Source organism: Monodelphis domestica, chromosome X (genome assembly GCF_027887165.1).
Source record: "Monodelphis domestica isolate mMonDom1 chromosome X, mMonDom1.pri, whole genome shotgun sequence".
Classification (NCBI taxonomy): domain Eukaryota; kingdom Metazoa; phylum Chordata; class Mammalia; order Didelphimorphia; family Didelphidae; genus Monodelphis; species Monodelphis domestica.
In genome coordinates, this window is record NC_077235.1 from 53,494,430 (window position 1) to 53,633,391 (window position 138,962).

General features: G+C 49.0%; 3 protein-coding genes, 1 long non-coding RNA gene and 1 other non-coding gene across 8 annotated transcripts in view; 1 reads left to right on the top strand and 4 right to left on the bottom strand.

Annotated features, from left to right (window-relative positions):
* Positions 1-2,693: 2,693 nt before the first annotated feature.
* SASH3 (SAM and SH3 domain containing 3) lies at positions 2,694-20,065 on the bottom strand. The gene is made up of 8 exons (XM_001373714.3): positions 19,872-20,065; positions 9,449-9,544; positions 7,108-7,254; positions 6,146-6,287; positions 5,571-5,737; positions 4,957-5,169; positions 4,228-4,378; positions 2,694-3,993 (listed from the first exon to the last, which is right to left on the bottom strand). Exons 1-8 carry the CDS (start codon positions 19,926-19,928, stop codon positions 3,794-3,796), a joined length of 1,173 nt encoding a protein of 390 aa, XP_001373751.1. The 5' UTR covers positions 19,929-20,065; the 3' UTR covers positions 2,694-3,793.
* An 11,712-nt stretch (positions 20,066-31,777) lies between these two features.
* XPNPEP2 (X-prolyl aminopeptidase 2) lies at positions 31,778-79,813 on the bottom strand. The gene is made up of 21 exons (XM_001373697.5): positions 79,499-79,813; positions 77,166-77,239; positions 75,228-75,338; positions 72,134-72,197; positions 70,706-70,810; positions 70,170-70,256; positions 67,984-68,130; positions 61,139-61,240; positions 59,011-59,092; positions 57,725-57,920; positions 56,909-56,998; positions 56,141-56,250; positions 54,034-54,111; positions 51,308-51,379; positions 43,961-44,021; positions 36,145-36,214; positions 35,212-35,316; positions 34,506-34,565; positions 33,820-33,896; positions 33,200-33,289; positions 31,778-32,266 (listed from the first exon to the last, which is right to left on the bottom strand). Exons 1-21 carry the CDS (start codon positions 79,536-79,538, stop codon positions 32,072-32,074), a joined length of 2,016 nt encoding a protein of 671 aa, XP_001373734.3. The 5' UTR covers positions 79,539-79,813; the 3' UTR covers positions 31,778-32,071.
* An 11,349-nt stretch (positions 79,814-91,162) lies between these two features.
* LOC103106661 (uncharacterized) lies at positions 91,163-117,783 on the bottom strand. Of its 4 annotated transcripts, none has more exons than XR_008914737.1 (7): positions 117,628-117,783; positions 103,859-103,992; positions 100,336-100,418; positions 99,972-100,078; positions 99,246-99,406; positions 98,637-98,694; positions 91,163-95,557 (listed from the first exon to the last, which is right to left on the bottom strand). It is a non-coding gene; the product is annotated as an uncharacterized LOC103106661 (long non-coding RNA). The 4 variants fall into 4 exon arrangements; XR_008914739.1 differs by lacking the exon at positions 103,859-103,992 and having other exon boundaries at positions 91,163-91,746; positions 94,309-95,557; positions 117,628-117,776; XR_008914736.1 differs by lacking the exon at positions 103,859-103,992 and having other exon boundaries at positions 117,628-117,777.
* Positions 98,422-98,483, bottom strand: MIR7384 (microRNA mir-7384). The gene has a single exon (NR_127660.1). It is a non-coding gene; the product is annotated as a microRNA mir-7384 (primary transcript).
* A 7,686-nt stretch (positions 117,784-125,469) lies between the features above and the next one.
* APLN (apelin) overlaps positions 125,470-138,962 on the top strand; it is a 17,111-nt gene continuing 3,618 nt past the window's right edge. Inside the window, exons 1-2 of the mRNA XM_056809725.1 lie at positions 125,470-126,196; positions 137,856-138,024. Of these exons, the coding sequence (XP_056665703.1) occupies positions 126,130-126,196; positions 137,856-138,019 (231 nt within the window). The 5' untranslated portion in view covers positions 125,470-126,129 and the 3' untranslated portion in view covers positions 138,020-138,024. The remainder of the gene's footprint in view (positions 126,197-137,855; positions 138,025-138,962) is intronic.

Genomic DNA, 138,962 nt, shown 5'->3' on the forward strand with positions numbered 1-138,962 from the left:
GCTCTCCTTTCTGGACAAGGGCCATCTATATAGCTTTCCTAGAGGATTAAGTTAAAGGCCCACATTAGCGCATATGAAGGGTAAAATTAACCTGTTAATTTTTAATGCCTTTTGTTTTGTATGTCATTTATTTCTCAACATACGTTTGTTTTCCCTACTCCCAGGGCTCTCCCTTGTTATAGCTAAGCAGCACTGACCGGTCGTCCATGTAACAGCCTAGGCAGCATTCTGCACTTGTAGTCCTCCTACCTCTTCACCACGAGAAGTGAACATGCTTTCTTTTCTCATCATGCCTTCTCTGTTCCACATTTTTGTATGGAGCTTGTTGGTTTCTGCGTCTGCTCTTGTTCTTCAAACCTGTCTCATACTGTATAAAGTTCTTCTTTTCATTCAAGTTCACTACCTTTCTCATTAGTTCATTCTTTTTTATTTTATTTAATTTTCTTAAACCCTTATCTTCCATCTTGGAATCACTACTGTGTATTGGTTCCAAGGCAGAAGAGCAGTAAGGGTTAGGCAATGGGGGTGAAGTGACTTGCCCAGGGTCACACAGCTGGGAAGAATCTGAGGTTAGATTTGAACCCAGGACTTCCTGTGTCTATATCTGGCTCTTAATCTACCGAGCCACCCAGCTGCCCCCACCAGTAGTTCATTCTTTTTTTTTTAGATCTTTATATTTTTATTTTTTGACATTTTTCCCTTTTTAAATTTAGAATATTTTTTTCATGATTATATGCTTCATGCTCTTTCTTCCCCCCTCCTGGAGTTGACAAGCAGTTCCACTGGGTTATCAAACATATTTCCATGTTATTCATATCTGCAGTAGAGTGAACCTTTAACATCAGAACCCCAACCACATCCCTATTGCACTATGTGTTCAATCACATATTTTTCTTCCGTGTTTCTGGTCCCACAGTTCTTTCTCATAAGTCCCTCAGAATTGCCCTGGATCATTCCATTTGATTGTGCCACCGTGTATCATTCTCTGTGGACAGTGTTCTCCTGGTTCTGCTCCTGTCACTGTGCATCAGCCACCCACCATTAGTTCATTCTTGAGCCATCTTGCCTCCCTAGTAGAAGTAGTAGCTCACTATTCACCTTTTTCATGGCCCTTTGCCTGGGCCATTTCCTTGTGCTTAGCCCACTCTTCTGTCATAATGTTGTGTGTCCATGTCTTCAGTTACTGTTGCATTATAAGCTTATTGGGTGCATCCCCGCACTGAGTACAAGGCAGATCTCACATCTCCTAGGTACTTAGATGTTGAAGGAAACTGGCCCAGACCAAGGGGGCGGGCTTAGGAAATAGGGTCATGAAGCGAGGACTCCCAGTTTGCCTTTCCTTGGAACCTTTGAGGGACTAGCTCTGGTTTTCCTCCCTTTCCTGGCTGATAATTAGGAAGGGTGGGGAACTCTCACCAGCTGCTGGACCAGTGGGAGCCACTGACAGGGTAGGAGATAGTGTCTGTAAGGAGAGAGAAGCTGCAAGCTAATGACTCAACCTGAGCCTCGCTGGGGTTAGACCAGAGATCAGAGTGTGAAATTGTGAGATACAAGAGGAGGAGGGATCTCTTTTCTCTTTGGTGTGAGGTGGAGAGCTGTGATGTAAAGAAAGTTTGTGCATCATGGAATTCTGTAAATACACGTGAACATTTTTACCATATGGCCAGGGCTCTAGAGCTGGTCCCCTGGGAAGACAACAAATGCCATCTGCTGGAGGATGTAGAGAATGGCATAACTTTGGAGGGCATTGAGGAAGGTCAGAAAAACAGGGTTCACCTGCTGGGGGAAGAGAAGGACTTTAGCAAGAATGACTCGCGAAAGCAAGGCTTTGGAAGACCAAGTATTTCAATGGAAAGGGTACTGTCTCTCTAGTCAGAGGACACGAGTTCAAATCCCACCTCTGACAATTATTGTTTGTGCAACCTTAGGCAAATCATGGCAAGTCACTTCCCCTCCCAGGGTCTCAATTTCCTTTATAAATTGATGGGGTTGGACTAAATGGCCTCTGAGGTCCCTCCCAGCTCTAGGGCAATGAATCTATTAGAAGGGACAGCAGTGAAGTGATCACTACCTTTGGGAACTGGGGAAGGATTGATTCAGAAATTGCTGTAGTGGACAATGGAAAGTGGCAACTTGTGATATCTACCTCCTGAGAGGGGTAGTAGTTGAATAGCCATCTCTGTTTCCATGAACTCAAGAGTAAAGCTAAAGGACCATAGATTTAGAGCCCTACAGGATTTTAGAATCCACCCAGTACAACCCTCTCTACCTTGTTTTGCAGATGCAGATACTGAGGCAGACACAGGAGGGTCACAGTAAGTGTCTAAGGTCTTCCTGACCCCAGGCCTAGCATTCTCTTTGCTACCTGCCTCCTGTTGTGAGGTTTTTAACTTCTGTGCTTATAAGGGGAGCTGGTGGCAGCCACATGATGGAGAAAGTGTCCCTGGACATTTGGAATGAGACAGAAACTCAGGGGTTTCTGGAGGTCCCTTCTTGTCAGTATGCTTCAGTACCATTTTGGTGAGTAGCCAAGGAGGCACTGGAAATCTCAAGGTGAGAATGTAGGAGGGGGAAGCGAAGAAATCTCCCAGAGACCAACATTGCACACTTTGCAGTTATGCTGGCGTTATTGCGGCAGCCTGTGTGAACAGTGCTTAGCCACAAATCCAAGAGAACAGGCACTGGAAACGGAATAGTTTCTATCCACGTGCTTTATTGAAACCTAAACCTTCCTGCCATGCCCCCCTCCCCTCTCCAAGCCAGCTTTCATTAAAATCTCCAGGATTAGGTTGTGGGACAGGGTCTGACAAGCCCAAATTCATTGTGGCAGCCCAGGCAGTCTGGTGCTGGGGAAGGGCTGCCCTGAAGGCTTCTCTTTGCCCCATGTGAAGTGGTGGTGCTCTGGGGGCTTCCTTGATCCATGCTCCTTCTGGAATCTTCAAATCTGAATCAGGACGGGCCCCTTCTCTCCCTACAGCATGGAGTTCAATGCCCCATTTCCTTGGAGTGTCCCATGTGGGTCCCAGAATTCTTCACCTCTAGGTCTGCCTCTGGTTAATGAGCTGCCAGAGGCAGGTCGACATCTCTCTCCCCTTAACTCCCAGGCTAGGGAGAAGGGGGCTGCCTGAAGACTTCATCCAATTATAGGGCAAAAAATGAAGGGAAAGCAAATTCCTAAACCGGGCACATGGGGAGGTTAAAGCGGCCTCCCCTGGAAGGGAAAAAAGAAAAACGAGCAGAGGGCCCTTGGCTGTTTGCTCCCTCCAGCTCGGGGTGGCCAGGAGAGTGGGAGCAGGAGTGGGAGTGGGCCTCTTCAGCCATGCGCAAGCACAAATGAGGATGGGCTTTGGGGAGATGTCCCAGGGTCCAAGCCAGTCCAGGCCCTTCATTGGACGGAGAAGTGGAGGGTTAGGAGACTGAACAGGAACCATCTGCCCTAGGGGCACACAGCAGGGCTAGGATTGGAATGGAGGCCCGATTCCAAACCCCAGGCCCTACTGCACCTCGCTGCCCCCCAAGGCCCGCACCAGGCCGGCTCCTGGGGACCAAGCCTGCTGGGGAACCAGTCTGCCACCGCGGAGGCCAGGACGGGGTCGGGTGGGGAAGGGTCAGGGAGGGCAGCTCCCCATGGAGCGGGCCCCCGCTGTCAGCCGCCGGCCTGCCCGGGGGCCTTTGGGAGCCGAGAGGCAGCGTTAGTCTTCTCCATCCTTCCAAGGGGCCACTACAGGACCGAGTCCCGGGGCTACGCAGGCGCAGAGGGAGCCCGAGTGGCCCGGCCGGCGTGGGCGGGGCCTCAGGGCGCCGGCCCCACCCCTGCCTCCAGAGATAGGGCGCGCAGCTGCTCCTCAGCGGCTGGCACCTCGCCTTCGTCCCTCCCGCTTTCGGAGCCCTCGAAGCAGCCCGAGTCCCGGGGAATATCGGCCTTGGAGTCCAACGTGTGCTCCGGAGCCGGGTCCAGGCTCGTCTGGGGCCCTTCTTCCGCCTCGCTGCCAGCTGCGAAGGGGGCGAGGAGGGGTCATCTGTGAGGCCCAGGGCCCCCCTTGTCCCCGTCCCCTCCCGTGCTCCGCAGTCACCCATCCCGGGGCCCAGGACCCAGATCTCTCAGAACGCGGAATAGAAAGCGTTCGAGCTTCGCGGGAACAGAGAATATCCGAGCTGGAAGGGAGCTTAGAACCTAGAGAAGGAAGGAGCCCCAGATCCTTGGTCGGGGAGCTAGCCCCGACTTACTGTCGTAATCTAAGAGCAGCTCTGCGGCTGTGAGCAGCTTGGCCCGATGCTGGGGATCCACGATATTTAGCTCATTGAGGTGTGTCTCCCGAAGCTCCTTAAAGTCTTCCAGCGTCTGGTAGCCATTGAGTAACAAGGTAGAAGTGTGTTCCTAGCAGGGAGAAATAGCAGGGCGGATTTCAGCTTTGCTCCAGCTGTGTGGCCTTGGACAAGTCATTTCCCCTTCTCAACCTAGGACCCTCCCCGACCCCACTGGCACTTTTCCCTTCTGAGCCTTGGTCACCTAACCCTCAGTATTCTCCCCTCCACATAGTCTGTGTGTGTGTGTGCCACATCATCTGAAGGGGCCTTAATTGACCCATTTAGGAGTGGCCCAGGCTGGGGAGAGGCCTGGAGCTGGGATCATGGGGTGAATCAGATGAAGGAACCTGCAGGGGAGAAAACTCAGGGACTAGCCTGAGAGCTTTCTCCAGGGGTTTAGGGCAGGGCCCTGGTAATGGGCAGAAATGGATAGACTTGAATTCTGAAGGGATGGATAGAAGGAAAAAGTGGCCAACTCCGAGAGCTGCCCAAATAGCCAGGGCTGCCCTGGGCAGGAGAGAATGGGGAGATACTCAAGCAAAGACTTGCTATTTTTGGTCCTTGAGGTCCCTTTCAGTTCTCGGGTCTTTGGGGAGCGGAACAAGCCTATTCCCAGCACCCTTCTTCCCCCGATCTTCAATCACTGACCTCCAGGCCAATGCGCTCCAGCAGCTCATGCAGGGTCTTGGGTTTGGGCCTCTTGCCTTTGCTTGGACGTTGGCGGCCTCTCCGGGCAGGCCCCATGGCCTCCTCAGGCAGTACATCCACATAGATGAACTTGAAGGAACCCAGTTTGCCATTAAGCAGCCCAAGCCATGTGCCCACCGGTGGTTTCTCCACAATCTGGATCACATCTCCCTTCTGGGAGGGGAGGGGAAGGGTGTGTGTATGTGGAAAGACATCTGAGCTTGGAGGTCCAGAGGGGGGCGGGGATAGAGCTCACCACCCAGGCCCCTCGGAGCTGCAGTTCAGAAGGTGAAGGACATTGCCAATTTGGGTTCCCCTTCACAGGCCTGTCCTGTCCCTTGTTGGCCTTAGGAGTCATGAGTTCTGGGTTTTAGTCCTGATTCTACTACATATTAACTATGACTTTGGACACGCCCCTTCCCCTTTCTGTGCCTCAGCTGCAAAATGAACATGTACAGTCCTGCCCTATCTATCTAGGACTACTGTTGTTCCTTCTGCCCTCCTCCCCCACCCAGACCTCTTTCCCAAGGTCCTTCTCTTCTCCTCCCCAGGAGGGTCCATGGGGGTACCCTCACCTGGAGTTTCAGCGAGTCCCTGTCGTAGGGGCTGGGAGTGAAGTCAGTGTGGACCCGAGCTCTGCCACAGAAGGGGCCTGTGTACATCGGGGCCATCAGCTCCTCCACCCTCAGGCTGGTCTGCCCGCAGCCCACAGTGCCAGGGCCTGGGCTGCCCAGCTCGCTGCCTGTGGGGGGATGGACAGTGGGTGAGGGGGAGGGGTCTTTACCTTTGTCCCTGGCTCAGGCTGGCTCCTAGCACAGACTTTTATTGGGGCTCAGGGGGAAAGGGGCCCTGGGGCGGTTGAATAGAGAACCTCTGTTTAGGGGGAGGCAGGCCCCACTCTAAAAGGGGAGGTTCCCACTCATCAAATGCCTCCTTTCTGACTGAGGGGCACTGTAGGGAATCTCCTCTTTCCTGGATAAAGGGAGTGACCCACATCTCTTTGCAAAGCCACCTCCCCTTGTGGCAGCCACTGGCCTACTCCTCCTCCCACTCCAGGAGAGAAGAGCCATGTAATTCCCAAGAATCCTCACCCTCTCCAGCTTTTCTTCAGACTCTACCCCCATCCACTCCCCCGGATGATGTTACTCACTTGTGGATGTTTGGCGGCTCAGGGCTAGGTGGCCGCCATCTTCCTGTTCAGTAAAGGCCAAGGGCATCACCTCTGAAGCCAAGCCCTCCAGGGGGCAGTCTGGTGAGGTTGGGGAGGCTGAACCTTCTTCCAGGGGATCACCCTGAGGGTCAATAAGGAAAGGCCCCTCCGTTTTAGAATGGGGAGACCACTAGCTGGGGAGATGGGGCTAGGAACTGTGTGACACTGGACAGAACACCTCTCTTCTCTGGGGAGATTGAGCAGAGGCTGGCCATTAAGGGTGGGCATTGCTGGCCTGTCTCTTCAAGACCATGAGGGTGGCTGGCCCATGTGGCAGCCTCATTCCAAACAGCCTTTTCATGGTGAGAAGATGTTGGGATATTTCCAAGCTCATGATGGAACCATGCCGCCTGCCCCTCAACACTTTGCGGGGAATGAAACTTCCCTTGTTTGCCACAGGAAGTGCAGAGGTGCCCATTCCCATTTCAGAGAGGAAAAAGGGACAGGCTGAAACAGATTGCCCGACTGGTGAGGGTCTGGAGTCTTTTGGAGCTCTAACTTTTGAGGAGTCTTTATTAGAGAAGAGATGATCACAGAATCTCGAGTGATCGCCCTAGTTCCCCAGCCCTTACTCCCTGGATGCCCTCCCCCCCAGGGCAGCACTAGCTCCAGAAGGAACTTTACCATCCTCAGGCCCACACCTCACCTTCCCTAAGATCTTAGTGGCAGAGCATTCAGAGCTGGAAGGAAGCTTAGGGCCTGCCTTGTCCAAGCCTATCATTTTACCAGGGAAGAATCTCAGGCCTAGAGAAGAGAAATGACTTGTCCAGGGTCACATGCATTGTAAAAGGCTGAGCTGGATGTGGCATCCAGTGCTCTTTTCTCCAAATGTCTTTGGGCAGGATGGCCTTTCTTGTGCCTTTGGTATAGGCACTGGCCTATTTCTTCTGCCTATGTCTCACCATTCCCTCTGACAGGGCCTTCACCATTGTCTTGCCCATCTTCCGGTTCATGGTGCGGGAAATCACTGCCCTCCACTTCTTGCCCAGCTTCTTTGCACTCTTCCCAGCATCTTCTGTGATGGGGCCTCCGGTGTCATCCTCTGGGATCTAGGAGGAGAGATGGTAGAGCTTTGAGGCCCAAACCCTGTCTTCCATTACCACCACTGGGGCCCAAATGTGCCCTTGGCTTCATCCCATCTGTGCCAGGTGATGTTGTATTCCTCCAAGGCTGAGCTCAGCATGCTGGGAGTGAGAGACAGACAGAGACAAAAACGGAGACTGCGTGTGTGTGTGTGTGTGTGTGTGTGTGTGTGTGAACACTACAGTCATTCTCTGCCCCTCTAAATGGGTTCCTATAGAAGTAATGCCACTTACCATGTCTCTCATATTCTCCACATTGGGGTTGTCTCTGACCTCCCCTCTCTTGTGATTTCCCATCAACCCCACGTTGCTGTCTGTTCCACCTGTTCAGTCTCTCTCCAGTCTGTCCCGTCTTGACTATTTCCCAGGCCACCTCCCTCACCCAGGCTCACTGACCAACAGGCCTTCCCACCCTTGCTCTCAGATCAGTCCTTCAGAGACAGAGTCACGTCAGTCCCCTGTTCAGAAATCTTCAGCGGCTCTCATGAGCCACTAAATTCAAGGCCTTCCCCAACCTGACCCAGCCCTGCTTTTCCAGGTTTTTAACATTATGCCCTTCTTTGCTCTCTACTCTCTGGCCAAACTAGATGCCTCTCTCCCCCACCCTCACACCCAGACTCCATCATCCCAAGCTCTTAGACTGGCTCCCTTTGACTCAGTTGTTCTAGAATGTCCCTCCTTTCCCTTTCTTCTGGTTAATTCTAAATCAGCCTTGGAAGCCCAGTTTCAATGTTACTTTCTCCAGGAAGCCCTCCCAGATGCCTTGTCAGTGACAACCGCCCCAGTGCCACTTGGGGCAGTGTTTAGTTTGATCCCCTTGAAGTGGTGGGCATCACAGCAAGCGGTGTTGCAGTGTTGCCCCCTATTGGACTGGGGGTTCCATGAAAGCAGGAACCCTGTCCTATGTAAGTTTTGTGTCTCCCCAAGTACCTGGTGCTGTGAGGCCCTGCAGATATGAGGTGCTCGGGAAATGGGTGCTGAAACATTCCCAAGTGTGGCCAGGATGGAGGGAGGGAGGAGGGGAGCTGATGGGAAGGCCTTGGAGAAATAGCAACAAGAGTCAAAGGGAGCAAGGTTGGTAAGAAGGAGGGTGGATGTAGGGTTTCATGGGATGTCAGGGGCCATCGAGCTATGGGCACCATGTCCTCTTGTCTGTGGAAGGCATCTGGTTGATTTTATGAATAAAAAAGCAGAAGGTAGCTTCCAGAATTGCTAGTTTAGGAGTAGTGTGAGGGGCACAGCAGAAGATATTTTTAAGCCCTCACTTTCCATCTTAGAATTAGTACTGTGTATTGGCTCCAAGGAAGAAGAGCAGTAAGAACTGGACAATGGGGGTCAAGTGACTTGCCCAGGGTCACACAGCTGGGAAGTGTCTGAGGCCAGATTTGAACCCAGGACCTCCTGTCCCTAGGCCTGGCTCTCAATGCACTGAGCCACCTGGCTGCCCCCAGCAAAGGTATTAAAAAAAGAATAGAATGTAAGGCTCTCAAGGGCAGGGACTGTTTCATTTTTGTCTTTGTATTTTGGTGACTGGCTTATAAGGTAGGGATTGACCTTGTAGTATTACTGATATAGAGAACTTCTATATGACAAAATTCCCTCTACCAGTGTAGGGGAGCACCTTCTCTGTAATTTATAATCTTCAACAAATGCATAAAACAGAGGGTCAGCTGGGTTTCTCAGTGGATTGAGAGCCAGGCCTAGAGACTGGAGGTCCTGGGTTCAAATCTGACCTCAGACACTTCCCAGCTGTGTGACCCTGGGCAAGTCACTTGACCCCCATTGCCTAGCCCTTACCACTCTTCTGCCTTGGAACTAATACATGGTATCGATTCTAAGATGGAAGGTAAGTGTTTTATTAAAAAAAAAGAAATGCATAAGATTGGGAAGGTAAGTGACTTGATCAGAGACATCTGGTCAAGGAGGTGTCTGAGGCAGAATGTGAACCTAGGTTTTCTTGGCTCTTGGGCCAGCTCTCTTATCTCGTTTGTTATACTGCCTCTTCTAGACATAGAGCACAGGATTAACTCGTTGATCGGTTATTTGTGCCCGAAAAGCGTTAATAGACGTCACCTTGCACAGAGTCGAGGTAGAGAGCAAACCTGGGGTCCCACTCCCCACAACCCCCTCCCTGGGCTAGCCTGCTCAGCTCCATACTCACATTGTCCTCGAGATTAAATTCCTTCTCACTCACTACTGGAGAACTGGGCTTCGACTTGGCAAAGTCCTTGAAGCTGCTGGATCGTTGTAGGGAAAGCTGGATGAAAGCAAGAGAGTCAAGGTCACCATGGAAGCTTCTCTGGGGTGCTACGAAACTTGGTGGGCCAACTTTGTAGCCAGCTCAAATCTGGAGAGCTGAGCCCAGATGATGCCAGGAGCCTGATTCCCCTGCAGGCCCGAGGCCATCTTTGTGCTCCTCAGCCTCAGACCCAGGCCTGGATTGAGCACTGCCCTGGCCACAGACTAAGCTCGAAACTTGGCTGACCTCAAAGTCTGGGAAGCCATGATCCGTGACCGGCTTCAAGGTTTGCAAAACGTTTTATATGGACTATCTCATTTGATTCTCTTAACATCCCTTGGAGATGGGGACTGTTTTTACCCCCCATTTTAAAGATGAGAAAACTGAGGCTGACAAAGGGTTTAATCTAAAATGATTTGTACAGAATTACATGGAGCACAAGTGTTTGAAACAGGATTTGAACTCTGTTCTTCCTGACTCCAAGTATAGCCCTCTTTCAACTATGATGCCAACAAATAACGTCAAGTGTGGGTCGTGCTGGCAGTGAGCCAGGGGCCTCACCAACCAAACTAAAAACAAGCCAGCTCTTTCTACTTCCCCTTTCAGACAGCCAAGGAGAGGGACACACACACACACACACACACACACACACACACACACACAGAAGAGAGAGAGGGAAGGAGGGAGGGAGGGAGGGAGAGATAGAGACAGAGACAGAGAAGACTCACTGGCCTAGAAAACAGACTCTCAGGGCCTAGTCTCCCACCCCCCATTAGAATGTAAGCTCCATGAAGGCAAGGATCATTTTTGCTTTTTCTTTGTATTCCTGACTCAGTATGGTACCTGTCACAGAGTAAGTAAGCATTTGGTGAAGGCTCATCCATTCATTACTAGGAGCGTACACATATAGATTACTTAGTGGTAGTTGTTCTGTCCTGTCCAAATCTATGTGATCCCATGGACTTCTCATGGAATTTTCTTGGCAAAGATACTGGAGTGATTTGCCATTTCCTTCTCTAGTGTGTCCCCATTTTACAGATGAGGAACTGAGGCAAATGGGGGGTTAAGTGACTTGACAGAATCATAGCACTAGGATGTGTCTGAGGCAGGATTTGAACTCAGGTCTTCCTGATACCAAGTGTGCTACTCTGTCCACTGCAGCACTACCTACCGGCCCCTATTCAATGATAGGCAAAACAAATTGCCCTTGGGGAGCTAGAGAGGGTTCAAGACAAGGCACATTAGGGATAGACACAACACAAAGAGGGCCTCTTACCACAGTGGGAGTTCTCATTTCTTTGGCAATTTGGGGTTTCCAAAGCCCTTCCTACCCAACAACCATGGGACAGCATTATTGCTTCCATCTGACAGAGAGGGAAACTGGGGTGCCAATCTGAAGTCAGATTAGGATTCATCTCAAGTCACAAGCTGATTAAATGTCAGACCCAGATTTAGCTCTCTTTTCACTCCACTGGGTGGCATGTTTCTCATAACCAGTTAAGATGGGAAACCAGGATCCTGGGATCAGAGAGGGAGAGATTTGAGACCCCAGAGTGAGACAGTGAAGGCCTGAGACCCCCACCCCTAGCCTGGGTAGGAAGCTGGGGAGGCAGGGTAAGGCAGAAGATGTAGAAGTTTACTCATCCTGACATGGTGGGGCCTGCCATCAGGGTTATTGTCACTTGTGACTGAGCATCCCACGAAGAAAGCCTGGTGGTCAGTCAGGAAGTGAGGGGTCTTCTAATTGTACTAGAGGTCAAGATCCAAAGCTTGGCCAAGTTGTATCAGACCCAGGGTGCCACTGCCAAGGAAACTCTAAAGCTACATGCCTGGCAGTGGACTCTGGGGGGCACGCTGCAAACCTGGCAGTGTTCTGGAAATGGCAGCTATTATCATGAACAATACTACTGGAAATGAGCCCACTCATGGCTCCTTTTCTTCCTCCATCTCTTCTCTGCTATTTTCATGTCCTCCTCTCAAATTATTAGGATGTGGCTGCCTTGATGGCTTCATCATGCTGTAGAGTCCCAGAATCCCAGAATCATAATCTAGTCCAATTCCCTCATTTTGGAGAAGAGGAAACTGAGACCCAAAGCAGAGGAAGGGACTTGTTTAAGGTCACATAGCTAGTAAGTCACAATGCTAGAAATGGAAGCCATCTATCTTCTCTATTCAATTCAATCAACGAGCATTTATTAAACACTTCTGGGTAACTTAGGTCTGGATCGACCACTGGGTCCAGACTTAGGAAGATCTGAGTTCAAATCCAGCCTCAGACATTCACTAGCAGTGTGTCCCTGAACAAGTCACTTCAATTCTATTTGCCTTAATCCACTGAAGAAGGAAATGGCAGACCACTCCACTATCTTTGCCAAGAAAACCCCGTGAGCAATGAGGTCATTAAGAGCATGTCGACATGTGGAGAGGGGGATGACGGTGTAATTGACCTGCTAAGGTAGGTTGGAGCCAGCTTGAGAAAGGCTTTCAATGCCAAGAGGAGGAGCTTGTCTTCTCTTCTCTCCTAGAGGCCAAAGGAAGCCATTGAAGCTTCTTCATTGGGGTTGGGGAGTAGGGAATCCACCATTCTCTACTCTCCACCCTACCTGGAGCTTCTGTCTCAAAACATCATGCAATGCTCCCCTTCTCTCCGAGACACTATGGTAGAGCAGAGGATATACTGGTCTTGGTGGCAAGAACCCTCACTGAAAGTTTTGATTCTACTGCTGGGTTTGTACCCCAAAGAGATAATAAGGGAAAAGACTTGTACAAGAATATTCATAGCTGCACTCTTTGTGGTGCCAAAAATTGAGAAAATGACGGGATTCCCTTCAATTGGGGAATGGCTGAACAAATTGTGGTATATGTTGGTGATGGAACACTATTGTGCTCAAAGGAATAATGAACTGGAGGGATTCCATGGAGACTGGAACAACCTCCAGGAAGTGATGCAGAGCGAGAGGAGCAGAAACAGGAGAACATTGTACACAGAGACTAATAACACTGTGGTATAATCAAATGTAATGGACTTCTCTACTAGAGCAATGCAATGACCCAGGACAATTCAGAGGGACTTATGAGAAAGAGGCTATCCACATCCAGAGGAAGAACTGTGGGAGCAGAAGCACAGAAGAAAAACAACTGCTTGATCACATGGGTCGAGGGGGATATGATTAGGGTTCTGATGTTAAAGGACCACTCTGCTGCAAATATGAATAACATGGAAATAGGTTTTGAACAATGATACAGGTAGAACCCAGTGGAACTGCTTGTCAGCTCTGGGAGGGAGGAGGGAAGAGTGGGGGCAGGGGAATCATGTAACCATGGAAAAATATTCTAAATTTAAAAAATTAATTGAAAAAAAGAACAATGTGTTATGTTTTGGACATATTGAGTGTGAGATGCTCAGTGGGAAAGTGGATAGTGTGTTGGGTCTGAACTAAGGAAGACCAGAGTTCAAATCCAGCCTTGGACACTTCCTAGTTGTGTGACCCTGGACAAGTCACTTAACCAGCCTAAGTTTTCTTAATTAAAATGTGCACAGTAATAGTCCCTACCTCTCAGAGTTATTGAGATTATATTTGTAAAGCACTCAGCATGGTACCTGGTACCTAGTAGGTGCTATATAAAAGCATGTTCCCTTCCCTTTCCCCAAGGGACATTCAGATGAAGACGTCTAACAGGCAATTGGAAATACAAGACTGAAATTGAGAAGAGAGGTCAGGGCTTGACATTTCAATCCAAGAATCTTCCACATTAAAAACCTGTATTAGACACATGGGAGCTAATGAGATCACTAAGGGAGGAGAGTGGAGCCTTTGAGGACACCTGAACATAGAGGCCTGATGTGGACGGAGAGGCAGCCAAGGGGAGAGAGAGGGAGGGAAACCAGGAGAGGCCATTGCCCTGAGTATCCAGAAAAGAGAGAATATTCAGTAGGAAAGGGTGGCCAAGAGCACCAAAGGCTGGGGAGAGGTCAAGAAGGAGGACGCCTGAGAACAGGGTCGGGAGAAGAGGGGAAGCGGGGGTCCGGATGGCCAGAGTCCCTGAGGGGGGCCTGAGCTGACTGAATGGAAGAGTTGCTATTTATAGGTAGATGGGGCCTATTGTGGTCTCACCAGCCTCCCGCTGCCCTCTGGGAGCCCTGTCCAGCAGTGCTGAGAACCTGCCGAGTGGTCTAGAGAGATGGCAGGGAGCCAGCATTGGCCTTTGTTGGGTGACTGGTAACCTCACCTCCCAGCTTAGGCCTCTAATGGCTTCCCTTTCCCTCCACCTCTTCCTGTCATTAATCTACTGTCTCCTGGGGCTTTGGGGAGGGGGTTCATGGCAGGGTTCAGGGGAGGGGGACAGGGACAGCCTGGTTCCCAGACGGAGGTACCCATGACCAGGACCAGGGCAGGAGATGGGCCCCCCACCCTCTGTCCATGGAAGGTGGGGCTTTGGAAGCTTCCTCCCCCCTCTCGAGTTCCAAGATTGGGCCGTCTTTGGAGCTCCTCTTTCCAAGTCAAAGGGACAAAGATGCCAGCATGGTCTTGGCACCGTGGTCTCTCTGATCCAGGGCTCCAGCCCAGCCAGTCTGGAGGAGGCCAAGGAGGTCCTCTGTGAGGTTAACTTCTTTCTCTAGCATTTTAAGGCTTGTAAAGTACTTTAAAACTATGGTCTCTGTTCAGGCCTAGAGACAGGAGGTCCTGGGTTCCCATCTGGCCCCAGACACTTCCTAGCCGGGTGACCCTGGGCAAGTCACTTAACCCCCATTGCCTAGCCCTTATCACTCTTCTGCCTTGGAACCAACACATAGTATTGATTGCAAGACAGAAGGTGAGGGTTTAAAAAACAGAACAAAACTATGGTCTCCTTTAGCCTTGCAATATCTCTGAGAGGTGGGGGCTCTGGTTATTTCCATTTTGCAGATAGAGGTTAAGTGACTTGACACAGCTAGTATCTGTGGCAGGATTTGAACTCAGTTCTTCCTAACTCCAAGAGGAGAGAAAAGGTCATCAGAGCTAGCTATTAATGAGCCATTGTTGATAATAGAATCAGTTGAGTGGTGAGGTAGGAATGGAGAGTCTAGGAGAATTGCTTGTGGACTAAGCTTGTCAGCCAGCCTCCTCCTCCTCCTCCATGTCCCCCATGCCCACCACCACCATCATTTATGAAGTCCTCCTGAATGCTCTCTCCATCATTCTGTCTCCGTCCTCCTCCCTATCACCCCAAAGCACCCAGTGCTTCCCTCTTTGTGCTCAGCACCTTCTGGATCTTGGTCACTTTCAGAGTTCAATTCCTCTCAGCTACTGAAGAGAAGTGACTTGGCCAAGGTCACACCATTAGTAAGTGGCGGCAGAGCTGGGCTAGCCATCCAGGAGTTCTTGGTCCCTCACTTGGTCCCAACTCTGGAGCCCCAGTCCCCCTGGCTCCTCTCTGCCAACCCATGTCCTATTTCTTTAAGTGGTCTAAAATCATCGTCGGGAAGCCTCATCTGGGCATATGCCTGTGTCTCTCTTTGGACCATCCTCACTGCTGCCTTGGAAACCTTCCTGACTCTCATGGGGTCAAAGGAGCAATCATTTGATCACTGAGCATCCATTAAATATTCCCTATGTGGCGCCAGCTTTGAGAAGCTCTGGGGATGTGAAGGAAGGGGGAGGAGACAACGTAGAGATAGACATCTCTATGCATCTAGACACACGTATACATTCACACGGAGAAACATGCATGTGTGGGCATGGATATATATATATATCTGTACAAAACTGGGTACACATAAGATATAGCCAGAGTAGATGGAAGGGAACTTTAAAGGGGGAAGCTGAAGGGACCAGAATAGACCTTTGGAAGAAGGTAGTCTTTGAGGGACGGCTAGGTAGCATGGTAGTTAGAGAGCCAGGCCTAGAGACAGAAGGTCCTGGGTTGAACTCTGGCGTCAGACACTTCCTAGCCGCGTCACCCTGGGCAAGTCACTTAACACGGTTTGCCTAGCCCTTGCCTCTCTCTCTTGGAGGTGTTACTAAGGCAGAAAGTAAGGGTTTAAAAAAAGATAAGGTAGTCTTTGAGATAAGTCTTGAAGGAAGCCAGGGATTCTAAGAGATGGAAGTGAGAAAAGAAAGCATTTCTGGTATGAGTGATGGCCAGTTCCACCATGGGAGAAGGGCAAGTAGGCTAAAATGTCTGGACAGTAAAGTGTGGAGCAGAGTAAAATAAGAAGATTGGAAAGGAAGGAGATGAATTGTAAAGAGCTTTAAATAATAACAGAAGAGTTAATATTTGATCCTAGTGGTAATAGGGAGCCATTGATTATTGAGTAGGGAGGTGACATGGTCAGATCAGTGCTTTATGAAAATCCCCCTAGCAGCTGTGCAGAGGATGCATTGGAGCTGGGGAGTCTTGAAGCAGAGACTGTTGTAATAATCTAGGTGAGAGGAGATGGGGGCCCGAGCTAGGGAGGCAGCTGTGGGGATGGAAAGAAGGAGACACTGTGGACACAGAAATGATAGGATTTGGCACCTGGTTGGTTATGGGGAGTGAGGGGAGGGACACCCAGCCACTCTGAGCAATGGTCCCATCTGGCCTCTGATTCCCCAGGATGCAGCCCTTGCAGTCCCCTTTTTTGCTGTCCTGAACGTTACCAGCCAGCCTTGGGTGATTCTGACTTTCAGGCCTCTGGATGCCAACTTAGGGGACTGTGCCATGTCCTTGTCCAGCCTCTGCTACTTGCCCTTGACTGCCTCTTCTCCAGCTACTCTTTAAAAGTCCAGATTGGTTGCCGAGTTCCCTCTGCATACACACATCCCTTCAGCTACTTGTTTGACTTCATGCCATGTGGGTAGCGGCTGGCCTGGGGGTTGGGAAGAGCTGTGCCATGTACTAGGTGTGCCACTCTGGCCAGCTGCCTTATCTCCTGCCATGCCGGCCTACCTTCTGGCTTACTAAGTTGAAGAGGAGCTGTTGCTGGGCCTGGGAGGAGGCAGTTTCCCCACAGGGAATTCCCCACAATGAGAGATCACCAGCCAGGACCCCAAACAACAAGAACAGAACTTTCCAGAGCAGCCCAGGCTCGTCCTCCCGAGTGAACCCCATCCTTCCATCCTCCTTGACGGAAAGATGGTAGAAGGATGGATCTGGTGCTCGGCCGATGCCAGCTCTGAGGGGCCTAGGGTCCAAGAGGTCTAGGGTGGGGTGGGCTTGCAAAGGGCACCAGGAATGCCCAAGCTTCTGCCACCTACAGGGTTCCACACTAGCATGCGTTTGGAGAAGCACATGTCCGTCCATCATTCTTCACTCTACCTTTGTCCTCAGAAGGGAACTGAGGCCCAGAAAAAGGAAGTGACTCACCTAAAGTCACAGAGCAAGCCAGGGCAAAAGTGGGCCTGGAAAGGCAGGCCTCTGGCCTCCTGAGCCCATTGTGGCCTTTCTTTCTTGGGAGAGTTGTCTGGGTAGGAGTGGAGGAACGAGGAGGGATGGTGGAAGCAAAGAGGCCCCAGCAGCGATGGCCCAGGTTGGAGGTGGGCTCTGATTGGCCAGTTGATGTGGGGCCAGAGCCCTGGAGGCTAAGATAGGGAGCCAGGAATCCTCTGAGCACAGAGACTTCATGGACTGGTCATGCGCTACGATGGAGAGAGCTCAGGTCTCGGCATCAGAGGGCCTAGGTTCCAGTTCCAGCTCTGCTACTTCCTGGCTGTGGCACCATGACCATGTCACTTCCTTTCCCTTGTCTCTTTTTCCCCCATCTCAAAAATGAGAGTTGTACCAGATGATCTCTAAGGCCCCCGTACAGATGTCATTCTAAGGACTCAGACATTCTGTTTCTACGATTTTTCTCCTTTCTATGATCCCTCCACCTCTCTGAGCCTTAGTTTTTGTCATCTTTAGAACAGGGCTACAGCACCCTACCTTCCCCGCCTGACTGCCTGACTCCAGGGCTGGAGTGAGGGCTCAAAGCAATTAATTTGTGTAAAGCAAGCAATGGGAGTTGCCATGCAAGTGGTGGGGGAAACCTTGATTGCCCCCAGTTAGCGCCTTTTCCCAGCCTTTGTCCTCGTGGTTGGGGGCCAGGCCCAGGTGTGACTGGGGCGGTCTTAGCTTCTCCTTACCCCAGGGGAGTGATCTAGGGGAAGTGGTGGCTTCAGAGGGAGAGCCGGCCAATGGCAGCTCTTCTGGGTCTAGCACCTGGGAGAGCTTGGATGGAATATGAAGTCCCCCTCACCCCCCTTGCCATCCGGTGTGGTAGAACCTCAGAGAAAGAAAGAAATACTGTTCAATGACAAGTGTACAGGCCGGAAAACGGTAGCTAACCCTGTCTCATTGACCTGAGGACCACTACCTTCCCTAACATACATACATACACACATACCCCAAGCAGTATTCACACCCCAGTGACCAGCAGCAGGTGGCCCCAGCCACCATCATAGCCTCTCTGTTGCCTTATGATCTTAACCAGCTCTCAATGAGGACTCCAGTTCTCTCTTAGAATTGGATTGGCCTGAGAATCAAGCTGTGGAAGATTCCAGAACTGGCCAAAAATGTGGGCAGGGAAACCTAGAATTCTAGGTTAAGATCAAAGAATATGATCAGGAACTCCAAGATTATTTATAACAAAACCTGAGATGCTAGAGTCCAGTGATCTCAGATCAGACCTTTCCCTCTCTGGGTCTCAGTTTTCTACTCTATAAAATGGGAGAATTGGACTGGCTGGATTCTAAAGACCCCTTCTAATGATGTTCTATGAAGTTCCTTTCCCTCTCTAGGTCTCAGTTTCTTTTTTTTTTAAACCCTTACTTTCTAGCTTAGTAACAACTCTAAGACAGAAGGGTAAGGGCTACGTAAATGGGGTTAAGTGACTTGCCTAGGGTCACACAGCTAGGAAGTTTCTGGATCAGTTTTGAACCCAAGCTTGACACTATCCATTGTGCCACCTAGCTGACTTATCAGTTTTTTCTCATAAAAAGAGCAGGCTTGACTAGACGATCTTTTCCTGTTCTGCCATTCTGTGACATAAAGTCTCCTCTACTTTCAGGATCTCAGTTTCCTTCTCTGTAAAATGAAGAGGTTGGGTTAAATGACCTCAGAGCTTTTTTTACACTGAAACTCCTGTGGTTCCACAAATAGATCATCTGGGCTAGGCTTCTGCCTTCAGGAAGATGAATGTCTAAGCTGTCTAAGACACTCCTTTTCCTGGCCTTCAAAATCCCCCTCCTCCTCCTCCTCTCACCTTGTCACACACACACTCCCAAACATGTCTCCCAACTCTCCGAATGTCATTTGCTATTCCTCTCAAACTCTTTGCCATTAATCGGTCAACAAACATTCCGTAGGCTCCGACTATTTTCCAGGCCCTGTACGAAGTCCTGGGGCTACAAAGAAAGGGAGCCCCCTCAACCCAGCACCTGCCCTCAAAGAGCAACTCTTATAATGGATCCTTAAGCTTCCTGGTACTCAGCATCCCATAGAAGTTTCAAACCCCTTCGATCCCCTCTTTCTCTATCTCTTGACCCCACGTAGGCCCGTCCTGTCTTCAGGGGGCCTGGGAATTGAGATGAAGGAGAGGGTCAAATGTGCTGGAGGTGTGCGTGTGCGTGTGTGTGTGTGCGTGTGTGTGTGTGTGCGTGTGTGTGTGCGTGTGTGCGTGTGCTCGAATGTGTGCGTGCTGGAGGCAGAGGGAAGTGAGTACCCTTAGAGGACCATGGACCATTCCGTCTCCCAATGGAATGTGCTCCAAGTAGGTGGGCTCAGATAGGAGGGAGAGGGCACTGTTAGGAAAGGAATCAAGCTCCTGGGCATTTGAGATAAGACATTCCCAGAGAGGCCAAGCTGAAGAATATGCTGTGGGAGTACCCAGGTGGCAGAGGCAAAAGGACTAGACAAAGCTCTAGGATTCAAAGCTAGAACATAAGGAATTTCTTCTAAAACTCTCAACGTCTATCCCAGAATTCAAATCTTTTTCTTGCTGGGCTCAGAGGTCTATTCTAGAACTCTGAGATTCTTTTCTAAGGTTCTAATTGACTACTTCAGAATTCTGGGCTTCTCATCTAAGATTCTAAACATTTGGTCTGGAATTAACATTCTCTTTAAGGATTCTGAGTCTATCCCAGAATTCTAGGTTTCTTTTCCCTGTTCTAAGAGTTGATTTGAGACTTCAGAGAGTCTCTTCTAGGCTTTTAAGAGTCGGTTCCAGAGTTCTAGGTTTTTCTTCTAGGGTTCTAAGTGTCTCTACCAGAGTTGTAAATGCTCTATAAAGATTCTAGTAGGCCTTGTCTACCTGACCCCTTGACCCCAAGCACTGAATGCCCTCTGGCACTTTCTACTCATCTGGGTCAGTAGGGACTACAGGAATCAAGCTAGTGTTGTTCCTCACCTTCTTCTTCTGGGTGGGTTCCTTCTCACTGGCGTTGGACGGTTTACGGCGCAGCATGGTTCCTTGCTCTGAGTGGGAGTCTGCCTCCTGTCCACTGGGTGCTCAGCTCCACAGTCCTGCCCAGTGGGCACAGCATGGAGTGAGCCCTCCGGCTACTATGGGCTCTGGGTCTCAGACACCCAGTGGGCGGGTGGCAGGCAAGCAGGAAACCCAACCACGTGACCTGTTCTTACAGCAATCGCAGCCCCTGGGGAGGAAGGAAGTCCCGCTTCAGTCTCCAGAGACTCGACTAAAGTTAACTTTGGGGTTGAACGAGCAGAGAAAAGTCCAAATCCTGTCCGGGCCTCTAGCCTCTAGCCCCCAAGCCCTTCCTGTGCCTCCTAGGAAGTTGGTAGCCTCTTCAGCATCCTTAGCCTTCCTTCATGGTCCACGTTTGAGGGGCAGAAACGAGGAGGATGTCAGTGCCCTTGGCTAGCCACCATTTTTAGTTCCATCACCCCATTTAGAAAGCTTTTAGTTCTCTGCAAGTGAGGATGATTCTCCTTGTACCAAATCCCAGGTTGACTGAATCCCGACTCTGCCACTTCCTAGTTGTGAGGCCTTAGGCAAGTCTCTTATCAAATAAAGGGCTTGGACTAGATGATCTTTAAGATTCTTTCTAGCTCTGACATTCTAAGATTCCCTTTCTCCCCGATGTGGCCCTGGGCTTCTTTTCCAGTCATTTGTGGCCACAGACTCAGCGAAAGGGTAGAAGCGTTAACCCTGGCATAAGCAGACCAATATGGTGCTGAAGACCTGGGCCTGAGTCTTGGTTCTGCCACTTCCTTTCTGTGTGACCTTGGGCCAGTGATTTCCCCTCTCTGAATCACCACTCATCAAGAATATCGGAATGATACCTCGATTGCCTACCCCACAGGGTTGTTGGGTGGTGAGTTTATCAGCCCCAAGGACCCAAAGAAACTCCTTGAGGGCAGGGACTATGTCTTAACTTCACTGTGAATCTCCCCCATAGGTTGCCCAGCACAAGGCTCTGTACCCAGTAGATGTTTTAGAGTTGTTTCTGGAATGGAACTGAATTTGGCTGGCTCTGGCTATAAGTAGAATGGGTGGCCACCCACGTAGTATGATGGGAAGGGTGCGAAAAGGTCAGTTTGCAGGAGATGTTCCCCCGCAGCCTGCTGGCCTACCCACCTACCTGAAATTCTCTCCTAATTTTAGCTGGACTGTCTCAGGGACTTTTTGGAGACATTTTGGTGAACAGGGGAGAAAGGAGTGGGTAGTAGGTACGTTGGTGGAGGGCAGGGAAGGGGAGGTGAATGTGTGGAACTTGGGAGGGTGGGTCTGGGTGAGGACCTGGTCTAAAGAACGGGGCTCTGGCTTTGCCGTCTTGCCTGGCCCTGGGTCCCCCCTCCAGTTTTGTACACTGCATGCGGGATGTGTCTGGCTTCCTGTTTGCTCAGCCCAGGCAGCAGCAGCAAAGCTCACTGGGAAACCACAGCGGCTTCAAAGGGGCCAGGGAGGGAGGCTGCAGGGCTGGGGCCCAAACTGCCCTGAGAACCAAAGAGAGAAACAAAGCACAGTGCTAGGCCCTCAAGGGAAGCTTTCAGGGGAACACTTTAGCCTACCAGCTTGGCCAGTGCTAGCCAACCCATTCTTCACCTGTGGAACTCTTGTCCCCCTCCCTCCTCATGTGACATTTGTTTTCAATGGCTTCTTCTCCTACCCTCTCTGGACTTCTCTACCCAGATCAGTGGGCTCTGGGCTCTCTTCCTGTTGATCTCCCTCCCACCCCCCAACCAAGGACCCCTCACTGCCAAGACTTTTTAAAAATATAAATTTAATTAATTAACTAATTTAGATTATTTTTCCACGGTTACATGATTCATGTTCTTTTCTTCCCCCCTCCCTCCTCCTCCCAGAGCCAATGGAGCAATTCCACTGCGTTGTATATGTATCGTTGTTGAGAACCTATTTCCATATTCTTAAGGGTGATCCTTTAGAGTCTACATCCCCAGTCCTATCCCCATCGAACCATGTGATCAAGCAGTTGTTTTTCTTCTGCATTTCTACTCCCACAGTTCTTCCTCTGGATGTGAATAGCATCTTTCTCATAAATCCCTCAGAATTGTCCTGGATCATTGCATTGCTGCTAGTAGAGAACACCATTACATTTGATTGTGCCACAGTGTACCAGTCTCTGTGTACAATGTTCTTCTGGTTCTGCTCCTCTCGCTCTGCATCACTTCCTGGAGGTTGTTCCAGTCTCCATGGAACTCCTCCACTTTATTATTCCTTTGAGCACAATAGTATTCCATCACCAACAGATACCACAATTTGTTCAATCATTCCCCAATTGAAGGGCATCCCCTCATTTTCCAGTTTTTGCCACCACAAAGAGTGCAGCTATGAATATTCTTGTACAAGTCTTTTTCCTTATTATCTCTTTGGGGTACAAACCCAGCAGTGCTATGGCTGGATCAAAGGGCAGGCAGTCTTTTAAAGCCCATTCACTGCCAAGACTTTTGACTTCCATTTTCTTTTCTCTTTATTCTGACAAATGACACACAAGACAGGAAGCTTCCTACGCATGTGAAGTTGTGACTGTACCCTGGACTGTAAATCTTGACTGTGACAAACCAGCTTTTCTTTTTAGGCATTTGTAGAAGAAATTTAACATGTAACTTTCAAAGCTAGTCTGGGATTCCTTCTGGCCTTCCTTTTGTTCTCTTCTCATTAGGGGGTGGGGAAGAACCCCATTCTTAAGCCCTGCCCCATCTCCTCCCTCCTTTGAAAAAAAAGGCAGGTCAAGAAACCCTTGTAACAAACATGCAGCCAGGGGAAGCACATGTCCACCTCAGCTAGGCCCAAAAAGCAAATAGCATTTTCTTCATCTCGAATTCCTCAGCTCTCCATCAGGAGCCTCACCAGCCATTTTCAGAGGGGTCTTCTGGAGCCAGCGTCCTCACTTTTGTTATCCTCAGTGGCTTTCACCAGGGAATCTTTGGCTGATGGACTTTCCATGTCTCTCACTGTGGGGGAAAGTAATGAATGGATTGCTCAGATCACAAGCTGGGCACTCCTGGTGCTTATATTTGTCACCCTCTAGCTTTGCTGCTCGTGCAGAGCCCAGGCTTTGGCCCACTGGCTCCACCAGGCAGGGAGTGTACACTTTGGCCCCAGGACACAGAGGCCATGACACGTGCCCTCCTTCGGCACTGTAAAAGACACTCGGCACTAGGTCTCCCTCCCAGGTGACTATATTTGTCTTACTTACTTCTTGCATTGTACTCTATGGACTTCCTGTACTTTTCAGTGTCAGATGGCATGGCCTAATGGATGGAGAGTCAGGAAGACCTAGGTGACCCTGTCACCTCAGTGACTCATTATACCTAAATGTTGAACCAATTTTCTTTTCTTTTTTTAAACCCTTACCTTCTGTCTTAGAATCAACATTAAGTATCAGTTCCAGGACAGAAGAATGGTAAGGATTTGGCAATGGGGGTTAAGTGACTTGCCCAGGGTCACACAGCTAGGCCAGATTTGAACCCAGGATCTCCTCTCTCTAGGCCTGGCCTTCTATCCACTGAGCCACCTACCTACCCATCCTCAGCCAATTTTCTAATGCATTGATGGAGTTTATCACCTAGTGTCCCCCCCCCCGAATTTTCACATCATGATATCATTTTTGTTCAGTTAGCTCTGACTCTCCGTGACCCCATTTGGAGTTTTCTTGGCAAAAATGCTGGAGCAGGGAGAAGCTGAGTGGTTTGGTGGATTGAGAGCCAGGCTTCAATCTCAATAGAGATGGAAGGTCCTGGGTTCAAATCTGGACTCAGATATTTCCTAGCTGTGTGACCCTGGGCAGGTCATTTAACCCCTATTGCCTAGCGCTTACTGCTCTTCTGCCTTGGAACCAATATACAGTATTGATTCCAAGAGAGATGGTGAAGGATTAAAAAATGCTGGAGTGGCTTTGCCACTTCCTTCTCCAGCTCATTTTACAGATGAGGAAACTGAGGCCAATAGGGTGAAGTGACTTGCCCAGAGTCAGACAGCTAATAAATGTCTGAGGCCCCACTTGAACCAGGAGCCCGGTGCTCTAATTAGAGAGTTCATTTTAGGGCCTGTTACCTGTTGCTGTCCTGGGTACTAACATTGTTAGTTAGGACTCTGGCCCCAGGTTCGTAGTCTTAGGGGGAAAAGGACTGGGCCAAGGGGTCCTCGGGCTGATGGAAATGAGGCAAACTCTGAGAAGTTTCCCATCCCCTCAAAGGCAAAGGTGAAGCAGCTATGGCAGGGATGAAAGAATGGAGTCTGGCCACAGATAAGAATCTGTAGAGGCTGCCGTAGGACAGCCAGGGCCCTCTGACTTCATGGCTGGCGAGCCACAGTATGAGGGCTGTGGACAGCTGACTCCACTGGGGTGGAGCGTTTGCCTAGAGGTGGCCTCATGTGGCCCTCCAGAGCCCTTCCAGGTAGGCAGAGGCAGGACTGCACACTCAAAGAGAGGCTGTTGGAGCTCAAATCAGAGAACCTGAATTCAGATCTTGCCTTTGCCACTTGCTAGCTCTGGGTCCACAGGCAATTCACTGCCCTCCTCAGGTCTGTCTCTTTCTCCCTCCTCTATCTCCATCTCTCCGTCTCTCTCTGCCTTTCTCCTTCTCCATCTCTGTCTCTGTCTTTTTCTCGGTCTCTCTCCCTTAGGGTCTCAGTTTCCTCCTCTGTAAAATGAGAAGGTTCAACTGAGTGACTTCTCAGGTTCTTTCCAGCTCTAAATCATTCAGCAGGCCCTTTGGAAGCTGCTTTACTGGGCTTAACCGGGCACCATAGTAAACAAAAAAGAAGCAGCAAAAATAGTCCCTGCCTTCAAGGAGTTAACCTTCTGATGGAATGTAAATTCTAATTCTAATCTATGATCATTATTCCTTATTTGACAAGTTAGGAAACTGAGGCCCATCAAGGTTTAGAGACTTGTCCAAGGTCCCATGGGAAACTAGAGACATAGGCAGGATTTGAACACAGGTCTTCTCCTAATTCTAGCTGCAGAGAGGCCTGGCAAGGTAGCCATTGGTCTGAAAAATATTGGGGCAAAGGAGCAAGGGGGATAGGGAGGCAGCAGTTATTGGACCACGGTAGTGCCAGTCAGTAGTATACTTCGGCCTTCCAGAAAACAGATGTCCTTTTGCGCTCCATGAAGAAGGGCCTAGCTTCCAGGAATGCAGAGATGCCCTCTGCTCTGTCAGAACACGTCTGGACTCCACTGCTCTCTTTGGGGCCCCCTGCTTGGGAAGGATGTCTCTGAGTTGGACCACGTCCAGAGGCGGGTGGGCATACAGGCTGTTCAAGGGACTCGAGGTCATGCCAAGGTGGGACTGTTGGAAGGAAATGGGGGTGGGGACGGGAAAGAAAGCTGGCTTCAAGTCCTTGAGAGACAGTCATGTGAAGGAGGGATTCCGGGGCTTCTGCTTGGCCCCAGAGGCTAGGCCAGATGAGTGGCTACTGCCCAAGGCAACTTTAGGCTGGAGTCCAGAAGAAGCCACTAATGCTTAGCCCAGTTCCTGGCATGTGGCCAGGAAGTACTATAGCAAGAACCATGCAGGTAAGAGGCCATCCCGAAGAGGAAGGACCTGCCTCTGCAGCCGTGGCATCCTCATCCTCATCCATGCCTGGAAGTTTCAAAGCCAAGGTTGGATGCCTGGCCCCAGGGAGGGTTTACGGATGCTGTTTGGGCACTGGTTGGCCTCCTAGCTCTTGAGTGATTCTGGGCCACTTTCCATGGGGGCACTGTCATTCTCTCTGTCTCTTACTTTGGCTTGGCTTCCCCTGGGCCAAGTGAAGGGCAGAAAATGGGTCTGTCCCCATGGCCAGGACTTCCTTGGGGCTCAGTGACCCCACCCCAGCCAGCTCAGGGTTCCTGTTTCACAGAGAAACAGGGAAGTGAGGAGACCTGGCCCTAGCACCAGGGGAGCCCCTCCCTCTCCCAGCTGTGCCAGGCCAGCCCCCACTAGGGGAGGAAACAGTTGCCGTTATATCGTCTCCAGTTCTGACTTGGTTTTTGGCACCGAGAGTGGCCAGCTCGTGATTTGAGGAAGTGCCCGATGAGTTGGTGAAATTCCCGGGGCCTTGGTTACCAGGGGAGGGGCAGCTAGCAGCTTTGGGATTTGGTTCTCCCTACTCCCAGTCTTGTGAACCTTCTTTGCCCTCCATCTTAGCTCTGCAGCTATAGAAGGACTGAACCGGAAGGCTGCTTAGATGCCAGTTATAGTTCAAGCTCCTGATTTGTCATGTCCTAGAACAAAGCTCCAGAATCCCAGAACCTGGGGATTACAAGGAACTTCCAAGGCTATCTGGTCCATCTTGTATCTGAGCAGGGAACCCAACAACATACCGAAAAATGTGCCATCTGTAGCCTAGGAGTGTAGAAAGAGGCCTGGCCACTGGCCACTGTCACGTATTACCTGGGTGACTTTGGACAGGTCATTCGCCTCTGGGCCGCCATGGCCTCTGAGGGCCCTTTCAGCTCCACAGTGGTGATCCGATTGAAGATTTTCAAGAGGGAGAGCTCGCTAGCTTGGAAGACAGCCTGGGTCACTTCTGGACAACTTGAATTCTCAGGAAATTATTTCCCAGCTGAAATCAAAATCTGCCTCTCAGCCCCTTCCATCCATTGTTCCTTATTCTGGCCTCTGGGCCCCAGAAGGACAGGTTTAATCCTCCCATCGCATGCCAGAGCATTACAAGGTGGAGAGTACCTGCGGCTCCCTGGGTGTGGGACTCCCCTCTACGAGGCATCTCTGGCTTCCAGCCACGGAGAGATGCCTGACACCCAGAGACCTTCCATGACTTGGCCATGGCGGATGGCCAACAGATAAACATCAGAGGAGACATTTCTGCCCAGGTGTTCCTGGCTCCAAGTCCTTGGGAACACTTGGGCAGGAGGAGACGCCCCAGCAAACCCATGTCCAATGTCTACACAGATGCACATTTCACAAGCTAGGAAAGACGTCATTCTGGACTGCCTTGGAGCCATCTCCCCTCTCTTGACCTCTGACACTACTTGGAAATGACAAGCCCTAGACAGAATGCCATTAAAAAAACCTCTTACTTATGTCTTAGAATAAATACCAAATATTGGTTCCAAGGCAAAATTGCTTAAAGTAAGGGCTGGGCCATGGGGGTTAAGTGACTTGCCTAGGGTCACACAGCTAGGAAGTTTCTAAGGCCATATTTGAACCCAGGACCTCCTGTCTCTAGGCCTGGTGCCCTATCCACTGAGCTACCTAGCTGCCCCTAGAATCTCTTTCTTGAACTCCTCTAAGAGGCAGGAACGAGGAAGGGAGACCTATGTTCTTCAGTTTGGATGTTCTTAAGTGTGTACGTGTCATTTCCCTCTGCAGGATGTAAGCTTCTGGAAGGCAGAGATTGTCTTGGTTTTGTCTTTCCGTTCTCAGTGCCCAGTCACATCAGAGGGGCTTAATAAATGCTTTTCAGGTGAACGAATGAATGAAAGTATGGCCCTTTGTATAGTCGAAGGCACTTTTCATGTCTTAGGTCACCCTTCCACTTTCCACCTTCTCTTCTTCAGTCTAAGAGTAAGTGGGAGCCATGAAGCCTCTCTTCTGGGCGTGCTCCACTGCCCTTCCTGAAGTGTGACCTACAGACCTAAGCAGAGAACCATGGGACGATGGCAGCCTTATTTGTGATCATTCATTCCACGTCTACAAAGGCAGCCTGAGATCTTATCAGCTTTTTTGGTTTGGGGCTACTGGGTCAAACTATTGACTCAGAAAGAGCTCACAAGCTCCGAAACCCCAGAGTCCTTTTCATAGACCTCTCATAACCTCCCCTCTCTTGTTCTGGCAAAGTTGACTTTGTGGCTTCCCTGGGTCCATTCTGAGGCCTTGAACCAGGCAACCCTCACTGTTGCATGACCTCGGACAGCCCACGTCTTCTTTCTCCCAGGATGGGATTGCTGATGGGTTGCCTATGATCACAGAGTCTTAGTGTTGGAGGCTCCCTTAGAGGCCATCCAATCCCCCCAGCTCTTGTTCTCAGGGCTCTGCTCAGTGAACTGGACCAAACAGTGGACCAGGTGCAGAATGGACAAGAACCAGTCTTCCTAGGACCCCGCTATAACATCCCAGACCCAACCAAGGTCTTCCAACTGCTAAGTGACAGAGGAGACCTTTGAATCCAACTTCTCTGAGTCTAAAAGAAATGTTCTTCCCACTGGACTGTCCTTGCTCTGCTTGGCCTATCCAGACTTCCAGTTCTGAGAAACTCACTTCCCCCCAGAGGAACATACCACTTTGGAACAGCACTCATTGTAGGATGCTTTTTCTGACCTCAAGATGAAATCTGCCTCGACTACTCTACCTTTTGCAACCAGTTCTGGCTTCTGGGACCAACCAGAGCAATGATGGTACAATGGGAAGAACACTGACTTTGAACTAGGAGGAGCTGGGTTCAGATCTCACCTCTGTTACTTACCAGCTGGGTGGCTTTGGTTGATCAAGTCCCTTAATCTTCCTTGGTCTCAGTTTTCTCATCTGTGAAATGAGAGTTGGATTCGATGACCATTGAGGTCCCTCCCAGCTCTAGATCTATAATCCTAAATCTAGTCTGTCTTCCACATGACAGTCCTGCATTTACTTGAAGATAGCTATCATGTTTGCACCATGCCCCAGATCCTCACATGGCATGATCTCGAGGCACTTCCATATCCTGGCATCTCCTCAGGATGCCCTCTGGTTTGTCAGCGTCCTTTGGAATTCTGAAGCCTTGGGTGAATGGTATCCAGCTGAGGGCAATGGGAGCACTGATTCAGGGGGTTGGGGCTTGATGCTAATAAGGCCCGTGTCTCACGTTTTATCTGGGCTGATGAACTCAGTTCCATTCCTCAGCACTATAATGAACCCCTGATTCTGGCTCAGCATTCATGGGTACACCAATACACCCACTTGGGTGTCTGCCACAAAAGCCACAAGCCAGAGTAAGCAGGCTATGATGGGCTCAAAGCTCTCTTTGTCAGGACTTTCATCAGTGAGCAATACAGGATATGGGGCACAGGTGTGAAATGGGGGAGAGTAAACTCTCATAAGCCAGAGAAGTGGGGGTTGGGGGGAAAGAAGAAGGTTGGAGGTGGGGGAGTGGAAGGGGGAAAGGGCACTACGTGAGACTGGGTGGGCAAGGGGCTCCCATTCTCCTTCAGGTTAGTGGGTGCCTTAGGGAAATCTAGAACACTCCTCTCAACCTGGGTGGTTCCTTCTATTCAAATGAGGACAATGATCCCTGCTATTCCCAGCCAATGGACTCATGGAGAAGGTATCTGTGTATCCTTGGACAAATTTCAATATTGATAACAGCTCTTTTTGTGGTGGAAAAGAATTGGAAATGGAGGGGATGTCTATTGGAGAATGGCTGAACAAGTTGGGGCATATGGCTGTACTGGAATGGAATGTGCTGTAAGAAATGACAAGTAGGAGGATTTCAGAAAAACCTAGAAAGATTTATATGAACTGACGCAAAGTGAAGTGAGCAGAACCAGGGGAATAATTGATATAATGGCAACACTATGGTCAGGACAAACACCTTCGGAAGATTTAGGAACTCTGATCAATGCAATGACCAACCACAATTCCAGAGGATTCCTGGTGAAATATGCTATCTACTTCCAAAAAGAGAGGAGATGGACTTAGAGAGTGCAGAATGAAATATATTAGGGGTGGTGGTGGCGGGGGAGAGTCACAGTCAGTGCCAGAATTTGTTTTGCTTAGTTATACATGTTTGAAAATGGAAAAAAAGGTTGCAATAATGCTCATGGGTTTTGCTGAAATGGTTTTTTTTAAATTCTTTGCCATAAGATATGGATTGCTGGGGAAGGGAAGAGGTTAGGACTGTCATTGGCTCCTGACCCAGATTCCTACTCCAGGTGCCTGATCCTAATTGAATGTGTTTGATGTGGTTTCCATGGAGAAGCTTTTTACAGTACAGAGATCCCTGGACTAGGAACTTAGGCATGACTTGAGTTTGAGTCTTAGTCTTGATGCTAATTTGCTACAGAAGAAGAAAGGACAAATTTTTTTTCTCTCCTTCGGGTGGGGCTTGACCATTTCCCAGGTCCCTCTCAGCTCTGACATTTTGTGTTCTTTTCTAATATTATTCTAGCTCTGACACTTAGTGCTTGAAGCTTTTTCCTAACATTCTGTATTCAGAGGTCCCTCCCAATTGGGACGTTCTCTCTTCTAAATTCCTTCCAAGTTCTGGCATTCCCTGTTCTAAGGTCTTTCCAGTCTTTGCCATTGTCTGTTCTAAGCTACCTTCAGCTCTATAATTCTCTGGTTAGCTCCTCTAACACCCTGTAGAACCCCCCAGCCTTGCCCCTGCCCCATCACCCTTCGGCTTCCTTTCCCCACTCCAGCCTCCTTCCTGCTCTAGCCTCCTCTAGCCTGTTTTGCCCCCTTTCCAGTCTCCTTTCCCCTTAAACTTTTCTTGCACTGCAATTAATTCCAAGGATAGGCAAAGGCTTAGGGCTGGAGAGGGAGCTGTCGGGGGCGGGGGGATAGGAAGGTGGTGGCAACACTTGGCACCAGCTGAAGGCAGAACTGAGCTGAAGAAAGGCTTGGGAGCTTAGGTCAAAAGGAAGCCCCAGCAAGGGATGACACTGTTCTGAGCTGGTTCAAAAGAATTCACCCCTCTTCCCCAACTATGGCTGGAAATGGGGGGAATCCTCCAGAAGCCAAACATGGGAGGCAGTGGGAGGTCCCTGAAGCCAAGGAAACCTTTGCTAGAAAGCCAAAAGGCTGAGGGAGAACCAACTCAGACCAAACAAGTAACAAAGAAGTTACCCAGAGGAGTCCTGGCAGAGACCTCTCCTTGGCTCGTCTTGGCTTAGGGAGGAAGTAGTAACAGAGGTCTGAGCTCTGGATACTCCTTTCTATGACTTGGCATTCTAGGGATGGACCCCAGAGTTCTAGAAGTCTTGGCTGGAATTCTAGAACCCTGGTCTGCTCCTACTTTAAGGTCTTAGACTAGAGATCTAGAATCCCAGGACTCTATATTAGAGTCTTTCATGAGATTCCAAGACAACCCAACCTCCTGCTTCAGTCCTGTCCCAAGAATCGTTTAAGTACCTGAGATTAGAATTTTAGAATCCTATATTTAGATCCTAAATCTAGAGCTGGAAGAGAAATCATCTTGTCCAACTCCATTTTAGAGAAGAGAAAATTAAGATCCAGGAAGGAGAATAAGTCTCCGAGGGTGGGGTTCATACCCAAATCATCTGACTCTAGAACCTGTAGGCTTTCCATTGTGCCACAATGTTTATAACAGCAAAGAATTAGAAGGAAAGTGGGGTACCCAGTGATTGGTCAAGGAAGCCATGGTGTACAAATGTAAGGCAACATAATTACCTTGTAAGAATGACAAATAGGCAGAATTTGGAGAAACTTAGGAAGACTTATATGAACTGATGCTGCAGATGGAGTGAGCAAAATCCAGAACCCCACGTACATGCTGCTCACAGTAATGTAAAGGAAAACAATGGAAAACTTGGAACCAATTGGTGCAGTGACCACTCACGACTTCCGAGGACTGTTAGTGAAACACATTTCCCATCTCTTGGCAGAGAGCTAGCAGACTGTTAATGTGTTGAATGAATGGGGCCTGCTTCATCCTACATGACTGCCATGCTGATTTGTTTTGCTTAACTTGTTACAAGGGAGGGTTCTGTGTAGGGGAGATCATAAGAACAGAGATTTAGAACAAGGAAGGGATCTTTGAGGTCATTTAGTTCAATCCTCAGGCCATTTGACATATGAGAAAACCAAGGCCCAAGAGAAAAACATGCCCAAGGTCACATAAGTAGTAAAGTAGTAGAGTTAGGATTTGAACCCAAGCCCTCTGACTCCAGACAGAGACATCTGTTCTTTTTTTAATTGAGAAATGAGAGCAAATATCAAAAAACCATTTAAAAAAAGTAAATCTTTCATTAGACTCCTAGCCCAAAGGCCTAGAATCCTGGGAAGTACCTGGACTCCTTTGGGCAGAACATCCTGGTCTGGGGCCAGGTCAGGAAGTTCAGGATGGAAAAGCCTTGGATTGGGGGGTGGGGAGGGGATGAGAGGAAAATTTAAGCTTTGGAGACTGGTGGCTTGAACTTTCGGTGCCGGCTCAGCCCTGGGGACTCCTCACTCTAGGTTTTAGCCCAGGGTGGACACTAGGGTGGCTGCTACCAGGACGGTGAGTGATGCAGGAAGGTGGGTATAACTGCTGCCGCCAGTTAGGGGTTCAGTGTTCCTCAGGAGCCACTGGTACTCTTCCTCCAGGTTCCGCCGCTGCAGCTCGGGGCCAATTTTCTGCTGGATCGTCTTATAGTACTGGTTCAGGTACTCAAGCTGGAGATTGCCAAGGAGAAAGCAGAACGGTAAGAACCAAGGAGGTTCAAAGCCAAATGATGACACCTCAGGGTCCTATCCCCCAGACCCTCCCCTATGGTTCCTTCCAGGACCCCACTCAGGCCAGACTCTTTGCTTTCCCAATGTGTGAATTACTGAATAAGGACCAGAACCATCCTTCCACCCATTCTCAAGCAAGGACATTTTCACAGAGGCCTTCTTGAGACAGTATTTCTCTCCTGACAAATATGGAAACCATTAGGGACTTCATTGACCACAGTGTCACAGGATCATCGATTTAAAGTTAGAGGCTATTGAATCCAACCTCCTTTTACAAAAGAGGAAACTGAGGCCAGGTCCGTGTCAGAGATGAACCTACTCCCCCTTCCTCCCAAACCAGTGCTCTTTCCACTGGTATTCTGATACCAAGATGGAGGAGAAAGCAATGCCAAGGAAGGCTGGTAAGGTGGGTATGTCTATGCAGCTACTTAGTGAACCCTATAGTGTCAGAACTACGAGAGTCCTTGGGCCAAGAATATTGGATGTCAGATCTAGAACCAAATCTGTAGATCCTCCATTTCTTTTGTTTTATTTGAAACATTTTATTTAATTAATTTAGACTGTTTTCCCATGGTCACATGATTCATGTTCTTTCCCTCCCACCCCTCCCGTAGCCGACGCACAATTCCACTGGGTTTTACATGTGTCCTTGATCCAGACCTATTTCCATATTATTAACATTTGCACTGGGGTGATCGTTTAGAGTCTACATCCCCAATCCTACCCCCATCGACCTATGTGTAGATCCTCCATTTCTGCCTAGGGAGTAGATAGAGGCCCAGAGAAGGGAAGGGACCCGTGTCACCCTCATTGGCTATGGGCAGGACTAACTCTGGGCCAGGGGTAGGGAGGCTTCTAGAATGGGGCTCTTACCTGCTGAGGCAGCAGCAGACTAGTATTGATAAGGTTCCGGCTGTAGGGTACCAGAGACACGACCTCAAAGGCCAGGTAGGACCCACCGTACTGGAGGGCAGAAGAGAAATCGGGAGGAGGCTAAGGAGGTGAAGGCTGGCGGAGGCAGGCGAGGGCAAGCAAGGTCTCTATCCAAATCCACCTCAGGACTAGAGGGGGCCAAGTGGGACAGGGGCTTCTGGGAGCTTGGTTCTCTACTACCAGCTTATAGTGACAGCAGTAATGAGAATAAAGGCTCCTATTTTATTGTATGAGACAGTGAGTACAATGCTCTTCTACCCCTTTCACAGATGAGCAAACAGTCTTAGAGAAGGGAAGCAACTTGCCCAGTCAGAGGAGGGCCTCTTGGCAGTAATTTATTTTCAGTGTAATGAGCTTCCTGTCATTCACAGCTCCCCAAATTTTAGCACCCACCCCTCCCCTCCATCTTCTAAAGGTCTGAGGAATACCACCTGTATTCTAGTAAGCCAAGGAGGACTCACGAGAAATGCTTGTCCAGTGCCTTTCCCTCCTTAGCCACTTAGCCAATGGCCATTGCCACACTTGGCCGTATCCTTGGCATAGGCCCGATGTCAAATTACCTTGGTCTGGGCTTCTACTACCAGGGCCACATCTTCAAGGCGGATTCCAAACTCTCCATCCTGATAGTAACCAGGTTCTGGGGGCAAAGATAAAGCAGTGGGAATCCACAGGGGTGTAGGGGATTAGGGGCCAGCCCTTGGGCCATAGCATGACAGGATCAGAGATTTCCAGTTGCAAGTCTTTTAGAGATCTTCCTGCCCCTGCCTCTACTAGTTTAGAGAATGAAACAGAGACTCAGAGAGGACATTAAGTGACCGGTCACAATAACATAGCTTGGGTCTGAACCCGGCTCTTCTCTTTCCAAGTCTAGTGTCATTTCCTTTATACCCAGAGATAAATCTAGGGAGGTGCCACCTGAACTTCGTCCCAAGGCCACAGAAAAGTAGAAGGGGCAAAACTGAACCCAAGTGCTCTGTCAGCAACAGCGAAGTTGTTTGCGTAGCTAACTCCCTTCCTACTGCACTGAATTTGTCTTCATTTCTTGTATTATTTTCACCTAATGAACTCCAAGGTTCATTAGAAGGGTGTTTCTTGCTACTTTCCCTAGGGCCCAAGTTGCTAATTACAGCTTTGCCTTCCTATCAGGCTTGGGGAGAGACAATCCTCTACTCTCTCTACCCAGCTAGGAAGAGTCATCCCACAGGCTGTAGTTAGGGGAACGGGGGCGGGGGGAGAGGGGGCATACCTATCGATGTGAACATGCCTCTGGTCATAGCAATGTTATTGGACTGGAATCCCACTGGCCCTGGAAGGGGAGGAGAGACACTGTCACCAGGGTATCTTTGGGGCCCAGAGTAGAGTTGGGAGCAATGTGGGAGGCTCAGCACTGGCGAAGGCCACGTGGTGAGGGAGACGAGGGCTCAGAGGAGATGGAAGGTCAGAGGGAGGTAGATGCTTAGTAAAGAGATGACAGGCTCAGGGAAGGGGAGAGGAGGGGAGCTCAGTGCTCGAATTATGGCTTACCAAGAGGATGGTGGGCTCAGTGAGGGCAAGGAGAGACTGATGAAGACATGCCAGGCTAGTGGACGGGGATGGGGGCTCAGGGAGAGCTGGAAGTGCACTTGGTGCTGCCCCAGGCCCAAGGATTTCCAGGAAAGATGGGGCTAGGAATGAGTGAGGAGGGCAGGCAGGGCACTGCCTGGTCACTGGTATCTCAGGACAAGACTTCAAAGGAGAGCTGTCCTGGGTGTGCATATGGTACTGAGGAATTGATTGGGAGCAGCAAGTCAGAGCAGAAAGGGGCCTTAGAAACCATCTAGTCTGACCTCTATATTACAGGTGAGGAGACTCAGACATGTAAAATGAATTGTCCAAGGTCACACAGCTAAGACCCAAACTCAGAGCTCCTGCCTCTCAGCCTAGGATGCTTCCTGCCCTGCCAGGTCACCTACATTCGTGCACGGAGAGGAAGTTGCCAATGCCATGCCCTGTGCCATGTCCATAATTGAGGCCAACTTTCCACAAAGCTCTTCGAGCAAAGGCTTCTACAACTCGCCCTGGAAGAGAAATGGTAAAAAGAGTCAGGGATGCCCAGCTGTGGCTACTAGCCAGGTACTCTTTGGTTTTTCCTCAACCTTCCACTGCTGCCCCCCCCCCTTTGCTTCCTTGTTCCAAGGCCAACCTTCTAGCCACTTTGGACTTATTGGGGTCAGAAGCATCAAGGATGGTGATAACATGGGGGAAGGGGAAGAGGAGGGAGGGCAAGGGAGCCTATGCTAATTGGCTGGCATTCAAGGCTGGCCCCAGTTAGGTCTTGCTGGGCCTCTTTCCTTGACCCATCCAGACTGGTCTTCTTACCACCCCACCCCACCCCTAGCCTTGTTCCCTTCAGTTTGACTCAGGCCCTTCTTTCTCTCTAGCATCTTGGACCTGGCCTTCAAGGTCTTGCCTGACTGTCCCAGCTCCCTCCAGGAAGCCTTTTATGACTACTCCAGGCTCTTTCCTCTGACTTTTGAAACAATCTTGCACTTAATAAAAGGGCTCTTTTCAAGCATTCCCTTAGGATTGGCAGGGGCCTCAGGGGCCAGCTCATCCATCCCCCCATTTTTCACAGGTGGGAAGGTCACCCAAGGGACAAGTGACAAAGTTGGGGTTGGACCTGGCTGGAGTCAGAGGCTTGAGTTGTGACTCCCTATTAGACTGTACCATGAGTAAGGGGTCCAAGTCTCCCACTATGATGTCTTTCGAGTCCTAGGTGAGGGGACATCAATCAGGTAGCATAGGCCCAAGACCATAGAGCCCCAAGGTGGGTGTCCTAGAGGGGAAAGGAAGACCGTAGGCCAATCTGGCCAGCCTCTCAACCCAAAGCTGTGTCTGAGACCCACCTGATGTGGACGAGGGGAAGACGAGTCTACACAGGTCAATGTTTCCCATCAACACTCTAGTGTAGGCTTCCTAGAGGGGATAGGATTGGTTAGCATACAGAAAATCCATGAGGACAGCAGGACCTTGGAGTTGGTAGGCCCATGATGCCAACAACATATTCATGGGAACAGAGAAGAAAACCAGAAGTGGAAGGGACCTTAGACATCACTGAGCCCAACCTCCTCATTTAATGGAAGAAAAAACTGAAGCCCAGACAGGGAAATTAACGTGGCCACAGCTAAGTAAATGACAGGCAAGATTTGAATCCAGGTATCCTGAATCCCAATCAAATGCTCTCTCTACAATACTGTATATGGCCTCTCAGATCTGCCATTAGCCAGGTATAAGAATGGAGATGGGTAGCTTAGTCTCTCTGGTTGCAGTTTACTCAACTATCAAAACATTTCAAATAACTTCAAGTGGGAGACACAAGTTATTTATGGATGCAGTAAGAACTCTGAGCTACACAAACATGGCACTGATTCCAAAGCCAGGCAGACCAAAAGCAGAGAAAGAAAACTATAGACCAATCTCTCTAATGAACACACATGCAAAAATCTTAAACAGAACACGGGCAAAAAGATTCCAGCAAGTGATCATGAGGGTTATTCATTATGATCAGGTGGGATTTAGACCAGGAATGCAAGGATGGTTCAGTATTAGGAAAACCATCCACATAATTGACCTTATTAACAAGCAAACTGACAAAAATCACATGATTATCTCAATAGATACAGAAAAAGCCTTAGACAAACTACAACATTCATTCCTATCGAAAACACTTGAAAGTATAGGAATAGAAGGGTCGTTCCTAAGAATAATAAACAGTATATATTTAAAACTATCGGCAAGCATCATCTGCAATGAGGATAAACTAGAAGCCTTCCCAATAAGATCAGGAGTGAAACAAGGGTGTCCATGATCACCTCTATTATTTAACATTTGTGGAAGAGGCATGAAGGAAGAGAGAATTTTCATGCTTGCAAAACAAAGCTGGGGACCTGATCTGCCAATCAAGGTGAAGATTCCAAAACAGAATGCTCCCAGGAAAGGCAGTTGGAGCCTGGCCAGAGGAGATGAACTGAGGAACTTCTTCTCTGGGGTTTCTGATCAAGGGAGACTGGCTTCGTCTGTCCTAGGTTGAAGGACCTTTGGGGGGGCTTCTGGAATTAATCTGAGAAGAAATTAACTTTTGTTGGTGGTTTTGTGTAATTAGAAGAAGAAAGATTTAACAGTTGTCCTCCATCTCTCTGACTGTCTCTAAGTCACAGCTGTGAAAGGACTGACATTTTCCAAAATCCTCCCAATCCTCCTTATAGATTAGGAACACCCTTATCCCTCTCATCTCAATCTCCATCCTGTTGTTCCCAATAAACCCCTTTACTTGAGAAAGAAGAGTAAAGAATATTTCTCTGAAATCTCATAGTTCCCCTGAGTTACTTAGAAGGTGGCTGACTAAGACCAGGGGAGGGGAAAGGGAGGCAGAAGGGAGTGGGTGGAAACTGGGAGGTGAAGGGAGGAGAAGGGTAGGAAATATCTTGATCTATTAGCCATCAATAATGATCAATAGGCAACCCCAGAGTAACCCCTCTAGTAGCATCTCTCTATCTCTCTTTATCTCTCTGAAGAAATACCTCTAACACCATTTATAACTAGGCACCCTCAGGTTCCCCTAGTCTTTCTCTAGTCCCTGCCAGAGTATCCATTTAGTGCAACCAGAAATATAGCTCCACAAATGATCATTTTCTAATTCACGTTATACTAGAAACACTACTTGTAGCGATTAGAGAAGAAAAGGAAATTGAAGGGATTAAAATTGGCAAAGAAGAAACCAAGCTATCAATCTTTGAGGACGATATGATGGTATACTTAGAGAATCCTAGAGAATCAACTAAGAAGCTAGTGGAAATAATCAACAACTTGAGCAAAGTTGCAGGATACAAAATAAACCCACATAAGTCATCAGCATTTCTATGTATTTCCAACAAAACTCAGCAGCAAGAATTAGAAATAGAAATTCCACTTAAAATCATTCTAGAGGTTCTAAATCTCTTATAATCAGAGAGATGCAAATCAAAACAACTCCGAGGTATCACCTCACACCTAGCATATTGGCTAACATGACAGCTATGGAAAGTAATGAATGCTGGAGGGGATGTGGCAAAGTTGGGACACTAATTCATTGCTGGTGGAGTTGTGAATTGGTCCAACCATTCTGGAGGGCAATTCAGAACTATGCCCAAAGGGCGCTAAAAGACTGTCTGCCCTTTGATCCACCCATAGCTGGGTTTGTAGCCCAAAGAGATAGTAAGGGAAAAGACTTGTACAAGAATATTCATAGCTGTGCTCTTTGTGGTGGCCAAAAATTGGAAAACGAGGGGATGCCCATCAATTGGGGAATGGCTGAACAAATTGGGGTATCTGCTGGTGATGGAATAGTATAGTGCTAAAAGGAATAATAAAGTGGAGAAGTTCCATGGAGACTGGAACAACCTCCAGGAAGTGATGCAGAGTGAGAGGAGCAGAACCAGGAGAACATTGTACACAGAGACTGTGGTACAATCGAATGTAATGGACTTCTCCATTAGGGTCAATGCAATGTCCCAGAACAATCTGCAGGGACCAAGGAGAAAAAAACATTACCCTCAAGCAGAGGACAAACTGTGGGAGTAAAAGAACCGAGGAAAGGCAACTGCTTGAATACAGGGATGGAGGGGATATGATTGAAGAAAGACTCTGAATGAACACTCTAATGCAAAAACCAATAACAAGGAAACAAGTTCGGATCTAGGACACATGTGATACCCAGAGGAATGGGAAGGGGGTAGTGGGGGGGTAGGAAAAGAAAATGATCTGTTTCTAATGAATAATGTTTGAAAATGACCAAATAAAATAATGTTTAACAAAAAATAAATAAATAAAATTAAAATAGATAAAAAAGAAAGAGAAATTCCATTTAAAATCATTCTAGATAATATAAAATACTTAGGAATCTATCTGCCAGGACAAACACAGGAACTATGTTAACACAACTACAAAACGCTTTCCACACAATTAAAACGAGATCTAAACGAATGGAAAAACATTAATTGCTCACGAGTAGGACAAGCTAACATAATGAAAATGACAATCCTATCCAAATTAATTTACTTATTCAGTGCCATACCCATTGAACTACCAAGAAACTTTTTTACTGAATTAGAAAAAACCATAACAAAGTTCGTTTGGAAGAACAAATGATCAAGAATAGCAAGGGAAATAATGAAAAAAAATATGAAGGAAGGTGGCCTTGCAGTACTAGATCTCAAACTATACTATAAAGCAGCAGTCATCAAAACAATATGGCACTGGCTAAGAGACAGAAGGGAGGATCAGTGGAATAGACGAAGTAAATGACCTCAGCAAGACAGTGTATGATAAATCCAAAGTTCCCAGCTTTTGGGACAAAAATCCACTATTTGACAAAAACTTCTGGGAAAATTGGAAAACAGTATGGGAGAGATTAGGTTTGGATCAACACCTCACACCCTACACTAAGATAAACTCAGAATGGGTGAATGACTTGAATATAAAGGAGACTATAAGTAAATTAGGTGCACATAGAATAGTTTACCTGTCAGATCTATGGGAAAGGAAAGATTTTAAGACCAAGCAAGAGATAGAGAATATTACAAAATGTAAAATGAATAATTTTGGTTACATTAAAAAGTTTTGTACAAACAAAACCAATGCAACCAAAATTAGAAGGGAAGCAACACATTGGGAAAAAATCTTTATAACAAAAACCTCTGATAAAGGTCTTATTTCTCAAATTTATAAGGAGCTAAATCAATTGTACAAAAAATCAAGCCATTCTCCAATTGGGAGAACATTTTTATAATAAAATTCTTTGACAAAGGTTTAATTTCCCAAATATATAAGGAACTAAGTCAAATTCACAAAAAAATCAAGTCATTCCCCAATTGACAAATGATCAAGGGACACAAATAGGCAGTTTTCACATGAGGAAATCAAAACTATCAATAAGCACATGAAAAAGTGTTTTAAATCTCTCCTGATTAGAGAAATGCAAATTAAAACAAATCTAAGGTACCACCTCACACCTAGAAGATTAGCTAACATGATAGCAAAGGAAATTAATAAATGTTAGAAGGTATGTGGCAAAATTGGGACACTAATACACTGCTGGTGGAGTTGTGAATTGGTCCACCCATTCTGGAAGGCAATTTGGAATTATGCCCAAATGGTTTTAGAAGACTGCCTGCTCTTTGATCTAGCCATAACACTGCTGGGTTTGTACCTCAAAGAGATGATAAGGAAAAAGACACGTACAAGAATATTCATAGCTGCTCTTTGTGGTGGAAAAAAAAACTGGAAAATGAGGGGATGCCCTTCACTTGGGGAATGGCTGAACAAATTGTGGTATCTGTTGGTGATGGAATAATATTGTGCCGAAAGGAATAATGAACTGGAGGGATTCCATGTGAAACTGGAACAACCTCCAGGAATTGATGCAGAGTGAGAGGAGCAGAACCAGGAGAACAGTGTACACAGAGATGGATAGATACACTGTGGTACAATCGAATGTAATAGACTTCTCTACTAGCAGTAATGCAATGATCCAGGACAATCCAGAGAAACTTATGAGAAAGAACGTTATCCACATCCAGAGAAAGAATGGTGGAAACAGAAATCCATTAGAAAAATATGTGATTGATCACATAGTGTGATGGGGATATGATTAGGGCTAAGATGTTAAAAGATCATTCTACTGCAAATATGAGTAACATGGAAATGGCTTCTAAACAATGATACATGTATAATCCAGTGGAACTACTTGTTGGATTTGGGAGGGGGGAGGGCAGAGTGGGGGGGTCATTAATCATGTAACCATGGGAAAATATTCTAAAAAAAGAGAAAGAACTCTATCCTGAAAGCCCAGACTCCTAGATCAACTCACTAACTTGTTTTGTGGTCTTGGGTAAGTCCCTTCCCCTTGCTGGACCTCAGTTTCCTTATCTGTAAAATGAGAGAGTTTGACTAAATGACCCTAAGGTTCCTTCTAGCTCCAGATCCATACTTACCCCTCGGGGTGCTTCTTCTCCTCCAGATAGAATAGGGCCTTGAATGCTAGACTGAGAAGTTGGGGTGTAATCTGATAGGCTGAGATTTCTACATACATGTAAATTTGAAGGGTGTGTTGGAAGGCTGAGAATTATAAGCCCCCAGAGAAAAAGACCATAATGGTGTGGTCTTTTTCAGGCAAAGGATAGCAGATGTCAGTGCTTTATGAGAAATCAGTCTAGGTGATGATGGTGGTGGTCATGGTTAGGCCTTGCCTCTGCCACCAAGATGTTGTCCTAAAGCAGGATTTAACTGAGGGTTGGGTCCACAGCAGGCCCTTTTTTGTCACACCTGACATCTGTTCTCCTCTAAGGCTCACACAGCTTATCTGATCAAATCCTTCCTCCTCCGTTTGACATTCATGGTCTGACCCCACTGCACGGATCCTGTATGAGTTCCCATGACTCCCCTACATGAGTGACCTCTCTCTTCTAGCCCGGTGGTCTCCACTCTTTTCTGTCTCTGCATGCTTGGTTCATAGCATTCCTGGTCCCTAGAATCTCTCAGCTCTCCCATCCTTCCACTGCAAACTCCTCTGTTCTCCAAAGTCCAGATGAAATCCTGCTGCCTTCAGGAAGCCTTTCTGGATGACTACTTTCTTCTCTCTGTATTCTTATAGCCCTTAAGAATCTCGACCACATAGCCATGGGGATGAGCTCACTCTGTAGGTTCAATAGATGAAGAACCCAACTTTCTTAAGCTAGAGTTGGAAGGGACTTCGCAGATCAACCTCTTCATTTTGCAGAGGAGGAAACTGTGGCTCAAGGAGGGGAAAGAACTTGTCTAGGATCACACATAGGATCTTACTACTAGAAACTGAAGGGCCCTTGGAGGCCGTCGAGTCCAACAGAGAAGGAAATTGTGGCCCAGGGAGAGGAAGGGACTTGCCCAAGGTCATACAGTGAAGATGTTTCAAAGGTATGATTGGAATCTGGCTCCTCTGACTCCAGAGCCACGTACCATGTTCCTTTGCACCATGATGCTTCCTTCTTGTGGAGGATAAGGTAGAAATGATGCCCAAAATTTGACAGGAAGTGGAGAGAGTGAGAGAGAGAAAAGCAGAGAGACAGAGACAGCTACAGAGGAAGGGAGGAGGGAGAGAGATTTGGTGTGTATGTGTGTGTGTGTATGTGTGTGGTGAATGTAGAGGGTGACCTGAAGCTTTACTCAGTTTCCAAACTTTGATTAGCCTCTGAGCCACTGCCACCTGGCCACACTCAGCTGGGAGAAGATAGTGCTCAGGGCGCAGGGCACGGGGGCAAGGACTGAGTGGCTGGGACCTGAACACTTGAGCTTAGGGGCATTTGTGTCCAGGGAGAGTTGTGGAGACATCAGAAATGGGGCCTTCCTATCTCCGAGAGTCTCCTCAACAGGAAAATAAGGGCTCTGGCCAGATTGGATGATTAGTCGGGTTTCTTCAAGCTCACACATCTCATGGAGAGTAGTGCCAGACAGGAGAAAGATGGCAGTGTCTGTGTGTGTGTGTGTGACACCACCCTATCATCTTCCAAAAGAGAAAATAAGAACCACTTAAGTGGCCATGTCAGGAGGAGAGAAATGGTTGACAAGAGGCTCTCGCCAGACTGTGAAGGGCTTTCAATGGTATGCTGAGGAATTGGAATTTTCTCCGAGGGAAAATGGAGACTCATTGATGGTGGAAGGGATGAAAAGTCAGACCTTCACTCTAGGAAATTTACTTTGTGTCCAACTGTGTGGAGAGAGACCAAGTCAGTTACCATAAGACCCAAGGGAGAGGTGAGGAGGGCTTGGTCTAGGGTGGTAGCTGGGTGAGCATCAAGAGGGGAACAAGTGGGAGAGACGTTGTGGAGATCCAACCAATAAGACTTAGAAAATGGTTGGATATGGAGAAGGAGGTGAAGATGGCTCGGGCTTTGAACGTAGGTGGCTGAAGGGTGGTGGTGCCTTTGCTGGAAGTTTGGAAGAAGGCTAGCTTTTGAAGAGAATTTGCTTGGGCCATACTGAGTTTGAGATGGCCAGCAGGCAGCTGGGTAATGTGTAACTGGATGTGAGATATGAGAGCTGGATGGGCAGATGCGAAAGGCATCTGTCAAGATGATGATTCAACTCGTGAGAGCAAATGAGACCACCAATGGAGTAGAGGACAAAATAAGGGCCCCCAAAAGGGCTTTGGGAGCGTCCTCAGTGGGCAGGAGATGGAAGATAGAATGGCAAAAGGAACAGTAAGAGAAGTAGGAAGAGAGGCTGGAGTCTGGCTGTGAAAGGAAGAATAGATGAAAAACACCGGAGAGGCGAAGGAGTCATCTTGCAGAATGAGACCCCCATTTTTGGATGTGAAGTTTGTTTTGCGTGATGATGTATACTGATGGTGAGGACTTCTTTTGCTTTTTTTCCCAATGAGGGGGAGGTAGGATGGAGAGAAAATTGATGCTTAACTGAAAAATACTAATTAAAAAAGGAGAGAGGAGGAGGAGGCGGCAAGGAGAGAGAAAGAAGGAAAGAATGAGAATATGCTAAAAGGAGTAAGGTCCCTGAAGAGCTGGGAAGGAATGAAAGAAACAGAACGGATGGAGTTTTCCATCTCTCCTCACTTCAGTAAGATCAGGCTCCAAAATGGAGAACAGAAAGTACATGTAGGGGGAGTGGGCTGAAATGCTTGGATCTGGCTTGTACCTTTTGGAAAGAAGAAGGGATTCCCCAGTGGACTGTCCTGGTGATATCTGTTGTTCCATCCCTGCAGGAAAAGAAAGAACATTTGGGTCACATTTCTAACCTGAGCTTTGTGGTCCCTGGGAGCCCATGCAGGTGAGGGAACATGGTCTACTCCTGGACATCAATTGACCGTGGGGGCTCGAGCCACCTCCCTTAGCTGAAAATGGGGAACTTGGTGAGGAGCTATTTTGGGAGATAAAGATTAGTCATCCTTGTATTACTGAGACAGGAGGGGAGGAGTGGGCTTGCTTTATAGAATTGATAGAGGGAATAGGGACTGGACTTGTGGAACAGGAGGAGATTCTTGGCTGGAGAAATTCCCTCAAACCATGCAGGTCAGCAAGAATTGTGCTGAAGTCAAATGACTTGCTTAAGATCATATATCCAGGATGTGCTCCAGAAAAGTTGGGTGTAAGGTGAATTTTTGTAAATCCGGTCTTAATTGAAATTCACTAGTGGATGTCTAAGGCAGAGGGACTCTTCACACATAAAAGGACCTTGGAGATCATTTAATACAATACCCTTCTTATTTTATAGAGGAATAAACTGAAGCACAGAAAATCAAGTGACTCACCCAGAGTCACACAACTGGTAGATAGGTTTCCTGACCCCAAACCCACTGGGGTGTACTGTCTCTGACTGTTGCTATGGACAAAGGTCACCAAGGCAAATTGCTCAGTTCCTGGAGCTCTCCCTGCCCAGCTCCTCCCTTGGAGGAGATTAGAATCCCTGGGTTCTCAGGAATCAGGCCACTGGGGATGCTCCCACTCTGAGGAAGGCAAGAAGAGGAAGAGAGATGACCATTCACTCAGCCTCTCCTGAACTGAGTAAGCCTGAAAGTCCAGCCATCCCCTCATTTATCACTCCCCCAGCTTCCTTTCCCTTTCTCTGGGCCCCCCTCTAGATCTCCACCCTCCCTCATTGATGGATGAAAAAGGTTGATTCATCTCTCTGGGGCCAAATTTTTCCTGCTCTTGCTTCTTGGCTCTGATTCGGGCCGCCTCCTCTATGTGACTGTAAAAAGGAATATATATGTGTGTGTGGCCTGCCCCTAACCACCCAGCTAACAGCTTTTTTCCCTTCCCACATTTCCTTAGAGTACTTTGCCTGGATCTCCTTGGTCAGTCCTGATCCACTCTGCCTTCCTTGGTTCACACTTAGTGGGGGAAACACTGTATCCCTCTTACTAAACTGCTAACTCTTTTTATATGGCTTCTTCCCTCTCCTCAGTCTTTATTTTTTATTCTCTGTTTTTATTTTTGTTCTTTTTTATGATGTACTTGCCCAACATCAGCAGAGATGAACACTTCCACACACAAAGAACAGAAAAAAGGGATTAAACATATATAAATCCTTTATGTTGCTAGGAATTTGTCACATGTACTGTGACGTTTACAAATGTACATTACCATTTCCCAACTGTTGGGATTCACTTATATAAAAATGATAGGAATCTGCTAACCACTACAAAGATGCTCCCCCAAATACAAGCACCTAGAAACAATAATGAACTTTGCTTTTTGGCAAGAGAGAAGACAATTAGCCCAGGGTGCCTAAGAAGCATAGCTATTAGTACTGTGCATATATATATATATATATGGTGGTAAAACGTTTGCTTTTAGCCCAATCATCTTTTTGTTGCCCTCTCTGGGGTGAAGGGAGCTCCATATCATCAGTGTCTTTCATTTGGGGCATTTTGTCCTTTCGACAAGGAGAGGAGTTTTGACTTTGGTCCGAATTGTGAAATGGAAAATGGAGTCATTCTGGCAGAAGTGCTCCACTGTTGGTAGAACGTTGAACTGATCCAACCATTTTGGAAAGCAATCAAAGACTCGAGAGATATTAACTGTGTCTACCCTAAGACCCATGCTGGATCTGTTTCCCAAGGAGATCAAGAAAAAAGGAGAAGAGCCCATATGCTTCAAAATAGTTCTAGCAGCTCTCTTTGTGGTAGCAAAGAACTGGAAATCAAGGGGATATCCATCAACTGGGGAATGGTTGGACAAACCATGGTATATGGTGGTGATGGACTAGTACTGTGCTGTAAGAAATGATGAGCAGGCTAATTAAAAAAAAAAACTTGAATAAAGGGTGAAACGAATAGAACCAAGATAACATTGTATACAGCTCCAGAATTACTATTGGAAGAATAACATGGGAATGTCCATGAAAAATAGAAACACGAAAGACCCAATCTATATAAACCTATCTTTTTGTCAGGTGATACTTTCTATGGTGGTGATGGTGGTGGGGAGGGACGGAGCTACCTGGGAATAAATTCTATTAAATAAATAAATCAAAATATATATGAATTGTAATCCAGCAGTGCCAACAGTGCCCTGCTTATCCGTGCCCCCTCCGAACTCTCTGTAATAATGTTTCATTGAAGATCTTCTCTTTCTTTGGGGTCACTGCTCCTTGAACCTCCCCCATCACCATGTAGTTTGGAGACACCTAGATCTACAGCTGGAAGGGACTTCAGAGGCCGTGCAGCCCAATCTCCTCATTCTATAGACCAGAAAATTGAAGCCCAGGGGAGGGGAAGGGACTTGCCTAGGGTCATATAGCTAGTAGGTCTCACAGATGGGATTTGAACCCAGGTTCCCTGCCTCTAGGGCGCTTTCCACTGTACTGACTGGTGTGGGACCCTGGGTTTCCTTGGACACCCCAAACCCTATTAGTCTTTCAGGTTAAACAGAAAACAGAAAATTCCTTTCCTTCCTTGCATTCTTGTAATACTGAGGAAAAGGTGACCCTGGGCAGCAGAGACTCACAATAAGGCAAGACCCCGAGAGGAATGTTCTCCTTGGATTCTCCCCTAGATTTTGAGATGGACTCATCTGGTTGTGCTCTGATACCATCGGGTTGTCATCTAGGACATCTCCTTCTCCCTAAACTATGCCAGTCCCCCCTTGTGTCTTCGGGACACCAACCCCGGTCAGATGACAAGCATCCCCCACTCCTCATTCCTGGTCACGGAGCCCCTGTTGTCAAAAGACCTAAAAGACCCAGGGCACATCTGGGGAGGCAGCATCCTGCCTACACTGTCCACCCAGCCACTTCCACGTGAATGCCAAATGAGTGCCTTTCTCATTTTATTTCTAAACTAAGGCATGGAGTCTTGCATTCTTGCAAAGGGTAGCCATCCTGAGCCCCTCAAAGCCCCCACATTACCACAGTTGCTTCTGTTTTTGCTGTCTCTCTCCCCCCAACAGAATTGAAACTCCTTGAGGGCAGGAACTCTTTTGTTATTTGTACTTCTTCCCCAGCCCCTGACACATAGTAGGTGCTTTGAAAATGTCGAATTGACATGACTTCTGCAGTTGCCCATACAGGCAAGCTGTAGCCAGGGGTGAAAGACTTGGATTTGAATTAGATTTGGACCAAATCTGCCTTTGAATTCCATCAAAGAAATCCAGGTTAGAAAGTGTGCTTGACTGAAGTAATCCCATTAAGGGTTTTCTTTTCTGTTTTTCAATCCTCACCTTCCTTCTTAGAATCACTGCTGTGTATTGGTTCTAAGGCAGAAGAGTGGTAAGGGCTAGGCAATGGGGGTCAAGTGACTTGCCCGGAGTATAGCTAGGAAGTGTCTGAGGTCAGATTTGAACGCAGGACCTCCTGTCTCTGGACCTGGTTCTCAATCCACTGAGCCACCTAGCTGCCCCCTCTTTCCTTTTAAAAAAACATTCTCATCTGTCTTAGAATCAATACTGTGTATTAGTTCCAAGGCAGAAGAGCAGTAAGGGCTAGGCAATAGGGGTTAAGGGACTTGTCCAGAGTCACACAGCTGGGAAGTGTCTGAGGCCACATTTGAACCCGGGACCTCCCATCTCTGGGTCTGGCTCTCAATCCACTGAGCATCCCAGCTGCCCCCTTAGGGGTTTTCTTGGCAAAGATTCTGAAGTGGTTTGCCATTTCCTTCTCCAGTTCATTTTACAGATGAGGAAAATGAAGCAAACAAGATGAAGTGACTTGCCCAGGGTCACACAGCCAGATCTGAACTTAGGAAGATCCAAGCCTGGCACTCTTACCTGCCCAGAGGTAGGTAGACCTGGGTTCAAATTCTGCCTTGCCTACTTAATAGCTATTGTGACCTTGAAACAAGTAATTTAGCCTCTGGGGACCCCCAATTTCCTCATTTGTAAAGGGAGATGAGGCTTATCAGAATGGCATGGGAAAAGGCACCTTTTTAAGCTAGGTTGGGGTTCTTGATCTTTTTTGTGTGTCCCGAATCCCTTGGGCAGCATGGGGAAGCCTTTGGCCGCCCCTCAAAAGCGCAAAATTAAATATCCAGGAAGCCCAGTTCTGGAGAAAAGTAGTCAAGAAAGTGTTGAAATGACAAAGCGGAGTCCTTGATGAGGATGATGATTGCTTTCCATCAGTTAAGAGCAACCTAGCTGGAAGATTGGCCCGGCAAATGAATTACAAATGAGGAGCCCCTCCTCCTCCTCCTCCGCAAGGAGCACAGCCATGGCTTCCTCCAATGGGAGGCTGTTAAAATGCTTGAAGCTAGTGGGCGGTGGAGGGGTTCAAAGGGCCCCCAGCAACCCCTTTCCAGAAATAGGACAAAGGGAAGCCCGCCTCCCCTGGGAATGAGTTTTTATAATTAACCAAGGAGATGTGAGTGTTCTGAAGGCTTTTTTTCTCTCCGACCTGGAAGCCCTAGAACGTCTGAGCTGGAACCCGGGGCCTCTCTTTTGGCCTTATTTCTTCTGGAGCCAGTTTTCCCTGGCACTTCCCAGGCATCTCTACACTTCCACAGGAGCCCACCTGGGGCTTCCAGCTGCCTTTTGGGGGCAGTGTAAGCTACTTGAGGGCAGGGTGAGGACTTGCTTTAGTTTCTCCAGCTCTTAGCCCGGTGCCTGATGGGCAACGAAGCTCCCTAGCTTTAGCCTATGGACCAGCCATCTCTTTCTCGCTCTATCGTCTAGGTAGGACCTTGGACAGAAGAAGGGAGGTGCTGTACTGGAGCGCAGCTGAGAGTTCAGCTGATGCAGCTAGCATTTGTGCACCCGGGGAGTGGTCTGAGGAATAGAAACACAAACTACGACAGACCCTGCAGGCCCAGACCATGCGATCTATGGGGGAGGGGGATATCCTAGAAATAAAAACCAGTAATTTGAACCAGGAGGGTCCACTGACTACAGGTAACCTGAGAAGGAACCAGACTGACAGAGCCAGAGAGCTAGAAGTATTTGGGGTTAGCTGTTGTCATTGTTTGGTCGTGTCTGGCTCTTCATGGCCCCACTTGGGTTTTTTTTGGCAAAGACCCTGGCGTGGTTGGCCATTTCCTTCTTTGGCTCATTTGATAGATGAGGAAACTGAGGCAAACAAGGTGAAGTGACTTTCCCAGGGTCACCCAGCTGATAAGTGTCTGAGGCTGGAATTTGAATTCTGGAAGATTTGTCTTATTGACTTCAGACTGAGCACTCTATCCACTGCAGTGCCATCTAGCTGCCCTAAGGGAAGGTCATTCTTTCTAGGTGTTTGGCAGTGACTGAGAGAAGAGCTAGTTTGAAGAAGAGCTGGGTGGCTCAATGGATAGAGAATCAGGCCTAGAGATTGGAGGTCCTGGGTTCAAATGTGATCTCAGACCCTTCCTAGCTGGGTGACCCTCAGCAAGTCACTAAACCTTCATTGTCTAGCCATTACTGCTCTTCTGCCTTAGAACTAATACACAGAGATGATAGTTTGAGGCAGTGGCTGGGTGAATTGGACAGTTTTTCTCTGTTTTTAAAAACATTTTTTTGAAAAAAATTTAAGCCCTCACCTTTTGTCTTAGAATCAATGCTGTGTGTTGGTTCCAAGGCAGAAGAGTGGTAAGGGCTAGGCAATGGGTGGTTAAGGGACTTGCCCAGGGTCACACAGCTAGGAAGTGTCTGAGGCCAGATCTGAACCCAGGACGTCCCATCTCTGGGCCTGGCTCTCAATCCACTGAACTACCCAGCTGCCCCCTATTTTAGGGACTTTTAATCTCATCTATGGATAGATTTCAGGATTCCCCGGGGACTTGGACAGGAACAGATTAGAGCTCAATTTTAATATAGTCTGTCTCTTTTGTTCATTTAAAAACATTCTTCCTTGCTATTCCCCAACTGAGAAACGATCAGAAGCTATGGGCAGTTTGGGGCTGAAGAAATGAAAGCCGTGCCTAGACATTTGAAGAAATGCTTAAAATCAATAGTGATTAGAGAAATGCGGACCCAAGTACCTGGAAGAAATCATCTCCCATCTCTCAGACTGGCTAAAATGAGAAAAAGGCAGCGTGGGAGATGTTGGAAGGGATGTGGAGAACTAATCCAGCCGTTTTGGAGAGCAAGCTGGAATTATACTTGGAGACTTATAAAACTGTGTGTCCCCTTAGACCCGACAATACCGCTTGTGGGTCTGTTTCCCAGGGAGATCAGGGAAGAAGGCAAAGAACCCAAACTAATTCAAGCAATCCTCTTTGTGGTGGCAAAGAACTTGGAATTGAGGGGATGCCCATCAGCTGAGGAGTGTCTGGACAAGTCGTGGCATATGCTTGTGGTGGAATATTGTAGTGAGTGCTCTAAGAAATGGCAGGCAGGTTTTTTTTAAAAAAGAAAGAGGAGGCAGCTGGGTAGCTCAGTGTATTGAGATGGGAGGCCCTGGGTTCAAATCTGACCTCAGACACTTCTCAGCTGTGTGACTCTGGGCAAGTCACTTATCCCCCATTGCCTAGCCCTTACCACTCTTCTGCCTTGGAAGCAATATAGAGTAGTGAGTGATTCCAAGACAGAAGGTAGGGGTTTAGAAAAATAAAATAAAAATAAAATAAAATATGGAAAGATCTACATGAAATTATGAAGAGCGAAATGTGCAGGACCAAGAAAACATTCTCTCCAGCTACGGAACTGATATTTGAAGAATAACTTCTGAGGATCTGCTTCCAGGGAAAGAACTGATAAATAGAAATGAGCAAGCTATAGTTTGTATATACATTTGGGGGGTCAAGCGGTGCCTTCTGTGGCGCAGGGAGGCTAGGGAGGGAGATACCTGGGAATTTTAATGGAGCCAACAAGAAAATCAATTAAAAATAGAGTTTAAAATTTTAAGAAGGTAGATGCCCAGGCCAACCCTCAGCCCTGTAATCATTCTGAACAGGGGCCCATAGGCTTCACCAGACTGTTGCGGGGTCCATGGCACACAAACCAGTAAGACCGCCCTGTGAGCTGGACCCAATTGCATCTTGGTATATCTGTTTTCTACAGGATACTCCCAGCGGGCAGAGAGTGGGAAGGGAGGTAGTCTACTTGAGGCGGACAGATCGGAGAAGGGACGGCTTACCAATATTGCCCTCCGGAATCCACCAGGTACATCTCATCTCGGGACAGCTTACGGTGGATCTCCTTGGTTGGACTGAAAAAGAAAAGGGGACCTGGTGAAGGAGTGGTTCAAGCCTCTTCTCCTGCCCCTTCTTCGTGTAGTCCTGGGATGGCACTGTCTAGTTAGAGCTGGGCCTACGCCTACACAGACTACATGGCCACCTATGGGCTAAGGAGATCAGAGAAAGGACTCCCTTGGATGGAGGTAAGATGGCAGAGTAGAGGCAGCCCCCCAGCTGAACTCTTCCCCCATTCCTCTCCAAACGACTTGAAACCAGCACTTCAAATTCAATTTCGAAGTGGCAGAGCCAACAAAAGGTTGAGGCGAAACATGTTTCAGGCCTAAGAAAACTTAAGAACTTGCCAGGAGAAGTCTGTGACACTGCAGTGGAGACCCGTCCGGGGCGGACATACATGGCGGCAGATGACTGGTCAGAAAAAGATGACAGAGGGCCCTTTGTGGGCACTGGGCACAGCTGGCACTGATTGGCAAGCCTATTGCCCATATGCAGTTTTGGGCCACAGTTCCAGGATGCAGGGGAGCACTGGGGTTGGCCACAAGGGGATGGGGCCTCAAGTCACAGTTCCAAGGCAAAGAGGAGCTGCGAGGGCCCAAGAGGCCTTCCTGGGCAGAGTGTAGACCAAGAGAGCACTGGCCATATTGCTCCCACTTCAGAAGCACCACCAACTTGCAGACCCCCTTCTCCTTCCTCTCCTCTCCTCCCAGTCGCACCTAGAATTCCATGCATTTGGGGTGAAGGCATTGCCCCTTACAGGAGGGAAGGGGGGGGGGGAAGGAGGATGTTTTCTGTGACCACCCTGGTAGGAATTAGTGAACTGTGTGTGTCACCCAATAGAGCAGACCACGAAAAGGACAAGACATAGACCGAGTCTCCTAGTTTCAATGACTGAAAGCAAAGGGAAGAGAGATGGACTCAGAGGATAAGACAGAAGGAAGAGCCTCGGAAGTGCTCTCATCCTCCAGGTGGGGAAAATGGAGGTGCGAGGGGAAGTGGTTTGGCCAAAGGTCTGCACAGAGAGCAAAGAACATGGAATGGTGGGAACTTAAAGATCGCTTGGTCCAGCAGGAATGTGACTTGGCCAAGCTTAGGCAGGGATCTCCTGAGGCAACTTTGGTCCACGTCATCAGGCTGACCTGATTGGAGGCAAGGACTGGGAGGCATCTGGAACCTCTCCAGAATGGAAACGTGGATAGAAGAAGCTCTGCTGGTGGCAAGGGAAGGAGTGCTTGCCACAAAGCCAGGCTGGACTTGAGAGCTTGAGTGGGAAGACTCCACCCAGTGCCTCCCTGTGGCCCAGGTCAAGTTGTAGTACCTGGGCTTGGTGACAAGCACTGGGCATCTGGAAGCGCCACTATCCCCGGACTCGCCTGGCTAAGGGCAGGGACTCAGCACCAGATGGTGGAAGAGGACTGATTTTTTCTGCCCCAATAATTCGTTTAGTAGGACTATCCCCTAAGGCCGGCATGGCTAGAATGTGTCTCTGCAGACGGAGAATCCTTCTCTCTCCGCCCCCTGCCCAACTAGGTCATGGGTACAGTAGAGTCCAGATGGGGAGTGATGCCTGGGAGTCAGTCCCAGTTCAGCCACTTAGCATGGGGTCAAAGGATTTAGAGCTGGCAGGGACCTTCTGTCAGAAATTCAGACCCAGGAGGGCCTTTAGAACAGAATCAAAGCTCTGAGCGACTTAGAACAAACAACATCAGAACCAAAAGGATTCCTAGAACACAGAATACCGGCACTGAAAGGAATTTTGGGCTTGGAGAGAACTCGTTCTAGAACAGCAATGAGAGAACAGAATGTTGGAGCTGGGAGGGACCCTAAAGATCATCTCTTGTTTGACAGGAAACCAAGCCCCAGAGAGGAGGGACTTGTCCAAGGTCCCAGAACCAGGGTTCTCCCGCCATCAATGGCCTCTGTCTGTGTGACCTTGGGCAAGGCACTGAGCCTCTCCAAGTCCGACTTTCCCCATCTGTGAAATGGAAGGATTAGGCTAGCTTACATGGGAGGTCCCTTCCAGCTTTAACATTCTTGGTTGCTGGGATTCCCTGAGTGTGTTTATGTGATGTTGTGAACCATCTGGTCAGCCTGGCCAAAGAATTCGGCCAAGCCTCCAGATGTTTGCTCTAGAAAGGTGCCAAACATCTGCTTTGCCTGACCCCTTGTACCTAAGTTTGTTCAGCTCAGGCTGGACCCACGGGAGTCTTTCCTGGCCTCTCTCCATACCAGCTTTCCCACAGGCTATCCAACAGAAAGAGACAACAGGAAAGACAAGATTCATCCGTCGCTTCTTAGCCATCTCCTGGTCCCTCAGTGCTGGGCCTCTTCCCCCACTCCAGCCTCGTGGCTTCTCCCCAACATCTCCCCAGCCCACATGACTCAGGGCCCCTGAATTTTTTTAAGCCCTCACCTTCTGTCTTGGAATCAATACTGTGTATTGGTTCTAAGGCAGAAGAGAGGTAAGGGCTAGGCAGTGGGGGTCAAGTGACTTGTCCAGGGTCACACAGCTAGGAAGAGTCCGAGGCCACATTTGAACCCAGGACCTCCCACCTCTAGGCCTGACTCTCAATTCACTGAGCCACCCAGATGCCCTCTGGGCCTCTGAATTCTAATGGTCAATTCAGACTCAAGGCTGGAGTCCTGTAAAGTCACTGTATAGTATACATACCTGTAGTGGGCCAAGGCAGCGTTCAGGCCACTGGCTGAGATGGTTTCAAAACTGGGCCCAGCTGAGAATTCTTCTTCTCTGGATTGAATAAGAGGAGAATGGGTCTGAGGCTTGCCTGGGCCTGGGTAGTCTGAGGGGCCAGAGCGAGGACCCAAATGTGCTGGTAATTCGGGCAGGACTGGATCTTCCCACACACTTAGTCCTGGATTGGAAATTAGCAACCCCAGCCTTCAAACAACTCCCTGCATGGCCTTTGGCAAATCATTTAACCACTCTGGAGACTCAGTTTCCCTACCTAGAAAAATTAATAATCGATGCACAAGCATTTAGTAAATGCTTGCTCTGTGGTTGGGCTTTTGCTAGGCACTGGGTATACCAGAGGCAAAAAGGAACCAATTCCTGCCCACAGGAGACTTTTTTCTCTATAGGAAGGGGCTGACTCCATGACTTTGAGGACCCTTCCAGCTTAGATGGACTCTGGTTCACCAATCTGATCCTTGCTCCGTAGAGGCCCTCTCTGTTCCATCCCCTCTTCACCCTCCTGAAACATTGCTTTCCCCACTGCCAACACCTACCTGGATAATCTAACCAGCCTCCTAAGAGGACTCCCTGCTTCTCCCTCTGCATTCCAATCCTTCCTCTGTCTGGCAGCCTCAGTGGCTCCCTATTGTCTACTAATTTCATTTGGAATTCATTTGCTTGGCATTCAAGGACTTCCCATCTTCTGACACACCCAAACTTTCCTCAGCTTTATCTCCTGGATTTCTCTCTGCTCTCTCCTTCATCCATCCCTTTTCACTCCCAATAATACATCCAGAGCCTTCCCACCTCTGGGTCCTTGCTCATTTTAATGCTTCCCACATCAACTCCAACCTGGGTGCCTGGTTAATGCCTTTAACACTTGGTTTGTTCCTCACTAATGCCTTAACTCTGCAGGGATGTATATGATGGCAAGTTGCAGTGATGTCTCATCCTTTCCTAGGCTAGGAGCTCCAGGAGGGCAGGGACCAGATTGGGTCTAAATCTTGTAGTGTTTCTTCCCCCACCCCCAAACCTCTCCACTCATTACCTGTCGAGCCCTGGGCTCTATACAGAGCTGGAACTTTTGAATGGATACTTATGGAATAGAACCAAAATGGGTTGGCCTCCAAAGTCTCCCACTAAATCTGTGTTGGTGAACCTATGGCACATGTACCAGAGCATGCCAGAGGAGGCTGTTCCCCTCCCTCTCTCCATGTGCACCTGAGGACATTTCTCACATCACCCTCCCCTCTGCCCAGCAGCCCAATGGGAGCACTTCTTCTCTCCCATGTCTGAGGTTAAGACAGGTGGCTCACATGTGGCATGAGGGTTGCAGTTTAGGCAGTCTCTAAAAAGTTCACCATCACTGCACTAAATGTTTCAGCCTAGCCTGGGCAGGGGAGTTGGAGAAACAGGGACTGTTTCCATTGAACTACTTAAAGAATTCTAATGTTATTCATTTGGGATTAAACAGGTTGCAGGCTCCTAGATATAGATCTGGAAGGGACCTCAGAGGCCCTCAAATCCATGTTCCTCATTTTATAGATGAAGAAACTGAGGCTCAGGGAGGAGAAGGGACTAGCTTATGGTCTCATCAATAGCAAGTGGCAAGGCAAGAATTTAAATTCAGGTTCTTTAATTTGAAATTGATCACTCTTTCCAGATCAAATCCAGTACATTTAGATCTCTAATCCCACGTCCTTTACTTTATAGGAGGGGAAACTGAGTCCTAGAGAGGGGAAGGGGCTCACCCGAGTTCACCAAGTATTATCTAAGCTAGGCCTCAGATTCACGCCTTTTGTCTTTCCTCCTTTCCGTTCCTTCCCCAGCTCCACTTGATCTCTAGCTTTAGAGGGGGACAAGGCAGGTGCCTATTAGCTCCAGAGGGCTCACCCTCTATAGCTCTAGTGTGTCCCAAGGGTGGTGCTAAACAGGGCAGGGTAATTCTGAGCTCTGGCCCTGGCCCTAATGCCCACTCCACCCTATTCCCAAAGCAGCCGCCAGGTGGCACTATGGCACTGGGAACCCCAGGGCCTGCCCAGACAGGGTCAAGTGGAAGGGGATGGCCTGGCGAAGAGCCGCTTACCCCCGGAACTTGTCCACTTGTTCCAATCCGGAGAATTCATCCACCGTGCCCTGCGGCACGTTCTTCTCCAGCCACACCAGGTACCTGATCACAGCCACAGCATCCCGCACCTGGACACAGAGGAGTCTGAGTGGCTATAGTGCCCAGCCCAGCCCTCCTGAGGGAAGAAGGGCTTGGGAAAGCTCGGGGAATGGCCTGAAAAGCCGGCCTTCAAACCATGTCAGGGATGTAGCTGAAAGCCGAAAGCCTTCTCGCCACCTTCAGTGGGCAGAAGCCAGTGGGGAAGCCCAGATGGGATGCCAGGCTTGTGTTTTGGCTGGAGGCAGGGTCTGAGACAGAGAGCTTTCTTGTTTCTTTTCTTTGTGAAAACCACAGTTGGACTGCTATCTTCTGTCTTTCACATCGCCTCAGTTTTTCCCTGTATCCCTCCCATCTCCCAGAGAGCCATCCCTTATAGCAAAAACTCTTTTTGGGTGGTTAATCCTTTTTTTTTAACTCTTTCCCCTTCCTTCTTAGAATCAATACTACGTATTGGGTCCAACGTAGAAGAGCAATAAGGGCTGGGCAATGGGGGTCAAGTGACTTGTCCAGGGTTACACGGCTAGGCCAGATTTGAACCCAGGACCTCTGGTCTCTAGGTCTGGCTCTTGATCCCCTGAGCCACCTAGCTGCCCCTTCTTTGCCCTGCTCTCATGGATTTCACTGAGATGTCAGATCCTGCCACTCTCAGAGAAGACCACATACTCTCTTTTGTGGATGATGACTTACGTGGGCGTCCCTGAGCAGATCCTGTTCCTTTTTGTTCTTTACTGCTTTAGCCATCATTACTGGGGAGTAGGAGGCTTCCACGAGTTTCTCCTGTCCAGGAAACACAGAGCAGTCAAGACAGGAGACAATGGTCTCGAGTGCCACTTCCAGACCAGCGACACCTTGCCCAACCAAAGGCGGGTAGAAATCTAGATACTCTCCTCACCCCTCAGACCTTGTCTTTAGGTCAGTGCCCAACCAGGCCCCCTCCTCCTGAAACCAGACCAAAAACATTATCTCCAGGAAGCATGCCCTGATTAACCCAGACAACTGGCTTCACTTCTTTCCTCCAAACTTTGGAATGCAGTCTGCTTGTACCCATCTGCCTCTATATCCTTTCTCAAGCCTTTTCATGGATGTGTGTTTGCCTTCTAGCTCTGTGAATTAATTCCCTGCTCATAGAGACTTTTCCCTCCCTCTTCTTGCCCCCTTCTCTACCAGGAATTAATAGACTGGAGGCGGTTTGGTGGCCCAACTGGGCCTGGAACCAGCAAGATCTGAGTTTGAATCCTGTCTCCGATACTTCCTTGCTGTGTGACTTAACCTCTGTCTTCCTCAATTCTTCATCTAGAAAATAAGATCTGTAGAATGACCTTATGAAGGGGCTTGGCCAATGAACGTGCCAGAGGCAGAAAATGAACACAACTGGAGTTCCGTGTCCATTGATCTTTCCAGTGGCATTCTACTTCAAGATCAGTCAAGGTGTGATGACTTCAGCACCGGGGACAGGGGCGAGGAAGCCTGGCACTTGTGATGGAAGCCCCTTGGCATCCTCACCTCGGGAATGACTCCATAGAGCCCATAGGTGGTATATTCGGTTCCAATCCAGATCCGGACATCTCCCTCGGCATACTTCTGGATGCTTTCTCGGATTCTGCCATAGTCTTCAATTTGCACACACAATAGGTCTGTGCAGTTGGCGCTCAGATACTGGAGAGTCTCACTACTCAGTCGACTTGCATTCACAAATAGCCTGTCGAGGCAGGAGAAAAGCCATGAAGGCCCCAGTTGGGATGCTGAGACAGTTGTCCTCACATCAAGCCAAATCCCACCCCGATCTGGCATGGAGTGGAGCCAGAAAATGTTTGCCAAAAGGGGAACAAGGATTTGGAATCATTGACCTGGAGCTGCTAGGGACTTTAGAGGCTATCAGATCCACTTTGTTTTCCTTATTTTGGAGAAGAGGAAACTGAGGGCCAAAGTGGACCTAAGATCATATAGGGAGTAAATGATAGAGCCAAGACCAAGCCTTTAATTCTAGAGTAAGGGCTCTTTTCTACCCTGTCAGGGAATGCCCACTGACTCTGGAGTCATAGAGACTTGGATTAAATTATGCTTTAGATGCTTAAATGCGTGACCTTGGGCAGGTCACTTAACTTCCCTGGCTCTCAGTTTCCTTTTCTATCCAATGAAGATATCGGGCTAGATGGCCCCCTGAGATCTCTTCTATATTTAGTTCTGTGAATCCATGGTCCTCTGATTCTATTTAGTAGAGGCAGCATGTACACTGGAACTCTGGAGATGGGTTCAAAGACCCGAGTTTGAATACTGTCTTGAACACAATACCTGAGTGCCTTTTGGCAAGTCATTTCCCCTTTTTAGCCTCAGTTTCCTTACCTATAAATAAGGACATTGGACCAGATGGCCTCTAAGGGCGCTTCCAGTTTTACATTTGAGGAGTTGCTTAGGAAGACTGGAGGAGCTCTTGAGGGGTTGGCCTTGGTGGATGAGAGAAATCTAACATCATGTGCTAGAGTTGATGGAGAAACATGGAGATGGGTAGGACGATGAGACAACAGAGCCAGTTCAGGGTTAGACAAAGTGGATCTAGTCCCAAGGTGCACCGATGCTAACGGTCAAAGCCAGTGCAGGGCCAGCAGGCCAGGGTGGATGGATGAAGTTGGCAAGTCAAAGCCACGGGTGTGGTGGGGCACCAGAAGTCATTCCAAGCAAACAGGAAGGAGGAGCCCACCATTAAAAGAGGTCAAGGGAAAGGAGGATAGGGAAGGGAAGGGGACGCTGTTCAGGGCAGACCTTGCCGAGGAGCGGGGGAAACATGGTACCTGATCGAAGAGTTGGTCAGTAGAGTGTAGGAATAGAAGAAGGGGTTGTACGGGATATCGTTGCTTCGAAGATTGAAGAGCCCTGGGCAGGGGGAAATCCAGAGTAGTTCTATTACAGGGAAAAGGTGCTGGAAAGAGTCATTTCTCACCTCCACTGTTGGCTTTGCTCCCCTCCCCAAAGATTTCTCTCTGATTCCTCCATTCCCCCTTCCCCAGATGCCCGTATTATTTCTCGTGCTCAAGCATAAGATAAGACGCTATTACTAACATTTTACTAGCTAGCATTTTATTGCACTTTAAGGCGTACAGAGTGCATTGCCTCTATATTGTCACATTTTAACTTAAAAAAGAAAGTCTTGGGGGAAGCTGTGTGGCTCAGTGGACTGAGAGCCAGGCCTAGAGATGGAGGTCCTGGGTTCAAATCTAACCTCAGACACTTCCCAGCTGTGTGACCCTGGGCAAGTCACTTGACCCCCATTGCCTAGCCCTTACCACTCTTCTGCCTTGGAGCCAATACACAGTATTCATTCTAAGACGGAAGGTAAGAGTTTTTAAAGAAAAGAAAGCCTCCACTGTGTGACACAGAGCAAGTTAGAGTAGATATTCTAGAAGAGCTTGGACGAGTTACTATGGGGGATGCAGTAGAGGATGGAAAATTTAGGGTGGGCCTAGGTAGGGTGCCTGGATTTTGTAGACTCTAGACAAGCTAGATTGGGGTCAGAGGGGACAAGATTAGGGTCCCTAGACCAGGAATGGGACCAGGGGATACAGAGGGGCTAGATCGGGTATCATAGGGTGAGGGAGAGCTGGCCTCCTCCTTATGAAGACCCCTGGATTGAGTGATGGAGAGAGGGCTCACACTGGCTGCCACAGAGGTGCCAGGCTGGGTGTTAGAGACTAGAAATCATAGAGTGGACAATTTCTCTGTGTCTTGGTTTTGTCCTCTGCAAGATAAGGTTGGTGGACTTAAAGACCTGTGAGGCTCCTTCTGGTTCTAAATCTAGGATCCTTTCTGGGCCTCAGTCTTCTCTGTAAAAGGAGAGGTCAGAGTTAGAACACGAAGAGGCCTCTGAGGTCCCTTTCCGGTTTATAACTATGATCCTAGGTCTGACCTTGGGCAAGTCATTTAACCTTCTTGGGACTTGGTTTCCCCATATGTTAAATGAAGGGGTTGGGCTCTGAGGTCTTGCCTAGCTCAAGACCTAAGATTTAGGAGTCTCTGTGGGTCCCAGTTTCATTCTCTGGGCCAGCCTCAACATCTCTTCTTCCATCTCGAAATCACTGATTTGATGTGGATGTCATGATCGGGGTGAGGGGCGGATTCGGTGTTACACGGTGCGTTTGAGTAGATTTCCTCGACTGGGAATTAGAGAAGGGCCTAAACCGTCAGAAATAATACTGAGGTGCCAGAGAGGGAATGAGGAAGGTGTTCCAAAGGAAGCCAGCAAGAATTTAATTTTCCAAACGGCCAGAATCTGATCCTCCTCAGCCATTGAGGAGATTTTGGTCTCCAATCATCCCGTGACTAAGACAGGAAGGGTGTTCGGCTATAGATTTGGGGGGTGGTCATAGCCACGGCCCAGGAAGTCCTTCTGGCTTCCTTCCTTTCTAGCTTTTTTAGTTCCTCTGTGCTGGGGGACTTCCTGATAGAATGGCTTCATGATGTCACAGTCTCTTTCCCCTTCCTGTTCATTCCATCCATGATGACATAGCTGGAGGTCCTTGGCATTTGGAGAGAAGCGGCACAGACTTTGTGAGTGAGAAGTCTGAGAGGCCTACGGGTCAAGTGGGTTTTAGAGAAGAGAGGAGGGCAGAGTTGTAACTAAGGCAGGGCAACTAGGCCTTTGTCTAGTGCATGGGATTTCGATGGCATAACCTCATTTTTTGTGAGGTCTTTTGGTATGCTGGGGCTTGGGTGGGGAATGAATTGCCCCCCTTCTAGGAACTGCCCTTTTGCCCCCACTGCAAAAGTTGTTGCCCCAGTATATAGTCTCTTGACTGTGTTTGCATCTGTCTGGGATATGGTGTCTCATACCTCTTTCCCAGCTAAGGATGCTTTTTGAACCATTTGCTCTGGATGTAACCTTCCACCCTTCACCTCCACCCCAGAGTTAGCCATTATGCTTACAAGCTGTCTCGTCCAATGCAGACAGAAGGACGGCTGTGGGGGCTTTGGCATGGTTTCGCATCTGGTTTCGGATTCCATTGACTTTATCTTGCCATGTACTTCCTGGAATCAGATAGAACCAAAGAATGCATAAGGAACCACTGACCTGAACCCAGCTCACCCGATCAGGCTGCCAGTATGGAAGGTAGATTCTCTTTGGAAGACTAATGGACAAGAATAGGATGAGGAGGCATGGAGGAATGGTGATCTGTACCACTGGAAGGAGTATTCCCATTGATGAAATCACTAAACCATTGAAATATTGAAGTCTAAGCTGGTGAAGTTATTCCTCTGCTCAAAGATCTTCAGTAGCTCACTATTATTTACTCCTGAGCAAAGTTCAAATTCCTTTGCCTGGCCTTCAAGGTCTTCTAGAACCCGGCATCAGCCTCCCTTTCCAGATTTTTGTTCTTTCTATGCAATCTACATACCAGTTGACCTGGGCTCCCCTCTGCCCTCAAAATATGTCCTCTGATTTCCCGAGTCCCTAACTTTGGTTCTGCTATTCCCTATTCCTGGGATTCCCTCTCTTCTCTTCTGCAGGTGAATGCCTACCCATGTGTTAAAGACCAACTGAAAAGCCATGTTCTCTTCAAAGCCTTCCTGGCCCATCCTCTCCTCCCCTTCTAACCCCCACTCCCATGTTCAGAGAAACCTGGCATCTCCCCAAGCACCAAGAACAGGACTTTTTGTTAACTAGGCAAATTGAATATTTATTGGATCAATGAATGACCCGATAACAGCTCTCTAAAGTTCTGTGTTCATCGAGTTGTCTGTGAAAGTTTTGTGTTGCCAGTTCAATAGTTTGGAGGCCACATTCTCCTCCCGTAGTAATTGTCCCTGCTAGATGTGCATATATGTGGTGATGGACAAGGAGAGTCACAGTCATAAAGTCTCAAGCATAAAAGTTCCTTGCCTCTGGGAATTAAATCTTATTTGAGGTATAGACTTGTGATTTTAAACCCTGTGGGGGGAGCAGGTAGGTGGTTTAGTGACTAGAGAGCCAGGCCTGAACCTGGGTTCAACTGTACCCTCAGATACTTCCTAGCTGTGTGACCCTGGGCAAGTCACTTAATTAACCCTTATTACCTAGCCTTTACTGCTCTTCTGTCTTGGAACTGATACTTAGTATATATTCTAAGATAAAAGATAAGGGTTAAAAAAAAAACCAGTGTGGGGAACTCCTGGTATGGAAATTCCCTCCACTGATGCAGATCAGAGTTTTCCTGGGGGCTGAGAGGTTAAGTGACTTGTCCAGGGTCACATAGCCAGGATAAGTCAAAGGCAGAAGTCAAACCCAGGTCTTCTGGACCCATATATACCTCATACAGTGCTGTGATATAGCTATTTATACACACATATTTCTGGTTTATGTTGGTGGAAGGAATTTTCACCTTGGGAATTCTCCACCCTAATGAAATAAATCACAACCGTATTCATGGATTCCTGTGTGGATCTGTCTATATTGGGTCTGCACCTGTAATCTCAGCATGCAGGGAGCTCCCTGGTGAGAAAACTCTCTACCAATGCAAATTAGTACCTTGTAGTTGATAAGGAGCTGCTCTTGGAAAGAGGAAGGAGGACTTGGGTTCAGATATGACCTCTGACTCATCCTGCCTATGAGAATGACCGGGGGCAAGTTGCTTACCCTCTCAATGTCCCAGATAAATCTTTAAGAGATTACACCTATATGATATAGATTCTATATTAAAACTATACAAAGAATACCTAATCAGTTGAGATCCAAACTTAAAGAGAAAACAGAAGCGTTTAGAGAAAATACATTTAACAAAATGAATGGCACATTGTAAGCTGTTATTAGAAACTCCATCAAGGGACAGCTAAGTAGCACAGTGGATAGAGCATCAGGCCTGAAGTTGGGAGGACCTGGGTTCAAATGTGGCCTCAGATATTTCCTAGTTGTGTGACCCTGCAAATCACTTAACATCACTTGCCTAGCCCTTGCCACTCTTCTGTCTTAGAACCAATACTTCTAAGACAGAGAGGGCTTAATAAGTACTCCTCTCTCTCTCTCTCTCTTTCTCCCTTCCCCCCTCCCTTCCTCTCTCTCTTCCTCCTTTTCTTTCTCTCTCTCTCTTTCTCTCCCTCTCCCTCTCTCTCTTTCTCTCTCTTTCTCTTTCTCTCTCCCTCTCCCTCTCTTTCTCTCTCTCTGTCTCTCCATCTCTCTCTCCCTCCCTCTCTCTTTCTTTCTCTCTCTTTCTCCCTTCCCCTCCCTCCCTTCCTCTCTCTCTCCCTCCTTTCCTCTCTCTCTCTTTCTCCCTTCCTCTCTCTCTCTCCTTTCCTTTCTCTCTATCTCTTTCTCTCTCTCCCTCCCTCTCTCTCTCTCCCTCTCTCTTTCTCTCTCTCTTTCTCTTTCTCTCTCCCTCTCTCTCTCTCTTTTTCTCTCTGTCTCTCCATCTCTCTCTCCCTTTCTCTCTTTCTCTCTCTCTCTTTCTCTCTCTCTCTCTCTCTCTCTCTCTCTCTCTCTCTCTCTCTCTCTCTCTCTCTCTCTCTCTCTCTCTCTCTCTCTCTCCTATCTAGTCATATTCCCTTCCTTTTAACCCTGAAAATGATTTTCTTCCCCTTCAGTTCATTTCTGAGTTAACTCCATCATGAAACTCCCGAGCTGGCCTCCCTATCCTGCTCTTCCTAAAGGCTTCACTGTTTGCATTCTCATCGCCTTCACAGTGGGCACACAAGCCTCTGTTCCCTTTGGCATTGGTTCCCCTCTAGGAGAGAGATGCTGCCAGTTTCCAATTCTATAGAGATTAGGGTTAATTTCTACTTTATCAGCTCCTGCCTGGCAGATTTTCTGTAGAAAACTATTTTAAGATTCAGGAGAAGAATTTTTCAAGTTGCAGAATCCAATTTATAACAGATCAAAAAATGGAAGGTGTGAACCTCTTACATCACACCTGGTATTTTGAAATCTGTCCCCCTACCCTCTTCTTTGAATCTCACCCACTCATGAGACTTGTGATATTCCTCACATCCAAGTAGGCCTAGGATTATCCAAGGAGGCTGCTGGGATGGCACTCCTGTGGTGAGTCAGTTGTAGCCCCAGTGCAGGCTGGGACAGAGTCATTTATAACTGGAAAGCTGGCCCTGCTCCTGCTTAGTGTCATCACTTAGGGGAGTTAAAGGGCATAACATGTTAAAATGACTCCCATGGGGCTGTTTCCTAGCCATAAGATGACCCCAAAGCCAGAGCCCTAGATAGAGCCCTGACGTTGGTCACCCTAGGTCTAGGCTGAGACTCTTACCTCTACCAGTCAGTTACCCAGGAAAGAGTGGGGGAGTTTGGATGGTTCAGTGCAAACCTGTTCCTGTGGTTAGGAAAATAACTCAAAGTAAGACTCATGATGGGCAAACAGTAGCATTGCTCTTTATATCTTTGTGTATGATGTGAGACGACCATGCCATGAGTTTTCTCTCTTAACCTTTTGAAATTCTATTTAAAATAACCACAGAGAGTATAAAATACTTGGGAGTCTTCCTGCTGAGACAAACCCAGGAACTATATGAGCACAATTACAAAACACTTTTTACACAAATAAAGACAGATTTCAATAGTTGGAGAAATATTCATTGTTCATGGGCAGGCTGAGCCAATAGAATAAAAATGACAGTTCTACTCAAATTAATGCATTTATTCAATGTCATACCAATCAAACCACAAAAAAATATTTTACAGTGCTAGAAAAAATAATAACGAAATGTGCCTGGAAGAACAAAACGTCAGGAATATTGAGGGAATCAGTGAAAAAATGAGAAGGAAGGTAGCTTAGCTGTATTAGATCCCAAACTGTATTACAAAGCAGTAATTATCAAAACAATCTGGTACGGCTAAGAAATAGAGGGGTGGATCAATGGAATAGATGAGGTGCACAATACACAGGAGTAAATGACCTTTTAGTGTCTGTAGTGCTTGGATAAATGGAAAGATCCAAGCTTTGGGGATTGACAAAACACTGCTGGGAAAACTGGAAAGCAGTTTAGTGGAAGTTAGGCCTAGACTAACATCTCATACTATTTACCAAGTTAGGGTCAAAATGGGTACAGGATTTAGACATAAAGAGTGATACCATAGATGGCAGGTAGGTGGTCCAATAGATTGAGAGTGAAGCTTGGAGGTGGGCAGATCTAGTTTCAAATCTGGCCTCAGACACTTCCTAGTTGGGTGACCCTGGGTAAGTCATTTAACCCCCATTGTCTAACTCTTAGCACTCTTTTGCCTTGGAACCAATATACTGTATTGATTCTAAGAAATGTGGAGGAGAGAAATTACAAGGCATGCAGCAAGACAAGAAGCTGGAGATTGATCAACTGTCAATCAAAGGAAAATTCCATTTGGAATGTGACCGGGAAACAGTTGAAGGCAAAAGCCAATGGTGACTGATTTTCTGGGATTTGGCTGAGGGCGCTTTTGGGTTGATGGTGGTGACTCTGAAGGAAGAAGCTGGATTTATCTCTGGGACTTGAGATAATCAAGTTGGAGGTGGCCTTGGCTGATTTGAAGACAGAAGAAGAAGGACAATAGTCCATATATCTCTCTCTGACTTGCCCTGTTTCATGGTAGTGACTGAATTGCCATTTCTCTCAATATCCTAACCTAAGACTCACTGTAGATAATAGGGAAACCTCCCTCTCACCTTATCCTCTATCATTCCTGTTTTCCCCAATAAACCCTTACTTGAGATAAAGAAGAGAAAAGAGTATTTCCTCTGAAACATCATCGCTCACCCTGAGTAACTTAGCAGGAGGCTGAAGAAGAAGGGGGAAGGGGAAATTGAAGGGAAGAAGAGGGGAGGAAGGGATATTGGAAGAGGGAGGAAGGGAGGTATAAAAGGGAGGAGGGTAGACAAAAGAAGATAACTACCTGATCCATTAGTTATCATTTATTCATCAAATATACCTCCTCCAAAATTATCTATTACAGAAGGGAAGTAAGGGTTTTAAAAAAGTAATACTTAAGCAAATTAGGGGAGCACAGAATACTTTTACCTGTCAGATGTAGGGATAATGGAAGAATGAAACAATAGAGAACAGTATAGAATATATTATATTACAATATATTAAAATTATGTGAGAAATATATTAAAAATGTTTTGCACAAACAAAGCCCATGTAGCCAAGATTAGAAGGAAAGCAGAAAACTGGGGAAGACATTTTATAGCCAATTTCTCTGATGAAGGCCTTTTTTCTCAAATCAAGGAAATGAGCAGGCAGTTTTCAGGTAAAGAAATCAAAACTATTCAGTCAGGAAAAAATGCTCTAAATCACTTTTCATTCTTACAATAACACTAAAGTACCACCTCACATCTATCAGATTAGCTAATATGACAGAAAAGGAAAATGTTAATTGTCGAAGGGGACATGGGAAAATTGGGATACTGATGCTTTGTTGGTGGAGTTGTGAACTGATCTACCCATTCTTGAGAACAATTTGCAACTATGCCCAAAAGGCTATAAAACTGCATACCACTGATCTACCACTACTAGGTCTGTACCCCAAAGAGCTTTTTTTTTAAAGGAAAAGATCTATAGGTACAAAAAGATTTCTAGCTGTTCTTTTATGGTGGCAATGTATTAGAAATTGAGGGGATGCCCATAATTTGGAGAATGGCTGAACAGGTCATAACATATGATTGTGTTGGAATACTATTATGCTATAAGAAATGATGAGTCAGATGATTTCAGAAAAACCTAGAAAGACTTCCATGAACTGATGCAAAGTTAAGTGAGCAGAATGAGGAGAACATTGTTTCTGGGTTCAAATGACCTTCTGTTTTGACTTATGCTGCATGAGGCCAGGGAGATTAGAGAGACAGAAGAGCGATATCATGGGAGAAAACTGACTGCAGAGAAAAGGGAGAGAGGCTGGCATGGCCCAAACTGGACCTATAAAGCCACACTAAGGGAAGAGAGATAGATGGACAGAGACAGCAAAGAGCTTGAGCCACATGGACCTAGGACTAGAAAGGGTACTCTAACAGGAGAAGCTGGAGCTGCTATAGGAACTAGTCCCAACCTCTCCCTACACTGGGGCCCTGTCCAGGGAAGTTTTGTGAGTCATAGGGACTGTGTGATCAAAGGGGATCTCCATTAGAAGTAATGACTCGCTTGACTCTCTAGACTAAGGTACTAGTCAATTTCATGTTCTTTATTATATAACTAAAAAGTTTTATGTTTTGTTTTTGCTAGCTCAAGGGCTTGTCAGGGAGTTGATAACCACCCTTTGGGGAAAATGCCACCCACACCTTCTGGATAAGGGTAAAATAAGTCAGATCATATCACTCCCAGAGTTCACCTGAGCAGAGTTAAATAAGTTGCAGAAAAATGATGACCTTTAAGATGACCTAAGCCAGTGATGACAAACCTTTTAGAGACCGAGTACCAAAACTGCAACCTTCATGTGGCATGTGAGCCCCTTGCCTTACCCCAGATAGAGGAGGGAGGAAGTGCTCCCATTGGGCTGCTGGGCAGAGGGGCGAGACATGTGAGAAATGTCCTCAGGGGCACATGGAGAAGGGGAGGGAAGCAGCCACCTCTGGCACACCTGCCATAGGTTCTCCAACACAGATGTAGACCCTTTATTCCTGGGAGAGAGGGAGCCTCTGACACAAGGGTTAAATTTCAATTCAATATGATTTTAAGTGCTTTTTCTGTGTGAGCTTCCACTTTTTCTGCTATATTTCCTCAACAATTCTTACCGTGATTTAATGCCTTTTTACAGGAAAATATCCAGTTAAAGGACCAAGCAAATGTAGCCTATATTATATGAGAGAGTAAGGCTAGAGTGATACCTGTGAATTTCTCCTGGAGGTAGTAAATTGGCTGACTGGGAATGGAAGGCCTCTCTGTCCCCCAAATCTGGTCCACAAGGTTGTCTGTGATGGCCACCAGGCTTCTGTTAGAACCATGTAGATGAAATTCAAAACTCTTCCATGTGTCTGAGGAGAGAGAGAAGAAAGTTATGTCCTTCCTGGTGCCCTTCCTTCCACTCTTTCCCTTGCCCAGGCTCCCTTATACCTAGGGTTAGTCTCAGGGAAAAGGATGAAACTACTGAAAAATAATAGAACTATGACTTTTATTGCTAGCTTTATAAGTTAGGAAACATGTTGACATCCATTACCCAGTGGGGGATTTCCAGCAGCCCCCAAACTCAGGCCATTGGCCATTATTTTAGTAGATCTACTTTATAAAGGGGGAAACTTAGGCCTATAAAGGGAAAAGGACTGATCCAATGGGAGAGGGCTAATGAGAACACTAGGACTCAGACCCAGGAGTTCCTAGGAGAATGACGTTTTACCTTCCCCCCTCTTTACACCCAAGTCATCTATCTTGTAAATCCCCGTGGGAAACAAGAGGCTGATGGCAGAGACAAAGATTAGCCATGGCGAATGGCAGAAGAGGGACCAGAAGATGGGCATAGTATTGCTCTTTGACCCAGCCATAGCACTGCTGGGTTTATAGCCCAAGGAGATAATAAGGAAAAAGACACGTACAAGAATATTCATAGCTGCGCTCTTTGTGGTGGCCAAAAATTGGAAAATGAGGGGATGCCCGTCAATTGGGGAATAGCTGAACAAGCTGTGGTATATGTTGGTGATGGAACACTATAGTGCTCAAAGGAATAATAAAGTGGAGGAATTCCATGTGAACTGGAACAACCTCCAGGAATTGATGCAGAGCGAGAGGAGCAGAACCAGGAGAACATTGTACACAAAGACTGATACACTGTGGTACAATCGAATGAATGGACTTCTCTACTAGCAGCAATGCAATGATCTAGGATGATTCTGAGGGACTTATGAGAAAGATTCTATCCATACCCAGAGGAAGAACTGTGGGAGCAGAAATGCATTAGAAAATTGATCATGTAGTGCGACGGGGATATGATTGGTGTTTTGATGTTAAAGGATCGCTCTACTGCAGACATGAAAAACACAGAAACAGGTTTTGAACAGTGATACATGTATAACCAGGATTCAGGAAGGGTGATGAAAGATTTGGGGGGGTGATCGTGAATCATGTAGTCATGGAAAAATGTTCTAAATAAAAAAGGGAAAAAAGATGGGCATAGAAAGAATACTAGATTTGGAGTCAGAGGACTAGGATCCAAATCCTGGCTTCTTCTTAATCCCTTTTATGACCTTGGATAAGTCACTTCTCTCCCCATCTCAATTTCCTTCTTTGTTAAAACTGAGGAGAATGGACTAGGTGACTTCTAAGGTCATCTTCCAGCTCAAAATCGATTACCCTAATATCTGCTGATTTCCTGCCAAAGTGATACAGGGAAGTCATGTGGATGAAGAGAAGAAACAGGGTTCAAATCTCAGCTCTGCTGCTTAGGAGCTATATGATTTGGGGCATGGTCCTTAACCTCTCTGGGCCTCAGATGCCTCTTGAGTAAAATGTATTACATGATTTCTAAGGTCCCAGGGACTCAGTGCTGAAAACCGTTTCCAAGCTCCCATTAAGGCTTGCTCATACTTAGGCAAAGTGGGCAGTTGGGTAAGGTTAGATATAGCATTGGTGCAGCACTTATTGGTTCAAGGCACTGTGCTAAGCGCTGAGGAGAAAAATACAAACAAGCAAGCCAGTTCCTGCCCTCCAGAAGCTTACATTCTAATGGACTGAAGATAATAGAATACATACAAGTTTGGGGGGGCAGGGGAGATAGTAAAGGGGGCTCTGAATGCCTTTTCAAGTAAAAGCTCATTGAACTACGTCACTGACCACAGGGTTTTTATCTCAGTTGGGGACACAGTATTGACTCTAAGACAGAAGATGAGGATTTAAAAAATAAAATAAAATAAAATAAAGAGCAAATCATGTGGAAACTCTTCCATTTGAAGGAATTCTGCACCCAACCAATTCTCTGAACAGATCAAGTTTGGAAACTGAGGATTCTGAATTGGGAAGGTGTTAGACCTTGGAAGAATGCCCACTGGCACCATCATTGCCCAGATCCAAACTAAGTACATACCAATGGAGAAGAGGAAGGGGTCAAAGCCAATTACTCCTCCGGCTGGAATCTCTGCCAGAATCCATGCTGCCATGGGTGAAGTGCCAACTGCCAAAGCCAATGGGGAAACACCCTTTAGATAAGTGCGATCACTCTGGGGGCCCCCCACTCCCATCCCTCCTGGGCCCTGAGATCATTCAATGGATGTTCCAAGGTCTTGGGAAGTGTTGGATCTGCAAAGACAAAAGCGATTCAGCCAATGCCCTCAGCGACTTATATTCTACTGGCCTTGTGGGACAGTTAGGAGTGTTGGTTGCCTTGGGGGGTAACTCCAAGGATTAAGGCCTCACCCAAACACAAGAGCTTCTTGGAAATACCCTCATGGGCTTCCCTGAATCGCTACATTCTGACGCTGGGACTCCTGGGAAGCAGAGTCATGTGACTGCTTTTTCTTGGATACACCAGGCCTGCCAATGTTTCATGTGAAAATCTCCTCCTCTGTGCACCCAGAGGAGAGAGCCACATTTGTTAGGGAGCGGAAGGCCCCTCTTCCATACTTTGCTTATGTAGTTCCCAGTTGCAGTCCATTTGTCGTTCTGCCTGAATCCAGTAGCGGCTGTCAGTCCACAGAGCTGCCTTTGTCTTGGATACCACTGCATTTCCTAGGGTTGGGGGAAGGCAAAAATCACAGTTTAAGAGCTGAAAGTTTCCTCAGAGGCCATCAAGTCCAAACCTTTGTTTTCTAGATGGGGAAATTGAGCCTCAGAAAGGGGAAGGGACTGGTCCAAGGTCACACATAGGATCCTAGGTCTAGAAGGGACCTCAGAGATCATATGGTTGAACCCTTCACTTTTCAGAGGAAGAAACTGAGACCCAGAGAGATAGAGTGACTTATCTGAGGTCACACTGTCATCAAGTAGCAGAGCTACAATTTGAATTTGGGTGCACTGATTCCTAGTTTTGTGCTTTTTCCACTGTACCTGGGCATTTCATCAAATGACATTGGGCCTTTTTAAAAAATAACCCTTATATTCTGTCTTGGAATGAATACTGAGTATTGGTTCCAAGGCAAGAGAGTGGTATGGGCTAGGCAGTTGGGGTTAAGTGACTTATCTAGGGCCACACAGCTAGAAAGTACATGAGGTCATATTTGAACCCAAGGGTTCCTGTCTTCACAACTTTGAGTCTTGACAGAAGTTCTTTCCTTTTACTTTGTGGATAACCAGCTAGGAGTGCTTTGTATTTTCTTCCCAACCCATGGCAGTCCCTACCTGGTTTTACCTGCCTTTTTGTCTATGTCTTTCCATTTCTAGTTCTTGAGAGCCAGACACAGGCCTTGCTTATCTCTGTGGACTCCACAGCACCCAGCACATAATATGGTTAGCTCAGTCCACTAAACATAGATGTTCATGGCCTACTGTGTGTAAGGTTGTGCAGTCAGCAGAGGTCTTCTAAGGAATTTTTCACAGTTTGGGAGGGGAGAGGGATGTGGGACCCTGGCAGACCAATGGACAGTTTAGCGATGGATCAGGAGAGGCAGATCCTCGGAGAGGGAGGGGTTAGGGATAGAACCCCAGAGGTGATGGCCCAGAACAAACCCCAAGAGCTGTAGGAAGGAACTGTAGCATGTCCCTCCTCCCTTACCTAACTCCCACATCTATCCCCTGGGAGATTCCCTGGTTATCCTCTTCTAGTATGGATTGGGTGGTCTATGTTGGCCCTCAAGAGCCTTGGATTTCCTTGACTAGTATGGGCCAAGAGAATGAAGTATGTGAAGTTTTAGGGCACATTTAGAATAGCCTTTACTTAAAAATATTCAGAACTGCTTTATTCATGGGAGGCAGAGGACCTGGGTTCCAGATCTCCCTCCAGTGCCAAAGATGAGCCAGGGGCATGGGTGGCCTGAGTCCTTTGACACTGGCTGGGGGTGGGAGGTGGATTATGGAAGGAGGTCTCCCCCTGGCCAGAAGGATGAAAGCCCTCACCTGCAGAGCCACTAAAGCCGGAGATCCACCAGCGTCTCTCGTCGTGTTTGGCAATGTACTCACTCTGGAAAATCAACCAGATGCTCTTGTGAGCTTTTTGCATCCTGGGTCCCCTTTCACCTAGGATTCCCTCCCTTCTTCTTCCTCCCCCAAATCTAGCCTTCCATTCTAGCCCAGTTCCAGTTTGTCCTCCTCTGTGAAGCCTTCCTTGGCATGGTGCTGTGAAAAGAATGTTGGACTATTTATCAGAAGACCTGAATTCAAGTCCTGGCTCTGATACTTTTGTTGTTGTTGTTGTTGTTGTTGTTTTAACCCTCACCTTCTGTCTTTGACTCAATACTGTTTGTTGGTTCCAAGGCAGAAGAACAGAAAGGGCTAGGCAATGGAGGTTAAGTGACTTGCCCAGGGTCACACAGCTAGGATGTGTCTGAGGCCATATTTGAACCTAGGACCTCCCATCTCTAGGCCTGGCTCTCCATCCACTGAGCCACCTAACTGCCCCCAGCTCTGATACTTTTTAGCTGGATAGTCCTGGGTAAGGTAATTCATCTCTCTGAGCCTCAGTTTCCTGTAATGTGGGTCTAATAGTCTTTGCACTACCCACTTCCAAGGTTGACCAGGAGGAAAGCACTTTACAGGTCTTAAATGGAAGCTCAGAAATGAGAGCTGTTGTTTCTATTACCCCTCCTTACTAACTGCCCCTTCCCTTAGCTTTTACAGCACTTGGTGCCAGAATATTTTCTTACTGTTTTATCCATGTGAATCTCCCCTCCAGCTCTACTACAGAGTTGCCTGGTTAGGAACTGTATCTCCTCTTCCCCTTGTCCCCTCAGGACCTCACACAGGAAGACTGGGCCCAGATCAGGTCTTGATGTAGATTTGACTTTTGAATGTGCAAACCAGCTTTGAAATGGTTGTTCACACAGCAATTTTAAGCACTTCAGAGTTTGTCAGACCAGGCTCCATCTCCCATCTTTGTGCCTTTGCTCTGGTTGCCTCCAGGGTCCCTGGAATAGTTTCTCTCCTCAGCCTCTCTGTATTGTCTTTCCTAGTCCTCCCCACTTGTCTTTAGTCCCTTGACCCCTGCCTCCTAAAGTAACCTAAAGTAACCATCTTCATTTTTTTCTATGCCTGTTGATGGGCTTGCTCTTTCCTCCTTTAGAATGGAAATTCTATGAGGGCAAGGGCTGTTTTCTGCTTTTCTTTGAATCCCCAGAAGCCTGCATAGTGCCTGGCATACAGTAAGCACTTAATAAATGTGTTCAATTGATTGACCTACCCAGACCCCTGTCTCCAGTTCCCCATTTGTCCCCTATTTCTCTCATTCTACTTGTCCTATCAGTCTGGCTGATAAAGTCACCTTCATCAGCATCTTTACCTACCAGCACTTATTAAACACTTACTGTATGCTGGGTACTCTGCTAGGCACTGGAATGCAAAGAAAGGCAGAAACACAATGCCTAACCTCCAGGAGCTCATGATCTAATGGGAGAGATCTCAGTGACCAGCTCTGTATGGCAGAAATGTATGGAGAAATGTATGCCACAGAGGAGGGCCTAGCATTGAGGGACACTGGGAAAAGCCTTTTGAACATTCCAGGCACAAGGAACAGGCAGGACAGAGTCAGAAGATGGGGTGTTGTAGATGAGGGAAAGCAAGGAGACAGGCCGTGCTCCATCACAGAGTGTGTGTCTAAAGACTAGGAGGCAGGAAAAGGCCAGGTCATGGAGAGCTTTGAATGCCAAACAGAGGATTTCCCATCTGATCTTGGAAGTGACACGTCACACCTGAGTTTTAGGAGGATGACCTAAAGACCCAGAAAAGAATGTTCTTGTGACCAAAGTTCTTGGCCATATCAAATGGTTCAACCTCAGAAATGGATGAAATTTTGTCATTGGAAATGGCATTGAAGCACAGGACTTACCATCTGGCTTTGCTGCTGCCTCTAAGGCTCATGGGACCTTTCCTTCTGTCTCTCTCTGAAACTTTTTGTAGGTATTGGCTCTCCCATTAGAGCATGGGCTCCTTGAGAACAATGACCATCTCACTTGTCCATTTGTATCTTGAGGACTTAACCCAGTGCTTTATACACACACAGCACTTAATTAGTTAATTAATGCTTAATTAAGCCAGGAAGTTCTTCACATTTCCAGCTTGTTGCTCCTCCCTGGAATTTGGTGAGCAGACCTGTGCCTCTCTGTCCTACTGTGTCTCCCCAACCTGCCTTCCATGTTGTGAGATCTGTGAAGATTAAAATCTCCCCTGATTGTGAAGATTAAATTGTAACCCCTGCCTAATTTTAGACTTAATTACCAAAAGTGTAAACACCCTACTTAAAAGTTGAGTATGGAGATCTGCCCATGTTTAGCTCTAATTACCAAAAGTGTAAACACCCCACTTAATCATTGAGTGGGAGGTCTGTGACCCACATGTGCAGTGGTGAGTGACCAATCAGAATTGACTGCCTGCCTCCTGGGCAGTCCTAAGCAAGGTTTTAGATTATGATTTGTCCACGTAAAAAGTGGAGTAAGACACAGTAAGTGATGCAAGAGAAAGTGTCTTGAACAGAGAGTGACAACTTCCTGAATGAAGTCTTCTGGCAGTTCTTAATTCTTTGAAGGGGAGGCTAAAGGAGAAATCTGCTGACTGGACCTGAGACCCTGTTCCTGATGAGACTTGGACTGACACGTGGTGAGTGAAAGCTGATTCCTTTCCTGGATATATTCTGAAGAAATTAGCCTCAGGAGAGACTAGCCTCTTGAGAGAGTTTTTCCCCAAGAATCCACTCTGCCTGCCCGGGTTGGGCTAGGGGCCAGAAGTAAATTACTTAGTGCTTAGGCTAGATATCTTATCCTATCCTCTCTCTGATTTTCCTTACTTCACTCTTTCCACATTTTGTAAATAAATTGTAAATAAATCTCTTTGGAGTTAATATAATTCCTGGCGACCACACTCTTAAATAATCTAGTTCAACCCTTTTATAAGATCACCCCTTTTCTCCTTACAGATTCCCCTCAGCCTCTTTCATTTCCAGCTTGAGTCTCTTCTCTCGGCGACTAACATTGGATTGGGGGTCATCAGGGTGGCCACTCACCATGTGGGCATCAGTGTCAGGAATGATGTAGGCATCGAGATTATGAGCCTCCATCTGCCGTCGAAGGTCCTTGAGCCGGCCAGTGGTGTTGACAGCTGTGACTGGAAGATACTGACATGGCACATACACACAGTGGTTTGGGTCAGGTAGAGCCTGGACCCTTGGTCCTTACAGTCACGATATCAAACTATGTGCCTCAGAGTTCAGGCCCTGGTGGGTTTAGCTACAGAAAAGAGGCCTCAGGAAGCTCTAAGGATGTCCTTTTCCTCCCTGACCTCTGGGTAGCCTTTGACTACTGACTACCCATTCCTCTTGGATTTGGGATACTCCTTCTCACTGGGTTTGGGATACTAGCCTCTCCACCTTTTTGCCTGACTACTGCCTATCAGTCTTCTTCCTTTCTTCCTTCCTTCCTTCCTTCCTTCCTTCCTTCCTTCCTTCCTTCCTTCCTTCCTTCCTTCCTTCCTTCCTTCCTTCCATCTTAGAATGAATGAGTATCTTGATTCTAAGACAGAAAAGCAGCAAGGACTAGGCAATGGAGGTTAAGTGATTTTGCCTAGGATCACAGCTAGGACGTGTCTGATGGCAGATTTGAACCCAGGACCTCTAGGCCTGCCTTTCTATCCACTGAGCCTCCTAGCTGCCCTCTTTCACGCTCTTTCTCTGGTTTTTCCCTATCATGCCTCCTAACTAGAGTCATCTCACAAGGCTTTATCCTAGGTTGTCCTCAGAGGGGAAACAGCCCATACAGATGCTTTTGAGGGTGGAAGAGGTGGGAGGAGAGAGCAGTCTGAACATCTGGATGCTCCTCGGTGGCTTGGATGCCTGGGGTTGGCTTGGGGAAGATTCTGCTAATTTTCCAATTTCCATAACTAGAATGATCAGTGCCCCTCCCCTCCACCCCTCTGCAATTTGTGGCATTCAAATAAGCACGCAGCTATTAAGTGCTTCCTGGGTGTGAGGGGCTGAGAGGCCCTTGGAAACATGGGAAGCTGTGGGGAGGCCTAGGGGGGCCAGGCGTGACAGGCCTCCATCCCTTTGGCCAAGTCCAGGCTAGCCTAGGGTCTGGGGAGCTTGCGGTGGTATTTGGAGGCACTGATGGCTTCTCTCCCCTAATCCTCCTTCACCCATTTTATATCTCTCCTTCCAATTCTATGCCTCCTTCCATCCTTTCTCACTCTTCTCTTCCTGTCTCTCCTTCCCTCCTGGCCTTTGTCATCTCTCTGCTTATCTCTTCCTTCACTTTTTCTCTTCCTCCTCCTTCTTTTCCCACTCTTTCTCTCCTTCCCTTTGTCCCTCCTCCCTTTATCCTCCCCTTCCCCTCTCTCTCTCTCTCTCTCTCTCTTTCTCTCTCTCTCTCTCTCTCTCTCTCTCTCTCTCTCTCTCTCTCTCTCTCTCTCTCTCTCTCTCTCTCTCTCTCTCTCTCCTCCTTTCCTCTTTCCCCCTCTCTCTCCCTTCCCATTTCCTTCCTTCTCTCTCTGTCTTCCTCTGGCTCTCTCTCCTCTTCCCCTCTCCCCCTTTTCTCTCCTTTCTCCTTCTCTGGCTCTCTCTTCTTCTCTCTCTCTCTCCCCCTCCCTCCTCTTCCCTCCCTTCTCTCTTCCCCCGCCCATCTCTCTCCCCCAAAGTCCCCATTCCCTTTGTTTCTCCTCCCCTGTCTCAGCTCAGGGCTTGCCAACCAAAGGGTGCTCTGGCACCTCTGGACCCCACTGGTGCCTCTGAAGGTGGGATATTGGTGGAGGCTGGGGGCAGGGGGGGCGGGCTAAGGACTAACAAGCAATTTTTCAGCAGTTAATCAGAACCAGAGCCCCTGAGCCAGGGAACCAGGAGTGAGCCTGGTGGGAAGGGGTTGGAAAGGGAGGGAGGCTTGGAGGCCGGAGGCCAGCCAAAGCCACGTGCTCTGAGGGGCCCCGTTTGGGGAAGGGGGTCAGCCATACTTACCGGCGGGGTCACAGAACAGTTTCTCATATCCTCTCCTCCAGATGTTGTTTGCTTTGGGTGGCCTAGGACACAGGCTAGAAAACAGTAAGAGAAAACAGTCACTTGGAGCCCCTCAGCCTGGCCTTGATTTTGTTATTTTTCTTTTAAACCTGGGACTCTTGGAGATCCAGTAGAAGCCATTTTGGAGCTCAGGGTAGAAGACCTGAGTTCAAATCCTAGCTCTGCCACATTGGCTGTGTGACTTCAGGGAGAGTGCTTCCTGTCTCTGGGTCTGCTTCTTCGGTCAAAAGGGGAGAGAGAGTTGGATTCTATCATCTCTGTTGGGATGAGCTCTTGCAGCTCCAACCTCCCAGGAGCCTCTTCCTCCCACCCTGGCCCCTTGCCCTTTCCATTGCCATCCGGTGGCATTTAGCCGAAAGGCAGTGGGGGATCCGGTCACTTTTAGCCTGTGCAGGTGGGGCTGGACAAGCCGCCCGGCTGCCCCACTCTGATTGGAGCTCGGGGAAGACGAGCCACGGATCCTCGGAAGCTTAGTGGGGATTTTATTTTGATGGTGGCCCTTTAAACAGAACAAAGGTTAAACAACTCCCAGGCCAAGGTTTGAAGGTGAGAAGCCACCCTGAGAAAACGAGAGGCCCAATCACAAAAGTATCCTCCCTCTTCCTAACGTCCTTTGGGGTTTTCCTGGCAGATACCGATGTGGTTTATTATTTCATTCTCTGGCTCATTTTGCAGATGAGGAAACTGAGGTAAAAGGGCGATGTGACTTGCCCAGGGCCTGTCTGAGGCCAGATTTGGTGTTCCCTTAGTGCTCTTATCCACTGCAGTGCCACCACCTAGTAATGCCTCTTTTAGGGACCTTCGTTAACCCATGAAGCTCCAAGATGGCACTGGAGGAGGGGCTGGAGGGTGGGGTGGCTTAGCTGTGACCCACCTGAGTGAATCCTCCTCCCCTGGAGAGTTAGCCGATAAACACGAACCAGCCTCCTCCCCCAAGCACCAATGTGTGCTCCCTGGCCCTGGGCACACAGTAGGGCACTGCTAAACAGGGCGGGCCCAAGGCAGCCTGTGTAGGTTTGGACTGGAAGGAGAGGATGCAACAACTCTCCTGGAAACAAGGCCATTTCCCCCGGGCCTTAAGGCCTTCGAAGCACTTTCTTCCTAGCTCTTTCCCCAGTGTTGCGCCAGGCGCTGTCCTTGGCCCCCAGGCAGAAACTGAAATTCTGGAAGCTTCTCTGGGGTTGGCCATTCCCAAGTTGGGCAAAGTAGTCCATAGCTTAAGGGATTTGCCCGGCCCCTGGCACCCCATCTAGGCTGGGATTTGGTCGGAGGAGCCAGAGGAGGCTCTGGGCATGGGGCAATCAGGGCAAGGATGAGGATGGAAGCAGAAAGAGCAGCAATGAGGAGGAAAACTCCCATTTCTCTAACGCCTTTCATCTCTGAAGCACTTTCTCCACAAAACCACTAAGAAGAAGCTCCTGTATTATTGTTATTTTCAGGAGAGGAAACTGAGGCCCAGAGAACTAGGCTGTACTGGAATCATAGACTTCAAGCTAAAAGAGACCTGAGGTATCAGCTAGTCCAACCCTCTCATTTTGTAGAGGAGAGAACCTTAACCTCAGAGAGATTGAGTGACTTAGCCAAGGGAGGGCAGCTAGATTGTACAGTGGATAGAGCAGCTCTCGACTTGGAGACAGGAGAACTCCTCTTTCTGAGTTCAAATCCAGCCTCAGATACTTCCTAGCTGTGTGACCCTGGTCAAGTCATTTCACTCTATTTGCCTCAGTTTCTTCATCTATCAAATGAGCTGGAGAAGGAAATGGTAAACCACTTCAATATCTTTGCCAAGAATACTCCAGAAGGAGCCACCAAGAGTCAGACATGCCTCAACCCCAACAGCAACAGCAAGCCAAGTTCACACAGCATGGAAGAGACTGGGCTGGGATTTGAACTCAGGTCTCCCACCTACAAGTCCAATACTCTTGTCCTTATGCCAGGCTTCCTATTTGGGGTCCTAAATGTCTGTTGGTATGAATGACACAAAAAGGAAAAGAAGTTTCTTCACCATTCTACTCTCTGGACCTCCCTCAGTTTCCCCATTTATAAAAGGCAAGAGCTGGGTTAGCTGCCTTCTAAAGGCCCTTTGAGCTCAAGATGGCTCTGATCTTTTCTCCCCAGGCTCTCCCCCGAGGAGCAGTTTTCTTGAGAAAGCTGGGGGAGGAGGGGAGAAAGGGGTGGGAAAAGGTAGAGGACCCAGCAGCCACCCGCCACGAGGATCCAGCCCCACTCAGTCTGCCTGCCCCCAAATGGAAGAAAGGAAGTCGTCCACGTACCACACAGAAGGAAAGCCCAGAGGCCAGCCAGGACCATCATGCTTCCGTGGCTGTGGCTGGCCTAAGCCAGCACGACTCGTCTCCCTGTAGGACTCCCACTAGGCCTTCCCAGGATGGCCGGGTTGGGCTGGGGCTGCTCAAGAGCCCCCCACTGGAGCCTCCAAATGCCTCCAGAGGCCCTGGGCGATTGCCGAGAGCCTTCGACTGCCTCTGCTGCCTCCAGGAAGACAGGAGCAGGGTATACTGGGGCCAGGGGCAAAGTGCAAAGGTCCCCCAGGGTGGAGAAGCCACAGCTGTCTTGAATCAGCACCCCCACCCCCCCAGCTCTCCTGTTCCAGCTTCCAGTGGGACAGGGCCCAGACCTGGTCTGCACACGAGGCCTTCCCTCTCCGCCAAGCTGTTTCCTATCATGCAGCCCCCACCCCGAGCTGGCTGGAGCTTCACACTGGCCTCCAGATGGATCTGTTTCCCCTTCCCATTGTCCTGCCTGGCTTCTCTCTGACTGAGAAAGTCTGGCCTCTCTCCTTCCTGGGGGCCTGGGAAACCGCACTAGACCCCTCTGGAAACCTCCCCATCACTGGGAAGTTGGCGCAAGCATTCTGCCGGGACACACAAAGCACACTGTGCTGGAAACCAGAGAATTCGCCTTTAAATCCCTGGAAAAGCTTCTTCCTTTCTGTTCTCCGAGACTCAGTTTCTTCCTCTGTAAAACGAGTGGTTTGAGGTCCCTTCAGACTCTAAATCCCTTGAGCCCGTCAGGCTTATCTCAAGCCCTGCTCTCCCTGCCAGCCTCTCTTCCACCATGTTTCAAGAGGCTGGTGCCTGAAATCCCACCATTAGAGCTTAATTAAGGTTTCTGATCCTTTTAACTACCCTGGGAGGGCTGATGACAATAACAGCAGGTCCTGTTCATGTACCATAAGGTAAATTCTTTGTGGGCGGCAACTGCTTTTCACTAGATCTGTGGTGTTTGCTATTAGGCCCTTCCTCTCCCATCTCTGAGCCTTTGCACGCCTGGGACACACTCAAATACCTAATAATTGTTCAAGGCTCGATTCAAGTAGCAACCCTTACAGGAAGCCTTTCTTGATCCCACTAGTTATTCATCTCTTCCCATGTTCTATACTGCAGGTAGAATGGAAACACCTCTAGATCAGGGCTTAAAGAGGAGATTTTGTGTCTGTGAAGACACCAAGGTCTAGAGAACTGTGAAGTGAGTTGTTCAAGGTCCTGTAAGGTAGTAAGTCACAGGGATGAGATTTGAACTCACATCCTTTGACTCCAAATCCATGAACCCACAGGGGAAAGTACTTTCTCTACACTCCTCCTTGGTTATAGGCAACTGAGTCACATTTTACATGCCCTCTCTCCTCTAGCCCTCCTGTCCATTTCCTTGGTCCCCTTTGAAAACAGAATCTCAGAATCTCCAAGATGGAGGAGATCGCAGAGACCTTCTAATCTAATCTATATCCCAAATGATACTGGACAAATTCAGTGAAGGGAAAGCCCTCCCTCCCTCTGGAGGCAGCCCTTGCCACTTCTGGACAGCTCTCACCATGGTGATGTCTAAGTTGGTCCCTTCTGGACTTCCACTGCCTTGTCCTGAGTCTGTCTGGGACCAAGCAGAATAAGTGTCACCTCTGGCCCCCCTGGCCACCCCCGGCCCCGGTCCTCCTTCCTCCAGGCTCCACATTCCTGCTCACTTCAGGGGGTCCTCAAATATCTGGACTCAGGGCCTTTTATCATCCCGGAGGACCTCTTCTGACCATCCTCCAGGTAATCAAGGGCCTTCTTCATGTGTGGCTCTCACCATTGACCATGATTCTCCACATGTGGTCTGATGCCAGAAAACCCAGGAGGACTATGGGTCCAGGCCTGTGTGGGTCAGGACAGGAAGCTGATTCTTTAGGGGAAAACTCAACTGGAGCTTGTTCCCCAAAGTCCTCATCTCCAACCATGTGTCACATACTCTGATTGGAAAGCATCGGTGGGTGGCCATAGAATCTTATCATTGAATCCTAGGAAGGAAGTAGGAAGAGACCTTAAGAATCATCGAGTCCCACTTGGGAAACCAAGGCCCAACGGGGCACATGGGAATATGGCCACCATCCTTGAAGGGAGGAGTTGAGTCACCATTGTCTTTGTATCCTCTTGGTATGGCGCCCAGTACAAAGTGGGTACTTCATAAATGCAAGTTGATTAGCAGAGCTGAAATTTGAACTTATGACCTCTGATTCCTAGGCCATAACTTTCCTTTTCCATCATGCTGCCCTTTTGAAGGCAAGGAGAGACCCTGTAGGTAGAATAAACAGCTGCCTAGATGGTAGAGTGTCAGGCAGTATATTGAGGTGGAAACAATGCTGGGCTAAATTTAGGTAAGAGGTTGTGAGTTCAAATTCTAGTTCTGCTATGGCAGTGATGGCAAACCTTTTAGACACTGCATGCCATACCCCACCCCTCAGGGTGCTGTACCATGCCCTGCCCCACTCTCCTTAGACCAAGTGCCTCTCTTCCCCCATCACCTTACCCCAGACAGGGGTAGGAAAAAGGGAGGGAGTGGCCCAGGCACTCTGCTCAGGGGAGGAAGTGAGCATTTCCATTGGGCTGCAGGGCAGAGTGGCAGGGAGACACAGTGGAGAGGGGGAAGGGAGCAGCTCTGCCTTTCTAGTAATGAACTCTGGAGGGGGATGGTGCTTGTGTCCACAGAGAGGTCTCTGTGTGCCATAGGTTCACCATCATGGTGCAATGGTAACATGTGGGACCATGGATAAGTTCCTTGCCCTCCCTGGGCCTCAGTTTCCTCCTCTGTAAAATGAAGGTGTTGGACTGCTCCAGTTCTGAGTTCAGGATCCTCTGAGGGTCCTAGGAAGTTACCTCCCCCACCCCTCCAGTTCCCAGTCCTTCCCCCACCTGCCTGCTGCACTTTCCCCACCGTGTCCCCAGCTGAATGAGCACTTTCATGCTCAGGAGAGCCTGCCCAAGTTCCTCAAGTCACCTGAGGGTTGGGGCAGAGGAGATGGGGCATAAGAGGGGAACATTTGAAGAGTTCTAGGGAGAAAGTCCAGGGCCCTGCCTGTAGCCTTGGGGGAAGGGAGGGCGAGCTAGGAGGCAGCCAGGAACCATGCCTGGGAGAAGAGGCCGAGGTAGAGCTGATAAGCTGGGGAGACCCCCACAACCTAGCTTCCTCTGCCCTCTGGCATCTCTTCCTGGCCCTTATCTTCCTGGAATTATGGAGCTGTCAGCAAAGAGCACTGGCATTAAATGAGTTCACAAGTCAGCGGGCCAGCCTGGGCAAACTAGTAAGTCTTCTCCATCCCAGTGCTGGCTACCAGCTCTTTATGGCCCAGACTCTGCCCTCTGGATGGTCCATTCATTCCACCAGGCACCGTCCAGCCCGGGGTCCTCCCGGCACACTGGCACCACTCCCGGTGACGATATCGATGGCCGTGTCCATAATGGCTGGGCCTGCCTCTCCTCCTCCCCTCCCCTATCTCCTTGTCCTTTATCTCCCCCAGCCTTCTCCTCTTTGCTCATTGGTTTCCGGAATGCAGCCCTGGTTTATGTCAGGGAAATGACCTGGGGAGCGGAGAGAAAGACGCAGGGCGAAGGTCCGTGCTTGGCTGGGACTTCTGCCGGCTTCCAGCCCTCTGACTTCAGGTTTGGGTCTGGGGCCAAGTTATGAAATAGGGGAAAGCATCGAGCAGCTTTCTTCTCCTCCAGACTCCCCACGGTTCAGTGCCTGAAAGCGCAGCCTTGGCTAGCTGGGGGTCTGAGCTTCTCTTGGGGCCCTGTCCCCCAGCTTGCCCTCTCCCTTCAGCACTTGAACCCCAATTGTGAGCGTGGACATAAGCAAGTCACAATTTTCTTTTTTTTGACCCCTCATCCCTCTGTCTTAGAATTAATATGGTGTATGGGTTCCAAGGCAGAAAAGTGGTAAGGACTAGGCAATGGGGGTTAAGTGACTTGTCCAGGGTCACTGAGCTAGGAAGTGTCTAAGGTCAGATTTGAACCCAGGACCTCCCATCTCTAGGCCTGGCTCTCAATCCACTGAGCCTTGAGTTAGAATTTTCAAACCTGTTCTCTGGGCCAGGGGAGAAGGGTGAATCATCTCCTCCTCAAATACTACCCTAAACTTCTAGGTCCCACTGAGGCCCCTTCCTACCCAGCCCTAAGCCCAGTCCTTTGTGCCGTGGCTCTAGAGTCTGCCTCTGTAGGAGCATGGCCCAGCAGAGCTCATGGAACCACAGACACTTGGAATTGAAAGTAGCCTCATCGTGGCTGTCTGAGCTAGCCAGAATCCCTTCTACAAGGAAGTGCCCCTCTTTGGGCTTTGCTTTGGGGACTCTGGTTACCTCCGTGGCAGCCCGTTTCTCCTGGGAACAGCTCTAATGGTTGAGGAATATCTTCTGCCATCCAGCTAATTTACTGGCCTCTACAGTGTCCCTGGTGCCCCTGGGACCGAACGGTACAAACAGAAGCCGTCCTCTACGGGGGAGGACCGTGTGTCCTTGAAGAGAGCACTCAGGGCTCCCTCCTTGCCTATGCCCATGCCTGTTCCAGTCCCCCACTTCTCCTACCAGAGGATGGGGTTCACCTAGGTCCGATGAGCCGAGCTGTCAATCTCTTCCTATCTCCTTCCTTATCTAGGCTTATCAGCTCTCCATTAGCCACTTTTGCTCTGTCCTTCCCAGGGCAAAGGTCAGTCTTCCTTGCAGAGAAAGCCAGTCAAGCTGGAATTGGCCACTGCTTTCTCTGTTGTTTGATATCGTTACCCCGTCCACATCGAGCAGTGGTCTCAGGGCTTTCAAAGAGCTGACTTGGTGCTTCTGGGAGGAATACGGGTGATGATGGCAAGGCCCCTGGATTCCTATCCTACCTCTGCTACTTATTACCTGTGTGACCTTTGCCAAGTCACTTCTTCCTGGAGCCTCAGTTTCCTCTTTTGAAAAATGAGCAGCTTATACTAGATGGCACCAAAGGGCCCTTCCACGTTAAATCTAGGATCTTCCTTTTGCATCTTGATCTCGTGGATAGAGAGCTGGCCTCTAAGGCTGGAAGACTTGGAGTCAAGTTCAGTTGCTGGTTGTGAGACCTTGGGCATGTCCCTTAGCCTCTCAGAACCTTAGGCAACTCTAAGAATAGAAATTGCAGAGAAGTCGAGGAAATCATAGGCCCAGACTCTTTTGGTTTTGTGTTTGTTTTTTAATCCTCATTTCCTGTCATAGTAACAACTCTTTTTTTAACCCCTTACCTTCCATCTTAGAATCAGCACTGTGTATTCGTTCTAAGACAGAAAAGCATGGGCTAGGCAAATGCAGTTAAGTGACTTGCCCAGGGTCACACAGTTAGTGTTTGAGGCAAGATTTGTATTCAGGTCTTCCTGACTCTCAGTCCAGTACTCTGTCCATTGCACCACCTACTTGGCTTTAGAGGTCATATTAGTCCAAACTTCTCAATTTACAGAGGAGGGAATGAGACTAGAGAAGCATAAGTCCCTAGATTTGAAACAGGCTGAGTGAGTTGTCCAAAGTCATCTAGGTAGCAGAGTCAGCATTTGAACCCAGGCTCTCTGACTTTAGTCTCGCCATGTAATCTACTTTACCATGCCTTGATAGGAAGGAAGATCTTCTGATCTCTGAGACCTTAGGAGCATAGGACTTAGAGCTGAAAGCATAGGAAATGAAAGTCTAGAGAAAGGAAGTGACTTGCCTAAGGTCACGCTGCAAACTAAGTAGTAGGATTTGAACCCTGGTTCTCTTTGAAATCCAATGTTCTTTTCAGTACACCATCATGCTATCTATCTTCTTGAGCTCCTGGGCTTTAAAATAAGCTATTAATACTAAGCCACTGGGACAGCTAGGTCCTGAATTCCAATTTGGCCTCAGAATGCTTCCTAGCTGGGTGATTGGGAAGTCACTTAACCCCCATTGCCTAGCCCCATGTTGGCAAACCTACAGCACCTGTGCCATAGCATGCTGGAGGGGGCTGTTCCCCCCCTCCACATGCACCTGAGGACATTTCTCACATGCTGAGCAGCCCAATGAGAGCGCTTCCTCCTTCCTCTATCTGGGAAGGTGGGGGGCCTACATGCAGTGTGAGCATTGCCATTTGGGCACTTGGTCTCTAAAAGGTTAGCCATCACTGGCCTAACCCTTTCTGTTCTTCTGTCTTCGAATTGATATTAGGATAGAAGGTAAGGTTTAGAAAACTACTAAGTCACTGATTCTTCCCAGGAGGACTAAGATCTCCCAGAGATCCATGCTATTCCCTCCACTGAAATGCCAATCTAGGGTCCCTGAGCTTCATTTCCTGGCACCAAGGTGATTCTAGAACCCAATCAGATGGTGATGGATGATGAATCATTCTGTTTTCTTATATTTATTTTCCTTTGCTTCCCTGGCCTTCAAGGGTTGTTTTTTCCCCTCAATGTTTATCCTGTGTCTTGTTCCCCTTGTGATGGTTTCTCGCCCCTTCCACTCCCCCCCACATCTTATTAGAAACAAAAAGGGAAAGGAAGTGACCAGATTCCTTAAGCATGCCTCCTCCCCAGGGAGCTCAGCACTGCATCTGCTGCCTGGCTGGCCCAGGAGGCAGCCAGACCTCATTAAAGGCATCTCCGTTTCAGGCCAAAACAGAATGTTTGAGCCAAGGTGGCCTCAAGTGTCCTACCTTCCCATCACTACCTCCCACATTTGGCAAACAAATGAAGGAGTGGAGAAATAGATGGCATTGCTTTCCCTTGTCTGCTAGGCCGCTAAGAGACCTTAGAAATGAGCAGGCCAAATGTCCTCATTTTACAGATGAGGAAACTGAGACCCAAGGGGGCTAAAGTTCCAAACCCACCTCAGGCACTTACTAGCTGTGTCAGTGACCCCAGGCAAGTCACTTAGCCTCAGTTTCCTCATATGGAAAATGAAGGAGTTGGACTGAATGACCTCAAAGGCCCCTTCTCTCTCTAAATCTCAGATTCCCATGACTTACCCAGAATCCCCCAGCTCGAATCCAAGAATGGCTTTCAAACTCAGGTCTCTTGATTGCAAACCTCTAGATAGCTTTAAGGTAACACAGGTAGGAAGTGGCAGAGATAATACTGGAACCCAGGCCCTCTGACTTCAAACTGGTCTCTGGTCTCTGAGATCTTAGAAGTGTAGGGTTTGGGGCTGAAAGAGATCTTGGGGGCCCCTAGCCGAAACCCCTCGTTTTGGAGAGTAGGAAAACCTTCAGACAGGAGGCAAATGTGAGGCTCACATCATTACTGCTCCGGCAGGAAGCGCATTAAAATGAATTGAGAGAAATTTAATAAAAGAAATCAAAATACAGCACAACATAGATAATGTTCATTTGTGTTTTTCTAAGTCGACACGCAGCCAGCAGGGGCCTCTACATGCAGTTTAGGGGCCCTCCTTTCTAACACCATCGGTTTACAGGCCTCACAGCCCCTCTTGAGGGAGCTGAAAGGTTATTACTCCTCGTTTGCTGTGAGGAAACAGGCTCTAGAAGAGTAAGTGACTTAGCCACAGTCACACAGCCAGGAGATCCCAGTTTGGCTCCCTGGACTCCCTACCAGACCTATTTCTACCTTACCCTGGTTAGTGACTCTCCTCTGTTCGATCAAGTGGGTCACCTCTAGTAGGCCCATGGCTGAATTCCTTTCAAGGTACTCAAGAACACGGTATTTTTGTCCTCTTACTCCGAGTTAGGGAGATGATGTCTTTGTGCCATCCAGGCAACCTTGGCAGGAAGTTTGGGGGGTGGGGCAGATCAGTCCCTTCCCCATGCTGGGGATTTTGCTTTCTCTTGTGACTCCAGGAGTGGGGATGGGCTCTCACACTGAGCCATCCCCACTCTCTGACCTGGGTGACTTTGTGAAGCTGGAATCACAGAGGAGGTCACAGCTAAGACTGCAATGGGTGTCTGCGGTTAACTAGCTAGGTGACTTTGGGTAAGTCACTTTCTTCATCTATACAACGATGAAGGTGGATTAGATAGTCTCTAGGGTCCAGGCCATTTAGAAAATTCTTTATTTCTATGACCAGTTTGGGGACAGTAGAGCCTAGAGGGTCCATCTAGGGCCTGGGTTAAGAGTTTAGTTGGGGAAGGGTGCAGCTAGGTGACTCAGTGGATTGAGCTGGACGGTCCTGGGTTCAAATGTAGATTCAGCCACTTTGTAGCTCTGTGACCCTGGGCAAGACACTTAACCCCCATTGCCCAGCTTTTAGCACTCTTCTGCTTTGGAGCCAATCCATAGATGAAAGGGAAGGGTTTAAAATCATGGTATACTTGGGGGCCCAGATCTACGGTACTGAGTCTCCAGTCATGGCATCCTGTCTGAGTAGGCAGGACCAGGCTCTACCCAGGGAAGTCAGGTGCCCACAAACACAAGAACAACATGTTCAGCTTTTTATTTTTATTTTATTTTTTTGGTCCAGCTTTTTAAAGTTTACAAAATGACTTAAATTAAATCGAGACCTTGTCCTGTTTGCCTCGGTTTCCTCATCTGTCAAATGAGCCGGAGAAAGATATGGCAAACCTCTCCAGGATTCGTGCCAAGAAAATGCCAAATGGGGTCACAAAGAGTCAGACGTGACTGAAAAATGACTGAACGACAAACCGGTCTGTGGAGTAGGCTGTATAGGTTTTATTAGCCCCATTTGAGAACTGAGGAAACTGAGGCTCAGCAAAGAGAGCCTGCACAGGACTTTGTACCACCCAGAGCTTGGGGACTCTTGAGTGAGTGCTCTAGCCACTGCACCCCACCAGGGTTAGATGCAGGCCAGCTCTATCAGCTCCCAGGAACCAGGTCTTAGCCAAGCTTTCTCTGTCTCCCAGAGCCTCTAGCACAAGGCTCGGCACACAGTTTGAGCTTAATAAATCCGTGGCAATAAGGAGCTGGACAGCAGCTCATAGCTTAAGAGTCAGAAGGGACCATGGAGGTCATTTAGTCCAACTCTCCCATTTTACAGATGAGGAAACTGAGACCCAGGGAAATAAAGCCATCCAAGCTTCGACAAATAGCTGCATAGCAGACGTAGGATTTGCCAGTCTAGTGGGCCAAAGTGCTTCTCATTCTACCATACTTCCTGCCATGTTGCCGGATGAATGGAGCGGGATTTCTCTAGACCCCCACTTGGAAATTCTTTCTCTTGCCGTGGCGTTTCGTTGAGATTGAATGCAACTTCTTCTGGAGAGTGGGGTCGCTGCCTTAAAGGAGATCCTCTCCAAACCCAGGGCCCCCAGATTATGGGAAGATGCCCCCCCCAGCCCCAGCTTTCCCAGGAGACAAGGGAGCAATCATTAGTTTTAGCAGAGCCGGGAGTCTGCCGGCCCACAACTGGCTGGCCAGTGAATTGACAGATCAGACCTCACACGTTCAGTCTTCCCCCCTCCCAGCCTGTGGGGCAAGAAATGCAAACCACCCGGGCCCCATTTTTCAGAGGAAGAAACTGGGGCTCAGAAAAGTTGAGGGACTTGTCCAAGGTCACACATCTAGCATGGGGGCCAAGCAGACGCTCAGACTCGGGGCTCCCAGTGTTCAAGTTCAGGGTTCTTGCCATGATCTCCTCTCTCCTCCCCCACTCCAGGAGGAAATTGAAGACTCAGAAGCCAGAATAACTCGGTGAGAGGGAGAGAATACAATAAAGGCAAGGAAATGCTCCCTGAACAGATGGACTCAACCTTTCAGCCTCACTGGAGCAAGGAATTTGCTGACTGCTCAGGAATCAGCCTTTGGCAGAGGCTGCATTCTGGACAGAGGGGAAATGATCTGATCGGGGGTGTCAGCCAGGGTTGCTGGCAATTCATTTAGGAAGGGGAGAGGCCAGGGAGGATGGGGTGGGGGGAAGGGGCCCGAGAGGCCCAGGCTTCTCCAGCAGCACCAGGTGATGGAGGCACGCACTCGAGGGACTTGGGGCTGCCTGGGAAGAATGATGGAATCGAGTCAGGACCTTTGGATGGAGCTAGGGGAGATCTAGCAGCCACCACCATCTGGCTAGCAGAAAGGCCCAATGCCCTGCTAAGTCTGCTCAGGGTAGGATCAGTTTCCAAGCTTCCCCCACCTCTCCAGGACACCAGGTCACCTCTCAACTCTGTGGGATGAATGGTGTCCCCAGTAGGTGGGGGTTCCAGTCCCAGTTTGGATGCAAGTTGTGTGACTTTATTCAAGTTACTTCCCCTCTATGAGCCTCAGTCTCCTCCTCTGTGAAGTGGGGAGAATACCAACACCATCTCCCCCCCAAAGTGACCGTGTGTGAGAGATGCTTTGGAAAGCATAGAGTGTCAGAGAAATGGACATTCTTAGGATCCATAAGAGAAACAAGGTGGTATAGGGAGAATAGTGCTGGGCTTAGAGTCAGAAGACCTTATGGGTTCCAATTCTATCTCAGATCCAATCTATGTTACCCTGGTCAAGTCATTTCTACTCCATAGGTCTCACTTTCCTCCCCTGAAAAATGAGGGGGTTTGGCTAGATGGTCCCTGAGGGTCTTTCCATCTCTAGATCTAAAATCCTAGGGCAGTGATATTGAACCTTTTAGAGATTGAGTGCCCAAACTACCACCCTTATGCTGCATGTGAGCCCCCCCCCTTACCCTGGACAGGGGAGGGAGGAAGTGCTCCCATTGGGCAGCTGGGCAGAGGTGAGAGTGAAGTGAGGAATGTCCTCAGGCACATGGAGAGGGGGAAGGGAGCAGCCCCTCTGGCATGCTCTAGCATGTGTGCCATAGGTTTGCCAATATGGTCTTAGGGGCAGCTGGGGTAGCTGAGCTGAGGGCCTGTTACCTTTGAGCTCAGAACATCCTATTTGCTGAGCCTAGCAGTGAGTTATGGGTTTGGGATGTGGGGGTTGGACAGAGGATAGATGGGCTGGGATAGAAACTGGGACTGTGAGGCTCTGTCTGTAACGGTTTGTTTCCAGAGCAGACCAACCCTCCAAAACATTCAATTTTAAACTCAGCAAATCCCTCCCCCTTGCAGCCAAGCCTCCAACCCACAGCTGGCTGGCTTTAGTCTAAACCATCGGCAGCAGCTCCCCAGGAATCCCCCAGCTGAGGGAGTGGCTCACAGTGGATGAACTGAGGAGAATATATTGTCCTAGGTGTCTAGGCCTGGGTTCTAGGCTGTGTTTTTCTACTTGCTGTGTGACTTTGGACTGGTGTTCTCTAGCTAGGACATATGATGCTTCTAAGGGCCTTCCTAGCAGCCATGACATGACAAAGGTTTTGAACCCTTGATGTAATCCAACCCCCTCATATTACAGATGAAAAGTTGAAGCCTGGAAAAGTTAACTGAGTTGCCTAAGATCACAAAGGTACTAAGTAGCTAGGATCTGAACCCAGATCTGTATCCAGGCAGCCCTTCTCTTCCTGCCCTCCCCCATGCCCCTTGTTGCCTCTGCTGGAGGACTACAAGGCTTCCCTTCCTTCCTGGGTCATTGGTGAAAATAATCCCATTTTAAAGTGGGCCTCAGTTGTGTTGCCTATACCAAGAGTCATGCTAAAGATACTTTTAGGTTAAGTCAGAAGGGACAGCATGGCTAAAACAGACTGCTGGATGAGAGGTTGGAGAATAGACATACTATATAGACTGTGCCTCAGTGTGTGCCACCTTCCCTCCCCCAGGCATGCTCTGTGGCAAGCTTTTGCAAGAAAAGACTCAAATACAACATGATTGTCTTGTGCTGGGCATTTAATGGCATGGGTACACAGATACTCCCATCATTTGGTTTTGGAATACAGTTGAGGAAATGCCCTCGGAAGCAGAGTGGGGGCTCAGAGCTATATAAACGTTCCATACTGTTGTCATGTAAGATGGCAGGATTCCGACCCCGGCCTTTCTTCAGCTGTTTCTCTTATGCTCTGTCAAGTCTCTCGGGCTGCACTGGCAGGGAAGCCTGTGCTCCTCATGTGGGGGATTGTAGCTAGGCCCTGGCACCATGTTCCCAGAGGGTCACTGATCAGATGAAAGTTCCTCCAGGAGGACAAGAAGGATGGCGAAAGGTCTCCAATTCCCACTGCATGAAAGGAGTCCAAAGGAAGGAGTCAGATCTTGATTTCATGGGGCATGGGTTGCTTCAGGTCCTCTCTGGAAGACTGGATGATGCTAACTGCCATTGCTCCTTCATCTCTATTCTCAAAGAGGGCAGAGCATGTCCAAGCTAGAAGGGCCCTAGAGATCATCCAGGCCAACTGGAGCATTTTAGTTCATGGATTTCCCCCTTAATCCTCTCCTTTTATAGAAGAGGCCAATGGAGCCTGCAGAGGAGAAGGGACACCCATGAGGGGCAGCATGAGATCAATGGCCACCATGGGGGTGGGAAATCCCAACGAGGTCACCCTAAACTTGCTGACTTCACAATTTGGCTTGGTACAATCCTACCACCATGGCTTCACTGCCAAGCCTGCATCCTAGTATTATTGAAAAAAAAAGAAAAGGAAGGGGTAGGGGTTGTGTGTGTGTGTGTGTGTGTGTGTGTGTGTGTGTGTGTGTGTGTGTGTGTGTGTAGAAAACACAAAGGCATAATAGAAAAGAAAACAGTTGAGAAACCCCAAAGGAGGAGAAACCTCAACCATGTTATTTTGCAGGCGATGGCCATGGCTGCCTCTGTCTGGGGCCAGTCCTAGTCTCTGGGCTTCACCCTTGGCTGGGCATCAGCCATCCCCTGTGGCTTGGCCCTGTTCCAGCTCAACCTCCTCCCCTCACCCCTAGAACTTGGGAAGCTGGGCCAGGGCTTCCCTCAGCAGCTAACCACAGTTTAGTGGGGGCCCCAGGGAACAGAAGTGCGAATGAGGGAGGGACACTGGAGAAGCCTGGGACAGAAGAGGCAGTGTGGTCTAGACAGTGGAAAAATACCAGGCTGAGGGGCAGGAGGCCTACTTTTGAGTCTAGTCTCTGCCAACATATTCCCCTACATGGCCTTGGACTAATCACTTCATTTCTTCATTTTTCTGTGCCTTGGGGCTGGAGTAGATGATCTCTAAGACCCTTTCCTCTGACATCTATGGTCATAGAGGGAAGGACAGAAATCCAGTAGTGGGTGGGCGGTGGGCAGCGCGGTGTGGTGGTGAAGAAGATGCTTAGGATGTGAGGCAAACCTTGCCCAAAGCTTCTCATAATTTACTCTAGTCCATGGCAATCCACTACACCCTGTGTATGAGCGATGCCTTAGTCTTGCAGCCTGATACTGCATATTATGCTATAGTCTTTGCTAATTCTGTCACATAGTAATAAGAGCTCACACTTCTTTTTTTAAACCCTCACCTTCCGTCTTGGAATCAATACTGTGTATTGGCTCTAAGGCAGAAGAGCGGTAAGGGCTAGGCAATGGGGGTCAAGTGACTTGCCCAGGGTCACCCAGCTAGGAAGTGGCTGAGGCCAGATTTGAACCCAGGACCTCCCGTCTCTAGGCCTGGCTCTCAATCCACTGAGTTACCCAGCTGCCCCAAAAGCTCACACTTCTATAACATTTCAAGGTTTGCAGAGAATTTGAAGGCACAATATCAGTTGATCACAATAACCTTGTGTGTGTGGGGGTGCTGTTATTTCCCCCACAGAATGGGTACCAAATAAATAAATACTCAGCTACCTCACTTTACCAATGAGGAAAGGGAGATTCAGAGAGATAGAAATGTTACCTCCTATTGCCATCGTCATCATTGTTGCTATGTAAGGCAGGATTCAAACCCAGGTCTTTATTTAGCACCCTTTCTGGTATGCTATCTCAAGTCTCTTGTTTCCCCAACCAGACCATAAGCTCCTTCAGAGAGAACATGGTTGACCTTATCAAAGACCACCCCCATTATTGGACATACGCCTCAAAATGTCCTAAAGGACCCCAACCTTGAAGCCATGCTGCCTGAAGTTCTCCTAAAGGCATTTTATTTACCCACCAGGCAACCAACGCATTGAGTGGACCCGAAAGATCCGCCAGAGAATTTCTCAGTAGCAATCTTGCAGGGGCCCCCGAGGCAGGATCTGATTCACCAGAGTTTAGACAGCCCATAATGGCTCAGGCACATGGCTTTGTGCGTGAAATAAGGGACATCTGGGTCTGCCTTGGGGATTCAGATCTGAAGAATGTGAAGAATTGTACAACTGCTCTTGGCAGCTTGTGCGAAATAAGGGACATCTGGGTCTGCCTTGGGAATCCAAGCGTACTCGATTTGGAGAATGTGAAGAATTTTACAACTGCTCTTGGCTCTGGAGACACCCAAGGCTTGCCGGGCCTGGTTCGGGAGCCACGGCTCCTCAATGGTAGGACTGGGAGCTTCTCTCTGACTCAGCTGGCATACCTCATTGCAGTTGCCTGCTTGAAACCCCAGGGCCGCGAGCTACTATCCAAAGGCTCGTCCGAACCAAGTTTACACTACACTAGCCCTTGGACCGTCTGGGTTCGTAGTCTATCTCTGCTACTTACTATGTGTGGTCTTTGGGCTCTTCCCGTTTCTAGGCCTCAGTTTCCTCATTTCATTTTTCTTCCTGCTCTGAATTCTCTGGAATCCTCTGATCTTGAAAAAAATCCAAGAGCAGGTCCTGAAGTATGTTGGGGGGGTGGTGGTGGGGAGAGTAGAGCCTTGAGTCATGCTCATGGCCTGCGCAGGTGGTGGAAAGGCTAATTATAGATCACAAAGGGAGGATGCCACCACTTCCCTTCTTGTCCCTCTCCAGCCACTTGGAGGCTGACCTGGAAACTGGCCTCCTCCCCTCTGCCTTCTAGGAAACCCCAGCCCCACCAAGAGCTCAGTTCCCCCTTCCTCCCCTCTTCTGTGGCGACCCTTTTTCCCAATAAGTTTTGGCCTGTATCCCATGGCACTTACTTGTTTTGGGGAGTAAGGAGAGGCAGGTGCCCAGGGGATGGAGGAAAGAAAGGGCAGTACACATCTTTCAAGGGAGCTCAAGGGGAGTTTGACTTTCCATCGGGACCACAGAGGCAGTTTGTTAAAGAACCGGTTTCATAGGACTTATGACCAAGGAGCTCATCGCTGAGCAGTCAGGCTTCTAATAATGGGCGTCTCTTCCTTAGACACACAGTCCATCCTATTGACATTGGGCCACACCAGATCTTGTTCTCAGCACTGGCACTCACATTCATACAAGTGCCATGCATCTCTTGGTTGCCTTGTGGGTTGCCTGAGATCACACTGATTTATGGCCTCATGAGAGTACTGGTACCATTGGGTCACCATCTTGGTGAACGGAGTGAGTCTCTAAACTGATGAGATCACAGACCCACTGAAAGTTCCATTCCGTCCCACATGGTGCTCTGCTCCCACCCACCCATCCAAGGAGAGTTAGAGAATCCAGCTGCAGGCTCGACCACCCTCTCGTAGGTCCAGTCCCATGGACTCATGCAACTTGCCAGACTTCTAGTACTTACCCTTGGGGCTTTCCTTTTCCCCGCCTCCCTCCCAAGACATCTCCCGACCCGTAGACATCCACAAGAGGGAAAGTAAGCAGCGTCAAGAAAGAACCTGCCCTGCACAGTTCACATAATTCACAGTACTCGTGATTGGTGAGGTCTGTACTATGGCTCTGTCCCTGCCTGGGCCTCAGCTTTGGTTCCTGCTTGGTCCAGAAGACTTGATTCCAAAGCTCCCCTGTGGTTCTCCCACCAACATCCTCACTGTCTGGTAGCCCCAGGATCCTGTCTTGGACAAAGAACTCATCACTTCACCAAGGTCTCCTTCCTCTGCCATTCCCTGGCTCGTAGAGCTCCCTAGAGGGCACAGATGTCTGGGGTTGTCTCTTGGGACTATCCTCCCAAGGACGTTGCTGAGGAACATGATCTCAGTCATCAACAATGTGGCGCCAAAGGCTCTCTGGTGTGTCCGTGGCGATGCCATATTAAGGAGATATGCTGTCAGTGCCCTTGATGTCCCCACAAAGACCTCGGGGTTCATCGGGTCCCAATGCCCAGCCATCTCCTGTCATGTGTCTGTTTCAGCATACTGTAGGGGTGAAATCTGTGTGGAAGTGGCTCCATTACTCGTCCTCAAAGGGCTCATCCTCAATGTGGCTGTCAATGCGTGTGGCCCCCTCTTGCCAACGATTATAGAACAACAGTCCCTAAATAGAAAGGGAGGAAAGGACTCAAACTGGACCCTCTGAGTGAAGTCTCCCCAGATCGAGCTGGGGGAAGAACTGACTGTTTTCTCTTGATGACTCCTTTTTTTGTCTGGAAAGTTTAACAGTCACCTAGATTAATTCTCAGGTTACAGGTGAGGCAGCTGGGCCCCAAAGCAGGGAGCTAAGTGACTTTCCCAAGATCACGTGCTTAGTAAATGTCAGGGCTAGGACTTGAACATGGCTTTCTAGACTAGGTCGGGTGCTCCTTCTACTCGGACTCTCATTGCATGTGTGGTCTCTGGCAGCCCATCCCCAGGCTAGGCCTTTTGGGAACATCAGCAGTGGTTTCGAACATGGCCTTAGAAAGCCCTAACTGGCTAAGAGCTAACATTTATATAGTGCCTTTAGGGTTACAGAACCTTTTACATGTTATCTCACTGGATCCTCACAACAGCCCTGGGAGGCAGGTGCTATTATCATACCCATTTGACAGATGAGGAAACCGAGGCAAACAAAGGTTGTGACTTGCCCTAATAAGCCACTTACTAGGGTTACACAGCTAATAAATGTCTTAAGGCTGGATGGGAACTGAGGCCTACATACCTAACCACTATCTACTTCACCACCGTAACCCTGATCCCACAGAGCTGGGTTTTGAACCGAGCTCTCCTGCCTCTGAGATCAGCTCTCTTTCCACTCATCTTTTCCTGCCCTCCTGTGTCTGAGCCGGGGCCTAAGTGTGGGGCCAGCTTCTCAACGTCACGGACCCAACTGGGGATGGAACACCGGCCCTCTTCAGCCTCATTAGCAGGCTGCTCAGAGCTAAGGGCCCTGGAGAGACATTGGCTGTCTAGCTCCACTGAGAAAAATTGCCCCCGCCTGCAGCACACCAATGGCCTGCTTCACAGATCAGCCCAGGCCCAAGCCGGAATCTCTGAGAGGGTTGGGGAGGTTCGAAGAAAAGTTGGGAAGTAACCATGAGGAATCTCACCTGCACCAAGGCCAGCTAACCAAAAGACTTCCCAGCCCAGAGAATCAGGAAGTAGGGGGCCCGTGGAAAGGACGAGAGCCCAGGGGACAGGGCTGGGAGTAGCAGCTAATTAGTGGGGCTGTGGCAGGGGGTTAGAGAAGGAAAGCACACGCTGGGCAGGGGCAAGGAGCCCGCCTTCCTCCTCAGGAGGGCAGAGGGGCCAGAGGCCCTGCATTTGAATCCTGGTTCTGTTGCTTCCAAGTCACGAAATAATCTTGCGCTCATCTCTTGGAAGGCTCTCTGGGTTTCTGCACGTGTCTGGCTCCTGTTCCTAGGCCTGAACACTTTTAGCTGGCCAAACACAATTTTAGCAGCAACTCCCCCTTTCTAAACAATAAGGGAAGTTGGACAGGATGATTTCCTGGGTCCCTTCTCGACCCTGAATCCAGTGATCTGCTAAGCAACGACTTCGCACAGCCAACCATGGGCGGCAGAAGCCACTGGCAGGGCTGAAACCAGTTTGGGCTTGGTTAGGGAAAGACTGTGGGGTCATTGACAACCCCCTGCTTGCAGAGGCCAGACTGACCTGACGGTCTTTGTTGGGCTGGTTTTCTTGGGTCATCCCTTCTCTTTTAGGTGCTACCCTCCTGGGACAACAAGGCCCGGGCCTGCCGTCTGCCTTGACCCCCGTTCCCCTGCCCCAACTTTCTCCCTTTCCTCTGAACCAAAGGTATCCAGCTCCTGTCCTGTCTGGGGCCTCGATGGACTGCTCGCCCTAGGCTTAGAAGCAGCCACATGTTAGGTGTGCTGCGGAGGGAGGGAACTTAGCAAACTCCTGGAACTTCAAGTCAATGCTGTTTTTAAAGCCCCTCAGAGATCACATGCTTATTTACAGGAGGGGCTCCGAGTGCTTCCTTGTGTGTAACACACGAAGGGAACCATCTACACCAGTTGGTTAATCCTGAGTTACAGCAGAACATAAGGGGAGCCACATGATGGAGGACCCAATCAGTCATGTCAGGAATGTTTTCTAGAAGCCTGACAAGTGGGGGCTTCTGACTCAGTCAACTTGGGTCCCAAGGAACTCCCTCTACAAGTTCTGAGTAGGGGAGGCAGCCTGGTACTGGGATTCAAAGCCCAGCTCTGCCACTTATTATCAGTATGACCTTAGGCAAGTCACTTCTGTTTTCTGGGTTCTCGTTTCTTCATCTGTGAACTAGAAAGACTACCTGAGCTTCTTCTCTGAAAGTGGTCTTATGGGACACAAATGAGAATTAGCAGATGAAATTTGAACATCTTGGAACAGTATAAATAGGGAAGCAAAGTGGTTCAGCAGAAAGATTTGGTGCTAGATTACTTGGGTTCTAATCTTGCCTTCCATTGTCATTTCGCCATTCCCCGTGTAACCTTGGGCAAGTCCCTTCTTCTCCCTGGACCTCAGTTTCCTCCTGGGCAAAACGAGGGGGTTGGACTAAGAGGCTCTTCCATCTCTAAATTTATGATCATCTGTCATTATTATTTTTATTATTATTCGCAGTATGGGGTTTGATATGAAAATACTGGGCCTTAGTACTCCTCGTCTGGGAGCCCTGGGCTAGCTGAGCCTTTTACCTATCTGATAGCCTACCCGCCTCTGCAAATCTGAGCATTGTGATGGGCCCAAGCGACTAAAAGGACTCAGTTGTACTAGATGATCTCCAAGCTCCCTTTCGGCTCTGTCTCTGATTCTTATGAAACCCATCCTGGCCCCCAAAGAGCCGCCCATACTTTTGTGACCCTTTGAAGCATTCTTATTTGAAAGAATGTCGCATTGCTATCTGCTCAGGCTCCCTAGCTTCCGGGAGCATCCATCATTAAAGCCCCAGCACAACCCATAGGTGCAACCCCATGTGGGGTTGCCTCAGATGTTCCCTGATTGAGCCAGAGTCAGTCAATCAGAGATAATCATCACAGGCTCCACCCAGAGGGCTGCTTCTCCCTCACTCTTCCTTCCACTTCTTCTGGCCAGGTCACCTCCCTACCCTGCCCAGGTAGGCAGCCCCGGCAGGGGTGTGTCTGCCCACCAGGCAGCCAGCTTTTCCCTGAACCCTCCAGGGATCGACAGCTCACCTCCAGCTTCCCTTTGATGGCACTGTCTATTGTGCAGAGATTCTCCATGGGCCAATACCTGAAACAGAAAGGTAGCTCATGCAGATTTTGGATCCCCCCCAAAGCCTGATCTCCTTCAGGCTTAGGGGCCCATTTCTCTTTGGCCTCGGGGTCTTCCTGGCTCATCACTTTTCCGATTTTGAGTGGTAAAGGACCTCAGAAGTCATTTCGATCCACCCCCTAGTTTGGCAGGGGTGGAAACTGAGGCCCAGAGAGAAGTAACCAGGTCAAGATCATACAAGTAAAAAATGTCAAAATCTGTATGACTGGGTGAGGTGTTCGACTTCCCCGAGCCTTACTGTCGTCCTCTGTAAAATAAGGGAGTCAGCCTTGGCCTCTAAGAACCCTCCAGCTCTAAGCTCTTCCCTTTGGCGAACAATAGGGTTGATCGCAAGGAAAGCCTTCTGCGTTCTCCATGTGTGGGCCTTGGGTGGTAGGTGGGGGATAAGGGTCCAGCCCCGAGGCTCATCGATTTAGAGGAGGAAGGCACTTTGGGGATCACTGAGTCCAAACCCCATCCTTTAATAAAGCGAGGAAGAAGCTGAGGCCCAGGCCATCAAAGTGACTTACCCGGGATCAGCGGGAGCGTCTAACGTCGCATTCACAACCCCCTGCCTCTCTCTTCAGTAACATGGTGCCATCATGGTAGCCAACGAGGGAGCACTCTGGAATATCTCAGGACCTTCTAGGTTCTTAGGCATGCTAGGAGAGTCCCCCTCAGCCCTCGTACCCTTGGGAGAGGAGGAATAAAGTGAGCCCAGGAGTGTTTTCGGAGGGCCCTGGCTACAGAGCATTTGACAGCTAACAGAGGCTGTGGGGGGCCCCGTGATGGGGAGAGACAGGATGATTTGAGGTACCAGTCACATCTGACGTTGTCATTCTATCTTGGGCTTGCCCCTTATTGTTTGCATGGCAAACCCCATAACTTAATGGGTCCCAGCCCCACAAGGGAGGCTCTCCCACACAATAGACAGCGTCTGGGCCAAAAAAGGACAAAGCCTCGCTCTGGGGGAGCCCTGGGCTGTGTCTGCAACCCAGGAGCGTGACTAAGGAAGAGAGCTGGGTGGCAGCAACAGCAAAGACCGATGGTGGGAGCCCAGCCTTGTATCGCCGGGACAACAGGGCAGGGTGTCTGAGTAATTCCACATGCTCCAGCTGAGAGATCTCCCACCTACTGAGGACCTTCCTGGGGGGCTGGAGGCTGGGGAGGGAGGGCTTGAGAGGAGACATGGTGCCGCTCCTTTGCCTTGGGACAGGACTCTCCATTTTCCAGGACTTCTGTAGCTTTTCTCTTACCTGATCTCCGTCTGAAGCAGGGAAAGCAGCCCACATGTTTCTTGTCAGAGGGAGGGGCCTAGGCAGGATCCCGATCCGAGCCATACTTGTAGGCAGCAGTTTGGGTGCTGGTGGACAAAGGGCAGAGAACAGCCCCAAGACAGCTGAGACAAGCCGGAGAGAGCAAACCCTGGGACACAAGACCTTGTGGGGGGTTGGCGTTGGAATGGGGACCAAGAGGCAGGAAGACAGAGCACTTGCGGTAAGCTGGGAAGCTATTGCTAGTTCGGGAGGTGGCAGGACAGGGGCCCAACATCCTACGATCCCAAGGAATGGGGGGACCCATTGAAGATCTTCAGACTGGTAGGAGGAAATGAGTACCTACAGAAAACAGGGTCACCTTGAAGATGGAGCCTTGGGGAATCTTTATGCCTACTTGGCGAGCCAGAAAGTGGGCCGAGGGGTGGCCTGTAAAGGAAACCCAAAGAGAAAAGAGTCAGCCTGCCTCAGCTCAGCCCAAAGGAACCTGCTAGGGCCCACCGCAGCCCAGGCTAGTCCACTCTAGCTCTATATTCCAAGATGTCAGGACCACGGTGTCAACTGGAAAGCTGTTCTGAGCCAGCCCCTCACTGGTTCACTCACATCATGTGACCTCAGGTTCTGTTCTAGAATCTTCACTGTGGAAAATCCCAGGCATGCAATAGTTCACTGAACAGGAATACATGGGCTCCATAGAGTTAGGAAGGCCTCTGGAGCCTGGTTGATTGAGGCAGCCAAGGAGGATCTGGGATCAGGAGAGCCCCGAGTTCGGATTCTGGCTCTAGTACTAAGTGTGTGCTCCAAATCAGCTGTTGGTCTCTGGTTTCTGAAGTTTATAACGCAGATCCTATTGGGACCTACCTCACAAAAACACATCTATGCAAACCACTTTCTGACTAGAAAATACTAGACTCATTTCAGCTCTCATATATATAACTGATCCATCCAGGGAGAGACTTTAGGACACAGAACAGATGGTGTCAGGGCCACAGAGACCGGAAGCCAGGGTTCTTGACCTGGGATCTGTGAGCTTTTTAAAAATCAAAATCTAACAGTTTCTCAATCAAATCGAAGAACCCTTTCTCTGCTGAAAACGCAGAGACTTCCCAGACAGACTAGCCAGAGGATCCAGGACACACCACACCGCTTAACAGAGCACAGAATGTCGGAGCTGGAAAGGATCTGAGAACAAAGGACCTAGAGTGGTCCACATAGGCCCTCAACATGGTAAGATCCCACATTTAAAGCTGGCAGGGCCCTCCAAAACGATCGAGCTTCACTCCCTGATTTTACAGATGAAGAAACTGAGGCTCAGGAAGAAGAAAAGACTTTCCCACAGTCACACATGTAGAAAGTGACCCAGCAAGGATTCCGACTGAGGTCCTGTGACTTCAGGTTCGGCAGGGTCAACTCATGCAACCTCTTCATTTTATAGAAGAGAAGAAAGGACTTACCTAAGATCAAACCATAAGTCAGTGACCAATGGGGGCTCGCTGATGGCTTGGTACGGCAGCCCCAGTCTGCTTGATGTGGAAGGCTTGCCTCCAAGGAACAAAGGGGTCATTGGCTAGCCACAGAAGCCCTGGGCTTTCCGGGACAGTCTCACTTGGCTGTTTCTTCCCGTTCCTAGAGGACTGCAGGCGAGACAGCTTGAGCTGGCCGCTGGAATCTGCTTTTCTCCCCTCCAGCAGCCTGTGGTGAAGGCCTCCCCCAATAGCCAAATTGCAGGCAAGGGTGTGTCTGAGCAGACCTCAGGCAGACTGACTGTGTCTTTTCTTCCCTGTGTCTGGCAGGGGCTCCCAGCTATTTCCAATTGCAAAAAAAGGAGGAGAAGGAGGAGGAGGAGGAGGAGGAGGAGCAATGGATGAGGAGAGCTTTTTGGAGTTCAGCTTGCTGACTTTGCCCAGGCAAAACTCATCATGCTCCCCAGAGCCTGACCCCAGCGAAAACATCTCTCCCTCCTCTTCCCTCAGTCTTCCCTTTGTGGGCCCCCTCCTTCTCCCGTGATGCAGACACAGGTTGGAGGATCATGGGATATCTGAGCTGGAAGGAACCTTCATGGTTGTCTAGTTCAACCCTTTTGATTTAGGGATAAGGAGACTGAGGCACAGAGGAAGCAGTGTGATGCCTCTGTGGAGCGCTGACTCTGTAGTAGGCTGGAATCCTACCTCTGATGCCTGCTACCTGTATGGCCTTGGACAAGTCCCGTCCCTTCCCTGGGCTTCAGTTTCCTCCTGTGTCCAACGAGGGCGCTGGACCTGATGACCTCTGAAGTTCCTTTCAGCTCTAGAGCTCGGATTCTATGATTCCAAGTCATGTTCCTATTCTTGACCTCCATCTCATCTTCTCATCAGGAAAATGAGGATTTGGGGCTCTCCGAGAACCCTGCCAGCTCTAAAGCCAAGATCTCACGGTTTCTGAATGACACCCAAAGTGACGTCAGGCTTTCATGACTCGTCACCCTCATCCCGCTGTTGTCTCACATTGAACACGAATTCCATGAAGGCTCTGACATGCTTTTCTGATCCTAGACACCTTCAGGATGGCTCCGGAGCTACTTTAGGTCATGCGGTGACCTACTATGGATATACTCCAAGTGGCCGCTGCCCCGTGAGGGAAGCTATTGATTGCAGTGTCAAAAGGAGCACTTCCTCTAACTAGTTTTCTCTGGGCTTCTGCTCACGGGGTACCCAGATCTTACTCCACCTTGTGTCGGCTGATGTGGCAGTCGGTGCTGGAGGCTGTAACGAGGCCAACTTGCCATGGGTCTCATGGACACCCCCTCTCCTTTCCTGATCTTAGGGGAGCTGGTGCCCATGGTGGACATGTCCAGCAAAGGCCACGACTTTGTAAACTCAGAATGTTCTGGGGGTTCTGGGAGGGCTGCAAATATAAGCTGTGCTGTCCCTGCAGAGGCAGCAGAAGGGTTTGTGCCAGCAGAAAGAGGGTTGGCTCAGTTTGACTGAAGTCCGTGTTCCTAACTCAGCCATTGCTTTTTCAACTGTTTGTGGCCTGGGTTCAGGTCTAGGCAGCCTGACCCACTCCTCATTCACAGATTCGTTGGCTTTCTAACAAAGTCCCTCCCTAGATTCATGGGACAAAGCTAATAATAGTACTAGTTATGGCTCAAAAGTCTAGTTTCCCTAAAATGGGGTGGGGGGAGGCAGAGAGGTACCCAATACATAATGTCAATTATGGATGTTATACATAGTTCTCTCCTCATCCCTCTTTGGTGTCCACCTTTCACTCAACTCTCACCTGGGACTCCAAGAAGCTATGGCAGGCAAAACCATCTTTGGGGGGCAATTTGATCAGCTCACTGTATTGAGAACCAGGCCCAGAGACAGGAGGTCCTGGGTTCAAATCTGAAATCAGACACTTCCTAGCTGGATGACCCTGGGCAAGTCACTTAACCCCCATTGCCTAGCCCTTACCACTCTTCTGCCTTGGAACTAATGCACAGTGTTGATTTTGAGATGGAAGGTGAGGGTTTAAAAAAAACAAAATAAAACCATCTTGACAGACAAGCTAAATCCAACTGAGGGTAACTCACGAACCTCAAACACTTCAGTCAGTTAAACGGAATGTCTACACCAGATTTAGTGAAGGTTTGAGTTTAAGTGCCCAGAGGGCAAATTCAAGCTGACAGTTAGCCTCACCTGCCCATTACCAGAGAGAGGGGAGGGAGGAAGTGCTGCTGGATAGAGGGGTGGGGCATGCAAAACATGTCCTGGAGCACTGGGGGGAAGAGGGGGAAGGGAGCAGCATCTAGGCATGTGTGCCAATACTTTGCCAGTGCTGGTCTACACCAAGCATGTGAAGACTTTCCCCAGTGGAATGGGCATATAAGAACAAATTGTTCCACTGACCACGAAGGTGGCAGAAGCAGCCCTGTGCAGTAGGGCTTGGTCTATCTAACATGGAGAATGCCAAGGTCTTCCATTGTGTCCTGGACCATCACCAGGCCTCCTGACTTTCCTCTTGCCACTGGATTCAGATGACTCTGGAAGGGAGAATGAGGTTGATGACTATGTAACTTGGCCTCACTTCACTCTAATTTATGCACAAGTCAAGACATCAGTCCATGATGCCATTGGGCCTCTTCCAAAAGAAAGGATAAACCACTCCGATTCCCTCCTGTCTACCTGATCTGCAGCTTATACCTACATATATGTTAAATACACGCATACTATAGATCTCTATCTCCATTTTTATCTCTCCCTATGCCAACTCCTTGAGGATGAGGATGCCTGGCACATAGTAAGGGCTTCAGAAATATCTGTTGCTTGCCTGCCTAGCCTAGGCATCCACGGAAAGGGGACTCCAGGTAGAAATAGAGTGGGGGGAGCAAGCACACAATCCTCCTCCCTCCCGCCCCCCACATGCCCTCACCCTCAGCTCCCTCTCTAGGCTGTGCCCACTCGGGACACATCCCTGCTTGTTCTGCCTCCTTGAGGGGAACCATGTGGTAGCAGCCTCCTTAGGGGAGTTGCAAACCCCACCCTTGCCCAGCAGGATCCCAAACAAGGGGCTACATTCACAGGCAGCCCCAACCAAGTGAATCTGTGTGCAATGTGCCCACTCTGAAGGAGTGTGAAAACAATGGAGTAAAGAGCTCACTCCCCAGCCTCATCTCCCTGTCCTTGGCACCAGCCGAACCACCAGCCAGAGGCAAATGCACGTTTCTGCTGCTTAAACAACAGCCACTGGTCCTGGAGGCTCCCTAGGGCCCCTCTTTCCCTACATCCCCGAAATGCTAGATCAGATTTCTTTCCCTTCTGCTGCTGTTGCTTTGTCTTAGATTTGGATCCTTAATAAGCAGATGGCCTGAGTTTGGGCCCTGGCAGCTCCAGCAGCATGGGGGTGGGTGGGAAAGGGAGAGGAGTGGAGAGAACCCTCTCTAGGCTAGGAATCAGGAGACTAGGGTTCAAATTGGCCACCTACCACCAGTGTGGCCCTGGGCAAATCATTTCCCCTCTCTGGGTCCCAGCCTCTTCTATAAAATGGGGACAATCATTTTTGCATGACCTATCTCAGAGGGGCACCAAATTTTAGAGGTGGTGGTGAGTTCTGAGGTCTTCTAGTCTGACCTTCTCATTTTACAGATGGAGAAACTGAGGCCCAGACAGAGAAAATGACTTGGGATACTATAGCACAGAAGCATAGATTTCGATCTGGAAGGGACCTCTTTTTAGACATGGGGAAACTGAGGCCCCAAGAGGGACCTAATAAGTGACAGAGAGGAGGAGCGATGTGGGTGAGGCAGCCCCAGATGAGCCCGGGGGTTGTGGGAGTAGAAAGAAGTGTCAGTGCCCCAGCCCAGGTCTCATTTTCTGTTCAGGACTTGAGCTGTGTCCACCCAGCGACTTGCCAACTGAGCTGCAGGAATGTGCTTGGAGAACCGTCCCTGGCCTGGCAGGGGGACAGGCGAGGGAGGAGAGTCTGAGGATGGCCTCTTGGTCCCACCCTGAAAGCTGCAGCTGGAGAAACAGTGCTGCTTTCCCCAAGCCTACACACTCTGCCCCCTGCTGGAGCCCGGAGGGATGTGCTGCGGGGAAAAGGCCAAGCCTAGCCTCTGGATTTTCCCAGAAATCCCTTAGAAAAGAAACTCACGGAGAAAGCCAGCTGGAGACATGGAAGGGACACTAAAAGTCATCGAGTCCAATCCTCTCCACTTAAAGAGGAAGAAACTGAGGGCCAGGGAGGGGAAGAGACTTGCGCAAGTCACACCTAAGATTGTAGATCTATAGGGCCTTCAGAGGCCCTCCAGTCCAGCCTCCTCATTTTACATAGAAGAAAGGAAACTGAGGCCCAAAGAGAGGAAGGTACTGGTCCAAGTCATACACAGGATCATGGGATCTTAAATCCATAACTGGGAGGGTCCTTCAAGGATAAGGAAGGGTGGCTCAGTGGATTGAGAGATGGGAGGTCCTGGGTTCAAAGACCCTGGGCAAGTCACTTGACTCCCATTGCCTAGCCCTTACCACTCTTCTGCCTTGGAGCCGATACACAGTATTGATTCTAAGACAGAAGGTGAGGATTAAAAAAAAGGATAAGGAAGCTGGAATGCCAGAGCCAGTCTAATGTTATCTCAGTGGCTGCCAGTTTCCCATCCCTGAGCAGGGTGCTCAGGGGCACCTAAGATCCCCAGTAGTGGACATGGGAGCATCTCACAAGCATCTCTCACTTCCTTCTTTGACTCCATTGATTGACTCCAGACCTTCAGAAGAGGCCTGTCTGGTTTCATCTACTATCACCTCTTGGTGGTATCAAGTTCCATCCATTTAGTCTCAATTTGAATGAATTTGTTCAAAAGCTCCCCAGTGTTTCCCCCAACCTCCTCTTCTCTCCTCAAGCCTCCCAAACCACTGCCTCCCCCCAACCTCTCAAAGACTTCACCTCCTATTTTACTGGAAAAAGCACCAGAGTTCCACGTGAGCTCCCTCTTCTCCCCTTCCTTACAAAGCCAAATCCCTTGATGGTATTCTCCACATCCTCCTCACGCCCCTCTCCTCTTCAATCCCTCCCTGTCCATTTCTTCTCCAATGCCTAAAAACATGGCCAGATTTTCCCTGACTCCCCATACTTGAAAAAAGAAAAAAAAAACCCTTTCACTTGACCTTTGACCTACATCCCATATCTCTCCTCTATTTCACAATAAACTCCTAGAAAAAGGGTGTTGGCTCTCTCTTTTTTGGCTTTGAGTCCTCTGCAGATCTGATGGGCATGCCATCTGGGTCTTCATTCAAGTCTTTGAGAAAAATGAGCACAGGCCTAGGCACAGAGCCCTGCAGCACTCCACTAGGAATCCCTGCCACACTGCTCTGAAACCACTCTTTGAGGCCAGCCAGCTCGCCAATTCTGAATCCATATCATTGTATTAGTGTCCGATCCCTACTTCTCCATCAGCCAGAACAACAAGAATATTTTATCAAAGGCTTTCCTCAAATCTAAGCAAAGTAGATCTGGAGTATTTCACTCACCTACTGGTTTAGAAACGAGGAAATCTCAGCCAGCGTGACCGATTCCTGGTGAAGCTATCTGAAGTTTTCTAAGTGGTTAGTCAGTAAGCCAATGAACATTTATTAAGCACCAACTATGTGCCGAGTAGTTCTGGGGATACAAGGAAAAGTAGGAGGCATTCTCTGCTCTTGAGAAGCAAGTGGACCAATGGAGAAGGTACACAAGCAAACTAGAGACAGGGAAAATGGGAAATAATCAGCAGAGGGAAAGCACTTGAATGAATGATGCTTGGGAAAGACATTGGGATTTTAGGAGGGATTTGGAGAAAGCTGGGAGGTGGGAATGAGGAAGGAGGGGATGCCAGGCATGACGACAGACAGTGAACATGTATAGAATAGGGGGATGGAGTGCCTTATTTGAGTCATTGTCATTGGACCATAGAACATGTGGGCGTGAGTAAGCTGTGAGACTAGAAAAGTAGGAGAAAAGAGAGCAGACTAAGAAAGGCCTTGTACACCAGATAGAGTACTGAATAGGTGATCCTGAAGATGACAAAGAGCCGTTGAGGTTCACTGAGTTGGGATGGTTGTAGGGGTTGGACAGATGAGAGAGGAAAGGATTGGAGCAGAGAGAGACTTGACAATGGGGAAACCAACCAGTGGCCTATTTCCATAGTGCAGGCATTAGTTACTGAAGGCCTGTACTAGGGTGGTAGTGGGGTCAGAGGAGAAAAGGGGCAGCATGGGAAAGAAGTTACAAAGGTAAAACTGATGGAACTTAGCAACAGATTGGACATGAGAGAGCGTGAAGAGTCAAGGATGATGTGAAAAACCTAAATGATGGCGAGGTGGGGGGCAGGGTGCTCTGGACAGTAAGAGGGAAGAAGGGAGTTAGGAAAGAAAGATCATGAGTTCATCTCTGGAAATGTTAAGCTTGAAATGTGAGACTGGAGGTCAGCAGAAGAAGAAGGATGAAGGCCAGATAGATGGATGAATCTGGGAACCATGTGCAGAGGGATGGTGGGAGGTAGAGATCACTAAAGAAAATAGCAGAGAGGAAGATGGGAGGAGGCGCCCAAGGCAGAGCCCTGTGAAATACCCACAGTTAGAAGATGTGCCTGCAACATCAGCAAAGGAAACGAAGAAGAGGAGGAAGTACTTGTGAGGAAGTGCCAGAGAAACCGACAGAGCACAGAGGATCAAGGAGAAAGGGCCTATTGGTAATGGCAAAGGCTACACAGAGCTCAAGAAGGATGAAGATGGAGGAAAGCCCATTAGATTAGGCAATCAGGAGACTGCTGGGAACTGGAGAGAGCAATTTCAGTTGAATGATGAGGTCAGAAGACAGACTACAGAGTGTTAAGAGAGTATGAGGCAAGAAAATGGAAACACTGATTGTAGAAGGTCTTCTCAATGAGTTTAGCTACAAAGGAGAAGAGAGATACGGGAATATAGCTAGCAGCAATGATTCAGCCAACTGAGGATTTTAAAAAATGTTTAATGTTTATTGGTCCTGATTACAAAGTTTTGGAGACAGTAGGGAAGCAGTCAGTAGACAAGGAGGGATTAAAGGTAAGACAGTGAGACTTTACAGGGGGCAGCTGAGTGGATTGAGAGCCAGGCCTAGAGATGGGAAGTCCTGGGTTCAAATCTGACCTCAGACACTTTCTGGCTGTGTGACCTTGGGCAAGTCACTTGCCCCATTGCCTAGCCCTTACCACTCTTCTGTCTTGGAACCAATACATAGTATTTATTCTAAGGTGGAAGGTGAGGGTTTAAAATTTTTTTAAAGACTTGATTGAGGAGACAATCTACTGGAGAAGACAGGATGGAATGAAGTCTTTTGTGCATAGAGAAGGCTTGGGAGGGAGAAGGGGTTAGCTCCATCTTCATTTGGGACAGGGGTGAAAGAGGAAGTAGTGGCAGAAGGCATTTAGATAACACGAGGTGATAAGGAGAAGAAGAAACTCTGAGAATGGCCTTCTTTTACCGTGAAATAGGAAACAAGGCTCTCAGCTGAGACACAGCTCTGGGAAGTTTGAGAAGGAACAAAAACGTTTGGAAAAACCACTGTGGGGAGTGACATTCAGAGTCAATTGTGGAGGTATACAAGGATTTCCTAGACACGGTGAGGGCCCAGTAGAGATTCTGTAACCTAAATTTGCACTGGATGCAGTCATCATGGTTTTCCGCCTTTCTCCAGCTTCATTCAGTAGTACATGAATACTTCTTCATCCTTCTTAAGCTCTGGGCAGCCTATGACGGGCCCACCCCTTCTTCCCAATACTCTCTTCTTCAGAGAGCAAAGGCAGAAAAGAGTTATCCAGGACCGAGGCTTGGCAGGACGAGATCGTTGATATAAGGAGGGAAGGGACTTAAGAGAAAAGGACAATGTAGAGTTGAAATGGTTCATGGGAGGATCCACATGGGGAAAGGAAGAGAGTACAGCCATTGCAGGATGATGATCTGAGAAAGAATGGAGGGACTAGGGGACTGGAGGTCACACTGAAGATGAAAAATAGGTAAGAGGCTACCAGGCAGGACAGGTGAAATGGCAACGGATGCTAATTATATAAGAGAATTTCAGATTCCTGAACAATGAAGTGGAATATTTGTGGGTCATGTCAAGCTCAAGGGTATAACCATCTTAGTGTGAGGTGAATCGTTCATGGGAAATGAATAAACTGAGGAACTGGGAGGGGGTTAAGGTGTTTGTGGGGACATCAATATGTACATCAAAGTCCCCTAGGATGAAAGTAAGAGATAAGACTGTGAGCTTGGCACTGAACTCACTGAGGAAAGAAAGGGTTGATATGGATGGACGTTGGTAGACAAAAGCTACAAGAATTTTGATTGGGTGGTATGGAAGTGTTCGGTGAATTTCAAAGGAGGAGAAGTTACTGAGTGATGGTGGTAGAGGGTGAGTTTGGAAGGAGCCATGGGGAGAAAGTAATATTCTGACACTCCCTCTCCCTCTCCCTCTAGGGTGTTGGAGAAAATGAATGATAGCACGTACGACTACTTGCCCAAAGGGTAGCCAGGATGGTTGTTTCATGACATCTCCATGATAGGAGGAAGGTGGAAGGAGTGGAAAAGGAAAAGAGTTCACAGGGTAGCTAATTTGTCACCTATGAAGCAAGCCTCTCCGAAAACACCATGAAAGGGGTAGGTAGCTTTAGAGTGGGATATTGAAGGGATGGAGTTGTGGGCAACGGGAACAAAGGAACCGGCAGTGAGCCAGGGAGAGCAGGGTTTGAGCAAGATGAAGAAAGTATAACGGTGGGAGTGTGTTAATCACTGAAGAATAAATCAAGGTGGGTTATCAAAATCTCTAGGGTGGAGGCAACTCTGACAAGCTGACCATGGGAGTGCGGCCCACAGAATGGCATTTCTCTCCTTTCTCTTCAGGCAGCTCAGCCGGAGACCCCACCAAGAGAGACAATGGAAGGGAAATGCTCAGCCTCATGCCCTAGATAGATTATTTTGTTGCGGTCTGAAGGAGGAAGGATGGAAGAAAGGAGACCAGTTAGGAAGATCCCGCAATCATCAGGGGGCCTGACCTAAGTCAGACACCAGAGATGCTGTAGGAGTCGAATTAACAAGACGTAAAACACAGTTCGACTTGGAGAGTGAGGAAGAAGGAAGCTCTCTGAGGTTCAGTTTTAACTTCTGAAAAGTGAAGGTATTTTGCAGGAACACAAGACTCTGTGTAAAGATTACAATACTGTAAAGGAAAACAATACTGAAAGACATCAAGCTCTGATCAATCAGTGACCAATCATGGCTTCGAAAGACTGATGGCACGGCAGGCTTCCTTCCTCTTGGTGGGAAGGCTATGGGGTGGAATGGGCCCGACTTCATCCTAAAGGGCACCACATGTTGTTTGGGTTTGTTTGCTCACATGCTTCCTTAGTACAAGAGAATCTTCTGTTGGTGGGAATGAGCAGGGATATCGCTGAGAAATGTCAATGATTTAGAAAGAAAAGGGAAAAGACATAAAGGAAATCTCTGAGGGAACCAAATTCTCTCTTCTCATTGATATTCTCTAATGCAAAAACATTTCTCTTCCCTCTGAACTTTAGTGTCTTTATCTGAAAAATGGGGATAATCAGTTTAACACTCCCTTCATCAGAGGGTAGATAGAAGAAAACTAGTATGTCAACTCGGAACTGTGCTATACGGATGTGAGCACTCAGTGGAAGTAGTAGTAGTAATAGGAGCACACCCCTGGAATAAGATGGAGATGACTACCCAGATGTTTCCTTCTCCAACAATGCTGCTGGATCGGAATATTTGGGGAAACCATGAGCTTGACTTGAATTATCCAGAGGTCGACATCAATTATCAACTTCCCCAGGAGTTTGTATGTACGTGTGTATGTAGACATGGCCCAAAGTCCAGATAGGGTTGAGCAGGGAAGGAGTCCAAGGAGGCTGCCAATATCGGAGAGTTGTCCAGGTGAGGGGAAGGAAGCAGCTTGATGAGTTCTCTTCTTTCTCATTTCTACAAATCAGTGACTAAGAGGACTGGCATGCCTTTGGAGATTCCAAGCTGATGAGATATCCTGGGCCAGGAATGCACAGACATACCAGAGGGAGAGAAAACAATAGAAGACAAGATGGAAATGAGTCATGGATTTTTTTTCGGTCTCTAGACCCAACTTTGAGGAGCCCAGAGAATAGGGAGGAAGAGGAGGAAGTCTCCTTGCCAGAAAGGAGATTATGTTTCAGCCTGCAACAAGGAATTTCTGAAGACCTGGAATGTCAAGGCTCAAGGGAGATGGTTGAGGTGGAAGCACCAGGGGGAGAGGGAGAGAGAGAGAGGCAGAGAGAGAGACCTGTCTTGATGGCTGGACGTGAAAGCCCAGAAGCAAAGGGAGGGGAGCCCAAAAACCAAATATCCAAAGCCATCTGTCAACCAGTTGAGCTGTTGAGCTGGAACCCAGTTCCAAAGGATCACAAGATCTCTGAGCTGAGGATTGGATCTAATCCGACCTGAGCAAGAAGTCTCTCTCCAACTGAGGCAGGGGGTGGGGAACCCCAAAGGAGACGATAACGGTGCCTTAGGAACATGACAAATGATGGGGCAGCATCTTGAGTCCAGGATGGCTTACAAGGGATTCCTTATCCCCCACCCTTCCCTACTCTTCCCTACCATCCTTCCAGGACCCACATTCCCAAACTTGAACTTATCCTCAACTCTTCATTCTCCTTCAACTCTCAATTGTCCATGTTCAGTTAATTGACCAAGTCTTACTACATCCTACCTCCATGAGCCATATTTTGCAGCCTTCCCCTTCTATCCACTTAACAGAACCTCTGAGGCAGGAGAGGTCACTTTAAGGAGAAGGGTGTATGTGAAGTATTGGCAATCAGAGGAGGCTTCCCAGAAGAGGTGGCGCCAGGGCTGAGCTTGGAAGAAAAGGACAGACTTCAGCAGACAAGGACTAGGGGTGGAGTAGGTTTCAAGCCCCTCCTCCCCCTGCCCCATTTTGAGCTTGAGGAAATGTCATGAACCAAAGCATGAACATGGGAGCAAGCAGGACTAGAGATGAAAAGTAGCCATAGTATTTTATCCAGCCCAAACCCAGGTCATAGGATCTAGATTTTTGGAAGTGAATTTGAAGGCCACTCAATTCAACTCCTTCCTTTTACAGAGGGGGAAACTGAGGCCCAGGGAGAGGAAGTGACTTGCCTTGGGCCATACACATGGGCTCAGCAGTTTTTCCAGGTAGGTGCTGATTAGTTTGAATGATGAACCCTGTGAAGTGGTCCCATAGCCTTCAGAGGCTCACTACTTGAAGTGATTGTTATATGTAAAATATGGTAACTGGTTCTAGTCTATATGGAAGTCTGTAATTTGAATTTGACTGATTTGACCCCCTCACAAGATTCACTATTCCAACTAAGGGGTACTTCAAGTGGGTGCCAATGGGTAAAGCTGAAAGGATGACTGTGAGTCATGTGCTGAGCCCCTAGTGAAAAGAAGGAGAAGGACCTAGAGGTCCATGGTTAAGCCCAAGTAGGAAATGGATAGAGTGATCGAGGAGGATGAAATGAACCCCAAAGGAGACGATAATGGTGCCTTAGGAACATGACAAATGCAGTTGAATAGACTGGATATGTGTCAGGGAGGAGGGGGAAGTGACTGGAGGCAAGGAAGAAGGTTATTACACTGAGATTAGCCTCTCTGGGCCTCAGTTTCTTTCTTTGTAAAATGAGGGCTTGGTTGGACCAATTGACCTCATAGGGTGCCTTCTAACTCTAGGGCCCCTGTTTTCACAGAGAAGAAACAAGGGCCTGAAATGAGGTGGGTGCTGGAGAAGAGATGGGAAAGATTGAAACTTGGCAGTGGATTAGCTGTAGAGGGCAGAGGAGAGGGAAGAAGTGAGCACTGACTGAAGGCTCATTCTCGGGTGCCCCACCCCCTGCCTCAGTTGGAGAGAGACTTCTTGCTCAGGTCGGATTAGATCCAATCCTCAGCTCAGAGATCTTGTGATCCTTTGGAACTGGGTTCCAGCTCAACAGGCCCAATGACTTGTCCAAAGCCATCAAGGCAGGAAGTTAGCAGAGCTGGGACATGAGCCCAGATTCTCCCACCAAATTCAGGCTCTTTCAGTACATCAGTGGGAAAAGTGTAAATACATTTCAAGGGCGTCAGCAAAATGAATCCTTTTTATCTCTTCTGCCTGTGAGGCTGTTACTTTGGGACCGATCTGACTCAATCTTTGTGTACCCAGGGAAGGGGCAGATATGAAAGATGATGAAGCGGGAACCGTGGAAGATCTCAATTCCCTGAATATTGGAGATGAGAGCCAATAAAACCAGGCCCAGGGCAGAAATGCTCTCCGGCAGGTGGTGCCGAGTTCCTCTGTGCCTGGGGTTTGGGGATGAAGCAAGGGATAGTCTCGCTGATAAGTGGCCAGAGCCTCCTCCGACGTCTCTGTAGAGAAATGCCAAGGTGTTTGTTTCTCCAGAGTAGGGATGAGTTTTCCACATCCTCTCACCCCTTTCTATTGGCGTTCCACGCTGACTGAGAGGAGGGCTCAGTCTGGGCCTGGAATCGGAACTGAGTTTTGAATGAAGTTAGGGCTTTGTCTCTGACCAGAGTTTGGGGCTGGGTCCTGAGGGTGCCCTCTGGAGCTAGAGACCCGGTCGGATGGGGCAACCTATGATGATGCCCTTGACCACTGGCAAGGGGTTAACTGTAGGGAACAAAGGAGAAGGAAGAGGTGATGCCATTTCCTGTTCCTAAATTGGAACCTTCTGAGATGCCACCTGTTTCTGATAAGAGCAGCAAGTAGCAAGTGAGATGAAAATCAGGAAGGTTCTGTGGGCTGGCTGCTGAAGTCTGAGCATGACTGACCCTTTGGGGAGTGACTCCTAAAACACAGTAACCAGGAAGGAATTCATGAATGGCAGGGTGGAGATATTGAACTTCAAAAGGCCTCACTTTGGAGAAATAAAGGGATTGAATAGGGAGGTGGCCCCTTGGGGACAAGACTATTTCGGGGCCAGAGAGGAGAGGAAGGATGAAGACCCCTGAGGGACACCATAAAGGATGTGGAAAGGAAATGGAATCGGCTTGGAAAGACAAGGAGGACCAGCGTGGCCAAGAGTGAAGCCGGAGGATCAGAAGGAATCAGGAAGGATACAGAGGAAAAGGGCCACAGTGACCTTATGGGGTGGAGAGCGAAGCAATGAGGCATGGGGGCTGGGAGAAGTGGGGCGTTCTCCCATTCAGCTACTTCCTCTGTCAAGCAATTCTGAAGATAGCATTTAGAGCCACGACGGTCTCAGAGAACATCTCTGACCAATTCTTTCATTTGAGACCTGGAGACAGTAGAATCCTCACGTAGCTCCACAGCTACTTTCTGCCAGATCCTTTCCTGCCTCCCTAATGGCTAATGCCTTCGCCTACAAGGACAGCTTGGCTCGACTTTGTATCTTGTATCCCCACTGTGTGTCCACATGTCTCACCTGGTAGAATGTAAGCGTCTTGGGGGCAGGCCTACTGCATGTTTTTGTTTTTAGAAACTCTCACCTTCTGGCTTAGAATTGATACAAGTATTGGCTCCGAAGCAGAAGAGCGGTAAGGGCTGGGCAACTTGGGTTAAGCCATTTGCCCACAGTCACAGTCAGGAAGTGTCTGAGGCCAGATTCTAGGGATCTCCTCTCAACTCCATGCTGATTTCATGTGGATCCTCAGCACCTAGTCTGGGTAGGGAGACGGATCAGAACAGGGCCTGTAATTTCACTGTGACACCCAGATGAAGAAGGTCCCTTTACCAGTGCAGGCTGGCACCTTCTCTGCAACTTAGAGCCCTCGAGCGCTGCCTAGAACACTGAGGTCAAGTGATTATTCCAAGGATCACGCAGGCAGTACATGGCAGAAGTGGGACTTGGACTCAGTTCTTTTGGGTTCCAAGGCCAGGCCTCTACACACTGCCTGGCACACAGTAGGTATTTAATAAATGCCTATCGATTGAGGGACTGTTCCAAGCTCACACAGCTAGGAAGCAGGCTAAGGAAAGTATTCTGCCTCCAAATTCTGTGCTCTTTCCATGATACTACCAGCTTCCTAGATTTGTGTCCAAGCCAGATTAGGGGTTCAATTCCTCACCTCCTAAAGGAGACCTCCCTTGGATAGTGTGCTTCTAAAGAGGAAGCTCCCCCCCAGGGGGATTTCAAATAGTGCTTCCCTTAGGAAAATGTCCTCTTTTCCACAAGTAACACTATTGCCTGAAAGGAGAGACCAGGGAATGTCTGAAATTTCACAGGTACATACTGGGGAAAAGTTTGGCCATCAAGGACAAGGAGCATGCTGAATTTGGGCGGGGGTCTCTGGGAGGATCTGGGTTTGAATCCCTGCTCTGTGCCTTCCTAGTTGTGTGACCTTGGGAAAAGCCCTCAAAACCGATCTGGGTCTTGGTTTCTTCTCCTGGAAAACTCGGTCCCTGGTGTGCCCATCCGAGATGGGGCAGGGGGGAGGATGTATGCCAGGCACACTTTTAATCTCCATTATTAACATTTCCTCCATCACTTTCTTACGTGTGGACAATCAACAAAATACTCAATGAAAGCCCAACTAGTACGTAGTGTTAGTGGATCTCTGAGCTTTATATGCTGGTTCTGATACACCCCTGTTGGCAGCTTTGACTCCACGATCCCATGGATGGTGGCCAACTCTTCAATGGAATGAGTCGTTTGGAGTAGGGAGATTCTAGGGGCAGGGATGAGAAGAATGGGAAGAAGGTGTTTCGGCATAAGCCACAAGGGCTGAGTGGGACTCTACCTGTTTCAATGACTCTGCAGGGAATCCATGAGTCCTCCTCCTCCAATCTTTTGGGCCTCAGTGATCAAGTTGTGATAATAACAGTACTCTTCTTTCTTTGCAAAAATCTGACTTTTATTGCTCTCTTTTGTTTTATGCCGCCTTTGTTTCTGAATATATCCCTCCCCCACTCCCCACACTCCTTGGCGACAAAGATTAGAAAAGGCCGTTTATCAAACCAACCCAACAAGCCAATGGTAGTATATTGGTACCCACCCATCCAGTAGTATATGAAATTTGGCATACCCATAGTCCCCTCCCCCTACAGGAGGGACTGGGTCTCCTCTCTGTCCCATTTTCCTCCCAACAGCCCAAGAGGTAGGGAATGCAAGCATTATTATCTACATTTTACAGATTTGAAACCTGAGGCTCAGGCAGGGAAAATGACTTGCTCATTGTCTCACAGCTACTGAATGGGCAGTGAGGGACTGGAGATCTGGTCTTCTGACACTCTGAGCCCTGTTCTCTTTTCACTACCCCTGCACGCCTGCCTCAAATGGGCAAGTGACCTTTGGTTCCCGCCATTTTGTTCCCGCCTGGGTTCCAAGTGGGAATGTGTTGTTTGTTAGTCTGATTCATATGCCAGAAGCAGAAAAGGAGCAACGAGAGTTTCTCGAGCATCCCTTCCTGGGCGGATAGCCACCTGTTTCTGAGCTAGCCTCTTCCAGAGTTGTCTGGGGCTCAGAGGAGTTAAGGGATGTGTCCATGATGGCCCAGCCTCCTCTCTGCCCTAAGCAGATATATAGATATATACACGGGTTTTTAAAGTTTCGCTTCAGGACTTGGAACTGAAATTCTCGCCTTCTTGCTTTTCCCATTCCCATTTACTGACAACAAAATGGGCCCACCTGCACTTCCCTCTCCCAAGCCTCTCTAAACGACATACCATTGGGGCCCATGATGCCCCAATGCTGCGGGATAAAGAGCTAAACTGTCCAGAATGGCTGAAGAACTCGAACTCGAGCCCAAAGAACGGAGGTCCAAAGGGCCAGCTCAGTCTCCCGCTGACTGTTTCCACCTCAGGAGATCTCAGCTGTGTGGGGAGCCAGCCAGAGGGATAGAAGAATGAGTGCTGAGGAATTTGGTGGGAAATTGGAGGCGGGGGCACCCGGGGGCCAGGCCCTGAGTTTTAGGGTAAACACTGAGAGAGGGTCCCCTCGTCAGGGGGGGCTTGGGTCCAGGGCAATGGCAGACCCTGCGAACCATCTTTGGGGAAAACAGCTGAGCTTTGCACAGTTAGCAAGAATAAGTGGCTCCTCCCTTGGGTGCTCAGTGAGCCCTGCCAGAGGTATGCCCCGGGGTGGGGGTGGGGGGGTGGCGCTGCCATTTCAGGCTCCCCTTACCGTGGCTGAGTGGTCTGAGGCCTGTGGCTTGGGTCTCCCTCATGGGGCTGGCCAGAAGAGCCCTCTCTCTCTCCACTGGCCCGCGAAGCAGAATGGCTGCTCCCAGCTCTCCTTGCCTATGCCCAGTGGCTGCTGGGGGAACAGTGTGGGGGCCTGGGGTGAGGGCGAGCGTGTGTGGGAGGGGAATGTGGGTAGCAGCGTCCCCAGCGCAGAGGGACCTTGCTGATAAGGAGCGGCACTCTGGAGCCCAGCTGTTGCCTTTCACGAGTTTCCTTGTGGCTTTTCGCCACAGAGTATCTTCCCCCTAGCTGATTCCTGGAGCCCAGCCAGAGCTCAAGCAATGTCCCACCGCTCCCCTCCTCGTCCCCCCCCCCCACTGGGCCTTCTTTAGAGGCTCCCTCCGCGCTGGGGACGCCTGAGGTTGATCTCCTGGCCCGGGCGTTACACGCTTTTTCTCCTTGCCGCTTTGGCCATTTGCTTTTCTTGACCTTGACCCAGTCGGTGGAGGACGAGCGGGGGCTCCGGGGGGTTTCAGCCTCTTTTACAGTCGAGGAAACTGGAGTTGGGAGAATTTAAGCGACTTGGACAAAGTCCTCTGTGGGGTGTCTCTCCGCCAATAGAATAGAAGCTCCTGCGTGGCAGGGAGTCTTTGTTGGCCTTGGGGGAGTGGTGGTGGACTCATTAATGCAGCTAGTAAGCATCACTTACTTTGGGGTGTATGGGGTGTTCAGGGAGGGGTATTATCTCTGGTATAGAGGGCTTGTCGTGCTCTCCTAGGGCAGCTCTCCAGCCTCTGACCCTCACCTGACACTCAGCTCTCACTTGTGGCTCCCAGTAGCTGCTAGCATGTGGCAGCGGCCACACCCCAGGCAATGGCTTCGACAGGCTGGCTAAACCTTGTGAGAGTAGACATCGGGTCATCATCGACCCCTGGTGAACCAGGGCTTTGCTCACCCAGCATGTGAAGACTGCTTCGGCCGAACAGATGGAAGAAACCAACAAGACGGTTCAACGGCTGAGAGGGCGACGCAGCAAAGCACTGTGGAGTGCTTAGAGCGTGATAGAGCACAAAAGACAACACGGCCATCCAATGCAGCTGAGGAAGTCTCCAGGTGTAACGACTTTTCGTGCCACTGGACCCAGGCTTCCAACGCCGAGAGAGTGGGACTGTCTCTGTGCATCGACTTTTCCACTTAAATCTTCATGCACAAGTGTCTTTGTGCACAAAAACGCACAAAGACAATCGTCATCCTCGGTTACCGAGAGACTACTACTATTAAGCATCACTATTAAGATGAAGCCCCATCTCCCACCCCTAAGGCAGCACTCTACGCTATTCTACTCTGGATACCCGGCCAGCTGGGTGGCACAACAGTTAGAGGGATGAGCATGGAGGCACGAAGACTTGAGTTCAAATTTGACCTCAGACACTTACTAATTGTGTGGCCCTGGGTAAGTCACTTAACACTGCCTCCTTTGGTTTCTTCATCTGTAAAGTGAATTGGAGAGAAAAAAAATCCCAAATGGGGTCATAAAGAGACAGACTTGACTGAAAAACGATTCAATGCCAGGGCCACCATCACTATCACTGTACTAAACTACACTGTCCCGGACATATTCAAGGGAGTCTTGGGGCATAATGGGTCAAATGTGGGTTGGACACCCATCCACAAGCAGATACTTTCAATTCAACTGGATAATGGGTAGAACATGGAGAGGGGACAGGGGGACTGATGGGAAGGGGGAAGTAGAGTCAGGAAAGGCTTAGTCAAAAGCAAAAAAAGATCTCCTTTAAATGGCAGAACTATTTGACTCTAAATCTAGTTCTCTGCCCATTTTATTTTATTTACGCAATGGAGATTAAGTGACTTGCCCAGGGTCACTCAGCTGGGAAGTGTCTGAGGTCATATTGGAACCTAGGACCTCCCATCTCTGGGCCTGACTCTCAACCCAGCTTCCCCCTATTCTGTCCATTTTAGAGATGAGAAAATAGAATTAGTGAAGGGGAAGAAGCCACAGGGTTTCGGATGAAGAGCCCTGTATTTGGTGTCTAGGACCAGCTGTGGCAGTAAGTCATGTTCCCAATCCAGACTTGTTTTCCCAGTCTGTCAAACAAGAGACATTGACTAAAAGGCCTCTTAGGTCCCTTCTAGCTATCTATCTAGCTTCCGATCTCTCCAGTTTCTTTCCAGTTCCCATTTTCTGGCATTCTGTGACCCTGCCCCCAGCCTGGGCCCTCCTCATCCTATCTACTGCCTGAACTGTGACTTTGGTCCACCCACATTTATTGTGCATCACATCCCCCTGTTGATTAGAGTCTGACTTCATCTGTCCTTGGGCCCACACTCCAAGCCTCTCCAGCTCCAGAGCATCTGTCAGATTTTCACTGGAACAGCCTTCCATATCCCAGGACCATGCACACACCATGATGAAGAATAGGCTCATGGAGTCAGATTCTCAAACTTGGAAGGGACCTTCTTGTCCTACTCTTGTACAAGAATCTACTTCTTCAACAAGAATAGTATTGATTCTAAGTTACTCTCTGTCTAGGCATTGGTTCCAAGGCAGAAGAGTGGTAAGGGCTAGACAATGGGAGTTAAGTGACTTGCCCAGGGTCACACAGCTAGGAAGTGTCTGAGATTTGAACCCAGGATCTCTTGGGGCCTGGGTGTCTATCCACTGAGCAACCTAATTTTCCCTAAGATAAAAGTTTTAAAAAACCCTACAGCTGGAAGTTTCCTCAGGGCCATTTAGTACAATGTCTTCATCTTACAGATGATGAAAGTAAGGCCTCCAGTGGTTAACCAAATTCCCCAAGGTCTTGAAATAAATAAGCTTTAGAAGTAGGATTTGATCCCTCTGGATTAGAGAAATACAGATTAAAACAACAACTCTGGGGTACCACCTCACACCTATCAGATTGGCCATTATGTCAGTAAAGGAAAATGATAGATATTGGGGGGAATGTGACAAAGTTGGAATACTAATGCATTGTTGGTGGAGTTGTGAATTGATCCAACCATTCTGGAGAGCAATTTGGAATTATGCCCAAAGGGCGCTAAAAGATTGCCTACCTGCAATACTACTTACTACTACTAGGTCTGTATCCCAAAGAGATAAAAAAATGGGCAAGAACCTGTTTGTACAACAATATTTATAGCAGCTTTTTGTGGTGGCAAAGAATTGGAAACTAAAGGGATGTCCCTCAATTGGAGAATGACTGACTAAATTGTGGTATGTGATGGAGATGGAATACTATTGTGTTATAAGGAATGATGAAATGCTTGATTTCTTTTTTTTGGGGGGTCAGGTTTCTTTTCTTTTTTATTTTTTTAATTGACATTTGGTTTTTTATTGTTTGTTTGTTTTTAATTTTATGATATTTTATTTGATCATTTCCAAGCATTATTCATTAAAGACAAATATCATTTTCTTTTCCTCCCCCCCCCCATAGCCGACCCGTAATTCCACTGGGTATCACATGTATTCTTGATTCAAACCCATTGTCATGTTGTTAGTATTTGCATTAGAGTGTTCATTTAGAGTCTCTCCTCTGTCATGTCCCCTCAACCGCTGTAGTCAGGCAGTTGCCTTTCCTCGGTGTTTCCACTCCCATAGTTTGTCCTCTGCTTATGAATAGTGTTTTTTCTCCTGGATCCCTGAAGATTGTGCAGGGACATTACACCGCCACTAATGGAGAAGTCCATTACGTTCAATTATACCACAGTGTGTTTGTCTCTGTGTACAATGTTCTCCTGGTTCTGCTCCTCTCGCTCTGCATCATTTCCTGGAGGTCGTTCCAGTCTCCATGGAACTCCTCCACTTTATTATTCCTTTTAGCACAATAGTATTCCATCACCAACATATACCACAATTTGCTCAGCCATTCCCCAATTGATGGGCATCCCCTCGTTTTCCAATTTTTGGCCACCACAGAGCACAGCTATGAATATTCTTGTACAAGTCTTTTTCCTTATTATCTCTTTGGGGTACAGACCCAGCAGTGCTATGGCTGGGTCAAAGGGTAGATATTCTTTTGTCGCCCTTTGGGCATAGTTCCAAATTGTCCTCCAGAATGGTTGGATCAGTTCACAACTCCACCAGCAATGAATCAATGTCCCAACTTTGCCACATCCCCTCCAGCATTCATTACTTTCCTTTGCTGTCATGTTAGCCAATCTGCTAGGTGTGAGGTGATACCTCAGAGTTGTTTATAATCTCTGATTATAAGAGATTTAGAACATGTCTTCATGTGCTTATTAATAGTTTTGATTTCTTTATCTGAAAACTGCCTATCCATGTCCCTTGCCCATTTATCAATTGGAGAATGGCTTGATTTTTTGTACAATTGATTTAGCTCTTTATAAATTTGAGTAATTAAACCTTTGTCATAGGTTTCTATGAAGATTTTTTCCCAATTTGTTGTTTCCCTTCTGATTTTAGTTACATTGGTTTTGTTTGTACAGAAGCTTTTTAATTTGGTGTAGTCAAAATTATTTATTTTACATTTTGTGACTTTTTCTATGTCTTGCTTGGTTTTAAAGTCTTTCCCCTCCCAAAGGTCCGACATGTGTACTATTCTGTGTTTACCCAATTTACTTATGGTTTCCTTCTTTATGTTTAAGTCACTCACCCATTTTGAATTTATCTCGGTGTAGGGTTTGAGGTGTTGATTCAAATCTAATCTCTCCTACACTGTCTTCCAATTTTCCCAGCAGTTTTTATCGAATAGTGGATTTTTGTCCCAAAAGCTGGGATCTTTGGGTTTATCGTATACTGTCTGGCTGAGGTCACTTGCCCCAAGTCTATTCCACTGATCCTCCTTTCTGTCTCTTATCCAGTACCAAATTGTTTTGATGACTGCTGCTTTGTAATATAGTTTGAGGTCTGGGACTGCAAGGCCCCCCTCATTTGTGTTTTTTTTCCATTATTTCCCTGGATATCCTTGATCTTTTGTTATTCCAAATGAACTTTGTTATGGTTTTTTCTAAATCAGTAAAGAAATTTTTTGGGAGTTCAATGGGTATGGCACTAAATAGATAAATAAGTTTGGGTAGGATGGTCATTTTTATTATATTGGCTCGTCCTATCCATGAGCAGTTAATGTTTTTCCAATTGTTCAAGTCTAGTTTTAGTTGTGTGGAGAGTGTTTTGTAGTTGTGTTCATATAGTTCCTGTGTTTGTCTCGGGAGGTAGATTCCTAGGTATTTTATTTTGTCTAAGGTGATTTTGAATGGGATTTCTCTTTCTAGTTTTTGCTGCTGAGCTGTGTTGGAGATATATAGAAAAGCTGATGATTTGTGTGGGTTTATTTTGTATCCTGCAACTTTGCTAAAGTTGTTGATTATTTCAATTAGCTTTTTGGTTGAATTGAACTGCTTGATTTCTATAAAAACTAGAAAGACCTCCATGAACTGATGCACAGTAAAATAAGCAGAACCAGAAGAACACTGTACAAAGTAACAGCAATATTGTGGAATGATCAAATATGATAGACTTAACTATAAATGACAATACAATGACCCAGGACAATTCTGAGGGAAGATTAAAAAAGAATGGTATTCACTCCTAGAGAAAGAACTGCTGGAGTAGGAATGCAGATGAAAGTATGTAATTTATTGCTTCTTTATTTGGGATTTGGGTTTTATAAGATTATTCTCTTACAAAAATGAATAACATGGAAATATGTTTTGTGTGACAATATGTGTATAACCCAGTGGAATTGCTTGTCAACTCCAGGAGGGGAGAAGGAAGAGGGGAGGGAGTCAACAAGAATCACGTAACTTTGAAAAACTTATGTGAAAATTTCTTATTGGAATAAAATGAAGACAAAAACACAGTGGAAAAAAAAGTAGAATGTGAACCTTTGGCTTCTGACTTGGGATCCAGTTCAATCTCCTTATTTTACTGAGGAAGAAAAGGAGGCCCAGAGAGGTGGTGATTTGCTGAAGGCCAGTCACCCCCATAGTAGTAACTGGCAGGCCTGGGGTTCAAATTCTCAGTACTCTAAATCCTAGTGTGTTTTCCACTATACAGGAGCTCTTACCCACTCCACCAGGCTCCATTTCCTCCAAGTCTTCTCTTGCTAAACCTCCCCAGCTCCTTCAGTGGAGAGTCTCTCTTTCTTTTACCCAGTTAATTTCTTTTGATCCCATTTTCTTTTTTTTTTCAATTACACATAGAAACAATTTTGGACAATTGTTTTTGCCACTTTGTGATTCAGCTTCCTCCCCTCCTGCCCTCCCTCCCCCTTCTTGAGGCAGCAAATAAGCTCATCTAGGTTCGACTAGTGCATTCATGAAATATGTATTTCCATATTCCCCATGAAGACATAGCACACATACAACCAAACCCTCCTGGAGGAAACAAAGTGGAAGATGGATCACTTTGATTTGTCCCAGACTCCAACAGTTCCTTGTCCCTCCTGAATAGTGGGCTGTTGCTGCTGTTTTTAACCCTGTCCTTCAATGGATTCTTCTGGATAGCCTGGGGTGGGGAAGGGGGATCCAGCCTGGCCAGCCTGGGGGGGGAGGGGGGGCTCTGGGTTTTGTCAAAAGCCCCCTTAAAGTGTGGCACCCAGAACTAAGTGTAGCACTCCATCGGGGGTTTTCTGGGTAGAACAGCCCTTTTCTAGTTTTCGATACACAACAGGAACTCCTCAGTCCCCAGCGAGAGCCTTCGGTTATCATCAGGCCCTTTCTGTCCCCAGTCTGCAGGCCGATTTCCAATGGGCAATGACTGCCACCTAGATGCTGTGTCTTATACTGGGTACTACTGTGCCACAGTCCTGAGGAAGAATCGGGAGTCTCTGCCCAGGGAAGCTCCCAGTCTTACACAAAAGACAAAGATGCCCCCCCCCCCCAGCTCCCAGATCCCTCTTCTCCCCTCCCCCCTTCACGGTGCCCTCCAGTTTCATGGGGAGAGTCGGCAGTCAGTCGGGCATTGGCTTTGGGGGGGCACAGGAGCTGCTCCGTGAATTCCCACCTTTGCCTCTTACTACCCATAAGCTCGGGCCTTTGGGCAGTGACAGCCAACCAGGAAAGGAGCCCCCATGGGCTAGATGGGCTGATGGGCTCCTCCAGCCGAATCCCCGGCAGACTCCACAGCTGTCAGCCCTGCCGGGTACCCTGGGCACAGGACAGTGGGGAAAGGCAGCAAAGGGAGCCTCCAAGGAGCTGCAGATTCACATGGGGGGGGGGGGCTAGGGGCCATCTAGTTGCAGCTCTTTGTGGAAGGGAGCAGGCATGCTGCCCTGTGTGGGGAAGGGGTGGGACTACACATGTTTGGGAGAGGTGAAGGGATGGGGCAAGAGAGGCTCTTCTAGGCCCGGGCACATCCCAGGAGGATCTCTTCTCAGAGGGATGCCAAGAGGGAGGGCCCCTTCCAGCCGAGAGGGCTGACACTTGGGATCCAAGGGACCTCCCAGGCCATCTTCTGGCAACCTCTTATTTTAAAGAGCAGTAAACTGAGGCTCTAGGAGGGCAAATGACTTGCTCAGGGTCACATGGGGTACTAAGCCAGCAAGCTTCAAAGATGAACTGAAAAGGAATCAGAGGCACAGGGAGGCCTGTCTCCCCAAGCCCAGTTCCAGATGTGATGGGCGATGGGCAAGGCTTTGCGGTTGGGGGCTAGGCTGGGGGTGGGGTGGCCAGCCCGACTTGACTTTCCTCTTCTGGGTTTCCTGACAGCTGCTGAGGAAGCGAGGTGATAAAGGGTTAAGTGCTTAAGGCTCCCCCCCCCCCCCCCGCCCCCCAGGCTTCCTGCGTTTGAAATCCTCCAGGTCTCTGGAAACCCACTGGCCTTGGCCCGGGGCCAGGCGGGCATTGTCCGGGAGCCTCGGGGCTGGGGCCGCCTTTGTTGCGGGGCGCCCCCTTTCAGCCGCGAGGTATGGGGGGCGGGGCAGGCGGGAGGGAGGCCCTGTCCCCCCCTTCCCTCCAGCCCCCGCCGATGACCACATGACCAGGCGGGCTCACGGCCAAGGCAGCCCCAGGCTCGGCTACAAAATGCAGCCCGGGGAGTGAGCGGCCCGCATTGGCGGCACCGGCACCGGCACCGGCACCAGTACCAGCTCCCGCACCGCAGCGCGAGCGGAGCGGCCAGCTGCGCCCTCAGTGGTAGAGGGAGGGAGAGCGAGCTAGTGGGCGAGCCGGCCAGCCAGCCAGCCCCCCGGCTGCGTGCGTCCGACCGTCCGTCCGTCCTTGTCCTACCGAAGCCTCCGCCCGGGACCAAGGGCGGGCAGCGAGCTCGAGTGGGCAGCCTCTGTGCCCGGCACAGCCGGCCGAGGCACGGCGAAGCATTGCACGCGCGGCCGGCCGGCAGGCAGGACGCAGTGACGCAGGCGCGGGGAGCCGGGCTGCGATCCCCCCCGCGCACACGCCCCCTCGCGCGCACACACACATACACACGCGCCCGAGCTCCCCCGGAGCTCCGCTCCGCTCCCCGGCCGGCGTCCTCCCCGCCCCCGCCCCCGCCCCGCGCGGCCAGACCCAGCCCGGCCGAAGCATGAATTTGCGGCGCTGCCTGCAGGCGCTGCTCCTGCTCTGGCTCTCCCTGGCTTCGGTTTGCGGAGGTGAGTGCACCCCGGCCGGGGGCGGGGAGGATGGGGGGGGGTGCTGCTTCTGCCTCTGCTGCTGCAGCCACGGCCGCTCCGAGACCCCCTATGGCCGGGCCTCGGGCCACATGCCGGGAGCTGATGGGCAGAAGTGGAGGGGCTGGAGGCCAGCTGTGAGGGCGCACGGTGCCTGCCCCCTGGCCGGGGGAGGGATCGGGCAGCCGGGGACTGGGCCAGCATGCAGACGTGACACTTGTTGCATAGGCCCCGGGCCGGCCCGGAGCCCAGCTGTTGCTCAGTTGACCCACGGGGAAAGCACCCCCACTCACACACACACCTCCCGCAGCTTGGATCCTGTCCAGGGCTCTCCATAAGGGCTGGAGCCTCGTTTTCTGGCCCTGCATCCTCAGGACATGCAGCCCTAAGTCAGGACTCCAAGGCCTGCTAGAGGTCACCAAGGCCCTGCTCAGGTGGGAAGGTCCTGGGGGTCCTAGCTCAGCCCCCAGTGCTGTGACCTTGAACAACCTGCTCTCCCCACCCCCCAGGTTCTTCCTCTCTAAAATGAGAGGCTTGGACTAGGTCATCTCAAGGGAGTCCTACCATGTTGTAGTCCACCCCTCTCTTCTTTTCCAGCTGGGGCCCTCCACTTTTACAGATGAGGAAACTGAGGCCCAGGGAGTTTGAGTGAGTTTCCCAGAGTCATATGGAGATCTGGTGGCAGATCCTGGACTTGAGCCAAGTCTCCTGAATTTTGGCTCAGCCACTTCCCACCTGTGTGGTCTCAGAGAAGTTGCTCCAAGTTTCTGGGCCTCAGTTTCCTCATCTTTAAAATGAGTGGATTGAACTCCATGACCTGTAAAGGCTTCTAAGGCAAAGGACTTTAAGCCCAGGATCCTGTGATCCTGGCTCCCTGGCCACTGCCCTCTTGACCATGGCACTGGCCCCTTCCTTTTGCCCCTGTTCATACCCATCTCTTGGCATGGAGCTTTAGCAGCAGTACTTTTTGCCAACAGCCTAGCTCCATCAAAACTGCTCTAAAGACAACAAATAGCCAAGATCAAACCTTGAGACTTTTTCCCTGGGGGAAGGGGGAGCAGGTATGTGGAGAGGAAATGACTTGCTCTGAGCTGGCACACATCTTTCCCAACCATGGCATAGAGAAACCCATTGGCCTACTCCATAGTACCCCAGGCTCCTCATCATCGAGGCTGCCCATCCTCTGCCTTTGCCAGCTCCCATCTTGAACTGGTCCCCTTCCTGAGATCCACCCAGCTCCCTGCTGATGGCCATATCTGCCAGGCATGCCGTCCCAGCCCTGTTCTAGGAAGGGGAAGAAGCTGAGGCTTGGTGGGTTTGGGCGGCAGGGGGACAAGGGGCTGGCCGAAGGTTCAAGGTGACTTCCATACTAAGCAGGGGGCAGGGAGGGTTGGCCAGAGAGGTACTGAATTTGGAGTCAGGGGAAGGACTTGGGTTCCAGACCCTAGTCTGCCTCCGATCTAGCTTTGCGCCCTCAACTGGGGCACTTCTCTCTGCAGTGATGGGGCTCAGGCCTCAGCTAAGCACCTAATTTTCTCAGCCTTGCTGCTTCATATCCCGGCCTGTCTGCTTTGGGGGGAAGAGCTGTTGCTTTTGACTTTTTGAAGGAGATTCTCTTTTCTCCCCTTCCCTGGGTCCCAAAGAAGACTCAGGGAGTCTTCAAGGAGACTTCAGAGCCAGCCTCTAAGGAGCTGTCCGGTCTTCTTTGTTCCTCTGGCTGGGCAGCAGGGCCAGCTTGGGGCCAGATGCCAGGAAGTAGGGCCCTCGTTTAACCAGGACTGGCTCAGCCCCTCAGCACCTAGCAGGGCTACCTCGGCTGCCCTCTTGCCACTTTTTAATCAGGCACCTACTCTGGGCCGGCACTCTGTGTGCCTGGATGTAGGGATGGGAAATTGAGATGGGCAGCCTTCAGACAGCTAGCTTATTGTCTCCCTGGCAATTGGGAGGTCCAGTGCTCCAGAGGAGAAGGTCCCAGGAGGGAGAGAGCCACAGGGATCAGTGGAGCAATAACTGAAATTTGGCCGGCAGAAGGAACCAGCTCTGCTCCCTGTATGGCCTGGAGCAGAGCCCTTCTTCCTCTGTAAAGTGACTCGGTTAGACTAGACGCCCTCTGAGGTTCCTGTGTTCTTGTTTCATCCTTTGAGCAATCCTGGGAGACAAGAGCCGGGTCAGGGATCGTGATTTCATTTCTGAGATCGTGACAGCTCCCATCTTCCCAGTCCCCTGAGGTTGCGTGTTTTCCTTGTAACTTCAGGGAGCTACAATGGTCAGTCTCCTCATTTTTCAAATGGAGAAACTGAGGCTCAAAGAAAGAATTCCTCTCTCCTCCCCAAGGTCACACAGCTGGGAAACAGAGGGAGGTTTCCCTACTCTTCTCACTGTGCTTGCATGTTCTGGCTGATGGCATGGGAGTCTTGGTGGTCAAACGGTGCAGGTCTATCTGTGGCCTCAGTGTCAAGGACTACTGCTGGGCCTCATGATTCCTCGCCTCCCACTCCAAAGCTGGCAAACCCTCTTGGTCCATCCTTCCAGCTTCCCTACCCTGGCATCACCTGTTTACAGTGTGCCTTAGAGTGTGGTGGAATTTGGGCCCTGGCTCTCATTACCCCCTGGGTGACCTTGGGGAAGTCCCTTCCCCCTCTTGCTTTTCCTGGCCTTAGTTCCCCTAACTGGAAAAGCAAGGGGGTTGGACCAGGTGATTGTGGGCAGCCCTTCCAGCCTAAATCCCGGAGGCTCCCTTGAGCCTGGATCTGCCCAGTAGCTGGGGAGGGCTCAGCTCATCAGAGCTCGCCAACAGGTCTCATGCTCCTATTTCTCCCCTTTCCCCTCTCTCTGCCACTCCTCCTGGAGCCTCCCAGGGCCACCTCTTGCCTTCAGTCTCTCCGCCATCCCTGGTTCTCCTTGCTGAAACTCCACACGCCCCTTTCCAAGCTCTGTCCTGATTCGGAATGTGTCTCCCCTCACTGCTGACCTGGTTTACCCTTTGCTATTCTGGGGCGAGACCCTGGGGCTGGGCTCTCTGCCCTTGTCTAGACTGCCTCACCCGGTCGCTTTTGGCCACCTGGATGGCAGGGCCTGTCAGAACAGGGTCCTCTGTGCCCTCGGTGCGGGGGCTCTGAAGCCAGGCCCACCCCATCCCCAAACGCTTCACACCCGCCGAATCGTAACCTGAGATGGGGATGTCCCTGCGCCAGGAAAGGCTGCCCCAGTGAGGGCAGGGCTCAGGCTGGCACTGGAAATAGCTTCCAGAAAGGAGCCTCCCCACCTCCCAGGCTTTCGAGCTCCAGGGGACGAGGAGAGGCAGGGAAGAGGCTGGATCCCAGATAAGGCTGAGCCAGGAACAAGTTCGAACTGGAAGGAGATCTCAGAGATCTTTTTTTTGAAATGGAAAAGGATCTCATTTTTAAAAGCAGAAGCCCAGGAATTAAAGGGCACCAGTACATCCACTCAGTGAAAGGGACAGACAGGAGCCTCAGGGTGATGGTTTTATAAACCACACTCTGTGTCACTGCTTCCAGGGCAGAAGAGCGAGAGGGAGGGGCTAGGTGATGGGGGTGAAGTGACTTGCCCAGGGTCACTCAGCTAGGAAGTGTCTGAGGCCACATTTGAATGAAACCAGTGCCCAAAGTATGATTGCAGAAAAGATAAAACAGAATCCAAACCCCTAGCTGGCCCCTCTCCCTCTCACTACTGGCTTCAGGAAGTGTACTGAGGATCAGAGAGGGTGTGGCTGGATCATAGTCACAGGGCTATGGGTCAGGGGTAGGGAGGATTCAAACCCAGATCTCTATCTGAATCCAGAGCTCTACACACTTGTCAGGCTTTTTCTGCCAGAGCTGGAGGGCCCCTTAAGGAATAAAGCTGGAAGGAATCTTAGAAACTATCTTATTTTACTGGTGGAGAAACTGAGCTTTGGAAAGGTGAATGACTTAGCCAAGGTCATATAGTGCAGAGCTGGAACTAGAGTCTAGGCTGACCATTCTATCATATGACCCTGAGAAGGCTCAAATGAGCCAGAGAATAAGTGAATGAGGTCTGTGCCAGAGTCAAGAGGCAAGGGACAAAGATGAAGCGTCACCCCCCCCCCCATTTCTGTCCAGCCCTCCAGTCCCCCTCTCCAACAGCAACTTCAGCCACTGGAGACCAGAGGTTTCCTCATGATGGTAAATAGGTGTCATCCTGTCCGCAGTGCTGGGTTGGGGAGAGCCTTGCCCAGTGGGCACCACAAAGGATCTGGGCAGCCCACCTTCTCAGGCTCTCACCGTGTCCCACAAATGGAGAAAATTCTAAGCTCTCACGAGGAAGAAAAGGTTCTGGGCTAGGAATGGAATTGATTACTAGTGAGCTAAATGACCCAGAGAAGGGAAGAACAGGAAGGGAGGGACCTTAGAGGTTATCTCTGCCTGCAACTCTGCCATTTTACAGAGCTCTAAAGTGGGGACTGGCCCAAGGACATGCTGTCCAAGAGACAAAAGCTTAGGGTGTTAGAGCAAGAAGGGACTGTAGAGGCTGCTCAATCACAGGCTTTAGAGCTAGGAGGGGTCTGAGGAAGTCATCATGGGCTCCCAATAGCCAGAGCTGGAACAGGGGGACCTCAGAGGCCATCTAGTCCAACCCCCTCCTTTTGCAGATAAGGAAACTGAGGTCTCTGGCCAGAAAGTGATTTATCCAAGGTCACTGTAGTGTTGAGCCAAGCTTCATCTCTCCCTGGACCAAAGCTTGCCCTCTCAAGTTGGGGTGTGGATGCCCGTCTTACATTCTTCAGAGGACTATGTGAAGGAAAGCACTTGGTCAGGCACACGGTGTTAGGAAAAGTGGGCACAGTTACTGTTGTCATGGCAGGGTCTCTGTGCTCCAAGGTTCTAAGGGCTTCCCCTGGATAGCTAGACTTTTAGCTCGAGTTTTTTGCATGTTGCCTCTCCTCGTAGAATGCGAGTCCTCTGAGAGGAAGGACCCATTTTGGCCTTTCCTTGGACCCGCAGTGGGTGGCACATAAATGCTGTTCAGTTCAGGTCTCGAACCCCTTGAGACAGCAGAGAGACTGGTGAGGCCAGTGACCAACAGCAAACTTCTGGGGAGTAGAGGCTGCCATTATTGGGGCTCCTTTGTGGGTCTGGGGCCTTACTGACCCAGGAAGCATGAGGGGAGAGGCCAGGGGCACCAAGCCCTCTTTTGCTCCAGCCCCAGCCCTCTTCCGTGGTGGCACAGGGAGCTCAGGGCTGCCTGCCTGAGGGTGGAGGTCCCCTGGTTGCAGGCTGAGAGCCAGCCTGCACTCCCTCTGACTCAGCTTCATGGTGGGGTGGCCCGTGTCTGGCTCTCTACCCAGGGGCGCCCCCCTCCTCCGTCCACTTGCTCTAATGAGCTGGCTTTCGTGCAAAGGGGCTGAGAGAGCCAGTCTTACTTGGGACTCTCACGATGGGGAAATGGGGGCGTAGCACTTCTTTATGGGTTCTCTTCCAAGTAGCTGGACACGAACACTCCAACCCAGATTACTGATGATGGCTGCCTCCCAGGTCCCCAAAGAGTCTACTCCTCAGGGAGCTCTTGGCTTGAGCATTTGGTGAATGGAAATCAGCTTGATGGGCTTTGGGGGAGGGAGGGGAGGTCCTGGGCCAGAAGATACGGGACCCATAAGCCCTCCTGTTTGTACGTTTGGGACCATGTTCTGTCCCGTGAAGTGGACTTTCAGCCCCATTTTACAGATCAGAAAACTATGACTCAAAGACGGGGGAGTGACTTAAGAATCCCAGAATCTTCTCCTTAAGAAGGGACCTTAGGTGCTCCCTCACCTGCATCTTGGGAATTCGAAGCAGAACTGTTTCCCTCACCCCCTTTTCTCCAAAAACTTGACTTCTGATAACAAGGGACGTGCCCTTGGCTAGGGGCCTGAACAGGAATCCTCTGGCCCTCCAGCGTTAGCCACGAGGGGCCATCCAGCTTCTGTGGGGCATTCCCTCCCTCCCTCTCGCCTTCCTCTTCTTCCTCCTTCTCTTCGGACAACCTAGTCCATGGTGAGACAGTTCTGGCCCTCCAGAAATTCCTCCTGTACCCTCGGCACTTTCACCTGTTGAGGATGGCTCTGTCCTCCTCTGTGGGCGACCTTTCAAACCGCTCTCACATTTGGACTTCCTTCCTCCCATCCAAGTTCAGCTGTCTTTGCTCAGCCTCTTGTCCTCCATAGCCTCTTCTCTCCAGCTCTTGGTGATGCCAATCGCTCCTGGTTGGCCTTCTACCAGACTCGGTGGATCTTCGCCGGTAAGCATGGGTGACTCCCAAGGCTCTGTTCTGAGCCCTCCGCTCACCCTCACTTGGTGGCCTCATCGGCTCCCATGGGTACGGCGGTCATTTCCAAGCAGGTCATTCTCCTGTCTAGTTCTCTAGCCCTAACCTCTTTGCTCCTCGACATCCCAAATAGTATGTCCCATAGACATCTGAAAGTCCGTGTTTCCCAAACAGGGTTTGTCCATCTTTCCCCTAAACCCTTTCCCGTCCCAATTCTCCTATTATTTTCAGGGTATCACCAGTCTTCCACTCAAGCGGGCTCACAGCCTAGGCATGACCCCTCCGTTCATTCTCTCACCCTCCACAGCCAATCAGTTACCAAATCCTGTTGGCATCCTTCTCCCCTCTGATGCTGCTACCATTTTGGTACAGGCCCTTGTTGCCCCACATCTGGATTATTGAAATGGCCTTCTGGTTGGTGTCCCTCTGCCTCAAGTCTCTCTTCATTCCAGTTCATCCTTCACTCAACTATTAAATTGATCTTCCTTATACTCAGGTCTGACTATGGCAGTCCCACCCTCCTTCAGTAACCTCCAGTGGATCCCTATTACCTCTAGATTCAAATAGAAAATTATTTCTCTGGTTTGTAAGCCCTTCATAGCTTGACCCCTTCCTACCTTTCCAATCTAGTTACACTTTATTTCCTTGTACCCTATAATCCAGTTCCACTGGCCTTCTTTCTATACCTCCTACAATACTCCATCTCCCATCTGCGGGCCTTTGCACTGGCCATCCCCAGTGCTTGGAATGATCTTCCCCCTTATTTCTACCTCCTGTCTTCCTTGGCTTCTTTTAACTTGCAGTTAAAGATCTTGCCTTTTTGAGGTAGCTAGGTAGCCCAGTGGATTGAAACAGGAGGTTTTGGGTTCCAATCTGGCCTCAGACACTTCCCAGCTGTGTGACCCTGGGCAAGTCACTTGACCTCCATTGCCTAGCCCTTACCACTCTTCTGCCTTGGAACTAATATCCAGTATTTATTCTAAGATAGAAGGTGAGGGTTTTAAAAAATAAAACAAAGTGTAGTATGGAGGGGCAGCTGGGTGGCTCAGTGGATTGAGAGCCAGGTGCAAAGATGGGATGTCCTGGATTCAAATCTGGTCTCAGACACTTCCCAGCTGTGTGACCCTGGGCAATGCACTTAACCTGCATTGTCTAGCCCTTACCACTCCTCTGCCTTGGAACTGATGCACAGGTGAGGGTTTTTTTGAAATGTTATGTTTTATTAGATGTCTTTTCTATTCCTCCTGTTGATTCTCATTTAATCTGTATTTAGCACTTCCAAACCTGACTATTTGTGTCCTTTTTCCTATTCAATTGAGCTCTTTGGGGGCAGAGTCTGTTTTTGTTGTTGTCTTTCTTGGTGCTCCCAGTGTTTATTGAGCTGATATATAGCATGAAGGGCCTTCAGGATCCTGCTCACCCTGTTCTGGCTACCATACAGCTTGTCAGTGTCCTTTCTGAAACTGAGTGCCCAGAGCTGGGAGCCTGACCATCTGGAGAGAACAGAGGGGGATGGCTGGCTTCCTAGGCCTGGCTGCCATGCCTTTTTAAGGGCAGCCTAAATAGTGTTACTTATTGGGCTACTATGCCATCACCTTGACTCAAATTTACCTTGGAATCCACCCAAAGCCTCTGACCTTTAAGAGAAACACTGCCTGGGCATTATCTGGTCATTGTGAGGTTGAGTTTTTGAGCCCAGGTGCAGGACTTTACATTGATCTTCACTGATTTTCCACTCAGATCTGACCCACTGTTTTAGACCGGCCAGATGGTTTGCACCCTGCACCCTATCAGCACTGTGTTATTGATCTCCCTCTTGAGCCGTGAGATGGCTCTTCCTCCTCCTGTGTTTGCATCCAAAGATTTGATAGTCGCCTCATCTCTTCCTTTATCCTCATCATGATAAAAATGCCAACCAACACAGACCTAGGGTTCAGCAAGAAAGCTTAGAGGATCTGGCTAGCAGAGAGAAGGGAGGAGGGCCTTTGTTGCTCTGGGTCACAGCTGGCTCTGACTGATGCCGATAAATGCACAGAAACTGGATGTAAGTAGAGGGTAAGGCACAACAGAGCCAAAGAAGAAGGGGCTAGAGAAAGGGCGTGTGTGTGTGTGTGTGTGTGTGTGTGTGTGTGTGTGTGTGTGTGTAAGGGTTGAGGCAAGCCTTGGATGAGGAGGACATGACTGGGAAGCTGGAGAGGGCAGGAGTGGGAGGCTGTGTGGAAATAGTGAGCTAATGGATTAGTGGAGGTTTCTGGGAAGGATGGGGAAATAAGAGCACCAGGGAAGCACCATCGCTGTGGGACAAAGAGGGCCCCATATCATCCTAAAACTATTTCTTTAGAACTTCAATGACATGAGATCGTCAGATCTTCACAGCAACCCTGTGAACTTACTTAAGATGACACCCCTAGGAAGCCTTAGTTCAGGGACTTGAACTCGAGTCTTTGGACTGTAGCGTTCTTTCTACTCTGAAGAGTTGAGAAGTAGGTGTTTGTGTCTAGAACACTGGGCAAGAAATTTAACCATTCTTGGTCCCATTTTCCAAAGGGTTTCAGACTAGAATGCTAGCCGGGCCCGCACTCGGTTCTTTCCAGAATTGTTCCTCTATGGAAGCCTCGTCCCTTCAATAAGACCTGAACAGGGACTGGACGCCCATGGCTGTTGACCTGCCTCAGGCACAAAATGCTCTCAACATATATTCCATGATTGGAAGCTTACAGTAGTACACAGAAGCAGTGTGGAAAGAGTGTTGGCTCTGGGGTCAGAGGATCTGGGTTCAAATCTTTCCTCTTATCCATGTGACCTCGGGCAAAGCATTTCCCTTACCTGGGCCTCCTTTTCCTCTTCTATAAAATGACAATATGACCCTTGAGGTATCTTCCAACTTCAACAGAAGAGGGGCTAGAATTAAGAATTGAGACCCAGAGACAGGAGGTCCTGGGTTCAAATGTGACCTCAGCCACTTCCCAGCTGTGTGACCCTGAGCAAGTCACTTGCCCCCCATTGCGTAGCCCTTAGCAGTCTTCTGCCTTGGAGCCATTACACAGTAGTGATTCCAAGATGGAAGGTGAGGGGTTAAAAAACCGGGAGGGGCCATGTTAAATGGTTAGAGACGGGTCTGAAGTTATTGGGAAGGCTGGTGGTAGCAACACCAGATTAGAGACCCTTCTAGGCCCCACCACTAACCCTTCAATGTTCCTTCCTCCTGGGCTGGCTCTTGAGAACCATGGGATGGGGGAAGGGGTGGTGGCTTAGGATTAGAGAATGTTCGAGTTGGAAGGAATCATGGAGATGAGATCATTTTGTTCAATACTGTCCCTACTCTGTCCCCCTTGCAAGAGACAGCTGAGGTTCACAGGGGGAGAAGGATCCCTGGGTTTTGTCATGGATCCAGGGGTTCCGAAATGGGCAAATAAAGGGGAAGGGGCACAGAGAAGTGGGCGCTTTTCTGGCTCCTACTGTATTTCTGTATTTTCCAAGATCTCTATTAGAACTCTTGAGGTAGTTTCTTTCAGTGCCTCAGTTTCCCCACTGGGACCACTGTGATAGGTGGGGAGACTAAGGTACCAAAAGACACCACCTTAGCTGTAGGGGACAAGTTAGATTTGGAGTTAAAGGTTCTGGGTTCCAATCTCAGTTCTGCCACTTATGGCCTTGGTTTCCTCATTTTGTAAACTGAGGTTTTGTGACCAATCCCCTTCCATGCTCACCCCTCCTCCTTAAGCTATAAATCATCTTTGATTCTGTGAATCCACCAGTCTGGGGGGGGTGGAGATAATGGGCCCAGCCCCCTGCACAGAGGCCTCCCTTTGGATTCAGATGGAGTGACCTCATCTCCTTTTGGCTGTTGCTTAAATAGGGCAGAGGATGAGGAAGAAGGAGGGAGGGAGGGAGGCTCACTCTCCTGAGACCTACTTGGGGCAAGAGGGAAGAGAGGAGCCTGGAGTTGCAGCCCCTCTTCTCTGGATGTGGATTTTAGAAGCACAGATTTCAAGCTGGAAGGTTGGCTCCTCTGACCTCTTTGTTTTACTGGTTACTTGCCCAAGGTCACACTTAATAAAGAGAAGGGTCAGAATTTGAACTCAGGACCTTCAACTTCCTGTTTGGAGCTCTCTGTGCTTAGAGCCTGAGAGCGAGGGTGGAGTGAGTGGGGGTCCCAGGAGCAGGGCAGAGCTGGCTCAGGAGGAAGTGGCATTGAATTGTGAGCATCAGAGGGAACTGAAGGAGGTTGGGGGTCCCTCTGGCATTTCCTTTCCTCCTATTTCCTCTTGCGAGGTGACCTCAGAAGGAAGGAAGAGGAGTTAGGTAGGTCCGGGGGTGAGGGGCAGCCCCTCACCCATCAATGGGATCTAATAGAGACCCAACCCTTCCTCCCTAGACAGGAAACTCCTGCTTCTGATGCTTGGCAGGGAGCAGTAGGGGTCAAGTGGGAAGGAGGGAGGCAGAGAGGAGACAGAGAGAAGATGGAGACTGGAAGGAAACCAAGCTGCCTGGAGTGGTGGAGGTCCCTTTGTCATGCTTAAGGAGGGAAGGCGATGCCCAGGCTTTTGGGCCTAGCTTGGCAAAGGTCCTGTGGCTGCCTGGCCTGGGGGTGCAGCTGAGAGAGAAGTGAAGGGCCAAGATGGGCCCGGATGGAGGGGAGGAGGGTTGCGAGGCCAGCGTTTCAGGATCAGCTCCTTGCCCAGAGCCTTAGCCCCTGACTGAGCCCTGGCCTGGCTCACAGTGTCACTAGCACGAAGCATTTATTAAGCTCCTACTATGTGCTGGGCACTGTGTGAGAATGGGAGGGTATAAAATGAAACTGAAAATGGTTCCTCCCCTCCAAAAGCTTGGAGTCAGGGGAAGATGCCAACCAGGTTCAAGATTGATACAAAGGAATTCTGGGAAGGGTTGAGCCTTGGTGGAAGCTAGGTCTAGGTGGGGAGGGAGACATACCACAGCCACATTGGGAAGGCCTGTAAAGCCAAACAGAGACAATGGGGAGCACCTTCCTGAACTGGGGGAGTGACACATCCCTACTACCCCCCTCACACACTGACTTGGTTTGCTGCATGCCATTCCTGATACCACACATATCCACTGGGAGGAAAGAGGCTCGGACTGAGTTCAAATTCTGCCTCTGGTGTTTACAACTTGTATGACCTTGGACAAAACTTCCCATCCCAGGGCCTCAATTTCCTCCTTTGTAAAATGATGGGGTTACGTTAGAGGATCTAGATCTAATGGATAACCTTGGGGCAATCATGTTAACTTGCTGGGCCTCGGTTTCTTCATCTGTAAAATTAGTGGATTTGACAAGGTTTCTAAAAGCCTTCCAAATCTGAGGTCCAAAGTCTATTAACCTTTCTTCTCCCCTCAGGGCCCCTGGTGGAGCCATCAGACAGGAAGGAGTTGGAGGAAGGGAACATTCGAACCCTGGTGCAGCCCAAAGGAGCAAGAGTTGGAGGACCCTGGCCAGGTGGTAGGAGGAAGTTCCGAAGGCAGCGTCCCCGTCTCTCCCACAAAGGCCCCATGCCTTTCTGAATCAGGTAGCTAACTGGGCCTACTATTCCCTTCCAACAAACTGGGGTTGGGGTGACAGCTGGGGTTAGGGCTAGAGATAAGGGGGCAACCATCACCTCCAGGACACACGGATGGTCAGCAGTCTGTGCTGCTCTCTGCCCTTCACATGGGGAGCCTCCAGTACCTAAGGGGAGTCAAGCTAAAGGACATGGATCCAGATGTAGGGCCTGGGGCCCGGGGCAAGGGAGTAGGCTCAGTTGGCTGTAGAATGGACATCCTCTGGCTTAAGGTCTCCCTCCCAGCCACACTGTCCTCTGTTTGAAAGGTCTTTTCTTTTTTAATTTAAACAACTTAACTTACTAGCAGTTCTAAGACAGAAGGAAAAGGACTGGGGCAATTGGTGTTAAGTGACTTAAGCTAGGAAGTATTTGAACTCAGGGCCTCTGACTCCAGGCCTGCTGTTCTGCCCACTGTGCTATTGTGCCTCCTTCCCTGCCCCCAGTTCTGACATCCTTTGGTTCTCGGTTCTGAGGCCCCCTCCCAGCTCTGACCATGGTATGAGTCAACGATACCACTAGAGAAGAGCCTTTGCAGTTCTCCATGGCTCTACCACTTTGAAGGTGACTGAGTGCTTTCCTCCCAACAGCCAGGAGAGGAAGGTGGGGCGAGTCTTATCACCCCATTTTACAGATGAAGAAAGCAGTAGTCAGAAAGGAGAAGTGACTGGTCTCTGGTCACTCAGCTAGGAAGCTGAACAGTTGCGAATCAAGACCTAGGACTTCTGGAAGAGTTTGTAGAGAGTCAAAAGGACTCACTCTTGCACTCTGTGACATTTAAAGCTATTAGGAACCCCAGAAAATATTTATTCCAAAACTGATCTCCCCATCCCCTGTGTAGAAATCTGGGAAATAGAGTTGATAGGAACCAGGGCCCAGAGAAAAGCAGAAATGTTCTCAGGGCCACC

Bases quoted from the DNA above. Each gene is read 5' to 3' on its own strand.
- SASH3 (XM_001373714.3), bottom strand. From the start codon at position 19,928: ATGCTGCGCCGTAAACCGTCCAACGCCAGTGAGAAGGAACCCACCCAG. The intron at 9,545-19,871 runs GTGAGGAACAAC...GCTTTCATCCAG, and splicing joins AACCCACCCAGAAGAAGAAG to CTTTCCCTACAACGATCCAG. The intron at 6,288-7,107 runs GTGAGACATAGG...ATTGACCCTCAG, and splicing joins AGGCCCTGTCAGAGGGAATG to GGTGATCCCCTGGAAGAAGG.
- XPNPEP2 (XM_001373697.5), bottom strand. From the start codon at position 79,538: ATGATGGTCCTGGCTGGCCTCTGGGCTTTCCTTCTGTGTG. The intron at 70,257-70,705 runs GTATGGAAGAGG...TGGCTTTGGCAG, and splicing joins CTGGGAACTACATAAGCAAA to TTGGCACTTCACCCATGGCA. The intron at 32,267-33,199 runs GTAAGAGCCCCA...GGCAATCTCCAG, and splicing joins GTCTGCTGCTGCCTCAGCAG to CTTGAGTACCTGAACCAGTA.